The sequence below is a fragment of the Phaenicophaeus curvirostris genome, chromosome 2, assembly GCF_032191515.1.
Source record: "Phaenicophaeus curvirostris isolate KB17595 chromosome 2, BPBGC_Pcur_1.0, whole genome shotgun sequence".
Taxonomy (NCBI): domain Eukaryota; kingdom Metazoa; phylum Chordata; class Aves; order Cuculiformes; family Cuculidae; genus Phaenicophaeus; species Phaenicophaeus curvirostris.
The window spans coordinates 29,693,705-29,837,883 of record NC_091393.1 but is presented as its reverse complement, the minus strand read 5'-3'; the positions used below and the strand labels follow the sequence as shown (position 1 = coordinate 29,837,883).

Sequence of the window (144,179 nt, the reverse complement as noted above, 5' to 3'; positions counted from 1 at the left end):
TATCAACAATGAGAAAGGACATAATGGTATGGTGATGACTGATTTATAGCTAGCTAACATCTGTCAATTTAATATTTATTTTTAAGCAACTTTAAGTGTTTCTCATTAGCTACTTTCTGTTGTAAAATGGACTTTCTTTAAGATACAATTTGGAATCACTTACAGATCAGAAGTGTATAAAGGACCTGGAAATGCATAGCTATTATTTTCACATCTAGACAATCAAGATAGAGCTAAATGAAAACAGCTTCCCTAAACAAAGAGGTTTATGAAGCTTACCGCCTGCTATTTGCCAGGTTTAGGAACAGTAGACAAGGCGTTGTAGTGTAATTGTAGGGATCATACAGTCTAAACCAGACTGGTGAAGAGCAGGACATCGGGCTATCTAATACAAAGTACCGGGAAGAATATTGGTTGGACGCTGAGAAAAGGAGACTAGAGCGAATGAAGAGAAAGGTGACAAAAATTGTTGGTGTGAGAACCAAAGGGAACAGTTATACAGATTGAACTGTGGGAGTTTGAAAAGGATCTAAGTATCTCATCATCCGCCAGGGAGCAAAGATCATGGAATCATGGAATTGTGGAATCATAGAATCATGGAATAGTTTGGGTTGGAAGGGACCTTAAAGCCCATCCAGTCCAACCCCCTGCCATGAGCAGGGACACCTCCCACTAGATCAAGCTGCTCAAGGTCCATCCAACCTGGCCTTGAACATCTCCAGGGATGGGGAAACCAGGGATGCTGGTAACCTTGTAAAATTCACCCTTCTGGAGCAGGTGCCTCACGCTGGCTCATCCCTGATTGCTCCCTCCCTGGCCACTTAACCCACACCTCCACAGCTCTCTGAGAATGGGAAGTGTATTAGATCTGTCCCTAGAGGAATTAAGAAGTTGTTTGTGGAAGAGGACAAAGAGCCTTTTACTCCCATTGTGTTGAAGGTGGTGGTAAGAAAGAGGAGTTTCCATTTATATAAGCACTAAATCCAGCCCGAAGGAGTGGGAAGGTGATTTTTGAGTCATTTGCTCTGGAAACGTGGGGGAACGGACTTGACCACTTAAGGAAAAAAGTAAAACAAGGAAAAGTGGGGGTGAAAACTGTATATAACCAGATTACAGGAAAAGTGGGGACAACAAGGACGTGCTAAAGGAAATTACAAATCAAAGGCCAAAGTGACAGAAGTCAAAACAGGAGAGGACAAAATTGTGAATTTCCAAAAAAGGATAGTGCACCTCTACTAAAACAGCATTGTGTCAGGCCTGGTGAGAGTTTCAGAGAACCTGAAGAGTGTCAAGGACACAAAAGGGACATTGTATTAAATCAGAGACGTATTACACATTTGGGATAAGCTTAGTAGAAAAACAGCAATGAAAACAAGAATCACTGAAACAAGACAGACAGCAGGTACAGGAGAAGTTGTATTTAAAACCTGAAATAATGCTGCAGTTTTACTAGATCTGGGTAAAACTCCTGTCCCTTTCCCTTCCTGACTGAAAAAAGAAACAGAAATCTGATAGGACGTGAACAAGAAAGAAATTGTATTTAGAATACAAACATACAAGATAGGAGGAGGAGTGGCAAGAATTAGATTGAGGATGTGGCAACACTCTAAAGTTAAAAATAAACTAAAACAAAACAGTAACTATTTTTTCTGGAATTAAAATAGCATTTTGGGGTTTTTTTTCTTTCTGCCTGCTGCCTATGAATAACACCTAGCAACAGCTACTCTGGTCCTTTGCCCAAATGGACACTGAGACCACTGATAGCTCGGCAGTAGCTGAAGCATTTAAAATATACTCATGCTCATCGAGAAGAAAAATGTGCCTGCAGGAAAAAAGCAGGAGAGTGTGCATCTTGCTCTGGAATACATGTCATATTATGGACACAACTGGTTTGAAGTAGAAAAATACCCACACAGCAGGCTGGAAAAATAAGCTTTCCCACTTTTTCTTGCAGTCCTTCCAGGTCTTCCTCCTGCCATCACATCTCTGGCATTTAGATGATGGATGAAAGACCTGGGTGGATTTTTTAGAATTTGTGATTTTAGGAACCTCTCAACGTGCTTTGCCGAGTTTTCTGACTGAAATAATAATAGTCTTAGTCTTATGCCATGCTGTTTAGCAGTAACTCAGGGAAGGTTTTTCTAGAATAGGTCCATTTAAATTTTTGTTTCTATCAGCAAATATGTAACACCTGGCTCACAGGTGGCTCTTGTTTGAAAGGACTTTCATTTTAAATAATGATTGTAATAGCACTTGATTAGGTACGGTTGGAATTGATGATCTCAAAGGTCTCTTCCAACGTAATGATTCTATGATTCTATACCTAGCAGCCAACCTGCTCTGAAAACTATCAAAATCGTTATACAAAATCCCAACACCACTAACCCCAATGGCTTAAGTCAGACTCAACTGCAGTTCCCTGTTGGATTCTTCTCCACGTTCCCTGCCAAGAAGTGTTGCATTGTTTTTCTTCATTTGCTTCATGGAAGGTGCCACCTTAGAAGCTGCCAAAGAACAGTGTAGGTGCAGCCTTGGAGATAAGCAGAGGAGCTGTTGCTGAGCTCGATGGAGAAGTCAGTCCCAGAAATGAGTAGGATCCTGGACAGCAAATTGCCCTTAAGCACAGAGGTTTGGTCCAAGCCATTCATCTGATTGTAGCTGTGGTGGCTCAGAGACAGCCCTCATGAGGGTTAACCACCATGTGAGAGATGCTGACTAGTAAAATGTGACTAAAGAACTTTTCAGGTCATCAGCTGACAGAGCATCACATTTGATTTAAAGTTCAGATTCAGCTTTGAAGTATTAAATCAGGGACTTAGAAACCCTGTTTCTCATACAAAGCTTGGGATCGCTTAACCAGCAACAGATGGCAACAAGAGAGAACTTCATAAGGAAATTGGAATAAAGCAGGCTTCAGAAAGTCTACAGGGCTATGAAAAAGAGGGTAATAAGGCTGAGCAATTTCTCCTTGCTACAGCTGACTCAGCAGCCAGCTCTTCTTCCACCTTCCACAGGGGAGCTATGTCCAGACAAAGTTCCCAACAGTAGACGAGTTTATCTGGGTTACAGTCTGGATTTTCAGTGAATGTGGTTTTTAGCAGCCTACAGAGAGCCAGGAAGTGCAATTTCCTAGAAATCAGATGGAAGAATTACAGGTAGGGAGGGTGAGCTGATATATGTGAGGAAACACAAAGACTTCATGGATGTACTAGATATGGAGACTGCAAGAACAAAGAAGCTGAGGTCTGCAGAAGCCCCAGAAAAGGAAAAGGAACACATTTCTCCACAGGGAGAAAGCTGGCTGTGATCTACTATTGCTGGCAGATGGAGCTTCAGCCTCAGCTGGCAATCTATCAAGCTTTAAAAAAAAGTAGTAAACTGTCTTGGCAATGAGTACGAAACCAACTGCAGTGCTGAAGGAAGAAAAAAACCACATGCTCTGATGGCTAAGCAGTTCATGAACCCTGCTTGCAAAAGAAAATGAAAGGTGGTAGTGGTTGGTGACTCACTTCTCTCAGTAGCAGAAACATTCATTTGTCGTTATGACCTAACACGTATGGAGAGATTCTGCACAAATTTGAGCTATTGTACAAGTTTTCAAAGGCTCATTCAGCCATCCAACACTTCCTCCATGTGGCTCATTCCCCTGGGAGCCAACGCTGCTGCTCTAAGAACAAGCTAGGGAAAGCCATAAGAAGTGGCAAGGCTGCTGAAGCAATGATGAGAGAATTGGAGCCTCAGCTGGTGTTTTTCTCAATCCTATCAGAGAGGGTAAAAGCCTGAGCAAGGACAGACACATCCTGGAGATAAATATATGGCTATACAGATGGTGCAGCTTAGAGGACTTGGGTTTCCTGAAGGGGGGAGGAGACATTCATCATAGGGTCATAAGAGGGACGAGAAGGAAATGACTGAATTGGTTGTAGATATGTGTAAAGTACTTTGCCTTATATGACGCAGGATGCACATGTTCTCTCTGAGATCTGGAATCTGGTGGGAGACAGACCCGTTGATAGTCTCCAGGGTAATAGCAGAAGGAGGAAAGGGCATCTTTGGGAAAGAAATACAGCAGAGAATGCAAAGCTGGGTACGTTTAATGCAATTTTAGACTTTTAGGTATCTAGTTTAAACAGGTCGTGCAGGCTCATATTGAAATCAGACCCTTCCACCTGTCTTCAACTGCTGGTTTAGGATGGGAAGAATTGCTTCTAGATAAGCCTGTCTCCACGTAAACTGTGGAAGAAACCTAGATAACAAAGTGCCTAAGGTAATTAAAGTCAGATTAAATGATTTTCACTTATAGTGTCAATGTAAAAAAGTGCGGAGTGGAAATGAAACCTTTTCTTGATTTGATTCTGATAAAACAGGAGGAAATGACTGAAAGTGGGAAGGGAGGAAACTTAAGGGAAAATGATCAGCAAATTGGTAGAACTGATAATTCTTTGACACATAAGAGGAGAAAAGGGTGAGGGGAAAAAAAGGACACTGGGCTTTGGTGAAACAGATTGTCACAGATCAGAGCATTGGTTGCTAAGACCCAACAGAGAATGCAATGATAGGAGAGAGAATCCAAAGGAGCTGACACTTTCCTTAAATACAGGCAGAAAAAGAATGAACAGCAAAGTCAGTATAAGGAAGAGTGTCCATCTCGGGGACGGATTCAACATTCTTGTTTAAGGAATCCAACACCGTATTCAACAACCTTGCAGACCAGAACAGAGGAGAGTCTTTTCACTCCCACACAAGGCTTCTCCTCCCTTGCCTCTTAGTTTCCCTTTAGCTGTAATAAAAGATAATATCAGTTAAAAGTTTTCCTCAAATTCTCCTTAGTAACTAATGCATAGGATTATAGAATCATTTAGGTTGGAAAAGACCTTTAAGATCATAGAGTCCAACACTGCCAAGCCACCACTAAACTACGCAAGAGGCTAAACTTGAATTAGCTTTTCAGCGCTTCACTCTTAAGAAAATATGAATATAAAAGAAAAACTGTTCAAACTGTTGATGACAAGCATGAAGGATAACATAAATATGCTGTGGCAATGTCAGAAAGACCAAAAGACACCATAATTTTTGGTATGGTTATTACAAAATAGTAACACGAAATGAAATGACAAGAAAGCATTCTGTAATTTGTTAAGTAGTAAGATCTAGTCTTCTGCTTAATGGAGAGCGAAGGCTAATGGCAGATGTTGCCAATGGATCTGAAGTGGCTTATTTTTTTCCGGCTTCAGCCTTCACCAACTGTGATTAGATAGCGAACACAATTATCATCAATGTCAAAGAAGTAAGAAATCAGCTGGCACAGAAAAACAGCAACTCACAGGCTAACTAAATAAGTTAAATGTTTTCAGATCATTTGCTACCCTGTTTAAATTCTCCTCAGAGTAATCAGAACACTGTCTAGAGCAATATCAGAAAATCTGGTGATTATGGAGGATAGCTAGACTCCAGAAGTCTGTGAACATAAAGTATTACACATATAAAAAGGGAGAAAGGAATCCTCAGTCATTTATGTATGAGTGGAGCTTAAGTTTAGTTCTAGAAAGACTTTGGAATAGATTAAAAATATTATAAGTGTTCGACACACGAATTTGTAAAGAAAATACCCTGTCAGGTTCACTGGAAGGCCTTTGATGGCAGCATAAAAGTTGTGTGGATAAGAAAGAAGAAATAAATATGGCATTCCTTTGTTTTTCAAGCTTTTGACTTTATCTTTCTTATCTTTCTTTCATAAATGGGTAAGGAATATTTGGATAAACTAAATGAGAAAATTAATCCCAGTCTTTAGTACTAGTTTCATAGCAACATCAAGCTGGGAAGAAACACAGTGATGGGATCCATAATGTTCAGTGGTTGGTCTGGTCTTTCCAGTATCTACATTAAATAACTTGGACAGCAGAACAGAAATATGTTTCCGAAATCTGAGGTTTTACCCACCTGGAATTGCAAATATATTAGAGCGCAGGATAAGAACTCAAAATATCCTTGATAAATTTAATACATTCTTGATGTCAAGAATGACATTGTGAAATTGAATAAATAGCACGCAATAATGGGACGCAATTCAACAAGGTTGTGTGCAAAATGTGGAACTGTGAGAAATAAACAATGGTGAAATATAAATACGACAGGAAACCAACTGGTTGGAAAAATCCTACAGAAAAAGCTCTTGAAGGTGTGGTGGATCATGTGTACAACACAAATTGATGGTGATATGCATTACAAAAGGGCTAACGTCACAGGAAGGCCTGTGAGGGAATCCCTTCTACATTAAATAAAATGTGAGTTCAGACAGAGCTCCATTCTATGTGCGGCTCTGAAACTCTGCAACTGCGGTTCTTGAGAGGGTCCAGAGGTCAGTGACAAGTCTGGTCAGAAATTTGAACATAAATACCTAGCAAGGAAACATGAATCAATTACTTTAGAGTTTTTAGTTCTGGTTTTGTTTCTTTTCAAATGCAAATTAAAGAAACTGAGGGGAGACTTAAAAGCATTTCCCAACTATTCAGGGCTTACTGAAAAGGAGAAAGATATATTTTACTCAAGTTTGTTTGGATTTTATTTTTTCATACACACTGGAGATAGAATAAGTAATTTAAAGATGCAGCAGTGAAAATTATCATGAAGTTTTCTTACTGTGAGGAGAGGGAAGTACCAGATTTGTTTGCCTGTGATGATTATTGGCAGGTTAGGCACCAGCTTTTATACAGATAGGTATGCAGGTAGGTAGAGAGAGAAAGAGAGAGACAGAGGCAGAGAGAGAAAGAGAGAGAAAGAGAAAAAGATTCTGTCTTATGTTTAGGCAGTTTGGATTGCTTGTTTTTGGCTCTTTCCCACGTACTTTCTTTGACTCCATAATCTTGAGTGGCTCCCATTCTGTCCTTAGGGAACAAGAAATATTCAGAGCAATTTTAATCTCTTTTTGTTACCCCAAGCCTGTTGTCAGTTCTGTATCCATTTCGAGAAAGATAAATGCGGAGAAGAGAATATAAGAAATAGTCGTGACACTGGGATTACAGTCTGTTCTGGAAGGATGCAAGAGCTGTGATGGGCATAATGACCACTCCTTTGAGAAAATTCCACCTCGTTTGCAGATGAGACTCGCTGTAAAGTGCAGGGTTATTCCAAAGAACTGAGTTATCCATGAGTCTAGAGAGTTATTTTTGGATACCTTTTGTTTAGAATACAGCATCTCCTGAAGGCTTTGAAACCACCACAGGGCTTGGAAGACAAGTTGTGTTGCTGACAGATTCATTTTCTGGAGTATGGAATGAAGCCAGTCCATTTGGAAAGTGAAAAAGACATAAATAACTGTTCCTTATCCTTACCTGTCAGGTACAGAACTCTTTCATCCTCAGGATATGACTGAAAGTTTTACCCATGAGAATTTCTGCTCAAAATCTTTACAGATAAGTCAAAACCCCTTTTGACTGGGAGAATAAAAGCAGAGGGCTACACTCAGTTTTAAATACATACAAAATAATTAAAAAAGTAAACTCACACACAACAGGAAAACATTCCTTACAGCTGTGTGTTTAGTGGGTTTTGTCTCATAAACTGTAATGAAAAATGTGTATTATGAGCCTCTAAAAATGTAGTTTTTACCTACAAAATGTGTGCTGCAGACAAAAATAAATAATGTGTTTCCTTCTTCTGATTCGTGTGAAATGTGGGAATATCTTGTAGGCTCTTGTAGACCTATTTGGTGAACTTTTACTGTCAATTCCATCTAATGCAAATGTGACATTCAGGAACTAAAATAATAGAAAATATGATTGATTAAAGACAGAGATTTTTTTCATTATTTATTTTATACATGTTTTATCAAATGCATTGGAAGTTTAAAGAAATTGATTTTAGGAATCTTCAGGAAGCAAAAATTTTATGTGTCTGTTTGATGGAATTATATGAGGCTCAGTCTAGGATATGTCAGGCAATGATTCTATTCATCAAGCTTTTACTATGTCAAACTGGTCCACACCTTTCTTATTCTTTATGTCTTGCTTTTCTAGAGTAGTACGTACTAGAATTGAGCACTGGTTCTCTTAAGTGTGTTTGGTTTGGGTTTTTTTTTCCTTTTGCAAGCTGGAAAACCAGTTCTCAGCTACTCTTCTACCTGTCAAGATTTGTCAATGCAAATAAGCAATGCCAGATAAACCCAACTAGAAGAGCCAGCTAAGCTTAAAGTTGGCTTCAAATGTTTCTTACTCATGGGATCATTACAACAGGAAAACCTAAAGATTAGTCTGACTGAATAAACTGTTAATGCACATTGATCTGGAGTGGAGACCACTTACTCTACGTTATCTTTGCACTCTTGGTGATGCTTCAAGGAAAGCATGAGGATGATGCTGCAAGGCACTGGCTGTGTCTTCTCACTGGGTATTTATATTCATTTAGAAGGTTGACCCTGAGCCTTTTGCAGGCTGGTGAAGGGGCTTGACAACAAGCCTAACGAGGAGCAATTGAGGGGACTGTGGTTGTTCAGCCTGGAGAAAAGGAGGCTGAGGGGAAACTTCGTCACTGCCTACAACTGCCAGAAAGGAGGTTGTACATGGTAGGTGTTGGTCTCTTGTCCCACTTGACAGGATGAGAGGGAATGGCCTCGAGTTGTGCCAGGGCAGGTTCAGATTGGATATTTGGAAGAAAAAACCCTTGTTGAAAGGTTTATCCAGCGCTGGCAGAGGCTGCCCAAGGAGGTGGTGGAGTCCCCATCCCTGAAAGTGTTTAGCAGACGAGTCAATGAAGTGCTTGGGGATCTGGTTTAGTAGCGGACAGGTACAGTTGGACTCCATGATCTCAAAGGTCTTTTCCAACCAGGCAATTGTGTGATTTTGTGACTCTCTTCTCCAAACTGAATCAGCTTTTTTTTATGTCAGATGCTTCACTACCTTCATCAACTCCGTGGTCCGTCACTGGGTCTCCTCCAGTATGTAAATGTCTCACTTGTACTGGAAAGCTCAGCCCTCAGTCCAGAACTCCAGACATGATACTCAGGGCTGAGCAGAGAGGAAGGATCACTTCCCTTGACAAGCTGGAGATACAGCCCTAACACAAGCCAGGGTGTTACTTGCCTTTGCTGTGAGGGCACATTGCTGGCTCATCACCAGCTTGGTCTCCAGCGGAACCCCCAGAGCTTTCTACATAAAGCTGTTTTCCAGCTGGCTGGCCCCCAGTGTGTGCTGGTGAATGGAGTCATTCCTCAGCTGCAGGACTTGGCATTTCCCTTTGTTGAACTTCATAAGATGCTTGTTGGATCATTTCTCCAGCCAGTTGAGGTTCTTCTAAATTGCAGCATAAGCATCTGGTGTACTGGCTACTCCTCTCATTTTCACAATTTACATGAATACGAGCTGATGCCGTAGATTCACTTACAGTGTTGGTGCTTCTCCTTAACAGAGAGCCACACGTACACACAAACATAGACTTTACACGCTAGAGTATATAGAACAGGCAGGTAGGCAGCTGGATTAGATGATCCTTGTAGATCTCTTCCAACTGAAATACTCTGTTTTATTCTTTTATGTGTATATATATATATATATATATACACATACACAAAAATGGGGCGGGGGGAAGGGTGTGTGTGTGTATATATGTCTTATTTCTCTGTGTGTGTTTGTGTGTGTCTATATATATATATGTAAATGCACACCTTGATTCCACATAGGCACACATTAGGTGAGATTCATGCATGTGAATAAATTTTAGAGAGCTGGATCTCATTTTAAGCACATTTTAGCAAATGTCAGTCCCATGCATGTTCTGCAGACAACGGACAGTGAGGCCAAACCATTGGGAAGATTATATTAAAATGCCTCTATCCAGTGGGATGTGAAAGCAAAATTCCTTTTAAAAATTCCCTGCACCGCAAAGAGCTGTGCAAGACTTTAGGGTCAGATAATTTAAAATTTGGAAGTCAGTCCCACTTTGATGAGCATTTTAGTGAAATGGTATCTAAAAGTTAGCTGACCTTCTTGAATGTCCTGTGATAGGACACCACAACCAACACCAAATCTGGAAAACAAGCTGTACTAAATGTCCTTAGTAAAAGGGTTTGAAGGACGTAGCCGCAGCAGGAAGCAAACCCTGGGTTTCTATAGAAGCATTGGACTGAAATAGACTTTGAGATGAGATTTAGGCAGAACAGACAGGAAAGATGTAGATGGGTAGACACGGCACAGCGATGGAGAGGAGAAGAGATAGGCGCAGCAGATAGATTCTCATGAAATGGTCTTCCGTGCTTGGTGTGCAGCTGCAGAGCACCTGCCTGACATTTACAGCAGATAGCTTTTATTCATTTCACGGGATATTCATCAAAATGTGGTTGAGAGATGGAGAAAATTCCAAGTATGTGTCATCACTTTACTGGCTTGTGCAGCTGTTTCCTAAAGCACACAATGATGTTGTGTTGTTAAGGAAATACACTGTCACCCCACTGAACAAATAAAGCATTTAGTTTTATTGAGTAACTTTACAATAATGATGGGAGATAATAGACGAAAAATACGGTTTATTCAGTGAGAATAGACAAAAACTTTACTGTCCATGAAAGAATCGCTTCATGTAGAGAAAATAAAAATTGTGTGATCTATTTAGCTAATATTAACTAATTGAAGCTACCTTTTTAACAGTGCTGGTGTGAAATACTTACATAAGCTTTGATCAAGGATAAGAACCGGCAAGCAACCGTAGTGGCAGAATTCATCAGAAATGCCACAGCTCAGGCTACTGGAACCAGACAGAGGACTAGATCTGCCGAGTCTAACAGAGAGCAAATAATCATTCTGGGGATTGCATAATACAAAGATAGATAAGGGGCTTTGTTGTTGTTGGGATATTGAATTAATAAATTTCTCATCATATCAAGGGCTCAGGTTATCCCTTCCCAGGAATAAACCTGTCTTGATTTTGCATTTATGTACAATGTTAAATAGTTCTCAAAACCTGATGCTTTTAGGAAGCTTTATTTAAGATATTTCTGATGCTGATGATATTTCATTCAAATCACCTAAGCCACAGCCCCCCAGGATAGGCTTTTAATTGTATGGGACTCCTTTCACAGGCAAAACTTGCCCAATACCACAACATTATCTTCCTTTTTATTTTATTTCTTTAGATTTTGTAACTATTATAAAAGAAAAAGAAACCCTCAGTGGTACTTCCTTTTAGAAAGGCAGTTGGGATCTATTTACTGGTAGCAGTTTCATTCATAATGATCCTTTATAGATTTTTTTCTTATGTTTGAATCCAAGTTTGGAGGCTCTCGCTTGATCCAAACCTTCACGCAACAGTTCAGGGGAAAGACGCAGGTTTTACACAGTTTATCTACGAGACCATGTGTTGGTCCAGATTGGATGGGTCAAAATCAGACAATTAGTGGGTCAAAAATCAGACAATTTCTTTTCACACGTGCTTCGCCTGCCCCATCCTGAACCTGACCTCAATCTCCCACACATCTTAGATGCTTTTCTGGGAAAGCCCCCAGAGAGAACCTTCTGCCCTGTGGTAGCTCAGTGGCATCCCTGCCCAGCACAACAAACCCCATGCTTGGGCTCACAAAAGCATTCCCTGAGAGGAATCTTGAATCAAGAACACACAATCGATGAAACGGCTATGGGATGAACACCTTACCAGCCCGGGATTACCAGAAAAGCAGAGTGTATGGCTAAAAGCCAACATGCAAAGACAGGAGAGCAATAATATGTGGTCTGCTCTGCCTGCCTGGAACAAAGGGGCTGGGAGCCCAGAGAGGGGAAAAAAAGGAAGGCTTCTGCAAATGAGAGACAGGGAAAAAATAGTATCTGATAGATTTATGAAGTGCGCTTATTTATTGTTAGTCTAAAAAAAAATAAATCTACAAAGAAGCTGCTACAGAAGGGTGAATGCTGACCCGCTGATGTCAGCCCTCAGGATGCTCTCTGCGATGGCAGCTACGGTGACACGCAGTTATGAACCCATCCAGGCCATCTGTGGTGGCAGCTGAAGAAGGGAGTTGAGAAGCATTGTTGTAATTTATGGAGAAATCTCCCTGAGAGCCCCCCTCATCCTGTTCTAGAGGCAGCCCCAACCACCCCAACCACAAGCTTTTCTAACTCGAGCACCCAGTAGCATCCTCTCGACTGAAAGGAGAGTGGATTCAATTCAGAGTGCAAACCGTCCATTGAAGCCTCCTGCAGCTAAGTAAGGAACTCATAAGGGCTGGAACATTTTAGGCTTTGTCTTTTAGAACGAAGTCGTTAAACCATGACCTCATGGTGCCTCTGTCGTTTCTGTGGCCTAGATCCAAAGGCAACTGAAGTCAACTCTTATTGACTTCAGCAGGCTTTGGAACAAGCCCTCTTCCACTTCAGCACAAGGCTCTTTTTAATGAATCAAGACAGCCTCATCAGATTCCTTTTGGCCTTTAAAAATGGAGCGCACTGTTGCACTGGAACCAAAAGTCTCATTGTGATGCTCGGCTACGATATCAGGGTGGAAGGAGAGATAAAATCCCTTTTCTTTCAGCAAGCTGCTCCTGCTGGCCCGGCCTTTTTTCTAGTTTTGCGTTACTTAAATAGCAGCATTATTATTTGCTTTTATTGGTCTCATCTTTGGGGATCTGGAAATCCCTTTTAAGGGAAAAGAGGGTGACCTGCACACACACACACAGACCCTCCCTCCCCCAATCTTGTGTGCCCATTGCTGCCTGTATTTATACAGAGATATTTTATCTTCATTGTCTACAAGTCACAGGTTGTCCATTAAAAATAAATTTTTTACTTATTTATGACCCAGGATAGATTCCCCAGAAGAACCCACCATCATATTGCTCTGCGTGTGCACTTTTTTCATTCCTTAAACACAGAGCAGAACAATTTTCCTATTACTTTTCGTGCTCAAGAGGCACTTTTTGATTTTATTTCCTTTAGTATTGTGTATTGTCTTGTCTTAAAGGATCAAACAATTTCATTGTAACATAAACAGGAGATACTGTTTAAAAAAAAAAAAGAAAAAGAAAAAAAGAAAGTGATTTTGTTTGTTACAGAGTTACTTAAAACAAAACCCCAAACAACTGGATTTTTCAATTGTATTTTCATCAGATTATGATGTGTTACAGGCAGTGATAGTTTACATTTCAGACAGTAATTAATGATTGATTTTGACTGTCATATGCACAAAAGAAGAAAATCATATTTCATAAGCAAAATTAAAAAAATGAAGAATGATCTCTGACTATATTTCAAAGTCTAAATAACTTCTTAGGTTATTATGCTTCATAATATTCATTTGAATGCAAGAGATGCATTGTTGCACATCAGAATGAGAACGCATTTCAAGATGCTACAATTTCTTATTAAAAATTAACTACAATTCCCAGGTGACTCTGAACTGTGAGAGTAGTGGAAGGTATGAAGGCCTGTATTCCAAGCTGAAAGGTCTTTATCTTGCTGGATATTAATAAAACTCACAAGAGGAAATAATCACAGCTTTCACTGAGCTCTGTGGATGGAAGTCGCTGTAAAAGTGGAAAGTGGTGTTATTAAAAAGAGCAACAGTGATTTCAGATCCTGAGCCAAAATGAACCAGGATATGGAAAGAGCCCAATCCAAAGCCCACTGGAGTCAACCAAAGACTTCCCGTTGCTTGCTGTGGAACTTGACTCAAATTGTGAATTTCTCCTGGTGACATCTGTGCGTCCTTCGCTGATGGATGTGGTGAAGCGGCGCTGGAGACACTCGCAGATAGATGCCATTGCTGCAAAATGACAATTTCCTGGCTTTGTGTAGCATTTCTTCAGTTTTTCATGCCATCCTTTGAATGTCATCACTCATCTGTTTCCCATGGCTCTTTTATGTTTCCTTCTTTGATTTCTTTCTCTCTTATTTTTTTTTTTACTTTCACAAGATAAAGTAATAACATATACAATCAGATGTAGAACATTCTTTTGGAATACGAGCAGTCAGACTTTACACTCTGTTCTGCCCTGCAGTATTTTGTTTCTTTGCAGCTATTGAGATTGTTGGTTTTTTTTAATTTCATAAAATACAATACAGATAAGGACAGGGGAAATGAAGTGCGATATTGCATCTGTGACAACCTGAACAGTAACACCTTCCCTCCTTTCCTATGCAAGATTAAATTGCAAGTCACATCTTTTCCTGCCAGTCCTCTGTATGTAAATCCCGCTGCTATCTTGCACTAGAAATATGCAGAAAAAATGAAAGTGCAGCTGTCTCCTTGCTTTTCACCTCATAGGAAAATACATTAATAGGATTTTGTTCCTTTGCTTTAGAAGTAAGGGAGAGTTTAGCACCAGCTGGGATCTACCAAACACGTGCAATGTTGTGTGAGATCAGTCTGTGTAGGGATTGCAAGGGTATGACCGAGCCTGACTACTGGTCCTCAGTGCACATATTGTTCTGCAAAGTAATTGTTCAGCTCACAGCTAGCCCGAAGGGACTAAGGGAGAATAGAGCACGCACCTGGAAAACAGTAACTTCTCAAGATGTCCCTGGGAATTTTATCTTCGCTTTGATCTGCACAAAGTGGGACCAGGAACAATTTGTTTTCGTGCAGTGTGGATGCGTAAGGTTAAAAAGAGTCTGCAGGTTCTGGAAACACTATGGTATGGCAGGATTCAAGATCATTTCACTCCACTAAAACAAAAAAGAAGACAAAGACAGTAGAGATTTAGTCTAGTGACTTCTCAAGTAAGTCTGATTTGGCAGAAGGCACAGCCTGCTCTTTCTTCTAAAAAGCTTTCCACGAGTGCTGCAGCCCATGTCTGCAAAGAGAGCAAGTCTTGCTTCCAACCAGAGAAGCATTTTGCTGTTTTTATGTCTAGTCACCTCAGCACAACTGGCGTGCCAAGCAGCCCCATTGTTTGGTCTTCAAAAAGCAAATAAGGTTACTGAATGTGTCTATGTCAGCTCTTACTTTCTGGACAAGAAAACTTGTCTTGTGTTGCTGGTTTGACCTGTTGCCTTTGAAACCAGGCTTTCCTTACCTGCATTTTTGACTAAATCCCCTTTTCCCAGTGTCCTTCTGTTTTCTTTCGCTCTCTTCACTCCCAAGATTTTGTTGAAATTATTTCGAATGCCCTCTTCCTATCTTTTCTCAAAGGTTCTGTAAAACCAAGCCCATTGTGCAGGGTGACCTGTCCTTTCATTCTTTACTGTGGGCCATTAGAGGGATGAGGAAAAGAGTCTTCCATTTATAAACCAAGACTTTACCACTTGTAGCACCTACACCCCTTTAATCGTGTGAAGCAGCTGCTGGGACAAACTCAGACTGTTTCCTACGTGTGCTACCTTGAGTACTTGTAGCCAGGGATCGAGGTTTGGGAAGTCTTCCTGTGTTACAAAACACCTTAGAGACCATAATAACTCACCCATTTGTCCAAACACTCATCCTGAACTGTCCTGAAGGTTTAGAGTAGGTGCTGTTTGGATGGTTATTGATAACAGAAGGTCTCATCGTGGACTTGGAGATCCTGGACAGCAGAGTTCAGAGAGGTTTCAGGGTTATCAGTCCACCCCCAGAATTTTGGCATTATGAGTTAGAAAGGGACTTAGGTTACAAAATGAAAAATAAAAAGAATAGGTGTTTCATCCTAGGTCTTACTGCTCCAGAAATAATAGAGTAGATTATGATTTCAAATGAAAGTGAATCTAAGATGCAAGTGTGAGCCTTGAATTTAGCCAAAATATACTAGAGAGGTAAGACTTGCCCAAAATATGTTAATTTACACAGTAAGAGAATTTAGCTTGACTTATATTTTTTGAACTTAATTTTCATTGATAAAATATCATTTTGGAATACCCAGTTGCTCAGAAACAGATAAATGTTTGTGTTAAGCAACTCTTAAAGAGTTACACTGTGTGAAGAATTATTATTTAGTACATTTTTGAATAAGAAAAGATCAAAGCATTCATCTTTAATCGGGATTTCTGAATCTAAAACACTCATCCATTTTTAAACTGATGAATCGCTCTAAAAAACAAAGATCAGTCAGAAACAATAAACCAAAGGGGACTATAGACAACTTATAAATATTCAAAGTGAAGGCATGAAGGCTTCTAGCATCGGTGTTCCGTGGTCATGCTGGAACCAGAAACCAAGACACAGGAACTAGAAGAGAATGGAAAGAAGGAATATTACCTAAAATGATATTCATTTAAACTGTGAATGTCCCACTATGGACGTTTTATATAGAGGCTACATCTGGATACAGGAAACTGGGAACTGTTAGCTGGAAAAACCCCACCCCTGTGTACATGATGGGTAAAACAATAAACAGAGGAGTCGCAAAGGCAGCCTGTCACCTTCCCTGGAGGTGTTTAAAGCATGGGTGATGAGGCACTGAGGGACATGGTTTAGTAATTGATGGGAATGGTCGGACTCGATGATCCAGTGAGTCTTTTCCAACCTGGTGATTCTATGATTCTATGATTGATTCTATGATTCATGTGTTTTCGATGAGTTTAGGCAAGTCTGCTACACGGAGAACTCAGCTGGATGTTTCTAATCAGAGTTCAGAACAGAGGATACAGAAGTTTAGCCATTTGCCATTTTTACTTTTAATCAAATTCACTCTGTGCTTTCATGTCTGGTTGCATCGAGTGCACTCTTTCTGCTTTCTCCAGGACTGGGTGCTTCCCTCAGGAATTCAGATGCTGAAACACAGAATGCATGCAATAATCTCTTCTCATCATAGAATCATAGAATCACCAGGTTGGAAGAGACCTACCAGATCATCGAGTCCAACCATTCCCATCAATCACTAACCCATGTCCCTCAGCACCTCGTCCACCCGTCCCTTAAACCCCTCCAGGGAAGGGGACTCAACCCCCTCCCTGGGCAGCCTCTGCCAGTGCCTGTTTCCATTCTATTAAGCACAGTGGCCTCTTGTACCCTACTGGATGACACTCCCCTTACTCCTGGAACTTTTGTCTTTGCCCTCACTATGAGTTTGCTCTGCCAGGTTCCCAGCTCATCTCCAGGAAGCTACTGGGCTCCTACTGCCTTCCCGTTCCTGTTACCTGTGGATTAAACACACAGACTCTCTTCAGCTGTCTGTGAGGTGTCACTGTTCTGCTAACCAGGGCTGCATTTTTCAGAAGTGGCAGTTTGGGATCATGCTCGGGAAGACAGAGATAACTGGCACTCATCAGTCTCCTTGCTTGCTGCTTGCTGGCCAGTTTGTATGGAAAAAACCTGGGTCTGGTTATCTCTGTGCATGAAAGAAACAAGATTATAGAATTAATCATAGAATAGTTTGAGTTGGGAGAGATCTTAAAGATCATCTGTTAATTTACAGCAATATCTGAAGTAAATGGCAATGCTTTTTGGAACTATCTGAAAGCATGTAAGAGTAATTCAGATGCTATAAATCCTCTGGTATTATCTGTGGTTAAGAACAAGTCTGCCTACAGGCAGAAAACATGGAAAGAGAGCCACAGCTAAGCACGTCTCCTCAGAGTAGCAGAGGGCTGGTAAATCTGTTTGCTTCCTTGTCTCTTACGCTTCTGTAGCCTCCCAGGGTTCTTCAGAAGGCTGATCCTACAGTGGCATCTCATAGAATCATAGAATAACCAGGTTGGAAGAGACCCACCGGATCATCGAGTCCAACCATTCCTATCAAAATCTCACACCAGAATGTCTCCGTTCTCCATCCTGGGGAAGTGTTCACACCGCCCAAGTATTTCTGTTGAAGAACCGAGTGAGCAACTTCCCTGTCAAAAATGTGGCTACCAGAGTAGTTCACCTCTTTGATGTTCCACACGTGGAGACAGGAGGAATCGGAGAAGGCTGCTGGACTTCTCTCACACATCTGGTAAGTGGATCAGTTCTCCAGCACTTCTTGGAGGACGTGCGTCCATGTGGTGTTCGGTGCTCACTGCTTCTTTTCCCACGTGCTCTTCCTCAGCTGCTGCAATGAGGATCTGTTGGTCTGGCACAGAAATTAGTCACAATATCCAGGGATCAGTTGTGCAATACCACTGATCCTTGATGCCAAACTCTGGAGGAGCATTATCTTCTGGAACTTCCACTATCATCAGCACATCCTGTGCAACAACTCCCCGAAATTGTGTTGAGACCACAGAGGCAAAGGGCAGAGAGACCTACAAACCCTTCTGATTAGCTCTGGCTGTGTGCAGAGGCTTGAATGACAGTGATGTTCACAAACCTCCAGGACTGCCTCGTGCCTGACTCCTGAGGGATTATCAGCCTAGTTCGAAGTCTGCTCTTGCATTCTTTGTTTGTCCAAGAACTAAATGCACAGTAACACCTGAACATAACCTTATCATTTACCATACGGACGTAGCTTCCTATTCCAAAAATAATTAGCTTTTTTTCCTTCCATTTAAAAATAAAGACAATATCCTTTTTAGCAAATGATAAATTCATAGAATCATAGAATGGTTTGGGTCAGCAGGGACCTCAAAGCCCATCCAGTTCCAACCCCCTCCATGGGCAGGGACACCTCCCACTGGATCAGGCTGCTCAAAGGCTCATCCTCTTTATAATGGAAAATGCATACTGCATGTGACTCTTCAGCAATGCAGAGCAGAAGAGGAAAATGAAGAATTTGGGACTTTGTAAATGAGCAAATGAAACTTGTTAGTCTGGAAAGCCTAAGTGAATATTCATTGAGTTCTCTCTGTGTATTATCAAAGTCTCTTTAAGGTTAAAGTGCCACCTTATCGAGGCAGGTACTGAACATTGCTCAGATGAAACATGTTTTCATACCTGATTACTAAGCCCATAAATCAAATCTCTGTAAAGAAATTATTAACAGCAATGTTTGTTGAGTTGTTCCTATTAAAGAGAAAATGCTTTATTTTACTCATTAGGTTTACTAAAGTCTGTTTCTTTTACTCATTTACATATTTTTCTGCTTTTCCTTTTGAATCTCCTTTTGTCTCATATCTTTATATTAACTAACTCAAAGTCATAATTTTCATTGGCAGCTTGCTACATGCTCAAATTGGTGACCACAAGGCTTATTTACCAAAGAAAGAAATATCCCTGGTAGCAAAGAGCGCCTTTGATATTGTTTCAGCAAACAAAATCACAAGGCTAGGCTGAACATAACATAGAAGTAGAGGCCATCCTGCCTGGATTATAATTAATTTTGAATTCTCCCTGTTGCCATGACACCATGCATGAAAAGAAATAAGCCACGCACTGTGCGGCACTCAAGAGCTTGTTGGAATTTGGGGGTTTGTTTCTTATATTCAAAAAAGCAAGAAAAATCCATTTTAATGAAACAAAAGGCAGTAGTAACACCAGAGAGGTTTTCCCACTCTGTGGAGAGGGAGAGAGGTGGATGTCAGGTATCTTTTGAAATCATCCCTGTCGAAGGAAATAATGATGATTCAGAGACGTTTGCTTAAATTGCCTGATTCTACCCCTGTTAAATCAAGTGATTGTCACCTTTTCTATCTTTGTGGACGATCCCTTGTTTACTACCCCGTTGTGGCCACCCTCTCCCAGCTGCTCCAGGGGCAGCGACCAGCAAGAGCAGCCCACACACCCACCACACAAACCTTATCTTGGGTCTTCAATAGCTTTTCAGAGGCGGTGGGGTTTTGAGGATGGAAATACCTATTTTATACAAAGGACATACAGGATACCCTGGAGAGTCATGGAGATTTTTTTTAGACCTCACATTCTGACTGTTTTTAAAGCCTTTAAAGAGATTATGATGCTTTTCTCTAAGTAGAAATGCCTTTTCTTCCCCTACCAACATGTTGAGTGCTTCTTGTATCCAGGAGCTTTTGCAGTTCTGTTTCACACATGGTTGTTGAATACTTGGAAATACAAAGTTTTATAAAATCTTTCCAGTGGGTCATCCTTCATAGAATAATAGAATCACTAGGTTGGAAAAGACCTTTGAGATCATCAAGTCCATCTGTACCTGTCCATTACTAAATCATATCCCCAAGCACATCATCTGCCCGGCTTTTAAACCCCTCCAGGGATGGGGACTCCACCACCTCGCTGGGCAGCCTCTGCCAGTGCTCGAGAACCCTTTTCGTGAAGAATTTTTTCCTGATGTCCAATCTGAACCTGCCCTGGCAGAACTTGAAGCCGTTCCCTCTCATCCTATCCTCTGTCACTTGGGAGAAGAGACCGACTCCCACCTCGCTACAACCTGTTGTAGACAGTGATGAGGACAAGCTTCATTCAGAGACGTGTTCATTCACCCTTACGTCTTTTTCTGTCTAGTATCATCCTGGAGCACAGCAGGAGCTGCTAGAAATTGAGATAATGATTCATTGCTTTATTAGCAGATCTCACCTGGCGCAGCCTCCCCACCGAGACAAGAACTGTTGCTTGAAGCAAGGCACTAGGAACACTGCAGTCATCTCTGTGGGGCTGCTGCCCACCTGTATTTGGAGACAATGATCTACTAGCACAGACAATAATGGATATTTCTTACTGAGTGCTCCATAGTGCATAGGAGGCGGCAGGCAGGCAGCTCCCAGCTGCTCTGTTAGCTTTGGGTAGCAGTTAGAGTTCCTCTACAGGCTTCATATTCAGGCTGGAGTGAGGAAAGTTGTAGTTCATCCAGCCAAACGATGTGTTATAACCTCATCGAGCTGTGCTGACAGGCACATTTGAAGTTGCCATCAAAAGCTTTAAAGACCTTAGGTATTGAGTGTCCTACAGGGTCATGAAGGTATCCCATAATTTCAAGCAGATGTCGCTGGAACCTCAGGCAATTTGCAGTTTTCTTTGCCTCGCTGCCATAGCCCATGGCCAGACCTTGTGCTTCAGAAGTGGTTTTCTCAGGCACAACAGTAAAAGCTACCAACGGGAGATGGTTGCACCCGCCAGAGCTCTTTGGGTTTAAAGGGAGCCCTGGGATGTATTGAAAAGGCCAAGGACGCTGCTTGCAGGCGTAGCAGCGTTCCATATTCATTTTCATATTCATTTTCCACAGACAAATGGCAGAGACAATATCTGGGTTAAACGCCTCAGTTTTGGTGAGAAGCCCACTCAGAGGGTCAGCTCTCACGTAAGGCTCTCAGATTTTAACCCAGTCTCAACCTCCCCTCTGCCTCCCTCCTTCAACTGTACGGAGATGCCGTTAATTTCCTGCAGAGCCTGCAATGCAGCAAGCCAAAAAATCACAACTGAAAGGATAAAAATTGCTCGTAAGGCACTGAGCAGCAAGTGTACGTGTCCATCCAGATGGACCTGAACGTCCTGGACATGATGGGATGTCAACCAGAGGGACATGGACAGGCTGGAGAAGTTGGGCTGTGGGAACCTCATGAGGTTCAACAAGGCCAAGTGCAAGGTCCTACACCTGGGTTGGGGCAAGCTCTGGTTTTAGTACAGGATTAGGGATGATGTGATTGAAAGCAGCCCTGAGGAGAAGGACTTGGGGTGCTGGTCAATGAGAAGCTAGACACGAGCCGGCAATGGCGCTTGCAGCCAACTGGGGCTGTTCAGCCTGCAGAAGAGAAGGCTCCGAGGAGACCTTAGAGCAGCTTCATGTACTGAAAAAGGCTAAAGGAAAGCTGGGGAGGAGCTTTTTACAAAGGCTTGGAGTGATAGGATGAGGGAGAATGACTTTAAACTGGAGAGGGGAAGGTTTAGACTAGACATTAGGAGGAAATTCTTCATGATGAGGATGGAACAGGTTTCCCAGGGAAGTTGCGGCTGCCCCATCCCTGGAGGGGTTCAAGGCCAGGTTGGATGGGGCTTGGGCACCTGATCCAGTGGGTGGTGTCCCTGCCCATGGCAAGAGGATTAGAACTGGATGATCTTTGAGGTCCCTTCCAATTCAAACCATTCTAGAATTCCATGATCTGCCACCACATAGCTAGAAGCAACAGAGAGAGAGAGGTGCTCTTTCTCAGTGCTTTCTCTTCGCTGTGACGTATCTCTGTGTTCCATTCCCTGTTGTGGGGAGCAGTGAGATGGCCCCCTGTAGATACGCACCTTCTAAGGGCCACTCTCCAACACACATTGCTGCTCTGCACCTGGAAACCATTCCCTGGCTGCTGGGAAGCCAGGAGGAGTTACCAGCAGCACCAAAAGGCTGGAGGCATCCCGCACCGAGAACATCCTCAGTCTGCATCCACCTGACCAGACCTGAAGGCAGAGATGGCGACCATGAGATTATAAAATTTTCTGTTCTAGGTGAAGTGAAGAGGGTGGTTAGCAAGACAGTAACATTAAATTTCCAGAGGGCTGACTTTGATCTCTTCAGCAGGCTGGTTGGTGAAGTCTCATGGGAGACAGTACTCAAGGGCAAGGGAGCCCAGGAGGGCTGGGAGCTCTTCAAAGGGGTGGTCCTAGCAGCTCAGGAGAAAGCCATCCCCGTGGTCCGGAAAAAAAGCCGGCAGGGGAGAAAGCCAGCTTGGTTGAATAGAGAGATCTTGAGGGATATCAAGAAGAAAAGAAATGTTTATGGCCTCTGGAAGAAGGGACAGGCCTCTTGGGTGGACTACAGGAGGGAAGTGAGATTGTGTAGGGAAAAAATCAGAAGGGCTAAGGCTCAGCTAGAAATTGGATTGGCCAAGTCAGTGAAAGATAACAAAAAATCTTTCTACAAATATATAAATAATAAAAGGCGGACTAGGGAGACCATACAGTCCCTATTGGACACAGAAGGGACAACAGTAACAGGGGATGAGGAAAAGGCTGAGGTACTTAATGCCTTCTTTGCCTCAGTGTTTAGTTGTAAGGAGGGTCGTTCCCTCTGTGTACAAACCCAGGAGCTAGAGGAGCAAAATGAGGCTCCCGTGATCCAAGAGGAGGTGGTCAGAGCCTTGCTAGCCCGACTGGACAGTCACAAGTCTATGGGGCCGGACGGGATTCACCCTAGGGTACTGAAGGAGCTGGCGGATGTGCTGGCCAAACCCCTTTCCATCATCTTCCAACAGTCCTGGAAGACTGGGGAAGTCCCACTGGACTGGAGGCTGATGTTGTGCCCATCTACAAAAAGGGCCGCAGGGAGGACCCAGGAAACTACAGGCCTGTCAGTCTGACCTCAGTGCCAGGGAAAGTCATGGAACAGGTGATCTTGAGTGCTATCATGAAGCACATGCAAGAGAACCGGGTGATCAGGCCCAGTCAACATGGGTTCACAAAAGGCAGGTCTTGCCAGACTAACCTGATCGCCTTCTATGACAAAGTGACTCGGCTACTGGATGAGGGAAAGGCTGTGGATGTGGTCTTCCTGGACTTCAGCAAAGCCTTTGACACAGTTTCTCACAGCGTTCTGCTTGAGAAACTGTCAGCCTCTGGGCTGGACAGGCGCACACTCTCCTGGGTGGAAAACTGGTTGGATGGAGGGCCCAGAGAGTGGTGGGAAATGGTGTGAAATCCAGCTGGAGGCCAGTGACAAGTGGGGTTCCCCAGGGCTCAGTGCTGGGTCCAGCCCTGTTCAATGTCTTCATCAATGACCTGGATGAAGGCATCGAATGCACCCTTAGCAAGTTTGCGGATGACACTAAGCTGGGTGGAAGTGTCGATCTGCTGGAGGGTCGGGAGGCTCTGCAAAGGGATCTGAACAGGCTGGACCGCTGGGCAGAGTCCAATGGCATGAGGTTTAACAAGGCCAAATGCCGGGTCCTGCACTTGGGGCACAACAACCCTATGCAGTGCTACAGACTGGGAGAAGTCTGTCTAGAAAGCTGCCTGGAGGAGAGGGACCTGGGGGTGTTGGTTGACAGCCGACTGAATATGAGCCAGCAGTGGCCCAGGTGGCCAAGAAGGCCAATGGCATCTTGGCTTGGATCAGAAACGGCGTGACCAGCAGGTCCAGGGAGGTTATCCTCCCTCTGTACTCGGCACTGGTGAGACCGCTCCTCGAGTGCTGTGTTCAGTTCTGGGCCCCTCACCACAAGAAGGATGTTGAGGCTCTGGAGAGAGTACAGAGAAGAGCAACAAAGCTGGTGAAAGGGCTGGAGAACAGGCCTTATGAGGAGCGGCTGAGAGAGCTGGGGGTGTTTAGCCTGGAGAAGAGGAGGCTGAGGGGTGACCTCATTGCTCTCTACAACTACCTGAAAGGACGTTGTAGAGAGGAGGGTGCTGGCCTCTTCTCCCAAGTGACAGGGGACAGGACAAGAGGGAATGGCCTCAAGCTCCGACAGGGGAGGTTTAGGCTAGACGTTAGGAAAAAATTCTTTACAGAAAGGGTCATTGGGCACTGGAACAGGCTGCCCAGGGAGGTGGTTGAGTCACCTTCCCTGGAGGTGTTTAAGGCACGGGTGGACGAGGTGCTGAGGGATATGGTTTAGTGTTTGGTAGGAACGGTTGGACTCGGTGATCCGGTGGGTCTCTTCCAACCTGGTTATTCTGTGATTCTGTGATTCTGTGAAAATACGCTGAACCACACACAGAGACGTGGTGGCAGCAAAGTGCTGCTTGTCTTTGAAGACACACTGCACTGCCCCAATCCTCTAACGACATCATTTTGCATAACATCATTGGGAGTCCTGAAAAGAGAAAAATGGATCCAGCTGAAAAACATGCTCCAAACCCGCCCCTAACGGGCAGTAATGGGCATGAACCAGAAGTTTCCCAGGAGTCCCTAGAAGCTTGGCAGGGGGACACTTTTCTTTGAAAGTCAGTGTTAGTGTTGGAAGGAACCCGAAAGATGCCTCTGGTACATAAAAAAAATAAGAGAAACCAACTTTTTGCTTTGCTTTATTCAGATAAACTTGGGGGAGGGGGGAGGAAGACTCGTGAACATTGGAACTCATATAAACAGAGGGGGGTAAAGGCAGAAGGAGTCACAGCAGCCCCCGCTGCAGCTCGGCGCCCCGGCCAGACACATGGGGTGCTAAACGGATGGTTAGAGTTATTGTTTGGACAGTTGCATTGTTTCTGCTGAACATCTGTACTGAGGAACACAGACACGACAGCAGGCACGGGTAGGAAGGGAGAAGAGAACTATTTGGCTCATTTACAGCATCCACCAATTATAAAATATAGAGAACATGCCATGTTATTAGCTAATACTTAATCTGTTTTGAACAAACTCACTTTTAGTGCTCGCTCTTCCTCTCTCAGTGCCATTAATCAGTGCTCTCTGAACATGGCATTTTGAGAGACCTCGGGTTTGCACGTCTCAGTTTGCATTTGCAGATTGAAACATTTCTATTCTCGCATCAGTTTTCTGCAAGTTCTAATACTTAAACTTTTTCACTTTCAGGAAACGTCCATGCACTTTCAGAGAACAGCAGCAATAATGGAAATTAAGACTAGAACAGCCCCAGCAGAGTGTGCAAGCCCATCATAAAATCATTATTTTTAGCCATGATATCACTACAATTAACTCTGTGGAGGTTTTGAAACACAGACTTTAAAAGCTTGAGATGGAAACCTTGTTAATATGGATTTAAGTGCAATTCTCTCAACGAAAGCAAGTCCTCATTGTCTGAAACGGCGTTCAGAGACTGCACTCTGCTGGCTCGTAGCAGCACCGCTTACCACAAGGGCTTCTATACCCTTTCCCTGGGCTTTTCTAACGCATCACAAAAAGTTTATCCATATTCCAACTCAGGCTTCCCTCACCAGACGTATACTGATCACAGAAGGGACATGTAACTTTAGCAGACTGAGTATACTCAGAATTACTGAGGCACGAAAATAAAGAGCTGCTGCATTAGACTCGTCTGCCAAGGTAGCTTATCAATGAAATTTTGCACACTACACACAAAACACACGCACTATCCCACAAAATAATAGTGTCATTCTCAAACTATAAATAGCTTTCAGGATTTTGAGGTAGCTCAAGCATTTCTGCCACTCACCGAAACCCAAAACATCATCTCAAGGCAGCAAAGAGAAATTCTGCTTGTTTGCAGTTGTCCTCAAGAATAAACCACAGATGTGTAGGTCTAGGAATGTCTGAGCCCACTGACTCCAATTTAGACTGGTATCTGCAGGTCAGGCCTACAGAACTTGCTAAATTAGCATGTTCTGTTCACTCACCTTTATTTTTTTTTAATCTACAGCAAAGTCAGTCTCTCAGATTCTGTCACACAAAACAGATCATGGCAATTGAAGCAAATCACTGGCAGAGAAAACTCAGTCAGAAAAACACAGCTCTGTGGTAGGCGCTCTCTCACGCAACAAGATAAACTCATCGTTCACCTCAAATGAAAACCCAAACTCACTAGGAATTAATGGAATTATTAATCCCTTTCAATGGACCCTGAGCATCACATCCACAGCACACACCGAGTACCATTTACTCAAGTTTATAAGCATTTAGTTTTACTTTTCCAGCTACTAGAGAGGAAAAGGCAGAGTTTTGAAGGAGTGATTTAATTCTGCCCCTAATAGGCATCCTTCCATGTAAAGCTACAAAAAATAACCCAGAACCGTTATTAATCTGCATTAAATGACTATCTGCATCGCTCCAGGATCAGATTTCTCGCTCTACAAAATTACAGAGTAGAATTTATTCTTCCCGTAGACAAACATAAGCTATATAGACTCGAAGCCATGTTTGACATTTCAGGATATGCTGAGCATAAAAATAAAGCAAAAAATAAAGCATCACACATATTTTCGTTCAGATTTTAGAAAACAGCATTGAGCTAGGAGACATAGGCTTTACTGCCAGGGGCTCTCCTCTCTGGGACCTAGGTGTAAATTTAGCATTTATATGCTCATTATAGAGTTGTTGAGCCTGGAGAAGAGAAGGCTCCAAGGAGACCTTATAGTGACCTTTCAGTACCTGAAGGGGCTATGAGAAAGCTGGGGAGGGACTGTTTACAGAAGTTTGTAGTGATATGACCAGGGGCAATGTGTTAAGTTATTACACACACACATTCACGTGGAAACAGCATATGGGAGCTGAGTAACCTGCTTCTAATTTGCACCAACAAGTTCTGCCCTGGTGTCAGAAACCAGTACGTGTGATAAGATAGTCTATGACTCTTTCCTCAGTTTTATCTGAGAGTGATGGGTCTGCACAAAGACAGTTGCCCAGTCTTCTCCTGGCATCTAAGTTGCTGAGGGGGGAACCCAACAAAACACCAGGCTTGAGAAATATTTTGAGGGGCTAAAAAAGCTAAGTAAGCTGTCTAGACAATTATCTAGTTATTATTCCACTCTACTCAGCACTTGCCAGGCCACAGCTGGAATACTCTGTTCACTTTTGGTCGCCACTATAAAAACATAGACGTGGACAGGCTGGACAGGGTCCAGAGAAGGGCTACAGAGATGATCAAAGGACTGGGTAGCCTGACATGAGGAAAGGTTGAGAGAAAGTGGTTTGTTCATCTTTGAGAAGAGAAGGCTCAGGGGAGACCCCATCACCGTGTTCCAGTATTTAAAGGGTGGCTACAAAGAACACGGAGACCCCCTTTTCACAAGGAGTCACATGGAAAAGATGAGGAGGATGGGTACAAGGGTCTCCTGGGGAGACTCCAACTGGGCACAGGAGATAAAAAATTCACACTGAGAACAGTCAGGCACTGGAATCATCTCCCCAGGGAAGAGCTGGATTCCCCAACATTGGCTGCACAGGGTGCTGGGCCACCTTGTCTAGACTGTTTTTGCCAAGAAAGGCTGGACCTAGTGATCCTTACAGTCCCTGCCAATCTAATATTCCATCACCCTATGACCTTAGCAAGCAGCATAGGATGGGAAGGGAAACGTCTCAAAGACACAGAAGATGTGTCTTTGCACTGCCGCCCATCAGTTAAGGACAGAAACCTGAATGTGAACACAAACCTCATCCTAAGTGGTGCCGGATTCAAGGATGAATCTTGGTTCGCGGAGTGCAGAGTCTGGGTAGCAAAGGCTTCCTTGTACAAAACACTCATTTCTCTCTTCTTATTTTCAAAATCAACACAAGTTCCATCAGTTTCTGTACATCCTGCATAAAATAAGACTCTTGGTATAGATGCATTGATAATGCGCACGTAATCACCTACGAGAAACATCTGAGAGGATCTCCAACTAAAAAATAATGATAGATATATATATATTATTGTTGATACCTTGTGCTTCCCGTTTCGTGTGTACATAATTCAGGTTCTACGGTCACACCTCTCTCAGAACCACTACAGCTAGCAGAATGCTAGAACTAGCACAATGTTTCTGTGCTGTGGGATTCAATTATCTCAATTGTTCAATTTTTAGAGGACTGTTCCTGGCATGACTTTGACCTGAACTGTCCCATCCAATGCCCACGTTCAGTTCAGGAGTTATTCTGGGGCTGGGGCCACTCCTAACAGAACTGATGACTACGGATGTGGTGACTGAATGATCCCGGACGCTGTGTGCTAGAACATATATGGGTTAGAATTTGGCCATTTAAGAATTCAACATAAACACTCTAATTTTAGGCAGCCGAGACCCTGGAGTCTGTTACTCCACTTTGTTTCTGCAGCGCTTCATTCTCTGATTATAGACTTGTACTGAAACCCAGACAAGCAGCTGAAGGCACAGGCAAGAAAACCCTTCTAGAGCAAGGAAAGCTGAGCCTGGGGACATGCCCAGGAGCTAAATGTTACTAACCATGCGGTAATTGCAAATAACTGAGATACAATCCTCCCCTCTAAAAGGAAACTGCAAAGCAAATGAAACCCTAATTGGAAGCAACAGACTGTGGGAGCAGAGGAAGACAGCAGAAAGATCGCTCTGTGAGTAGGACCTGCGCCTTGAACAGGTCACAACCCCTTGTGGAATTCATAGACTATTTTCTGTCTAAGTAATTGAACAAAATATCCAAACTGATCTTACCCTTGTGGAGAAAAAATCATTATGCTCCATGGAAATGAAAGAAGGAATGACTGAGTAGCAGCTATTATGTGGCCTTGAGTTTTCTTAAATTGCCAGGTACGAGGCACATACATGAACATTAGTTATGAACATGTTTTTTTTGAAGAAATTTTGCCTGTGTTGGGTTTTTTTACGACTACGGACAAAGTGCGTCCTAACAAGTGAGAAAGAAATCACGGTGACTGAAGGAAAGTGCATCTTCAGCTATGGCAAAATGCACGGTACCTGTCGATGGAGTCAAGAACAGGAGAGCGCTTTCCCACCACCAGAGAGTTACGTATGCTCTGCTGTGCAGGAGACTGGGATTTGCCTTTCAAAGTCTGACCTCCACACCACCAAACGGAGGGGAATACAAGCTACTTGCAGCCGCTTTCACCTGTGGTGCAAGAATATCCAGGCTTCTTGGGGTGCTGGCTCAGAGCAGCAGGTTCACCCAGCTAGAGCGTACATCAGCGGACTGCAACGGGAGCTGGACCACGGCCCCACCTGGGGGTCAAATTCACTTCAGAGAGAACCAGATTCACTCTTTTGGCCAAGCAGGGAGATGCCGAGTCAGAAATGCAGTTAGGGCCAGAAGTGCAGCAGGACATCTCCAGGAAGGCAGGAGAGGCTGGTGAGCATGGGGACTCCTACCACAACAGCAGCACTTCTCTTCAGCAGAACACAGAGCGCTGAAAAGTCACTATTAAAAATGACAGGAAACATATTCATTTAAAATATCTATTGAAATTACAAATTAAACTCTTCAATATGATCCAAAGTACAAAACACAACATTAAAAGGCATTCAGCAGCTCTTTTATACATCACAGTGTTAGTGGCACAAAATGTACTTACATTTCAAATACATGGACAGAACTATTTTTACACTGGTCAAATACATTATTTGTACATAGGCATGACTCCTTCATGCTTGTCCCTATACAAGTTTAAAATATATCCATGATAAAATGATCAAGAAAGGTTTGGTTTTGTACCACACACCTGTACATAATGTTCCTGGAATTCTTAAGAGAGAGACACAAATCAAAGCAATAATGAAGACCACAGGGCTCTAAACACAAACAGCATGCCTTACTTAGTATAAGTTCATTAGCAATTAAGCACCAGTGCAGGCTTTTTTGATGTCGTTAGCATCGCTGTCATCAAAACCGTATGCTATCTGTTTTCTTCAAGATTTTGGATTACGTATTTGAAATGGATAAACTTTGTTTTTTAAAAGAAAGCAAATCTGCACAAAGCTTTATGCATGCTGCACCTCACTGGGATGAGAACGGCTGGTATTAAATAGATGTATTCCTATACAGTAAAAGGCCTACAGATGGAATGCACAAAACTTCATTTCTGTCTTCCTGCCCATAACAATTTTAAATCAAAAGCACTTCATAGAATCACAGAATCACCAGGTTGGAAGAGACCCACCGGATCATTGAGTCCAGCCATTCCTATCAAACACTAAACCATGTCCCTCAGCACCTCGTCCACCCATCCCTTAAACCCCTCAAGGGAAGGTGACTCAACTCCCTCCCTGGGCAGCCTCTGCCAGTGCCAAATAAGCCTTTCTGTGAAAAACTTTTTCCTAATGTCCAGCCTAAACCTCCCCTGGTGGAGCTTGAGGCCATTCCCTCTCATCCTGTCCCCTGTCACTTGGGAGAAGAGCCCAGCTCCCTCCTCTCCACAACCTCCTTTCAGGGAGTTGTAGACTTCATCTCATTCTGATCTGTGGTATCTTACCCTATCAGCTCTTCACTAATTTTGATTGCGTTTCCTGCATGTCTGGAGATGAACTGTAGGCTGAGAGTTGACCCGGTCAGCTCTTATTGGAGATCTTCCCCAATTAATAACCCAGAGTACTTGCTGCTCACTATGGGGAGGGGTGGGGAAAGCATCTCAAGTTCTTGGCATGTAACCTAACAGTAAGTATTTATACTGAATCTTTCATCACAGAATCTTGAAGAACTTGCAGACCAATGAGTTGGCCCTCACATCCCTCCTGGGAGGTAGTAAACATTGGTCCATCCATTTAGAAGATGGTTTAATTGGGAGGAGAGGAGGTAAGTGACTTGCCCGAAGCCACGTGGGGAACACTCAACGCTGCTGATCTCTCTCAGGACTGGCTTCAGCCCAATTAATGAACGGGGAGATGCAAGAGCTCCTGGAGCGTGGGCTCCACACGCTTCCTAGACAGGATTCCACTTTATTGCAACAGAACATGCAAATTAGGTACTGTTACTGACTCCATTAAAAAGAGCATTTAAGACAATGCAAAACGCCTACGTAATAGCAGAACCAGAAAAATGCAACAGAAATCATGCAGCGAATCTTATTTTCCTGGTGAAAATCGAGAAAGCCAAAGCTGTTGTAACAGAACTTCATGTGAAAAGCAGCAGACGTGAACATTTGCTTTTCCATGGCGGGAAGTTTAAATGTCAGAAATTAAAATAATGTATTTACAATTCGATTTCAGGTTATTAAATGTCACACTATCAACATAAAATGTAACATAAAACCACCCCAAACTCAATACATCACTTCTAGAAGTTGCTACTTTGGAAACAAAACAGCATTAAAAAAAGTAAGAGTAAACATTAACAAAAAAATCCCCGAGAAAAATGCAGATGGAAGGACATTTAGCAAACATGAAGGAAGTAGGGATTTGGTAAATGTGTGCCAGCATACAGTCTATCCTACCAGCCAGGATGGGAAAGAAGACGTGCCAAAACCGCCCAGTAGCAATCCAAGTATGTTGAGATGGGAGACAGATGTGCTGACAGAGGAGTACAGTTTTCTGATCAAGCTACCAGTGAGCATTAATTAAAATCTACCATTTAAAAAATGTCCAAATTTGTAAAGGATTTTTTATTATTTTTTTTTTTTTATTTGCAAGTGCAATAATTTTAACATTGATTATGAACTGGCCACACACAGCACTGTGGAAAACTCAGGGAAGCTGTGGCTGCCCCATCCCTGGAGGGGTTCAAGGCCAGGTTGGATGGGGCTTGGGCACCTGATCCAGTGGGAGGTGTCCCTGCCCATGGCAGGGGTGGGACTGGATGGGCTTGGAGGTCCCTTCCAACCCAAACCATTCTATGATTCACAATATCGCCAGGTAAAGGCTGCCTCAAAGAAAGGCATGGTTTGAATTAACCTTCTATCAGCGCCTTCCTCGGCTCTTTACCATCATCCCAGCAGCACAGCAGTCACTGCAGCCACTGCCACACCCAGCGAAACCCCTCCTTGCTCCCAATTAAAAGAAATAACAACCCATGAAGTCTTTATATCCCGCTGCCCAGTCTTTTTTCTCTCCACTTTAAACAGAATGACGGGGTCAAGGCGGAAAGGCCGTAGTTTAAGCTTACCTGGGAGCCGCTGTTCTCCGCAGAAGGGTTCCCATCGCGCCTGCACCCTGGGGAGATGGAGCCAGAACCCCTCCTGAGCTCAGCAGGGCTCCCCACGCCCCCTGGGGCTGGCAAACAGCGACAGAACGCGCTATCCAGACTCTCCTACAGCTACTTTTTTATAACTAAGTGAATCTTAATAGCAAAGAGAGCCAATATGCCAATACTGTGATAACAAAATCAGGTATTACAAGTAAAGGTCTAAACTGCACATTGCCATAAGGAATCTGAAGATATCACAAGGAGTTCAGACTTGCTAGAAACCAGCTATTCTTTTTCACATTGTAATGGCTGAAGTCATCAAAACCAAGCCAAATAAGTGAATTGCAGATAACCTCCAGCTCCCAGAGCCAAAACCTGTGGTTGGAAAGTTTGAATTGAGATGCCATTAAACCCGGAAGAAGGGAGAGAAGAAATTCAAGAGTAGTTTTATAAAAAGACAGTGGCCCTTTTCAAAATTGCACCCTGCAGTCTTTTTATTTAACAGACAGTAAAAAAAAAAATCCAAAAGGTAATAAAGAAAGGAGTCATTTCCTTATGCTTGAGCTATGAAAACATATTGCTAGCCTGTGACAGCAGCCAGAAGCAGTTGCATTTGTGGGTCTTGATACATTTTCAGTGCACAGGTGCCCTGGCTTCAATATTTTCATCCACCTCGATACACTGGTAATGCACAGAGATAAATGGTGAAAAACGCAGTCAAATTCCAGTCCGTAAGCCGTTCAAAAGCATGTTTTCCTCCAGTACCACACAGAGGCATACACGCTGTTTCAGGTGCTTTATATTGCATGGCAAGAAGTTATCAGTCAAATTCTTGTCAGCTTTAAAATCAGAGCGAAATGGTTTTCAACAACTTAATTCTAAAGAGGAACGACAACAATTAATAGTAGGTTGGCTCACACGCTTTACTACCCTGGAAACACAGCACTGGATTCTGCAAAAGTATCAAATCAAGTGATTATTTATCTAATGAAAATAATTTTGTCACAGTATAATGACTAAAAGCATACACCATCCGTCACACGACTAACTCTGAAAATGGGCTAAGGAGTTTAAACGTGAAGTACAACTTCCACAAGTATCCCAGGCATTTTTATTATCAACTACAGGGATAACCCTTATGTCTTTTTATACTTAAAAGGAAAGATTCACTCTTAACCCAAGGGGCTGCTAAATAGTAAAATTAGTCCTGTATTTTTTTTAATAATTGCCATAAAGACAGAAGCAAGCTATCTTGAAATTCCAAAATATTTCAATAGCACAGCTATTTACACATTTGGTTTAAATAGGATTGTATATGTATCTCTCTATATAAAAAGATTAAGATACCTGGATTAGAAGTTACGTAGCCCTGTAATTGTAGCAGAACCCTAACCAACAGCAAAACAATAGCAATTCAGAAAAACACCAGTGGTCCAGCAGTAATCAATACCTTCAATGCACTTTTAAAAGAACCTTGATTAGATAGCAGGTTTGTGTCACCACTCAACCTTTCAGCTTCATCAGTTCATTTTTAAAATATACCTTTCAATCAAACAAATGTCTTACAAGACTTCAAAAAATTCCTGGAAGGCAAGAGGACCAATTTTGTCCTTCTGTACCCCCACAAATTTCAAGAAAGGCATAGCATGGCCTATATGCACCTTATTCATTTTGTTATACTTGGAAAAATATGCATTGAAAAGGACATTGTGATGGCTTTAACAAGAAGAGATGTGTAATAAACATGGTAAAGTCATACTAAGTTGACTATTCGATTTAAATGGTAGGCAACTTAAATATATACAAGGAATAAGACACCAAATTTTGGAGTAAACAGATATGCAGAGAGTTTAGATTTGTATACATTTTCAGCTTGTGTCGCTGATGCCATTCAGCACAGTTCCAAGTCCACTAGCAGGGCAACAGAAACTCTTTGCATTGTTTTTACAGTATCACCTCTTCATTTCAGACAGCTACCTAGGTCCACAGTCTCCCTTTAGCACCAAACTTGCTTTCCACCACCCTCCTTGTCTATTATCAATCGATCTACGCAACAGTAGTAACAACAGCTCCTGGAACCAAGACTGTGTCAATGAAAAGCAGATCGGGGCACATAAGACTACAGCAACGTAAGTGCAAGAGGGAAACATCAACAGCAACAATAAAATCAAAACACATGTTGTGTTGAGTCCAATCTTCTCTTTCTAGGTAGGCAGAGGGTCGTCATCTCCTTTATTACATTTGCACTTGCAGCACAGAACAAATGGTGTAGCAAGTAGAAGGAAAGGGGAGGCCACCAAAAGCAGAAGACCAAATCCTGCAAAGATCCCTACCACCTGCAAGAGAATGGAATAGCACTGCATTAGGGATAAAAACTGTCTAGATCCTGCAGACAAAGGTGCATCAGTGTCCCTCAAAAGGATCAAAGCAAACGCCATTGACCTTACCAGACCAGGGCTCCCTGCCAGCATCCGCTACAGGCAGCTCCTGCGATCAGTAAACGTGAGTGAAATCAGCCAGAACCGTGCTGTGCCACACAACTCGGTTCCATCACCCAAAGTGATGCAGATGGTTACACGCTTTTGAGTTCCGCTGTGTCTCAAACAGCTAGTGAAGCAACTGACTAGACACTCCTTTTGTTGATCAAACCTAAATATTAAATAAGAGGATCAAGACCGCAAGAGTTAAGACACTCTCGCTTTCAAGTGCTCTCCATTTTTGCTGGAAAAATCTCCGAAGAGGTTTTGGCGTTGTACACGGAGAATCAGGGAAGATTCCAAAAAGCTTCCCCCTAGCAGGAACACAAGCTTGGCAATCAGACACAGATGAAAAACACTGTGGACTACAGGAGGACTTGGCATGTGACAAATGGCTCATTACAGTCATAGAATCATAGAATCACCAGGTTGGAAGAGACCCACCCGATCATCGAGTCCAACCATTCCCATCAATCACTAAACCATGTCCCTCACCACCTCATCCACCCGTCCCTTAAACCCCTCCAGGGAAGGGGACTCAACCCCCTCCCTGGGCAGCCTGTTCTCAGTCAAACCTGATCAGTCAAACCTGATCTCATCCTGCTGCTTCATGGGACATGACCTAACTCTATCTGAAAGCATTTCTTTCATTTACACTTATTGATCAACCTCTTCTCAGAACGGGCAGAGAAGCAGAGACCCAGCCCTCCTGTCAGTGTGCCAGATTCATAGTTTCTAGAGTTAAATTTGGAAAATTATTAAAGAAAACATTCAAGTTGAAGTCTGTTGCCTGAGGAAATTACCCATTTGCCATGGGCACTTTTATAAGCGATGCTGTGACAACGTGCCTGCAGATTATTTGAGAAAATAATTTAGATTTATTCCCATGAGAGTGTCAATGAGTAATTCGGAATAATGAAGGCAAGAGCAGAATGCTACTCTGCTAGCAAAACCTTACAGCTGCTGGGAAAATGAAATTAGAGTGTAGTACTCAAAGAATTCTTCAAGTCAGGGCTAGATAGACGTGTCCAGAGAAGGGCAACAGAGCTGGGCTGACAAAGGGGCTGGAGAACATGTGTTGTGAGGAACGGCTGAGGGAGCTGGGGTTGTTTAGCCTGGAGAAGTGGAGGCTGAGGGGAGACCTCATCACTGTCCACAACTGTCTGAAAGGAGGTTGTAGCAAGGTGGGTGTTGGTCTCTTCTCCGAAGTGACAGGTGATGGGATGAGAGGGAATGACATCAAGCTGCACCACGGGAGGTTTGGATTGGACATCAGGAAAAGTTTCTCCACTGAAAGGGCTTTCAGGCAGAGGCTGCCCAGGGAGGTGGTTGAGTCACCTTCCCTGGAGGTGTTTAAGGCACAGGTGGATGAGGTGCTGAGGGATATGGTTTAGTGTTTGATGGGAACGGTTGGACTCGATGATCCGGTGGGTCTCTTCCAACCTGGTTGTTCTGTGATTCTGTGGTGGAGTCCCCGTCCCTGGAGGGGTTTACAAGACGGGTAGATGAAGTGCTGAGGGATGTGATTTAGTAGTGGACAAGTACGGTTGGACTATGATCTCAAAGGTCTCTTCCAATCAAACAATTATATGACTCCACAAACTAACTGGCAAACGTTTAATTAACCATGGTATAGACAGGATGATTTACTAGTACTTCTGTCAGCCACAGACAACTCCCTCTCTGATTACTATGTCTTTCCTTCCGTAACTCCACTGTGCAGGGAGCAGACAGGGCCAAGAGGAAGGGCTGGTTGCGGGAGATGGCGCTGTGGCACAGCACTCGAGTTCTGTCAGTCTTGAGTTCTTGAGTTCTGGCTGTCCAGATAAGCTCAAACTTCCTTGTCCTAGCAATTTTGTTCCTTGCTGAGACCAATTTCTTTTTCAGCTTCAGAGGTGTGCACATTCATTACTCATTCTTTTTTTGGAAGTGCTGACAACCTGATGCAACTTCCATTTACCAATCTTTGCATTAATTTTCTACAGACATAAAGCAAAGGTAATTCCCATCTCCTTTATAAGCTGTGAGCTGCAACTACTGCCACGCTGCTCTTTGGAGACAGCACACCCTTGCCTAGCACTTTCCAACCCACACTAAGAGCGCGCTGGTCAGACTTCCAAGCGGGATGGTAGCAATTCAGTGAACCAAACTGACTACTGGTCATTTTTACGAGATCATAGAATCATAGAATAACCAGGTTGGAAGAGACCCACCGGATCAGCGAGTCCAACCATTCCTATCAAACACTAAACCATGTCCCTTAGCACCTCGTCCACCCGTGCCTTAAACACCTCCAGGGAAGGTGACTCAACCACCTAATACCTAATTACACCTATCTTTCAGCCTCAATATGCCATCAAGAATTCCTCACATTTCATTTGGGTTTTGTTTTTTTTGTTTTGTTTTGGTTTTTGTTGTTTTGTTTTGGGTTTTTAGTTGGGGTTTTTCTGGGTAAGGTTTCTGGTTGTTCGTTTGTTTTTCAAACAAAACTGCCTGCTGAGAATCACTTACTCGTTTTCTTCTTGGTTCTGTTGCTTCTGCAGAAGCTGTTGCCCTACTCGGGATCAAGTCATTCTCTCTGGCCAAAACAAGTATTTTTCTTACATCCACAAACAAACCAAGGTCTCACCTCAATTTGCCTTGGATTAAATACTGAAAGGAACATCAAAAGGAAACGATTGCAACAGTGATTCAGCTTTAGTGGGTTTAGCAGAGTTATATTCTGACTGGTGGGAATTATCACTTACTTTCTCAGTAACAACCAGAATATCAAACATGCTCCCTATCAAATTTATTTGCACTAAATGCTGTGGCTAAGAACCAACTCCAAATATCAGATAAATCACCTCATATTACAGGCATAGCAAAAAAAGCTTATGTACCCACACACTTCCTAAGATACTGTTGGCTAAGCCAAGCAAAGCCCAGTCTGTAGCTCACGAACCCAGGTGCATACATAGAGGGAGAGGGGTGCAAACCTTCTCCTTTGTATTTCAGTTTAGCTCTAAGTCCAGACTTGGGGTTTATTCTCAAGACTTGGGGTTTATGCTTAAACAGAAATAAAACTGTACTTCACAAACAGCCCTTCATCTCATGCTAAGGTGATCTACCAGCATACAGTTAATTTAGGAAGAGATGACTCAGATACCCAGATGTCTCTTTATTGCTGTAAAGGCAGAGGAGATTGCACTAAGTCACACATTGGCATTTATTTTGAATGCATCGAAGTAGGGCAGAGTGCTCTTCCATTACCAGCACTCACGCGGGGTTCAGCAAGCCTGGATCCAGACTACAACAGGTAGTGCTCTCCATTTGTGACTGTCAATTTGAATTTGTGTTGGAACTGCTGATAAGCTCTCTGGGTTGCCCTCTAGCCAACCTACATGAATGAGTCAAATGGACTCCACAGCAAGATACTGAGCATACTCAGGCCAATTCCTTTCCAGTTCTTGATCCAGACTCCTTGCAGGACGAGCTCCCCTGGTAATAGCATGGATGGAGGCAACTTAGTTTGCCCTCCAAGTTTACTCAGAGAGTGGGTGGACTGGCGTTTAACCAGCTTTGCAAATGAACCCCTTGTAGTTCTCAGTGTTTTTTGTCCATGGAGTGTTCATTCTGGGAGAGCTGTTCCTCTCCAAGCTACTGCTACGAAAATCAGTTACCATTTGGCAGAGAATTTTATCCTAACTTATTAAAACGATTAAGGAAAAGGAAGGCACTAATACAGCAATGGATCTGCAAAGAGCTCTTAAACATCTGAGCCTTACCTGTGTCCTGTGCCAGATAACAGATGCCCTGGAGTGTCCCAGCTTGTTTCGGCAAGGTCCTTTGTCATAATGTATTAGGAGAAAATCATCCTACAAGATATTAAATAAAAAGGTAGGTAACACACAGAAATACAAACTGTTCTTAAAACTATAAAATAGTATTTCCTGAGAAGTCATAACCAGGAATTGTACAGGACAACAGCTTAGTGAGGTGGGCATGGCCATGTCCAACCTTTCCAAAGCACTTTGTTTACAGTTAAATGCCTTCATAAAACAGGCTTGTTTAGTAAGCGTTACATATCTATAGTGAACTCTTGTCCCAAAGGCTCTCAACCTGCATATTTAAATGCTAGCATGGACATTGGCAAGAGGATCCAAGAAGACAAGCCGTCCATTGCTTGTATTTTACACACATACAGAGCAAAGAAAATGAATACTTGCACCGCAGACTTCCCAAAAGTGGTTCCTTTTATTAGTTGAAGAATAAAAGGACAATACAGGTTTTTGAGCAATGATGTCATTATCTGTCCTGCCATCCTTTGGAAAACCAGATAGGATAGCAGGCCTAGGACCAAGGAATTCTGCTTTTTAACTGAGCCTGTGAGAAGCCTGCGACCAAAGGACTGTTAGCGAAGCACTCGAGTAGGACAGCCACAGCATTTGAATAGTCAGAGTAGCTTTCAGGAACCTAAAACATTTCCTTGCTATTGTTAACAATGCTATAAAATAAAACAGATGACATGGAAACAGATGTTGTATGTTATATATCCTCTGATTCTTGGGCACAATAACTGGCTGATTTTAAACAAACATAAACATACGACAGCAGCAGCTTAAAGACTGACAAATTCCCGGTGTTAGGAGAACATCGTATTCTTTTTCATATGTCAGATCTATTTCTTGTCCCACAGAATACAACAAATCATAAACAAATCTGACTGCTAGACTCCTGTGCCAAGTCTGACAAACTTCACCAGACCAAGAACATCTCTATACTCATCCTGTAACTCCTTCAAGAAGGGGCACAAGGAAAAGTCAGTACTAAATGAAGTAGTATTAAAAAAAAATGAACCAAAACAAACCCACCCCAACAGGCTGGTGACCATGGAAAGATTGCAAACAACTTCTTCATAAAATTTTGCTTCAAAATGATTAATTTCAGACTTACACAGGCAAAACACTAAGATCAAAGGTCAGACAAGTAAAACAGAGCATACAAATGCTATCAAATTGCCAGCATCAGCTCTGGTGGATCACAGTCCACCAAGCTGGGCAGAAGCTAGTTAGCGAGCTACTATTTAATTGATTAATGAGGTAACTGGGTGGGCAAAGCAATGAACTAAGCATGTGAGAAACAGAGAACATGGCCTGTACTCACATCAAGAGATTCCAGACAGTACCAGCAAAAGGCATGTTTGCAGTTCTTACACATCATTTGGGCACAGCCTTCATCTCGTTCAATGTAAACTTTACACTTTGGACAGCGTTTGATCGGAGCATCATCTTCTTCCGTTTTAAAACCTGAACTGTGGGAGAGAGTGAGGAATTTAATAAGATGTGTGGCAACGAAGAGGAGAAGGAATTCTAAGAAATGTGCTAAGAACATAAGCCTACAGTAGAGATCCAGGAATTTAACTGAGTTTTGTTATTCAAATCACAAAATCACAGAATTATTTAGGTCAGAAAAGAGCTTTAAGATCATGAAGTCCAACCGTAAACATCAGGCTGCCAAGTCCACCAGATATTTCAGCCATACTCTATTTTTAAACATATCTCTAGAAAGAAGTGCTTAATGAATACTTTGCCTATGTAAAAGTCAGGGTATTCTCCCTACCACATATTTAACCAACTGTTTTGGTTATGTAGTAGTACAAATATAGGGTACTCGGTTTTCTCCTGGAATGTATCAAATGAGCTGCAGCTAGTTCACATCTAAAGGCTTTGCACATCTAGATAATTTTCTTTTTTTCCTCCTTTCTTCTCTTTCTTCTTCCCCAAAGAAGACGAAGCAATCCCTTGAAGGCACAACAAGCCCAAGAACACATTCCTTTGAACTGGGGCACCAGGGAATGATTGCTTGTCTCTGCCCTCCTTGAGGGTCCTCCCTAGGAATTTTCTTCCAAATCAGGAACCATGAGGGTTTTGGGGCACGTCACTCTTTCAGAGTTGTTCTCTTCATCTCTAAGACTGCTAACAAACCACGATCCATGAATTAGAGTCAGCACCACCTCTCCTTGTCTTGGATTACTGTGCAAAACTATAAGATGTCCCCTCATGTAGCGGGTGCAACACAGAGGAAGGTGGAAACACTATAAGAACATTTACTTCCCTTGAGTAGCTTTCTACCATACACAGGCCTTATGTACACAAACAACTAATATGTACCTTAAAAAAATGACACTTCCTGCAGGCACTGCCAGTGGGAGATACAAGAACAAATGCTGGGGAATCAAGGTTCCTGGAAACCGGGACAGACCCTTAACTGATTGATTGATTTGCCCATCAGCAAGATAAAAGGACATACACTCGTTAGTCACACTAGGGTCAATCATATGACAAGAAATGCTTTGAATTCATAAACAGTATATGAAAATCTAAAAGCACAATGGGAGCACAAACTGCTACTGACACATTATGCTCCAAAATAATGGTAAACATACCTCAATGCAGTAAAAAAATTATGCATGAAATAAAAACTAAGAAGCAATCAAAAAACTAAGAAAAATAAATAAAGATTTTTATCTTGCCATAAAGTTCAGTAAACTTCACTTATAGACAAGCACACATGAGCATGTGCAAAAGTTACTATATTTGACTAGGAACTTAGGATAGCTTGAAAGAAGACAAGCTATGAATAGGCAACTCCAAGGCTGTCCAGGGCTTTAATGACACCTTGAACTGCTACACAATCTTTGTCAAAGCCTAAACATGAAGGAGAACACATGCAGAACAGCCTTTCTTATTTACTGGCTGCAGTACTGCATTCGATGATCCAGTGGGTCCTTCCCAACCTGGTGATTCTATGGTTCTATGATTCAGAACGCCTGTGGGAATGGCTTGGAGTAGAACTTAAGATCATTGGGCAAACGTGCAGCATCTCGGATGGTTATCAGGGTACCCTAAAAGTCGCTGCCTGGCACAATGTTACCAACCCTTGTGCTGTCCAGAATAGAGGCAGCAATGAGATCTTGTCTGAAAAGAACCTCATGAGCTGCATGGATATCATATTTTTCCCCACTGGGGCAAAACAGCAGCTGATGGAGGTTCAATGAGCTCTTTTGTGTTTTGCTGGGAATGGTGGCAAGGAGTGAGGCTGCCAAGAACCACCCAGTTTTGGAACACAGCATTAAAGGAACAGGAATGACTAAGTGATGGAAACAGCCTTAAAACAAAATATCAGGAAAACTCCCTCTTTGCTATTCATACTCTGGTTTGTTTCTAAACACTTGATCTTTTGCAATACTTTACCTTGTTTCTCCTGGAAGAAAAGAGATTGGCATGTTCTCTTGACAGCCTTGACCTGGATGCCAACTAGATTTGCAAGCAGAGCAGAACTCAATGTCACAAGCTTTGCATTGGACCAGCTGGGGGTCTTGTGGGCTTGGCTCCCGGAGCTGGCAAACTGCCTGGCAAGTAGAGGATGGACACCAAGTCCGACACGGATCCAAAAGCACTTCTGTAAAAAAGAACAAAATTCAAAGCTGACTACAAGACCAGCCTTCCATAACAATGCATTCCAGTTGAGGTTGATTGGCAGGGCACGTTTTTAAAAGAAACCTTTTGATCTTTACTACCTACTTGTACATAAATTTTGCCTACTTCACAAACAGGCACCAAACTTAAGTGAGTTTCCTACGTTCATTCACTGGTTCTGAGAATGAGATGTTGTATTTTAGTTCAGTTGTATTTGAAGTTAAACAGAACTTACACTATGCAGGTACCGCCCATCAGAAAGTGCTGCCTTCCCCAGCAAGACTCTACTTCAGGTTGTCCTCTACCCTAATCATAGAATGGTTTGATTTGGAAGGGACCTTAAAGATCATACTATTCCAACCCCCCTGCCATGGGCAGAGGCATCCCACTGGATCAGGCTGCCCAAAGTCCCATTCAACATGACCTTCAACACCTCCAGGGATGGGGCAGCCACAGCTTCCCTGGGCAACCTGGGCCAGGGCCTCACCACCCTCATCATGGAGAATTTACTCCTTATATCTATTCTAAATCTACCCCTCTCCAGCTTAAAGTCACTCCCCCTCATCCTATCACTCCATGCCTTTGGAAAATCTCCCTCCCCAGCTTTCTTGTACTTCAGATACTGGAAGGTCACTCTAAGGTCTCATCGGAGCCTTCTCTTCTCTAAGCTGAACAACCCCAACTCTCAGCCTGTCAGCATAGCAGAGGTTCTCTAGCCCTCAGATCATCTATGTAGCCTGTAGAGAGTGGTGGTAAATGGTGTGAAATCCAGCTGGAGGCCAGTGACAAGTGGGGTTCCCCAGGGCTCAGTGCTGGGCCCAGCCCTGTTCAATGTCTTTATCAATGACCTGGATGAAGGCATCGAGGGCACCCTTAGCAAGTTTGCAGATGACACTAAGCTGGGTGGAAGTGTCGATCTGCTGGAGGGTCGGGAGGCTCTGCAAAGGGATCTGAACAGGCTGGATCCATGGGCTGAGTCCAACGGTATGAGGTTTAACAAGGCCAAATACCGGGTCCTGCACTTGGGGCACAACAACCCTGTGCAGCTACAGACTAGGAGAAGTCTGTCTAGAAAGCTGCCTGGAGGAGAGGGACCTGGGGGTGTTGGTTGACAGCGACTGAATATGAGCCAGCAGGGGCCCAGGTGGCCAAGAAGGCCAATGGCATCTTGGCTTGGATCAGACACGGCGTGGCCAGCAGGTCCAGGGAGGTTATCCTCCCTCTGGACTCGGCACTGGTGAGACCGCTCCTCGAATCCTGTGTTCAGTTCTGGGCCCCTCACCACAAGAAGGATGTTGAGGCTCTGGAGCGAGTCCAGAGAAGAGCAACAAAGCTGGTGAAGGGGCTGGAGAACAGGCCTTATGAGGAGCAGCTGAGAGAGCTGGGGGTGTTTAGCCTGGAGAAGAGGAGGCTGAGGGGAGACCTCATTGCTCTCTACAACTACCTGAAAGGAGGTTGTAGAGAGGAGGGAGCTGGGCTCTTTTCCCAAGGGACAGGGGACAGGACAAGAGGGAATGGCCTCAAGCTCTGCCAGGGGAGGTTTAGGCTGGACATCAGGAAAAAAATTTTCACAGAAAGGGTCATTGGGCACTGGAACAGGCTGCCCAGGGAGGGGGTTGACTCACCTTCCCTGGAGGTGTTTAAGGCACGGGTGGACGAGGTGCTAAGGGGCATGGTTTAGTGTTTGATAGGAATGGTTGGACTCGATGATTCGGTGTGTCTCTTCCAACCTGGTTATTCTATGATTCTATGATTCTCCTCTGGACCCGTTCCAACAGCTCCATCTCCTTCTTATGCTGAGGATTCCAGAACTGGACACAGGGCTGCAGGTGGAATCTCACAAAAGTGGAGCAGAGGGGCAGAATCCCCTCCCTTGCCCTGCTGGCTGTGGTGCTTTGGATGCCACCCAGGACATGTTTGACCCTCTGGGCTGCAAGCACACATTGCCGGCTCATGGCAAACTTCTCATCAATCAGCACCCCAAGTCCTTCTCCACAGGGCAGCTCTCTATCACATCACCCCCCCATCCTGTATTGAAACTGCAGATTGCCACATGACTAACAACAGCGTAACACTGGGACAGTTCCATCCCTTCCTTCGGGGCTGCTTACTGGGAAGTCATTTCATGTGTCAGAGCCCACTGAAGTCAACACCCACCAATGACTTCAGTGGTTTCTAAGCTAGGTCCTGCCTTCAGCAAAATCTTACTTTAAATTTTCTATGGGCACTGAATTCCACATCCCCATAGGCACCTGGTCAGCTTATATCCTCATAAAAATTAATAAGGTTCATGTTATCATTACACAGAGGACTGCCTCGTAATTGTGCACCAGATGCCATCACAGGAGATAATGGTGGCTCCAGAAAGGGGTCGGTCTACCTCCCCAGTCCCTGGAGTGCAGGTAGTCAATTCAGACAGCAAAGCCTGAAATAGAAGTCATTCTCTCTGCTAGTTATAGAGCAACATAATATATGGCAATTTTCTTCCCTTTGTTTATTCCCAGAATGCTGCACTTCTGGGAATCACACAGGGAAGAACAGAGACGTTTTCTCATTTTGGTACGGTTTTTTGTAACGACCAAGCAATTAATCCAAGTTGCTACTACATGAACATGTGAAGAGCCCAACTGTGATGCACAGGATTGCTCTGGTGTGATATCACTCCCACAATGGGAAGAGTTACGTCTTACCTCTTTCAAACTGCAGCTTCTTATACCTTTGCATGATTTCTGATGCAACCATGCACTCAATCTGTCAAAGGAAGGAACAGGGAAAGAAAATTTCCAATTAGGAACAAATGTTCAACAAAGGGAGACAAAATATTTGACCTCTAGAAATTTATTAAAAACTTATGTTGGCAACAACCACAGAATGATAGGACAGTTTGGGTTGGAAGGGACCTTAAAGATCATCCAGTTCCAACCCCCCTGCCATGGACAGGGACATCTCCCACTGGACCAGGCTGCCCAAGCCCCATCCAACCTGGCCTTGAACCCCTCCAGGGATGGGGCATCTAACATACAGAGCAAGATACATTTAAACATCCTCGATAGAAAAAAAAAACAACTATCTGCATTAAGAGTGTACCTCATTCTCTTGCAGATGACCTCGCTTTGGGCAGGCAGCATCAGGGCAGCTGATTGCTGTTTCTAGACCTTCTTTGATCAGAAGTTCCACATACTGTTTTAGGCACTGTAAGAGAGCCAAAGGCTGTGTTAAATATTCCACCAAGGATAAACCACTCAGTATTTTAACAGCTTTCCTCTGAAAATCTGAAGAACTAAAATTTCTTCGAAAGAACAGTTACTACTGCATCCCTTTTATGACAACGGGCCACGCTGACAGCTTTTGTCATAGTTATACCTTTAAATAAAAAACAGTGAGTTAATTTCCCCAACAAATAACTCTTCCTTAAAATACGCAGCAAACTGAAAAATAACAATGGGGGAAAAGACAAATTAAACAGGGAGATAAGAGTGGAAAAAATGATAATAAAACACCGAGATAAAATTAGATTAACCATACTCCAAAAACTTTCATGTGATTACAAACCACAATCATAGCTTATTATGCAGTAACATCCTTCGACAGACATCTCTTAAGCATACCAGAGAGCAAAAGGGAGTGGCGTAGCTTGCCTTCTATTTCTAGAAATTAATTATCTGAACTTCATGGTTAAGGATGCATCTTTTCCATAGGAAGGAAAAATGAGAGTATTAGAACTCCTAGAAGAACTACTGTTTCCATGGGGACCGAATAATAAATATTGGTAACACTAATGCTTTTTTCCTTAGCAACCACAGCATTTTACCCAAGGTATAACAGAAAACACAGCATCTAGCACAGCACGAACATCAAGAGGAGAGAGATGAAAGGTGGATGTTTTAGACTAATAACAAATTAAGACCAAATCTTGGTTATTTTTGAATACCAATCGCCCCTCCAAGGTGAGGGCTGTCTGCTGGGAGGCTGGTGGAGAGGAAGAGGGATACCCTTCTCTTTGCAGACACTGCAAAAGTGCTACCAGGCTGAGACTACACAGAAAGAAAGACCAAACACAAGCCTCCTTTCCAGCAAACCAGCCACCCCGTGGGGTTCTCGCCCTGCTGGTCAGCGTAGCCGGCAGGGGCAAGCTGGAAATAGGTCCCTAACTCTGTTACCAGATACGTGAACAGAGAAAGGCCAGACCAAAATGCAGAGTAAAATGAAGACAGAAAACAAGCTCAGCACACAGCTGGGTGGGAGGTGAGGACTGCACAGTCTGCAGCGAGCTGGCAAAATGGGGACTTCAAGTACTATTTCCAGAGAGAACTTGCACAAGGTGTGCAGCTGCTGACTCACCTGCAGCCTGGAAAGGCAAAGAGCTGCGCTGACCTTGCCGAGTCCAGCGCACCGAACTGGGGGGCAGAGCACAAACCCACTTCTCCCTTCCACCCAGACACCAGACAGGCCCCCTAGGGAGCACATTTCCAGCCTAAACCTTTCTGCACGTGCCACGTGGCTAATGTCTAAGCTTTGAGTCCACTTATTCAACCCCTTCTCCTTCTGTGCTGCCTCTTGATGTGTCTCTGCTGCTCCTGTCAGAGACTTTCATCACCTACATTAACATTTTATTTTAGATTTAACCTCTCACGGCTCAACTGCAGCAAAAGCTTCTCTTCCTGCCCACGTAACTTCTCTGCTTTTGGTACGGCAGCAACATGCCACAACCTTGACAGCACAACAAATCATTCCTGTCAAACACCCCTTCCCTGCATCTCCTACTCAGAGATAGAAGTTCAACTTTTTGGAGAAGAAAAACAGACTGGATAATTGATAACTTTAAAAGTTTTACACATGTAAGAAGTGCACATATGATAGATTATGACCCGTGTCTTCCTCTTTGTCAGGAGGGATTTAATGAAGACAACTGTTCACTTAGGAGATGGTTTGACTCGTAGGTTTCTAAGCCTTCGCTTGGAGCTCTGCAGGGCAGATGGTGGAGCAGTTCAAGAGAACCACCAGCAGCAACCACAGCAGGCTGAGCTCTGCAAGAACCAGGTCCGAGGTTGCGTGCCCTGGCAAACTGTGATTTCAGCTGCCGGGAGATACGAGTGTGGCCATAATGTCACTGCCGGCTCTTTCCATTCCCCTCCATTTGCAGCGGCCGAGCACGCACTAAAATGATAATGCATACATTTTTAATGCCAGCACTTAGCACTTACAGAAAGTACTTTTCAAGCTGAATGAGCTTTGCCGCCATCAATCATTAATGCGGGTGATTCTCTTCCTCAACCCGTTCGGGACCATTGCCAAAGCCCGTTCACTTTGTTTCCCTTTCCTCACAGGGAAAGGAATGACACAGTTGATCCCTGCCACCAGCAGTATCCAAAGCCTCCCTCTTCCCCTGATGTGGCACCGGCCCCTACCTCCTCAAAACCCAAACACATTTCTTATGCTGCACCTTCTGCAAACACAGATGCTGTCCTGAGGGCATGAAAGATCACTCTAAATTAGGCAGAAAACACTCTCTCCGCTCAAGACTTGCTCACTTTAGAGATTTCTTGGGTGAAGAACGAGCAACGCAAAGTGGCTGCAAGAGAATTTGAAGCACGGGGCAGCTGTGGCCTCTCTTGAGAGCAGACAGGAGATGCACCACTTGTGTCAGACAACGTTGAAACTGGCTACAGTACTGGAAATATACCTGTATGCGAACAAAACACAGCATGATTTGGTACTCGGTTATATGCTATGAAAAATTCATTACAAAACAACTACAAAAAGGTGACAAATTTGTCATTTTCTATGCAGCTTGGAGCCGATCTCATGCTGGAAGAAATTATCCTCCCAGTCTATCCATTAAGGTGATAAAGTACTGTATAGGATGAATGAGAACTGTGTGCATGTTAATCACCCCCAAACAACTTTCAGGATGAACTACTTCATATTTTTTTCTCAGAGAAAACAGGAGCTGAAATTAGGTACCTAAAGGCTGAGATTGGACTAAGGTGACTAGATATCCTGTTGTACATTGACCCTTATAAAACCAACATGCTGAGGAGCATCTTCATTCTTCCTTTAATGGATGTGTGCCAGTGGAAAGTTATTTTTATTTGAAGCAATACTTTTACGAAATTCCCTTTGTTTCTTTCTTTAAAAAGTCCTCATTGTATTTCAGTAATTAAATAACTAAACTTACAATTTAAGTAAGTCAGACCTGGAGACACTCTGAACCTATCAAAAACTGATGGTGTTTTTTCTATAAATTTCTGCTTATGTATACACTCTGACATGATGAAGCCAAGGTAAGATTTGGCATTTCACAAAAAATAACTCTTTACTGAATTAAACAGGCCATAAGAGGAACCACTGCCTTTGCATTCAGTTTTTTTACTTCATTGCTGTACTCTGACAGTCTTCACTTGGAATAACGAAGACCTCAGAGATCGATGGCTCATAAAGGCAGGACTTTCCTTCTGAAGCTGCCAAGGATAGACTAATCTTAAAAGTTCTGCAAGATAACTGTAATTCTAACCTTCGTACATCATGGGTTGTGCCACACAAACGTATATTTAGTGACCAACAACGTGCTGGTGCTTTAGAGCTGCGCACCATTACATCATTTTGTCTAACATGATAAAGATTACAGTACCCTGCAAGAATCAATATAATTATTCCTTGCCTGATTTCCAAACCATAAAACATAATTTAACTCTGCTGCACTTAACTCTAACAAACCTGTGCAGGCCACAACAAAAACTCAATATAAAGAATTAAAATGTCTGCCTTTCAATTTTCTTTTAGGGTAATCCAAGCAAGAACTACATGGTGCCTTGACTTACTTCACCTGACACTCAAAAGCAAACAAACCTCATCATAATTCAAAAGAAAGAATCTGACTTTCACCATTTCCATATGGGGCGACATTTATCTATCACCTACTTTGACAAAAAACACTTGTTCATTTGGTGCCCAAGGTAATTTTACAATATAAAGTGGATGTAATTAAAACCACTTGAGAGATATTTTTGGTGAGCAGCTTCATTTTTTTAGAACAGAAGAGTTTACCTGTTTAAAAGGCTAAACACTTCACTTTTAAGAAGATGCTGCTATCATCGAAGACAAGGAATGGCTCTTCAAGATGTCACCTTTTATTCGAGAGCTAGACAGGCAAAAAGATCATCCTATATTATTTTCTTAATGGGTGATCGGTGGATATTGTCAAAATGCAGACTTCTGACTGCTCTAATGCTGCAGATGCAAGTGCCAAGTCATACGGGAAATCGTATAAATAACTCAATGGATTTGGAAAGGCCAAAAAAGCATGACAGGATTGCAGAGCCAAGGAGATCATCGCAATATCATTTGACTTATGTCTTCAAATTTAAATGTATTTTAGTGTTGGCACTAGGCCACAGTCATCCCAAAATAAAATGTGCACTGCACGCAAAACCATCACATGCTGGGATTGGTAAAACATTTTAGAAACCTCGAGCACCTACTGATAAAATTGGAAGGGAAAAAAGACGAAATGAAAGACGAAAAAAAAAAGAAATTTTTTAAAAACATAAAATTCCGATTCTGAAATTAGTCTGCCTAGGTTTCAATGCAAAGAGGGAAAATGGAAAATACTGGGAAGAGAGATCAAACGAATAGGAAAATGCTTCTAAAAAAGATGATTATTAATGTGTAGACTAAATTCCTGAAGTCTCATAAGTGTCTTATCATCTGCAAACCATGATTAGATGAACTTCTAAAAATATACATACATACGTACAAAAATATATTTATACAAACTTGCATTCAACCACATGAACAGTCAGGAAACGCTGGTTGCTATTTTATGATCCACACTACAAATGACATCAGGCTGCATGATAATGACCCCTCCTGGCCCTACAATCTAGGAAGGACGAAGAATACAAAAAGATATTGAGCGAGAAGCACTCATTTAGCAGTGCTTTGCAGCTACAAATTCATGGTTTGATCTATGGCTAGTTTTTGTGCTAAAAGGATAGTAAGTCAAAGCTCAAAATTCATGTGATGAGGCTACATAAGTGGACAAAAACTGCTGCAATAACCACTTCTGATAGCATTTTGTAATTCTTATGTGTGACAGGTATTTTCTTTACATTACTTAAAAATGAATACTGAGAAGGAGATACCTTTTCTTGCCAAAAGACACTGCAACATCAGGGTTATCCCACTGCTCTGTGCCAACCCCACTAATCTAATCTGTGGGCTGGTGAATAGGCATCTATCCTAGTAAACACATTCCCCATGAAGTCTTTTGAGTAATGTGATGTAACACTCATTTTTAAATTTGGATTAGAATAGTACATAGTGAAGCAGTGTCCAACGCTCCCCGGGGTACAGGGAGAGCGTGCACGAGCGAGTGATGCCTTCCACTACATAAATTTGGATGTTCGTGTCTCAGGTAGAGGCTAATACTCTTGGAAAGCAGCTCCCCCTCTTTTGCCCTGACAGGAAATTCACTCGGGCCTAGAGAGCTTTTCCCTGAGGAGGACACCACTTTCTAGATGGGCTTTCCATTTACACAAAGCTGAACAATCCCAGAAGGCAAACCTGCCCTAAACTAAGTGACCTCTAGCAGCTGCGGTGTTCTCCGAAGAGGAGGGGAGAATGACAGAGCAAGGGTTGAACCCAAGCCTTCCTTGTTCCTGTAAACCAGGGATTCTTGTAGCCATCTAACTGTCATATTCCATCTTTCTTTAATATTTCAGAGGATACTCCTAGAAGGAACACAAATGCTGATCTGGTAATAAGACAGCTGCACTTTTAATCTTAGTCTTTAAAAGAAAACTACTTCCTGCCATTTTTCCGTGGTACACTTAGAGCATGCAAGAAAACATGTGAGAGGGAAGGAAAAAAAAGTGGTAGGTTCCTTGGAGAGATTTTAAGCTTCTTTCAAACATGGCCTTTGTGTAAAGTAGCAGCTATAATCCTGCTCAAACTTTAATCACAGGCTCAACTTTGAAATGCTCTGGTACTGCTGCTCCAGCGTGCCCGACTCTCTACAGCAGATCTGCAATCTGGCTTTTTAGCATCACCCTAATCCTACTGAGTTGATGAGTGACTTACTGGAGAATATCTACACATACTTAATCAGAGAGATGTGTTTGAGGCACACACATGACCATGCGAGAGAACCTTCAGTCAGCTCTGCTAATCAAACCCCAGAAAACAAGCTATATTCAACCTCACAAACCACCCAGATCATAGAACGGTTTGAGTTAGAACGGACCTTAAAGATCACCCAGTTCCAAGCCCCTGCTATGGGCAGGGACACCTCCCACTGGATCAGGCTGCTCAAGCCCCATCCAACCTGGCCTTCAACACCTCCAGGGATGGGGCAGCCACAGCTTCCCTGGGAAACCTGTTCCACCCTCATCATGAAGAATTTCCTCCTAATGTCTAGTCTAAACCTTCCCCTCTCCAGTTTAAAGTCGTTTACCCTCATCCTATCACTCCAAGCCTTTGTAAAAAGCCCCTCCCCAGCTTTCCTTTAGCCTTTTTCAGTACACGAAGCTGCTCTAAGGTCTCCTCGGAGACTTCTCTTCTCCAGGCTGAACAACCCCAACTCTCTCAACCTGTCCTTGTATGGGAGGTGCTCCAGCCCTTTGATCATCTTTGTGGCCTCCTCTGGACCCGTTGCAACAGCTCCATGTCCTTCTTATGTTGAGGATTCCAGAACTGGACACAGGGCTCCAGGTAGGGTCTCAGCAGAGCGGGGTAGATCTTAGGGACAGATGTATGTTGGACAGCTGGTTAACGTTTGTGAACTACTTTGATCTTTAACAGATCGCTTCCACTTCTATGGACATCACTTCAGAGGTAATAACCTACTTCAAAGAAATCTTCACTAAATTCCAATTTTTATTAACCCTGCAGCTGAATCATCATCCTTAATATTAAATCAGAGAAGGAAAGAGTCACTTATCTCAACACGCAGCACTTCAAATGTACAAATGTGAAAGCAGTAACAGAACCGTCTTGCATGTTTGCTTGTTATATCTTGCATCTCTTGTTTTCTTGCAGATGCAAAAAAACCATGCTGCACAAGCAGACAAACCCTTGACCAAGCACCTGCAAGGCTCTCCAGAGCTGTGCAGCAGGGAAATACCTAGTTTCCAAATTTGGCCTTTTATCCTGTGAACAAGAGGTACACACCAAGGAAGGGACCTCAGCCAGGACCAGGCACTGATAACAGCACAGGTGATAAGCATCTTCCCAAAGCAGCAAGTGATTTCAGAAAGCCTGGTTTAACACAGTTCCTGTCACTACCTTCCCAACACTTTTAAAGATCTCCTTTTGTTTAAAATTGCCAAGAATGAATGCTTTTTCCCCTCTGCACTGGAGTAACCGTGACGGTTTGGGTACCGGTGAGCGTCAGCATCAGGCCATCAGTCAACAGAGGATGAAGGTGAGGCAAGAAGTGCATGAATCATCAAGGATGCAGGTATTTTCAGTGAGAACTGACCCTGAAAGAGGAGCCCTGCTGGCTTCTCCAGCTTGAGAAATACTAGACTGTGGCAAACCTCCTTTGAGGCGCAGCAATCGATGGCTGTGGAAATCACAAGCAAGACCAAGCAACAGGAACCAAATGAACCTGAAAAACAAGTGCCTGTTTCCAGCTGAATGTCTTAGTAGAGGAAGGAAAGATGATTAGGACTTAACAACTGCCTCTGCTTTGAAATGGTGGGCTGTTTTTTCTATGAAGGAGCTAATATACACATTTATATATAAGTATGTACTGTAAAACACACTGAAAAGGAACACTTTTTCCTTCAGAAGAGTCTTTCACATCAGGAGTCAGCAGCTAATGGCCAAACGAGACAAGGATAATATCCTGTGGTTTGTGCATATCTTCATTTTAGATTAGATAGTTCAATTGGATGTACACATAAACATTTTTTTCATAATGGATTTTTACCCCACCATTATCTTGCAAAAAGCTGCTTATTCTCACATATTCAGGGCTACAACTGGCAGAAAGACACAGAGTAAACTTTACAAAAGAAAATTGTTTTCAAATGCCAACATATGCAGGGTGAAAAACATCCAGGAGGCAAAACCAACAACAACAAAAAAATTCAGTCTTCCCTTACATGGTTGTTTGAGAAAGTTTGTTCTATTTTGGAACAGAATGCATGTTTCTGTGTGGGAGGACAATACACCTGCAAACAAAATACCTTCCACTTTCACACAACAAACACTATGCGAACGAAAATAAACTAGTTCTCCCAACACCCAGGTGAAGACAGATAACGTTGATCTTATTTAGCAATATCACACAGAAGAGGGGAGAGCTGAAGGCTCTGGATCAAGTTCAGTTTTCACCCAGGGTCTGCAGTTCCCAACTCTACATTAATTACTCTGTAAATAGGCACTTTTATTATTTAAACAGGGAGTTTTATCATCACAGCACCTACAAGACAAGTCAGAACTCATACAGCCACGTGAATCGCTACACAAACACCTAGTGACCCCTAAGCACGAAGCCTCCACTGACACATCACGCGTCAAGATCAAGTTCTCTGCTAAGGTTTGGCGGAAATGAGCACATAGAATCATAGAATCACAGAATCACCAGGTTGGAAAAGACTCACCGGATCATCGAGTCCAACCATTCCATCAATCACTAACCCATGTCCCTCAGCACCTCATCCACCCGTCCCTTAAACCCCTCCAGGGAAGGTGAATCAACCACCACCCTGGGCAGCCTCTGCCACTGCCCAATGACTCTTTCCGTGAAATTTTTTTCCTAATGTTCAGACATGGAGCAAGCTCTAAGCTGGTGGGAAACAGGAAAACATTAGGACTGCTAAGAAGTTCCCAGAGCTCTATAAAAAACCCAGAAACTATTAGGACTCCTGTTCCCTCCTGTTTCCAAGCAAACAGGGCACCTCCTCTTTGGAGAGGTGGGGGAATAGCCTGGCCTTAGCCCAGTGCTTCCCTGCTAGGCAGCTTTCCCTTGGCCAGCAGGGACAAACTGTGGCGGATGAGGCAGGCAGCCAAGCCCACCCGCTCCCATCCCCGCTGCTCCGGGTATCTGCCTTGCCCCAGGGAAAGCAGAAGCTGACGCTGCCCCACTTACATAAAGTAAATTCTGCTTTTCTCGTCTTTCAACTCAGAGGCCAGCAAAGCTCTATGTGCTTCCAGTCAAGCATGACAAGAAAAGAAAAAGATGCATGATGTCAATCACAGGCAGGCTAATGATATTTGCCTTGCTGATCACAGGGTCTGTGGAGAAGCTCAATTAGGGGAATGACTAGAATTAAATAGACATGCACAAACAGTCATGATTAAGCAAATGCAGTAATCCTGGTTAAGAAGGGCTAGTGATAGCAGCAGACTCTAGCACTATCCCTCTGTCATGCTACTTGAGATAGAACACGCTTAGATACAGACTTAAATCACAGTTCCACCAAACTCAGAGAGACACCTAAAGGTCCAGGGAATATTAACAAGGTGTCTCAAGGGCTTAAGGTGCAAATGCACTAAGTTCAAGTGTCTACTAAAGGTGCAAGTGTCTACTAAACAGACACAAAATCAGCATAGCAGTATTTGTCTGGAACACCACAAAGCTGATCTACATGGCAACAGCTCACCAACTGGAAATCACAAACAAGCAGAAGATGGGTCTTAACATTGAGTTTGTTGTTTTCTTTTTGATTGTAGGACCTCTCTCTCTCATACCTGAATAGCACTCTTTCCTTCCATCAGTAACAATTTGGTTTGCAGATGACAATAATCAAAATAATTCTTTCCATCAAAGCCAAGTCCTCTCTCAGGCTTCATATTTCTCTAGATATTTGCTTGTCCAGACTGCCTACCAGTCTAACTTTCTTTTTAAATTTGAGAAAAGTAAACAACGAATCCTCTGGTACCAGAATGACAAACACTGCATAAAATATTGATGAGGAACAATCTAATGTGAAGCCAGGAGAAGCTTATCCTGTTTTGAGTAAGAGCAGTGGCATCACTGGACATACAACATGACGTTTGGTACTTCTATGTGTACATTTTATACAAATAATTATATATGTATACACATATACACATGATCCTGAGTCAGGATCAGCAACTAACAGATGGGATTTCATGCAAGAATAGCAACTGGAACACAACCTGTTGTAACTTTGATACACGTGCATTTGGTAACACAACAAGGGAATATCCTGTCCTTTAAAATACCTGAGAATTTCATCACAGATTGTAAAATGAGCAGAATTTCAGGCAGGAACCGGACTAAAATTGCTCCTTCTCCCTCTCTCCTCACCCCTAAAAAGTCAAAGGCTAAGTAATACCTAAACAAATGTGGTGTAGTAACTAATAGAAAATGAAATAAAATAACACAAAAGCGATGCTGTGTTTGCCATACTCTCCCTCTCCTTCCATAAGGTAAGTGTTACAAGGAAAAGCTTTCTGAAGAAAATGGCAAGATCAATTCTTTCTCCTGCAGAAGCAACTGCTAAGTGGCAAATTTGAGGTTTAAAGCTACCAGCTAACTGCTGTGTGCTAGGTAAGTAGGAACACGTGATTCAATAAAAAAGAAATTTGAGTGTTTTGGCTCAAAACTTGACAAGTGCATTTAAGATCTGTTCTGTTGCCGACACGGTTCCAGAAGGAAAGAGATATTAGTTTTCCCTTGGACAATACTCAGAAAAACAACCAAACAAAAAGCCAGCAGCAGATAGCTAGCCTTCCTTTCTACTCTCTTGACTTCTGTTCCTCTGGCACCTCGAGCAGCCCAACAACCGGTACATTCCTAATGGATGAAACACACAAAACTTGAAAGCTCACAGCATTGTGTGCGCATTAACGATTATAATGATAAAAGCCATAATGGACCATTGTACTCATAGCCACAAGCAGCAAAATAATACGAGGGGAAATTGTAGCATCTGTGCCTTATCAGCAGAGGAGTGGCAGTCTGCTCTGCTCAATTCAAGCACAGCTCTGCCAGGGAGCAAAAGGAAACAGCGTCCTCATTCTATCCTTCTGAATAGCAATGTTGTGTTATTATGTAAGTGCTGGGAAGAGACAATCCCTCACGAGATCTTTGCCACAGCACTGCAATGGTTACAAAGAGTGAAGACTTGCACGCAGAAATGTTATAGGACTGAGAAATCTGCATGTTGATCTAAATTCTGCCTACACACAGCAGCGCTGCACTCGAGACCTCTGGGTAATACACGCTCACGCTGCCTCAGCTTGCTGCAGCTTAGACAGAAGGGCTAGGATGGGGAGCAAGAGCAGCAGCAAAACCAGCTTTCACACTTGTAAGAGACATCCCTTTTCTGCTCAAACCACTACAGAGGCCATCAGCTACCTCAGATCATGTACATAAGAGGAAGAATCCAGAACAAAGTTATATACTGGTCCATCAAGAACAAAACAGAGACAGTCAGTATTTCTCCACTTGTAGTTCCACTTCACCGAGTACAATGTGATGTACTGGATCCATGGCATGTAAACTCCATCCAAAGTCAAGTCTAAAGGATATTTGAGATGCTGGAGAACAAGGGTTGAGGAGGAGCAGAGGGAACTGGGGTTGTTTACCTTGGAGAAAAGAAGGCTGAGGGGAGAACCTTATCACTGTCTAAAACTGCCTGAATGGAGGTTGTGGCGTGGTGGGTGTCGGTTTCTTCTCCCAAGTGATAGGACGAGAGGGAATAGCCTCAAGCTGCACCACGGCAGGTTCAGATTAGACATCAGGAATAATATATTCACCGAAAGGGTTCTCAAGCACTGTCAGAGGCTGCCCAGGAAGGTGGGTGAGTCCCCACCCCGAGGGTATTTAAAAGAGAGGTAGATGAGGTGTTCAGGGATCTGGTTTACTATTGGACAGGTACAGTTGGATTCAATGATCTCAAAGGTCTTTTCCAACCTAGGGATTCTACGATTCCTGTTGGTTCTCAATAACTTCAGATTTGGCTGTTTACAAAACACGGTTCATACTTAAGACCGCAACGATGAAACACCAAGTTTCTGGAAATCATCACTGGAGGAATCTCTGCAAAGTTGCCATGTTCTTCCTTAACCTTTGCCAATGGGCAAAAAGCCTTGCCTGGCTCATTAAGGGAATATTAAGCAATTTATTAACCTGTAGCCTGTCCTAAAAGGTGGAGGTGGCCTTGGGTTTCACTCATGCCAAATTCCTGGGCTACAAAAAGTTTATAGCTCATGTCTCCTGCCATTATTGAGATCAATTCTTATTTTTCCAACTCACCTTCCCCCCGCCACCCCACAACCGAAAGCAAGGGTAATATTATTTGCTGTTAATTCACAGGAAAGCTTTAGGGTAAATAATTTTTTCAGGGCATTCAACTGTCACCATGGTGAAGCTCATACCAATCAGACAAGGTACGCTGGTTCATTAAACAGGACAAAGCTGAAAGAACTATTCAAGACAATCAAATACAAGTGGTACAAATGGACTGATTATTCATTCCACCCGAATAGAGTATGAGACAAGAATCCAGTGTCACCACAGTAAGTTTACTTACGCCAGGTCCTACAGGCTATTGGCAAAGGTCGCACTTTAGTATCTATAACAGGTTATACCTTTTGAAAGAGCGGTTGCAGTCAGTAACCGCATCCTACCAAGAAGAAAGGGAAGAGTGACGGCAGCAAAACTTAGAAGGAATGAGGTGGAGATGAAAAGATTAACTGGTAACTTAACCTTTCTCCTGCCATTTAAATATTACTGAAATATGAAATCAAAATATTCTCTGCATCCAGGCAACAGGGAGAGACACAGAAAACGCAGCTGTAAATACTAGAACTGTCTATTGTGCAGTAGAGTGCAGTTTCACAAAGCCTACTATTCTGTTTTTCATGAAGCCTGTTATTTTATATATTGTTGCATGCTTGAGCAAACCCTGCTTTCAAAGTGTACAATGAAGCGATACTTATTTTTTAATTGGACAGGCAGCATTTACAACAGACCAGAGCTGTCTACCTGCCTGTGTACTAACTTTCTCTTTTCTTATCAACACTGAAGTTAGTTGTGACAACTTCAAGTATTTCTGATATTAAATGTACACAGACGGAGCTGTTTGCATTGCTTCTTTTTTTGCTGTTTTCAGTAAGCTACAAGAAGCAGCTTTGTGGTCTGTTGGCAACCCCCTCTATTGCTTCTCAATAACCAGCAGAAATAAAAAAATTAAAACATGGTGATGTTTCCATGAAGAAAAATAACGCACAAAATGCTACTTTAAAAGACCCTTGTTCTTCAACATTAAGAAATAAAAGGACCTCTCCCTCCACCTAATTTTGTTGATAAGGACCTTCAAACTAAAAATCACCTGATCCGAAGTCTAAACCTACTTTTAGTTTATGACATGGCATTAAAGTCTTTAAGAACGCGTCCCATAAATTATATCCTTACCGATTTTACTGTAATTTTTCCACTGCTGAACCATCATTACAAGGTCATTTTCGTGTAACTGCACCCATTGCAAAACTAAAGGACCTAACATTTTCATTCCAATTCATTAGGGATGGAAACTATTACTTCTGCTTTTCTGTTTCTAAACTACTAACACCAATTTACTGTGATGATCTTTGCTATGTACTACTCTTATGTTAACCGAAGAGTGTTTTATCCTTAACTGACAAGATCTTTGTTATTCTAGGCACACATTTGTGCAATATGGTAATGAAAACTTGTTATGCGATTGCGATTTATTATGATAGGGTGAAATTAGAATCCATGATATAGTAAATGCTTTTCTAGTTGCAAGAGTGTGTGTGACTGTTCCAGAAAGACCTGGGGCTAAAGTTGGGGTTTTTTTTAAGAAAAAACAAAACAACCAAAATACAAGAAACAAAACCGCATCAAAAATCCAAGCTGTTAATAGATGAAAGGTAAAATCTGAATAACCTTGCTGAGGAGACAACTGCATAAAGCAGCACACAGAGGTGCTGAGTAAAAACTTTCTTTTTTAAGTGGGAAAAGGTTTTCTTGCATGTGTATCAAGAATATAGGAAAGGTATTTATTTCCACTGCAGCACAGACACTTCAGGGTGAAACCCGTTCAGCAGAAACACACAATTTCTGCAGTTAAAGTCATACATTGTTTTTTTTTAAGGCTGATAAAAAAGCAAACTCACCAGGGTACAGAAGATGCATTGGCATTGTGCTATTGTTGTCATCTGCTCCACGGGATATTCCCCAAGGCAGAGCTTGCAGGACACTAATGGGTCAAGTACCAAGTCCCAGGTTGGCCGATATCTTGCTGTAGTCATCGCAGAACAGTCTGGAAAAGAGCAGAAAAGCAAAGTCGTTCCATCATTGGCTTTTATTGATACTCAGTAGATTTCTGCTGCGGAAAGTCTCCTTGTCAGCTTCTGCCTGGTAGCTATTTGGGGAAAAAAAGAGCTATAAACAGCGCTGGCTAATGTGACGGTGTCAGCACTTGCAGTGGGCTGCACACGTGCGTATATAATAGCAAGCAGAAAGAACAATCCTGGATAATACACCCACAAAATGGGATCAGGAAACATCCTTAGGTCCTTGACTTTTGTGTGACATTATACCTGCAAAAACCTTTCCCAATCCCTGCCATTTTCACCACAGTTACAAGCTCTCCTTCACCAACACTGATTACCCATCGCTTAAAATCCATTCCTTAATACCCACAGCTCCATCTACCCAGGCAAGACTCAAGGTCCTTTGTGAGCCAAGACTCTCTTATGCCCCTTTTCCAGCCTGATAACACTGCAACTCACAAAGCCAGATATTTTTGTTCCCAACAGCATGACAGATCAATTGGTTTGCTAAGTTAATTTTAGAAATAATGAATATTTTGAGAGCACTCAGAGTTTTAGCCTGCATTTTTCTCCCAACCCATGGTATACGCTGCTATCGCAACATTTTTGTGGTAACGACCAACTGGGGCAAACAAGAATACAAAGTGAACTATAAAAAGAGGCTACAATACCCTATATATCACTTTCAAGACAGCAGTTGGGTAGGATCATGCAGAGCATCTTCATCCCAGCCTTCAGGGCCCAGATGGAGAGTTGTCAAATGACTAACCAGAAAGAAAATCATCTCGCACACACCAAATGTATTCCCCACAAAGAGGAAAGCTCATTTACAAGTTACACACATGGGTAAAAAACCAAACCAAACCAAAACCCCACACTCCCCCAAACATCTAGGGTAATTTATGTAGTATATCCAATCTTAAGACCATATTTACTCATATTGGTTTGTCACTGCGATACTGATCTTCCAAGTGTGGGAAATTCATATCCTGAGGCTGATGATTTTATGGTTTTTAGACCAGGTTTAGGCAGATGTTCAAACAAAATATGCTTTTTTTTTGCAAAATATGCAAACCAAAATCCTGGTGAAGACGTAATTTTATGGCAAAGATGTAAAATCTGACACATTTCAGACTAAGATCTCCAATATATTGATACAAATCAATCCAGACAAAAAAAAAAAAAAGGGCAATTTTATGTATTCCGTGTGGGTTAATAAGTGATGAGAAAAGAGATGATATCAACCTTCCAGCTCCAAGGTCTACGCTTGTTCCCTGACCCCCAGGATTCTGAAGCTTACTGGTATCACTGTGGAAATTCCTCTTTCGCAGCACAACTATGCTGCCGTAACACCTCACTGAGAAATATTTCTCTGCTTTGTCTTCTGCTGCAAAGCAGGAGTGAATCAAAGTGAACTTCCTTCAATCCATCAGGCCAGCAGAAACTGGCTGCTCAATGCATTTGGCTGGTAATCCGCGAGGATTTCGGCCACGCTGATAATGGGAAGCAAATCCTGAACGCAGCTTTGAACAGCAGCAGAGCTATTTCTGCTCACCCCCTCCTTCCCAAACACTTTCTGCTGAGACAGGAATGTGTGCAGCAGAGGCTGATTGCCCCCATTCAGAGTGGTGTGTTAAAAACAAAAAATGCTTAGTTGACTCCTAAAGGCTTCCACCCCATGCTGCCAAAGAAAACAAGTTCCAAGTCACCAGGTAGAATCATAAAATCACCAGGTTGGAAGAGACCCACCGGATCATTGAGTCCAACCATTGCCACCAATCTCTAAACCATGCCCCTCAGCACCTCATGACCCACACCTTAAACACCTCCTGGGAAGGTGACTCAACCACCTCCCTGAGCAGACCGTTCCATTGCCTAATGACGCTTTCTGTGAAGAATATTTTCCTAATGTCCAGCCTAAATCTCCCCTGGCGGAGCTTGAGGCCATTCCCTCTTGTCCTGTCCCCTGTCACTTGGGAGAAGAATTAGTCTTCTATTTTTTATGTCACTTTTCCAAATAAAGCACAAATAGTCCAAGATAGCATAGCACCAGGCCTTTCATTTTAGCCTATTGAAGGCACACACAATCATTACAACCGCAATTGCACACTAAATCTATGCTAAAATAGTCTTTAGTTTTAACAACAAAATTTTAGATTCATGGAATCATTGAGTTGGAAAAGACCTTTGAGATCATCATTTCCAAGTGTACTTGTCCACTACTAAATCATATCCTGAAGCACCTCACCTACCTGTCTTTTAAACCCCTCCAGGGATGGGGACTCCACCACCTCCCTGCGCAGCCTCTGCTAGTCTTTGAGAACCCTTTCAGTGAAGAAATTTTTCCTAACGTCCAATCTTCCCCTGGTGCAGTTTGAGGCCATTCCCTCTTGTCCTATCACCTGTCACTTGGGAGAAGAGACCAACACCCACCTCTCTACAACCTCCTTTTCTGCACGGGAATAAATACCTGTTGTTCTTGGTGGCATTAAAGCAAGGCTCAAGAAACCTGGCACCCAGCCTTGGAAGATGCATACAGAAGGCCACCGCATCCCTGTGGAACATCTCTGCCAGGTGTCCCTTCAAAGGAGCACAGGGAACGAAGCTTTCTAAAGCACAGACTAAATCTTGCTTCATGATCACCTGGCACGCTGTCGCAACTAAATAAATTGTTTCTGTGGTTTTACATCACGGTGTTTAAGAAACCTTAAAAAAAAAAACCCAAACAAAATAAAAAGCCAACACCAACAAAAACGCAACACTCGAAAGAGAACAGAAAAGAAAAAACTAACTTCTGTCAAAATCAGATGAAGACTCCTACTGTTCCTAAAGCACCTGCGGTGTCTTGCTGCTTCAGATCGTATCCTCATGCTTTCCAGTGACTTGAAACGCTCCAGGAAGAATGTAAAGTAACGGCAATCAGAGAAGACAACAGAAAGGAGCTCTAGAGAAACAAATTACTGAAAAATACATACTGGTGTGCTCTCATGCTGAAGGGCACCAGTTACAGCATCAGCCATAGAAGATTTTGCTGTGATTTGGTCATCTGCTAGGAGGCCCCAAGAGATCCAGTGAGCAAAGGTGGAGAACAACAGACCAATCGACCTCCTGAACACACCTCCACCCAACTAATATTTAATTAATTAGAGATTTAGTGATTATCAACTCAGTATGAACATCAGGACTCCACAGGCCCTGAAAACAGATCCACAGAAACAGACTTAAAGATGCAGAAAACCAGAAGAGAATTTGATCGTCAGTTCAGGCTCCAAACTCCACCGCAGTCAAAGTCAGAGTCGTTCCCATATTCCTGCAAGATAGTGATCCATATCTAGTAATACTGAAATTGTAAGGAAAACGGTAATGCAGGTCATCATTTTTTAGGGCAGCAAAAGCTGGTGTCAGGAGGCAGAGGAAATAGCTTTAGTAATAGTTTGTTCGAGCAGCCTTTCCATAAGTAATCAATAAACTGACTAATGACTGCCAAATCCTACGACCATGTGCATGTCCACACAAAAAAGGAACCACTACATAAAGACACTCAAGTGACTCAAGTCTTGCTGCTGTAACAACATGTTAACGTATTTAAAACATGACCGGGAGATACACTCTGGTAGATGGGTCTGGAGGGGAAAGGAATCTTTCATTATTTCAGCACGACAATTAATTCATTAAGTGAATACAAACTGGATTTCTGAACAGTAACCTCTTAGTTTTTGGTCCACCTACACAGACTACATTTTCAAGTGAGAACAAACGGCTGACTTGATCTCTGCTAAGTCAAGAATAGAACAATTCTTTCTGTCCAGGCTTCAACAAGTCACAGAAAACAGTGAAACAGAAATAATGTGAAAACATCTGCGAAAAACTCTGGGAAAGCAGGAAATAATGCATCTCTTTTCCATGCAAGTCATTCAAGAAATTATAAAAGAGCACGATTTTTCTCCTTGTGCTATAGTCAATTATTTCATGGCACTGTACAGCCAAACAGCAAGTGTATTGAGTTAACAGTTTACAGACACACAATCAGCTACCTAAGAACACAGCGACTAGAAAATACGGTTGAATAAAATAGTCATACACAGCAACCTTTAACTGGTGGGTCTTTTTCACAAAGCGTGACCCAAACCAGAGCTTTCAACAGACTCTACATTTCAGATTCAGATCATGGATCTGAATTATGTTCTCAATAAACGGCTTCAGTCACCTCTCTTATCAGAAAACCAGTTAGCCATGGCTGCCTTAAGGACTTCTCTTAATCTGAATTTACCAACACGACGGAAAATGGCTCTTTTGGAAGTCAAAGTAAGGGATTTAACACTGGATTTCATTCCTGTTGTCCTTCTTTGTTTTCATCTAGTAGACTGGATTATTTTAAGTAGAGTTATTTTGACAAACGCATCTGCTATAGTACAGATATATTTGATATATTTATATATAAAATCATATGTATTTATACAGTCTAGGCTACACTTCTTCCCAAACGAAGTCAAACACATCTGTCCCAGTAGTTCAGTATGTATATTTTATATATAAAGCACACTTCTGGATTAGATTTATACTTTTAATATTTATAAATATCTAAAAATATAAAACTATAAAACTCTTCCCAAAGATTTTATGTACACGAAGGAGAAAAAAAGCACATATCTGAAGAGGAGATGTCTGCAGAAAGGCCGTCACGCTACATCTGGGACTGGCATTGCCTGCCACATCCATTCAGTGACTATTTTGACTGCGACCTGAACAATCCCGAGCTCTCCTCTGTGGCCACGGCTGCAGCTCACTGCACCTCCAGCAGCCCCAGGTCAGCAGGGACCAGGTTACGTGGTCTAGAGTGGTGGCTGAGAGCATCCAGGAGCAATCCTGTGACTTGGATTATTTGCTACCCCTTTGTCAGAGTTTGCATGCAATGCCATTTCCCCAGCTTTTCCAGGGTTTCTCCGTAGGATTCATATTTCCCTAGCAACATGAAGAAACCTCTATAACAGAATTGACCAGTTAGCAAGTATTTATTGTCTGCCTTGCCATTTGCTATGATGTAAATGTACCACAGACTGGTAAGACCATTTAAAAGTCCTTCTGTAAAACCAATTTATGAATTTATAAATTCACACGCCAGGACTTTACGGTTATAAAAGTTGGCTGGCAGACAGTGTCTCTTGTGCACCAATCCTAGTTAATTACTGGTGTCTGTCCCAGCACTAACTGTCTCTGAGCCTTCAGTCTCACAGAACTGCTTGGAGGGGAAGTAGAATAGCTCTCCCTGGTAGATGTCACTCAGAAGACTGGTTTTATGTAGATGATTTAGTGTTTAGAGATAACAACCTTAGAAGTTTGGTGCCTTCTTTCCTCAGGTTCTTAAATCCTGCCAAATGCCCACCCAACACTTAATGCTCACTCATAAATCTGAGCCACCAACAGCTGCTCAAGTCCAGCAGATACCACTTGTCTTCTGAATTCCAGACAAACCCGACCAGTAAAGCCATGTTCTCTCCTACAGCAGTAAAACAGACTGCAGTTTTCATGCATAAATCTTGTCAACGTATCAGAAACTTCAGCTTGTACAGAATACAGCAGAAAGTCATGTCAACACAGAGTCTATCGAGAACTCTTCAGGTCTGGCTTTAAGTCTTTAAACCAGATAATCAGCAACTCCAAGCTCACCACCTCTGCTCCTGTCTTTAACCTATTCCAGAGCCTGAGACCAGAAGAGATAAGAGAGCACGTAAAAGCTCAGAGCACTGTCAGCAACTTCAAACTCCTGGCTATTATAGTGTGTGGGCAACAGGCTTACTCTCGAGTTAAAACTTAATTATTACAGTCCACCCCATGGACAGGCACCACGTTTCTTTGCTCTGCTACCTTTCTGACAGGGCAAAACATCTTTTAAATATATAAAAATATATAATATATACAATATATACGCACAACTCTGTATATCAACATATACATGTACATATAACTATATATATAAACTCTGTATATCAATATATACATGTACATATAACTATATATATACACACCTATATATAAAAACATATACATGTATAAAGGTTAAATTCAAACATTCCAACAGCCAAGAAAAAAAGAATATAGAGCAAAACAACAGCTGGTTTCTCACTAATAAAAATGTACATGAAAAACAGCATCAAGAATAAAACCAAAAATCTAGTTGACTGCTTCTGAGACTAGTCACTGAGTTCAGGGAATTAAGAAAAAAAAATACTGCTTTGCTAAACACCTGACTAACAATTTATCTTATTTCTTTTCTTGAGAATCTGGAGCCTCATACCTGCCAAATTAAAAAAAAATAAAAAGAAGGAAAATTTATGCAGCTTGGTTTGATTGCAGCACAGATCATGAAAGATTTTAAATACTAGAAAAGTGATGGACAGCTTGTAAATCTCTGGATTTACACCTACAAATATATACCTTATCTATCAGATGCATGAGTGGGTAAAAAGGAAAAGGTATCATGGGGGCAAACACAGAAAAAAACCAGCTTTTTAAAGCTCCAGCTTCTAAAGAACACTACAAATAGACACGCCACAAGCTCATCTTCTATCCATGCAGGAGCACCTCAGAGGGCAAGAGCCTTTCATGTCTCCAAGAGAAAATACAGCTGCTGAATAATGTGGCAGAGGCAAAGACTTTTCTGACCTTGCATTTTCCCTTTTTGTGGCCAGCTCTGGTGCCACTGCAGATTCTCAAAATGCTGCCAAGCAGCAGCAACCTGAAATAAACCTGGGTGCGGCTGTTATTCCGACCCTGTAGGCAGGGGTGAAGGCATTTCAAAGAAACAAAAAAAAAAATCACTTCATTCTGAGTGAAAGAAACTTAAGGGAAAGAACTGGAAGATTGCAAGGTACGGAGAGAAACCCAAACACATAATTTAATAAAAAGAAAAGAGGAGTGAGAAGGAAGATAGAGAATAAAGGAAAGACGGGAGAAATGAGGAGAAAATAGGGAAAAAGATCTTCCTGGCTGTTCCTAGAAGAACAGTACGTTGAAGTGGAATTCCACTGCATTATTCTCAAGACATTCAATAATTTGAAACAAGCTAGGCCAATACGATGTGCATTTAAAAAGCATCCTCCCCCATGCCGAGCAGGACAATTCCAGCCCCATCATACTGGAGAAAAGTCTGGACGCTGCAGCCCACGTATATCACCTGGATCTCAAACTGGCATGACCAAAACATATTTTGCTCAGGGGATAATGAGCCTGCCCATCTAATTGCTTATTTTTAAGAGTCATGAATTAGATGGTTATTAAAAGTCCCCTTGAACTTTAATGCAATGAACCACTGCTTTTCAATACCAGGGCCAAGACCAAGGTACCATCTGTGTGCCACTGTGGCAAGCATTAAGCCTATGCAGAACTGTGGAAGATAAATCATTAACAGTTGAAATGTTTAACTCTGTAAGTATTTCAGAGACAGGAAAGACAGCTGCACAGAACATCTAGGATATAAAGAATTTCTCTGTATGAAGAGTGACACCCTGTACTCCATCACTCCTCTTATACCCAGGATTCAACAAACCAGAACCAAGACTACGTGACGGAAATAGTAGAGAGACTCTGAGATCAAGCACAGATTGAAACAACTTATTGGCATCAACACCAAAGGAACAAGAATTCAGGAATGCAAACAAATCTTTCCTCTCCACTGACAGCTGAATACAACAAAAGCGGCGCAATCTTTCTCAAAAGGAGTTGTGATATGAAGAGCCATTTCAGCAGATGCCAGAGACTTTCACTGAAAGAGCAACATCTCGTTGACTGCCATTTTTTGGTTACCAGAAGACAATCAGAAACAGTCAAACCAAACTTCCTGGCTGAGTGTTTTCAGATTTTGCTTCTAATGGAAGAAAGATGACGGCTACTAAGTTTTCAGATTTATAGAGCGTTCTACACTTTGTAGCTACCACCTCTGTTAACAGAATTCACGCTCAAAACCATGGGCTGCACAGATAGCATTCATCAGCCAAGGAAGGCAGCTCAGAACACAGTTAATTCCTACACCAAATGAACACAGCTAAGAAAATATGTTCATGTTTTCCAGCTATAAGCTGTCATCACTACAGCAAGGATGTTCTGTTTTGGCAGTGCTGATGGCCACACCAACTAGAGGTCTACAACGGGCTACACGTAACTCAATCACCACCTGCATTTAAAACCCCTTAAATCTGATTTCACCTCACCCCAATATGCCTCGCCCTCTTGCTGGTCCTAACTCTCCCACAAGGAAAGGAGCCTGGATGTGGGGCACTGGTGATTCGGACAGGGTGTGCTGGAGAGGACCACCAGTACCTCACCACACAGCAAGTGCGGGAGAACACACCTGGGGGTGCTAAGGGAGATACGGGCACTCTGGATCCAGCTACTCCAGTTACCAAGCAATTGGGAATGAACTCTGCTCCCTCTAAGAGGGCTGAAGGCTCAGCAGCTCAGCTGAAGGGCATTCACACCAATGCACGCAGCACGGGGAATAAGAAGGAAGAGCTGGAAGCTGTCGTAGGGCAAGGGGCCTATGATGTCGTTGCCATCACGGAAACGTGGTGGGACGACTCATATAACTGGAGTACGGCTATGGTGGGGTACAAGCTCTTCAGGTGGGATAGGAAGGGTAGGAGAGGAGGCGGGGTAGCCCTCTTTGTAAGAGAGGACTTGGACATCACTGAGATGGATTGTGGAGATGAGGAGGTTGAGTGCCTGTGGGTCAAAATCAGAGGAGCCCACCAGAAGGTAGATTTTGTGATGGGAGTCTGTTACAGACCACCAAGCCAAGGAGAAGCAGCTGATGAGCTCTTCTATGAGCAGCTGCGGTCAATCTCTAGATCGATGCCTCTTGTTCTTGTGGGAGACTTCAATCTGCCTGATATCTGCTGGGTGTACAACACAGCAGGAAGGAAGCAGTCTAGGAGGTTCCTGGAGTGCTGGAGACAACTTCCTCGCACAGCTGGTGAATGAACCAACAAGGGAGGGTGCCCTCCTGGACCTGCTGTTTGAGAACAGAGAAGGCCTTGTAGGGGATGTGGCAGTAGGTGGACGCCTAGGACTAAGCGACCATGAGATGATGGGGTTTTCTGTTCTAGGTGAAGTAAAGAGGGTGGTTAGTAGGATGGTAGCATTAAATTTCCAGAGGGCATACTTTGATCTCTTCAGCAGGCTGGTTGGCAAAGTCCCATGGGAGACAGCCCTTAAGGGCAAGGGAGCCCACGAGGGCTGGGAGCTCTTCAAAAAGGAAATCCTAGCAGCTCAGGAGAAAGCCATCCCCATGTTCCGGAAAAAAAGCCGGCAGGGGAGAAAGCCAGCTTGGTTGAACAGAGAGATCTTGAGGGATATCAAGAAGAAGAGAAACGTTTATGGGCTCTGGAGGAGGGGACAGGCCTCTTGGGAGGACTACAGGAGGGAAGTGAGATTGTGTAGGGAAAAAATCAGAAGGGCTAAGGCTCAACTAGAATTCAGATTGGCAAAGTCTGTGAAAGATAACAAAAAATCTTTCTATAAATATATAAATAATAAAAGGAGGACTAGGGAGACCATACAGTCCCTATTGGACGCAGAAGGAACAGTGACAGGGGATGAGGCAAAGGCTGAGGTACTTAATGCCTTCTTTGCCTCAGTGTTTAATTGTAAAGAAAGTTGTTCCCTCTGTGTACAAACCCAGGAGCTAGAGGAGCAAAATGAGGCTCCCGTGATCTAAGAGGAGGTGGTCAGAGCCTTGCTAGCCGGACTAGACACCCACAAGTCTATAGGGCCGGATGGGATTCATCCAAGGGTACTGAAGGAGGTGGCGGATGTGCTGGCCAAACCCCTTTCCATCATCTTCCAACAGTCCTGGAAGACTGGGGCAGTCCCACTGGACTGGAGGCTGATGTTGTGCCCATCTACAAAAAGGGCCGCAGGGAGGATCCAGGGAACTCCAGGCCTGTCAGTCTGACCTCAGTGCCAGGGAAAGTCATGGAGCAGGTGATCTTGAGTGCTATCATGAAGCACATGCAAGAGAACCAGGTGGTCAGGCCCAGTCAACACGGGTTCACGAAAGGCAGGTCTTGCCAGACTAACCTGATCGCCTTCTATGACAAAGTGACTCGGCTACTGGATGAGGGAAAGGCTGTGGATGGATCTTCCTGGACTTCAGTAAAGCCTTTGACACAGTTTCTCACAGCGTTCTGCTTGAGAAACTGTCAGCCTCTGGCCTGGACAGGCGCACACTCTCCTGGGTGGAAAACTGGTTGGCTGGAGGGCCCAGAGAGTGGTGGGAAATGGAGTTAACTCCAGCTGGAGGCCAGTGACAAGTGGGGTTCCCCAGGGCTCAGTGCTGGGTCCAGCCCTGTTCAATGTCTTTATCAATGACCTGGGTGAAGGCATCGAGTGCACCCTGAGCAAATTTGCGGACGACACTAAGCTGGGTGGAAGTGTCGATCTGCTGGAGGGTCGGGAGGCTCTGCAAAGGGACCTGAACAGGCTGGATCCATGGGCTGAGACCAATGGGCTGAGGTTTAACAAGGCCAAATGCCGGGTCCTGCACTTGGGGCACAACAACCCTGAGCAGCTACAGACTAGGAGAAGCCTGGCTGGAAACTGCCTGGAGGAGAAGGACCTGGGGGTGTTGGTTGACAGCGACTGAACGTGAGCCAGCAGTGGCCCAGGTGGCCAAGAAGGCCAATGGCATTTTGGCTTGGATCAGAAACGGCGTGACCAGCAGGTCCAGGGAGGTTATCCTCCCTCTGGACTCGGCACTGGTGAGACCGCTCCTCGAATCCTGTGTTCAGTTCTGGGCCCCTCACCACAAGAAGGATGTTGAGGCTCTGGAGAGAGTCCAGAGAAGAGCAACAAAGCTGGTGAGGGGGCTGGAGAACAGGCCTTGTGAGGAATGTGTTCAATGTCTTCATCAATGATCTGGATGAAGGCATCGAGTGCACCCTGAGCAAGTTTGCGGACGACACTAAGCTGGGTGGAAGTGTCGATCTGCTGGAGGGTCGGGAGGCTCTGCAAAGGGATCTGAACAGGCTGGACCGCTGGGCAGAGTCCAATGGCATGAGGTTTAACAAGGCCAAATGCCGGGTCCTGCACTTGGGGCACAACAACCCTATGCAGTGCTACAGACTAGGAGAAGTCTGTCTAGAAAGCTGCCTGGAGGAGAGGGACCTGGGGGTGTTGGTTGACAGCCGACTGAATATGAGCCAGCAGTGTGCCCAGGTGGCCAAGAAGGCCAATGGCATCTTGGCTTGGATCAGAAACGGCGTGACCAGCAGGTCCAGGGAGGTTATCCTCCCTCTGTACTCGGCACTGGTGAGACCGCTCCTCGAATACTGTGTTCAGTTCTGGGCCCCTCACCACAAGAAGGATGTTGAGGCTCTGGAGAGAGTCCAGAGAAGAGCAACAAAGCTGGTGAAAGGGCTGGAGAACAGGCCTTATGAGGAGCGGCTGAGAGAGCTGGGGGTGTTTAGCCTGGAGAAGAGGAGGCTGAGGGGAGACCTCATTGCTCTCTACAACTACCTGAAAGGACGTTGTAGAGAGGAGGGTGCTGGCCTCTTCTCCCAAGTGACAGGGGACAGGACGAGAGGGAATGGCCTCAAGCTCCGCCAGGGGAGGTTTAGGCTAGACGTTAGGAAAAAATTCTTTACAGAAAGGGTCATTGGGCACTGGAACAGGCTGCCCAGGGAGGTGGTTGAGTCACCTTCCCTGGAGGTGTTTAAGGCACGGGTGGACGAGGTGCTGAGGGATATGGTTTAGTGTTTGGTAGGAACGGTTGGACTCGGTGATCCGGTGGGTCTCTTCCAACCTGGTTATTCTGTGATTCTGTGATTCTGTGAATGGCTGAGAGAGCTGGGGTTGTTTAGCCTGGAGAAGAGGAGGCTGAGGGGAGACCTCATTGCTCTCTACAACTACCTGAAAGGAGGTTGTGGAGAGGAGGGAGCTGGGCTCTTCTCGCAAGGGACAGGGGACAGGATGAGAGGGAATGGCCTCAAGCTCTGCCAGGGCAGGTTTAGGCTGGACAATGGGAAAAAAATTTTCACAGAAAGGGTCATTGGGCACTGGCAGAGGCTGCCCAGGGCAGGGGTTGAGTCACCTTCCCTGGAGGGGTTTAAGGCACGGGTGGATGAGGTGCTAAGTGACATGGTTTAGTGTTTGATAGGAATGGTTGGACTCGATGATCCGATGGGTCTCTTCCTACCTGGTTATTCTATGATTCTATGAACTCAACTAATCAGACATCTATAAGAGGTCTTAAAGTGAGATAAGATGAAGTTGACCTAAGAGAGACTGCTCTTAACCAATGCCAGTTGTAACCTAAGCATGCAACTAGCAGCTCAAACAACCTTCAAATACCACCTGGTAGTGAGAAGTCACTCATGACTAGAATTATGTTCTAGCTTATTACTAGCAACAGTAATAAGGGCATAGACAATTCCACTGCTCTCTAGAGTAACACCTTATTTTATGATTTTCCAGAAATTCAAAACACTCAGTAAAAAAACAATGGATTTGCTATGCCTTTCCTCCCAGCTCTTAGATGTTCCCATGTTTTTATGTTCTCTTCCCCAACTCCTTCCCCTCCACCCCTTTCCGTGCTTCCTCTTATTCTTCACTCCTCTCTGTCTATAAGGAACTGATGAATTGGTGCACTCTGAGCTGCCTCCACAATAGCAATAAATCACTAAGGAGCAGTTTGAAACTTGAACATACCACACATTTCTTCCTTCTCCACGGTCAGCTCTTGCTTTTCTAAGAGAGTCATGTTTACACAAAGCACAAATAGCACTAAGCTTGAGCTCTGTGGGTTTTTGCTTTGATGGCAGGGGAGGAGAGGGAAAAGCCTTGGAAGCTTAAAGCTAAAAGTGCATTTAAAGCTATGCAAAATTATTAAGCAAATGCAAATATAATCAAGAGGACTGGAGCCCCAGTTCTGACTGAGACACTTGGAGAGACCTGCTGAGCAAGTCTCTCATTTCTACCAGTCAAAAGGAAATAAAAATTGTCCTTTCCCTTGCAACTGTGGCAAAACACGTGCTTGGGGCACTGAACAGTGCTGTACTTCTGTTTTACAAGTCTCAGATCAAGGAATAAGGCACAGGGGATTGAAAAAGCCCACCACAGCCCCTCTTACTGTTTGCCACTTGAACACTAGGAGTGGAGCTCAGGTTTTAACAACTGCTCACGTCACACCTGTGTGACAACACATAAACAAGTACCACCCCTTCATGTGCTGTGCTTGAACCCCAAAGCAGATGTGCTGGTAGCCAAAAAGAGCATTCAGGAGCAGGGTGAAGTCTTGTTAACCTCCTAACAGCTCTGTTCCTGTGACTCAAGAAGAACCACAAAATGCCAGGCAGATATTTTTGAGAGAAGCGTTTTTCACTGCTCCCAGTGTAGACACCAAGTTCCCAGGTTCACGCCTGAGATCTGCCCCTCAGAGATCAGCATGAGGCTCTCCCTTGTTCTCAAGGGCTGTCTTCCACCGACAATATCAAGAGTGAGAAGAACTGGAGCACATGTACTTACCAGGACTGAGTAGAAAATATTGCTAAAGTATGAAAAAAGACAAAGACTCTTCATAGAAAGCGCAAAACTTCACAGACAAGTTTTGTGCAGTAAGTACAACCATCCGGAAAACTACTTTTTCCTAAAAACACCTACTCTACCTAGAAGTTGGACAGCTTCTCTGCAGAAGTAATAGCTTCTATCACACCAAATATATACCAAATATATACCAAATATATACCACACTTCTGCTATGACGACAGGCTGAGAGTTAGGGTTGTTCAGCTGGGAGAAGAGAAGGCTCTGGGGAGACCTTAGAGCAGCTTCCAGTGCTGAAAGGGGTGACAGAAAAGCTGGGGAGGGAGTTTTTATAAGGGCATGGAATGATAGGAAGAGGGGGAATGGCTTTAAATTGGAAGAAGGAAGATTTAGATTGGACATTCTTCATGAAATGAAGAAAGAAATGAAAAGAAGAAATTCTTCATGATGAGGGTGGTGAGGCACTAGAATAGTTGTGGCTGCCCCGTCCCTGGAGGGGTTCAAGGCCAGGTTGGATGGGGCTTGGAGCCCCTGATCCAGTGGGAGGTGTCCCTGCCCATGGCAGGGGTGGGACTGGATGGGCTTGGAGGTCCCTTCCAACCCAAACCATTCTACGATTCTAATTTGACTGTGCATCAGCTGTGACCCAGAATTGCCCTTAGCCTTCAGAGAACAGAAAAATACAGTGGATTTGAATTAGATGTTATGGTATGAACCAATTCACCATGTTGGTGCAACACACCGGACTAAGCATGAGGAGAAATGTGGTATAGGATTTAGACTACCTAAGAGAACCACTCTACTGTTGGTGTCTAACGAAGCAGATTTTCTAAGATAACTGCCTACATTACCTCCACCATGAGGAGAGACAGATTGTATATCTAATACCAGGCAACTCAGCCAAGGCAAAAAAAACCCCCACCCAAACAGGAAAAAAACTAAACACCACAACTTTCTGGAATAATTCCATCTGCTGACAATAAATTGAATGGCTTGGCTTGTCCTGGGCAATGGGCTGAATCATAGATCAGTATGATCATATTTTTTTTTTGTCTCTCAAATAATGAGAAAGCTCTGATGCAGCCTGCTTGGCACATCCTGCAAACGTGATCTATCCTCACCAACAGCATCAGCTACTCACGGTTTCTCTGAAGAGTTGTACACCATTTAAAAATGGGCAACAGAGGAAAAGATTTGGTAATTCCTGCATCTCTCACCAGAGTCAATCCTTCACATCATCGTACGCTTCACATGATAAAAATTACACTTATCAGCTAGGACATTTTACAGCAAACTTCTAGTCTGAGAAACTTTATTTTGGATTCAGATGTCTCTGCACTGTTCAAACCCAATTCATTATTTTCCTGCATCCCTCTAAAGGATTTTATTTTGTTTTTTTTATCTCTGTTCCTCTAATTGGTCTCTGTTGCTCTGATTTCCACCCTGCTTGAAGCAGCCTGCCCACTTCACATCACCTCTTCTACATCACAATCCAGTTCTTCAGTCTCACCTCCACTGCTCAGCAGCCAAGGCAAGGTAGCCCAGGTCAACCAAACAGGAGAGGGCAGCGTGTCCTACTAGGGAAGTGGCTTGGAACAAGTTTTCCTCTTCTCTCTGGGAGAGGAGCAGCTTGCTTTCTTTAAGCACCATATTAGAAAATTTAATTATATTATGGTCTATGCTAAGATCTCAGCCACGCCAGCTGGGCGAATAAAGTGTTGTTTGTTCCCAAGTTTCCTTTTGGACATCACAGAAGCACATTTCTCCATGTCCTGATGCGACACTCAACCAGCACATGCCTGGGCACAGACTTGTCACTCACATGGCTATGGAAATTACAGATTCTTATCATTTAACAACACTTTCACAGAATCATAGAATCACCAGGTTGGAAAAGACCCACCAGATCATCAAGTCCAACCATTCCTATCAATGACTTTGACTAGGGGAAAATACTTAATTCGGTTTGGTTTCTTCCTGTCGTCTTAGTGATGGTTTAGTCAAGTGATTTAGCACAGGCCTTGGAAGACCTTCAACAGACACAGTCAAGAGAAAGTTCTTACGTCAGTGTGAACCACTGAGATCACACACACACAAAAAAGGATGATTTAGTGATTTGTAAGAAACCTCTTCTGCCTCAAATCTACTGCATAACTGAGCAGCTCGTACGGTTTAGTCATCCCTCGGACAGACGTATCAGCTGGTACCTACCACACCGCGCAGGCTGGTGGGCGGATGAGCTGCCTGAGTGCATGTTTTCCTCCTCCCTCTGCAGAGTGAGAATCAGCATTTGCAGTACCTTCAGAGCTTATTAGCCTCAGCATCAGCCCCAGCTCTAATCCCATCACAGTAATACAACCATTCCACAGTAATGCTTCCTACTTTGTTGGTGGTTTTCCCTCCCCCCTGTTTAACAACGTTCCCGGTATAACACGTGTACCTGCTTCCAGCAGAAAGCAGCAGCGCTGCCACCGTGCATAACCCTCCCCTCTGCCACAGCGAAGGCTCAATTACCAAAACCGAAGATTGAAGAGCTAAGGGCATGTAGAGAGCGCAGAGAGAGTAAGAGGAAGAAAGGAAAGAGTGCAGGTTCACCACAGTGGAAACACTCCCTTCAGAGCCTCCCACGCTGCACTTGTCAAGATAACAAGTCCCGATAAGTTATAGACCTTTGCTTCCAGGAACACCCGCAGAGGAACGCTATTGGGATTTGCTCCATACCACTTTGTACACCTGAGCACAGCTTTTAAAAATCAATAGCTGTTGAGCCTCGGTTTATTAACTTCTTGTTTCCATTTAGCTTTCTCCTTGCTGATTAATAGCAGTAAATTAAGTTGATTTTGGAGCTTGAACTATAGTTTTTCTTTTCTCATTTATAACAAAAACTTAAGAAGAAACTACCGGCAGTTCTACGTTTGTAAACAGCTTTCCCTGACAATTAACTCCCTTAGTAAGGACAGTATGGAGCCAATAAGGGCTTTTTGGTTTTCTAACCACTAATATTATGGCAGAGACTTAGCTTTTGAGTTACCTAAGCAGAACAGATGGTGAAAATCAAAGGAAAATATCAACTCAGTATAGAGCAAGCTGCTAATATAAAATTAAACAAAGCTTTCCTACCATGATATCTGCATAGTTGATTAGGATTGTAATAAAAACACAAATAAAACAGAAATTAAAAAAAATGCTGCCTTACAGGTCAGTGCATTGTAGAACGACAAACTGAAGGTAGTTAAGTCAGTTCCCTATACATACCAGCATAATTCATCCTGCTAAAGGAGGCGCTCCACAGGTGACAATGAAGCAGAGCAAAACCACCCAGCATGACCAGAGCACTCGACTTTGCTGTAGATTTGATATGAAGGGAGGTGACAGCCTACTCGCAAGACAGGAATTGCCTGCTAACATTTTGCATCGCCCCTCAGCACTCCTAGACCATAACAACCCCTTCCCCGAATTAACACACACATTGCAACAGGTACTCAGTTCTGGCGTGCTGGTGCACGTTCCCAGCAGCGGGTTTGGTTTGTGGCTCTGCGCGGGTCTCCCGTATTCTGCTCAATCCGCAGCTCCTCCCTGCTCTCAGGCTTGGGCAGAGAGGATCCTGAAGCCCAGCCCTCGCTGCTCGCTGCTGATGGGTGGCAGTGCTGCCCTGCTTACTGGCAGAGAGCACTGGGCATCCCTGGGCACAAGGACAGAAAACGCGTAGGTAGTCTTTGCAGTTTCTCGGCAGAGCGATCTTGCATGCAGCACAAGGTGAGAGAAATTAGCATAGATTTATGCTAGCGAGAAGGAAAAACATATCTAGGGCAGCTTAAATTTGTGCTCATCATTCTGTGGTTTTAGAAAGAAGAGCTTTAAAAACAAGCCAGTCAAATTGAAAGCTTTCTTCAGTGACTGTTGATGTTTTTTAAAGGAAGTTAACATCTACGACTACCTGAAAGGAGGTTGTGGAGAGGAAGGAGCTGGGCTCTTCTCCCAAGGGACAGGGGACAGGACGAGAGGGAATGGCCTCAAGCACCACCAGGGGAGGTTTAGGCTGGACATTAGGAAAAAATTTTTCATGGAAAGGGTCATTGGGCACTGGCAGAGGCTGCCCAGGGAGGGGGTTGAGTCACCTTCCCTGGAGGGGTTTAAGGGACAGGAGGACAAGGTGCTGAGGGACATGGTTTAGTGTTTGATAGGAATGGTTGGACTCGATGATCCTGTGGGTCTCTTCCAACCTGGTGATTCTATGATTCTGTGATTACCAGAATTAAGTCATTTTACTTCCTAAAGAAAGAAACAAAATAAGGCAGTGACGCTTACATTTAAAGCATTGATACAATACATTCCCCAAGCCACTTCATACAAGGAGCTCCTTCCACAGCTTCAAGTGATCAGTTCATTATTTAAAAGGTGACTGAAGCCTTCCCCCAGGAAGCAGCTTATAGCTCTTTGAAAACTTGCTCCTCCCTACATAAGACATCACTCAACTTGGACATCAGTTGTGTCTGAAAAATTCCTTTTCAGAAGCTTAACAGATAACCAGATGGTCGCTCTGCCCTGTCACAGCCAGTTTACTAACAGTAATCAAGCAAACTACCTTAAACACTAGGTCAAGTCATGCTCCATGCTGTAAGATACTCAGAACAGGGTCAGTATCACCCTCAGATTGCAGACTCCTCTGTGGGAAAAAGGTTTCACCTTTTCTTTCATGCTGTGGACCACAGCTCTCAGAAGTTAATACAGGGCTATAAAAAATGAAGTTACATGCAAAGTTATAGAATCGCAGGATGTTTTGAGTTGGAAGGGACATTAAGATCATCTAATTCCAACCCCCCTTCGATAAGCTGGGACATCTCCCACTGGATCAGAGGTTCCAATCTGTCCTTGCACATCTCCAGGGATGGGGCAGCCACAGCTTCCCTGGACAACCTGTTCCAGGGTCTCACCATCCTCATTGCGAAGAATTTCTTCCTAATGTCTAGTCCAAATCTTCCCCTCTCCAATTTAAATCCATTCCCCCTCATCCTATCACTACAAAAAACCATTCAACTAATTTCAATACCCTTGGTTCTAAATTCCCTGCCTCGAGAAGAGGACCAGTAGCTGAATTTGGTAGACAACCATTTTCTCTAGACCCACTTGGGTGCCAGGAAGTATCTTTGAAACAGCAATATTTGTCTGAGCCGTCCTGACTCCTGTAGCTTCGTCCCATTTGCACTCAGCCTAAAAAGGCAGAAGTAATCCTATCAGCCATTTAACATTATTTCAACATTAAAAAAATAAAGCAGAAAAGCCTTCGTAAAATAAAATTTTACTGGAAAAAAATACTATTGAAAAGGCTGAATTAAAAAACGTTAGTGAAAGATACTCTACACTACCCAGAGGCCACGTGTTGAGCACTTTAGAGAGTAGGAATCTTTCCAAGTTCAACTTGTGCTTTCCCAAACCAAACAAAACATAAACCACAGAAGCTTGCCCTCTTTTCAGCTTCTGGGAAGATGACAGATGAAGTCGTTCATTATGGTCCCAGCCAAGTAACGTGGTGCGCACACACACACCACCCACCCAGCTCTGGAGAAACACCCCCCTATTTAAAGGGAATCTACTGTACTAAGAATTGAACCTTTTTTGGCACGTTCTATAATTGTTACTTTTTTCTATTGACTTTAATGGTCACCACGATGTTTTCTGTTCAGGAGACTGTGAAAGAGCTGACATTCCAGTTTAAAATAGAGATGTTTGGAAAGGAATTGCTCCAGAGGTTCTAAACCAAACAACACGGATTGCAACCCACTGCTTAAAATTAGCTTTTGTGGTTTGTTTTAGATATTCCTAGTAACAAACTCAATCTGATTGCTCTTTCTTGGTTGACTTTATTGCACCTAGCAATCTAAGAGGCCAATAATAGAAATTTCATTTAAAATATAGCTATTAGCATTCCTAAAGATAGCCTTTTACATGAGTAAGCTGTGTCACAAGCCTGAAATCATTCTCTAGTTGGTGGTTGGTTTTTTTTTCTTTTGGTCAAAGGACAATAAGTGCTTGGCTAGGAGTCCTACATGCTTTTAGGATGAAATAGCTTGTCAATATTAAAACTAGACAGGAAGAAAACTTTCAGAGGGAAGGAACTAAACCCTGGAATGTCTTTGAATTCTTACTCTATATTTAATGAAAAGAATCTCCAAAAGAACAAGTGTTGAACCATCAAAGGTATCCTATATTTCTTTCCTGAAATCCTTTGTTAACCTACATTGTCTGCTAATAAAGTATTTTGCCCTAGTTAATTGGCAAAGGCAGCCCTTCAGTTTCTTTCCAGCAGGAAACCAATTAAATAGATTCAAGAGCAAAACAGTGCTACTTTAAAAACAAACAAGAGGGAGGAACAGAGAAGCTGCCTGCAGCTTCTCCAAAACAGTTGGAACAAGCATTTCTTTAAAAATTGGTGACACAAGGGCAGTGAATCTCCTTTACACCAGAGAGCACAAGTGGGAGAAGAACCCAGCAGTGTGAACCAAGGTGCTTGGTGGGCTTCAGATCTCATTTAGGTGGGGAAGCCCAGAGCACAGCAGTGTAGGAAGACCCCACAACACAACAGAGGATGGGAAATACGCTGTTCTAATTGGAGAACAGGGACCTTTTCGCACCAGGCTGTAAGCCAAGGCAATGCTACGCAAGCTTTAAGCCTCGGAAGTCTAATAGCTAAAGTCACACAGCTGAGTTAATGGGGAGTTTGGGAATATGACTGACAAAGCAACTAGGTCAGTAACTGATTAACTACAGGCACATTTCTAGTCTATCGATACTTTAAAAGAACAAAACCCTTGACTGCACTAATGAAGACTTACTAAAGACAGCGAAAATGAGAAAGACGTGATGCAGACAAGGAAACATCCAAATAGAAGATTTAAAAACATATAAAGCATAAGGTGACCACGTGGGGCTTCTAACTGTGTGGTCATGTCATGGCAAAAGAGGAATAGTACCTAACCATTAATAAAAATGACTGATAAAAAGAAAATTATGAAGTAACGTAACGGGAACTGATTATGATCACAGAAAAATGTCACTAGAGTGAGAATTCAGGCTGCTGGGCAGAGACCTCTTCTCCTCCGTATCGTTCAGCAATACAAGCCCCTGCGCTCGAGCACAACACTTGAATACTGAGTGACAAACTGGACTTAATTTCTAACCCTAGATTTAAATCCCCTGAGGTGGTTTGAGTAGGATGCACCAGTACCTGCTCGTGACCTGAAATAACCAGGCGGCCAGAGTCCCCGCAAGGCCAGCAGCGGTCGGAGACTTGGCAGATGGAAAAAGCAGGCAAAGCAGTCCGTGGTGCCCAAGGCAATATAATTATCCCATGGCACAGACAGTTTGTATTCACCGCCGTCTTCTCTACTAATACTCAAAATGAAATGTTTTCTTCTGGGGAGCCTGGCTTTGTGTTTTGGTTAAAGAAAGCGTAGTTAAAAAGTGGTTGTTGTGCTTGGAACAGCAAGTGGTGAAGTTTGAGAGGGCTCCAAGTTCCTGGAGAAGTTCCTTCCACGGACCCTGAGAAAACTACTTTGCTTGCAGAGCTCAGCTTCTGCCTGTGACAGACCAGCCACTAACCTGCCTCCTCCTCAGCCCTCGGCTCCAGTCTTTACAGAAATGTCAACCAGCACCTGAAAATTACAATAGATACGTTAAAAGGACTAGTGATCAATATGGGAAGCTGTAAATCAGCCTTTTACCAGGTTGCAAAGGAAAGGGATGAAGCTGATGGGTCCCTCCTCTGAGATAGAGTTCTTCAGCAGCTTCATTCCCACTGGCAGGTCTTACCCTGCAGGATGGTTTCAAGCCAACCTCCACATGTTATAGGCAAGTGAAACTAGATTGAGACATGCAGAAAGCAAGACAGAAGAGAAAAGAAGGAAGAGTTTCATTTCCAGCATTTGGGGTGGGACAAAGCTTCAGTAATAATTAGATGAGAGGAAACACAGAAGAAGCTTTCAAACTGGTTTCACTTGGCAGGAGATGGGATCAATACTAACAGGAGCACAAAAGGCTGATCAGAGATAAAATTAGAGGCTCCAGCGTAACATCTGAATGTAGGGAGGAACAAGAAAATTTTTATCAAGTACTTTTGCAATGAAATTGTGTAAGCTGCATTCAAAAGAAGCAGAAGCAGCAGAAGTTTTGCTTCTGAAAGCTTAGGAACAGAGTTTATTACACAGCAACGAGACCTTTTTGCACAAGGCAGATGATTGCAACAAGGACTGGTATGCAGTGGTTGCCTAACTCTTCTCTGCGAAGGTCAAAATACACAACAGCAGACAAGTGTCTTGACTTGTGCCTCCCTCCCTACTTCATACATTGCCAGTACATTCCAGCACATTTAAGTACTGGAAATGTACTGCTTTCCCCTGTGGCTCTGTGCATCTGCAGTGGTCAGTGTCCCCTACTCCCTTCTCGCTCGCTGAACAGCGGAAAAAAATTAACTATCCCCAACTCCACTGACTCTTGCGGTCCCTTCTTAGCACAAGGGTGACCAGTCACACCGAGCCTGGAATGAACTATCCAGAAAGGCAGTTTCACATACCCACAGAACCTGTTCAGAAAGGAAACGTTCAGTGCCAGACTTTGGTTCTACAACGCGCAAAAGAAGGGGAGAAGTAACTCCCATTTCTGTTTTGGCATATGGTACAAGCCCCAAGCATCTTATTCAGTCTGAACTTACTAGAAACAAATACTAGATCACAACAACAACAAAAAAGAGGAAAACCCTTCCACTATTTCAAATAAAACCTCAGAAATGCAGCCTACAGCTACTTATTTAAATAGGATCCTAAGTTCTCCCGTAGTAATAGTGAGATGTCCAGAACTGAAAACTTTGAAGGCTGAGAACCCTGGTCTAGTTTAAACCCCACCATGTCTCTCTGCATAAACCACAGACCCGCACGTACAGAAAACAAGGCAAGAAAGGAACGCCGATGCCTCTAGAATGAATTGATGTAAATTACTTTAAAAATCTTCCTTACTAAGAAATAAAATGTAGTTTCCTACCTTCAAACCTTTCTTTGCTATTGGGGAGATTTTTGTTGTGGACTAAAGACAACAAATAAGTTTCATTTTACATTCTGTTTCATGATCTATAATTAAGATCAAACTTTAATTTGTGGCTGTCACCACAGAATGAGTCTGTCACCTCTGCAGTGCAGACCTTCCTTCTTGTCACAGGCTGAAAAAACCCACTCCTTGACTTTTGTAGTAAAGATGCAAACATAATCTGACTAAATTTCATTTTAGCTATCAAAGCTATCTATGCGGGACTGAGCCAAGCCGTGCCTCTAGCTACTACTATGAGACATAATAATCATAATGGTAATAATAAAAATAATTGATGCAAATTACAAAGGTGTGACTTGAACCACATCACCCACACTGCACATTTACAGTACATTGGCTCAGTTATAGAGGTCTCATCTGCCTTTAGGGTTACAGACAGCTACTTAGAAAACATTATCTGAACCAAAGCCAAAATATTTTGATTGCTTCCTTTCACAGTAAAATGAAACCTTATAACTATTTTAACGTCATAAACAATGAGACAGAAATAAACAACTCCATAAAAAAAGCCCCACAATTTCAAGCCAATGCTAGATCATTAGAGAAGAATTTTGCCTTTTACTGGTAAACTCTGGATTTCCCCATCTGCTTCCTTCTCTCCCTGCTAACGAGCTGCAGCAAGCTACATCTATGGGAGCATCTCTAAAGAAGAGGAGACGTACAGGAGTTTCTCTGGACACTTAAGGAAGATCAGTGAGTTCTATCATTGTGTTCGTTGTCACACTGAGGGAAGCACGGGGCTCTTGCCTGCGACACGAAGACAACTCGAGGGCAACGCTCCTCTGCTCTGTGTTAGCAGCCTGAACTATACACGGCACGCTCTTGTTTGTTACATAAATACCTCATGATCATCCCTATGCCACAAATATTTTCCAATACAGACCTCTGCCAGGGTATGTTCCATTTCAGTAATCCTTCAGTGAAATAAGGTTGGCAGGCAGTAGGAACATTCAAAAAGTGAAGTCACATTTCAGCTGTGTGGGCACATAGGTCAAAACTGTTCTCACGCTGATCCCAGAACTCCGCAACAGATCATTCAAGTTGTTTCACGTTTGCCAGAACAACGGCACTAAACTGAGTTTTCTACTTCTGTAAGAAAAATAAACACCAGCTCTGCATGCTTTCCTGAAAGCCTGGGCACAGGTCTTAAAAGTACTTCACTACACTTTTCCTCTTGCATTTTAGAAATGAGGATGTGGTACCTGGGTAGGTTTAAGGATCATAGAATGGTTTGAGTTGGCAGGGACCTTAAAGATCATCTCGTTCCAACCCCCTGCCATGGGCAGGGACACCTCCCACTGGATCAGAGGCTCAAAGCCCCATCCAACCTGGCCTTGAACACCTCCAGGGATGGGGCAGCCACAGCTGCCCTGGGAAACCTCCAGGTTTCTGCCAGGGGCCTCACCACCCCCAGTGTGAAGAAGTTCCTCCTAATGTCTAGTCTAAATATTCCTGTCTCATATTTAAAGCCTTTCCCCTCACGTCCTATCACTCCACACCTTTGTAAACAGTCCCTCCTCAGCTTTCTTGTAGCCCCTTTAGATACTGGAAGGTCTCTATAAGGTCTCCCTGGAGCTTCTCTTCTCCAGGCTGAACAACCCCAACTCTCTCTGCCTGTCCTCGTATGGCAAATGGTCCAGCCCCCTGGTCACCCTTATAGCCTCCACTGGACCCATTCCAACAGCTCCATCTCCTCCTCATGTTGAGGATTCCAGAACAGGACACAGGACTCCAGGTGGGGTCTCATGATAGTGCAGCAGAGGGGCAGAATCCCCTCCCTCGCCCTGCTGGCCACTCTGCTTTGGATGCAGCCCAGGACACAGTTGGTTTCTGGGCTGCGAGCGCACATTGCTTTCTCAGGTCAAGCTTCTCCTCAATCAGCGCCACAAGTCCTTCTCCTCAGGGCTGCTCTCCATCACGTCATCCCCCATCCTGTATTGAAACTGTGGATTGCCTCAGCCCAGGTGTAGGACCTTGTACTTGGCCTTGTTGAACCTCACGTGGCTCCCACAGCTTCACTTCTCCAGCCTGTCCAGGTCTCTCTGGATGAGATTCCATCCTTCCAGAGTGACAACTCCACCACTCAGCTCAGTGTCTGCCATCTGTCATCTTTCTGGTGAGGCGGATCTTTAGAAACACCTCACAGGAAAACTAAACAACCAGAGAGGGGAGAACGAGCAGTGCTGCTGTTAAGAACATAGGATGGAGGCTATCAGACCTTGGCCTACTGAACTTTGCACAGAGACTGACCAGATCCCTTCTTGATCTCCATGAACACACACAATGCAGGGTACTGAACATCACACCATGTGAGAGGAATTACTTAAGCTAGAGGGACATCACAGACCACAAGGACAGACGTGCAGACGTGTGTAAACCTGCCATTGCCCACTTATTATAGGAACTTTCTCCAGGTTTCTAAGTATCAGAGATGTGTTACACGTTTCTCTTACAGCTTTCCAGAAGTAGGGAGAGTAGAAACACTCATTACTTGTAAGCTGAAAGCTTATGAAAGGAATTATAGTATCTACAGCTCAAGCTGTGATAGATCCAAGAAATTTTGTCAACTTCTCTGTATTTAAATCTTATGTCAACTGGTTAAAATGAAAAGAAAGCAATGAAATGGTAGAATTGTTTTCTGAACCTCAACTTGCTTTTTAAGCAAGGGATATGAAAAACAGTGCCAGACAATATGGTTTGAAATTAAATTTAATCTTTCTTTTTTTCCCCCATTTTGTTTTTCTGCTAATAAAAAAGATGTGACAAAAAAGATATTTTTTTTCACTCAGTAGTAAAAAAGTGAGCAGAAAAAGAATTTCAGGTGAAAAATACAATTACACAGTACTTCTTTACCTTAAGACACATTTCTCAAGCTCAGCATCCAACTGTTACATTAGAACCTCAATATTTAAATTCAAGCCAATTAGGATGTGATTATGTTGTCTTCACAAAAGGTATGTCCTGTGATCAGAAAAAGTCAAGCAAGAATATCATTACACTTTGGTAATTAAGCCAAGAACATGAGTTTCAAAGTAAAGAAGAAAAAAAAAATAGACTTTTCACTACTATTTCCAGAAGGTGCGTCATGAGAAGGTGACACTGCTTGGGAAAATGGAAAGCCACCAACAGAAGATCATGAGCTCAGGCAAAGGGAGAATCTAAAAATGTCATTATTCCTGCGTACAGCCACGAATTAGAGCCCCCCCCAACTCTAGAGACAGTTACAGGATGATCTCTTCCAAACTACCAACAGAAATGGACAGACTTTAATTATTTAAACAGGGTTTTCACTGCCTTCTACAAGATAAATATGTGCTACTTTTTCTTGATTGGCTGGAAATGCATCTATCAAATACATCAGCAGTTTGCTATGGAATATAGATCTGAAGCCATCTCAAAAAGGAAATTACTCTTTTATTATCTCCTTCACTCGGAATACGGATTTACTGCTGTTTAAAAGTGAAAGTCTAGTATTGTGGGACATTAACCTATTAAATCAAGGACCATATATGAAAGCAAACCAGGTTTTTTATAGAGACATAAAGATGCATAATTTATATTTGTTATATAGAGGTATAAAAATAAAAGCCTAGTGAATCCACTTTAGGGCGCACTGTAAAACTGCCCTTCGAAGACAGTTATCGAACTGCACCAAAACACATCCTCCTCTCTGTGCCTTGGACCTTGCTGGGAAGTTAGCTGGAACACAGATTTTGTTGTTCTCCTATGCCTAATTGTTAAATGAACCAACCTTTGTCATTCTAGGACTCCATAATTAAAAGCAAACTTTGGCAAATTCCCTCCTCTGCAGTAGCTGGGGCTGTGTGGTTTTGAGTTTTAAGAGGAGCACAACAGCAATTCCAAAGGCTATAAACCCCATCTCTCGGGCCCTTTTTTAACCCCTGCTTGGCTCCTGTGGAGAGCAGCTGCATTGGAAACTGCACCCGCATCCCATGAAAAAGCACCAACCAGGCTAGGCATTTAGCTCAAGGTAGTGCTAGACAAGCATAAAAAACCAAAAAGGATCAGAGGTTATTTAGATTGACTGAATAAAACCAGATCTAACGGCTCCATTCTGGCAGTGAGCTTTTAAAATTGCACAGTGGCACAAGTGCTCTCAGAAAAGACACAAAATTCACCTCTTAACCCCTCCTACCCTCCGCACTTATCGTCTCAGTTTGTACTTATCAGCTTGGGGGACACAAGAGCTTTTCTATTTCTTTTTTTTAATGCAATGGGTTTCCAAGCCTGAAAAAAACCCAAACCAAAACCCACTTTTCTATTACCTTATATAAGTGCAGCCCCCACAACCTAGAACGTCAGGAAAACACCTCCCAAAGGATCACAAATTCTATCCAGACTGAATCGTAGAATCATAGAATAGTTTTGGTTGGAAGAGCCCTTAAAGATCATTGAGTTCCAACAGCCACTTCTTACACACCAACCCAAAAGTGACCTACAGCAACTTTCCACACGCTTTGCAAAGCATTTCTAGCAACTGTACCAGGAAAACATCCATACAAACCCACTGACAAAGCCCACTAATCTGAGCAAAACCAGTCTGTAGGCAGAGCATTTTAATAAAGCATTTTAATGCCAGAGAAGGAGGAGGAATTCAGAACACAGCAGCTGGCAGGAGTCCTGCTTCCACTTCAAGCTATTTCCCATTTTCAGGCTTCTCCAACACTATTCTTGCTGAGAGGATGTCTGAGCTCAGCTCCTTTACAGTGAACACTCAGAAAACCTGTACCCTCAAACTAAGTATGTAGATGTTTAGCATAAAAACTGTTCTTAATTCAAACCAAAAAAAAAAAACCAAAAAAAACCCCACCAGCTTTGGGATCAGCTTATAGCCAAACATGCAAGATTCTGGTCTTCCTTATTCATGTTAAGTTTAAAACAATGTTCTGTTTAAAAATACTTGTAATTATCAGTGCATGCATCAATCTTTTGTTGCAGAAATTAAATGCTCATTTTCAGAAGCTTCATTCTCATCCTCCGCTTTCTGGTTTTCATTTAGAGAGATGTGATCCAGAAAAAAAAAATATCTACTATACTTTTAGTAAAAAGTAAAACAAACAGTAGAAGGAATGGGCTAACAGCTCAGACAACCTTTACTTGAACAAGCTCATATATATATATATATAAAAATGTATATATATGAGTGTAACATATTAGACTACAGAGCAGTTATTCAACCAATGGTTATATCACCAAAAAGAGATTCTCTCCTCCCTTCTTGCACATCCTCCTCACTTTAACCTCCCCCTCCTACTTGCTTCTTTGCCACAAATCCTGCTTAAAATTTACTAAACTATGTTTTTGCCCTCTTCCCACATTCTCTTGATATTTTAGAACTAAGAAAAAAAATTACAAAGTCTATTTTCATTACAGCATACCTGCTTGTAAAATAAGAACACGGCTTCCTGGAGCTTAGGGTCAGAAGGACCACTGGAGGCATTATCTGGTTAACTGGAACACCACGAATTATCAGCCATTTCCTCAACTACCCTGGAAGCAAGACAGGTAGCTTGGACATGGCTAACAAATACTACCGGGACACACACCTGCCTTGGGCTGGACACCTTGAGAGATCCACCACTTTCTCTAATGGTGGGAAGGGCAATTGACTGGTTTGAAGAGCTGCAGCCATTAAATTCTAAATGGAAATGAGATGAAGTCAATGGTTCTAGTTACGCCTCTCACGCTCTAAATGAGGAAAGGAATAAAATAAAAAATTAAAAAGGTAAGTAAAGGAAAGTGAGGGCAAGACACTTTCTTATAAAGGCAGGAGAGATGCTCAGCCTCTTCTCATGCTGTCAGGGCATGCTCTGTGTTTGAGCTGCCTGCAAACTCGTTTCCTACAACTCTACCACAGATGTTTTCCATCTGCCAGCCCTTGTTCCCTGGCACAAAACTTGTCCTGGCCAGTACTCTCAAGTCATTGCATCAGCTTCATCCGACTTAGGCGTCTCCTGACCTCCTTCTTCCTCTTAAAACCTTGCCCTTGGCAGCACCTCACTCAGCATCTCGCTAACCTCTCCACCAGCACGGCCTCCCCGGGGGCCCCTGTTCCACTTCAACCTTTCAAAGGCAGGAGACATCCTGAGGAAACAATTCCCTTTATTATCAGCAGTGTTTGTCTCTCCTCCTGTTTGCTCCCAGACAATCTCTTCCAGCCACAGTCAGGTGTCCTCTCTACAGGGGGAGCTCACAGATTTACCTCCTATCCCAGGCCGTTCGCCTTATCCAAACGGGAGATTTCAGTCCTCCTTTCTGACTTTTCCTTGGAGATATCCAGCTAGTAGGTTAAGCTCTACACAGAGACAGACAAACCTCTTATCTCTCCTCCCACACAAAGCTTTCCCAATAGGCTCTTCCTTGATTAGCCAGCATCCTGCAGTGCCCCAGCCTACAGGCTGATGATTATATTCAACAGGAACCTGTACGTCTAAATCCTGTGAAAAGAACATTTTTTTTTAAGCTTCTGTCTTACAAATGTAACTGTTAAATGGTGTCTGGTCTAGCCCAGTCCTTCTGGAGCATCTTGATTCCCAGTTTATTTCCCACAGACATCTACTTGTTTCTATTTCACAGTCTTTTGTCAGAGAACCAAAAGTCTCATCCAGGCAGTCAAGATCCTCCTCCTTTTCTTGGGCTTCAACAAACAAATTTTGACTTCGAGAAGTATTTCTGAAGGGGTGTAATATCTGGTCATCTCCCCTGCATGCCACCTTGCATTTTAACACTTTTTTTTTTTTTTTTTTGTCCTCCATCACCAACAGAGCAACCGATCTCAGAGATGGACCCAGCAGATCAATCCATCCAACACATTTCAGACATTTGTCTTTGCACAAGAAATCTGCCCTAAAATGATCTGGACAGGGATCCAATAATTGCAAATAACATTAAACGCACAATAAAATAAAAGCTGCTCTCAATCCCACCCTTTACCAAATTAAATCGCTACCAGGAATTTTTTCAGCACTCATAATTCTTGTGGCTCTTTTTCTATGCTTCCTGCAGGTTTTCAAAAGACCTTTTAAAGATGTGAAAGCCAGGACCAGATATAAAGTTTGAGTATTACTGTCACAAATGCAGTGCAAAGAGAAAAATGTTTATTTTATGAATCCCTTCAGCCATTTATCAAATCAGCCCTCTCTCCTCTCCCTGTAACACCGCACCAGTAAGCTGAAGCTCTGCATCCAGTATGATTCCAACAGAGTTGCTGCTTTCCAGGATGCAATCTCCCATTCTACAGAAGCTCAGGAAGCTTGTCACTGAAAAATCTGACTGCATTCAGCTCCACCCTACTCACCTGCCTTTGGCTTTACTCATCAAAACAAAATCACTCTTTGAGACTGCTTACTTATCGTGAAAAACTGGAGAATGATAGGCTGGTAAACAGCATAAGTGGCGCTTTTTTTTTTTTTTAAGCTTCTGTCTTACAAATGAAACTGCTAAATGGTGTCTGGCCTAGCCCAGTCCTTCTGGAGCATCTTGATTCCCAGTTTATTTCCCACAGACAACTACTTGTTTCTGTTTCACAGTCAGCTGCTGCTCCATTCACCCAGTGTGCTTTTGCTGACAAGATGTGATGGTTTTCCCCAACAAGAAAGCTGCATTGTACAGAGCCAAAAGCTGACAGGCAGAATTAGGAAACCTGCGTCAGGCTCAGCACAGGACCGGTGACAGATGTGGAAAGAAAGGCTGTGGGATCTGCTCTGTATTTGTGTGACAGCCCATGGCACATCTGCTCTTTGTGTCAGCCAAGAGTAGCTGGGAGGCATGAATGGCCGTGAAACTCATCCCCCTCCACTCCATCCTGTCAGAGCTGACGATGCAGCTCGCAGCCTGGCAGACCCAGGGTTCAAGGACAAAAGGTAAAGGACACATAGGAAAAGGATGGCATTTAACAGGTTGTGTGCACAAGAAGGAATTTCAGCTTTGGATTCTCACTTTTACTTACGGTGGGGATGTGCAGGCCTTATGAGGAACAGCTGAGAGAGCTGGGGGTGCTTAGCCTGGAGAAGAGGAGGCTGAGGGGAGACCTCATTGCTCTCTACAACTCCCTGAAAGGAGGTTGTGGAGAGGAGGGAGCTGGCCTCTTCTCCCAAGGGACAGGACGAGAGGGAATGGCCTCAAGCTCCACGAGGGGAGGTTCAGGCTGGACATTAGGAAAAAATTTTTCATGGAAAAGGTCACTGGGCAGTGTCCGAGGCTGCCCAGGGAGGGGGTTGAGTCACCTTCCCTGGAGGGGTTTAAGGGACGGGTGGACGAGGTGCTGAGGGACATGGGTTAGTGATTGATGGGAATGGTTGGACTCAGTGATCCAGTGGGTCTCTTCCAAAGTGGTGATTCTATGATTCTGCAAAATGTGATGTCCTCACCAGCCTCCTTAGCGTTGTCAGGAGGCTGCATTTCATCAGTCACCCCTAGAGAAAGGGGGAAGAACCGCAGGGTGAAAGACGAGATCCCTCGGCAGTGACGGCTCCTGCAGAAGCCAGGGTCACAACACACTCCTCTGAGGGAAATTCTGCTGGGCAAGGTATTTACACGCCACAAATGGACCGAAGTTCTGCGATCCCTGTGCCACGGAGGTTACACAGAGTCATACCCTGAAACACTAAAGCACAGCTTAAGCGTATCCTCTGGTGAAGGGAAAAGCGCGTAAGAGCGTCAGGTCGAGCTCCTTGCTCCTCGGTGTCAGCCTAACTCTGCCATCGTTCAAGCCAGGAGGTGAAGTTCCCACGGACTCCCTGGAGCAGAGTCTGAAGCTACACCTGCCACCATCCTCCCCTCCTTCCCTCAGGTTTACATAGCCCTCTTCATTCTCACTTGGCAAGTGCTATTCGGGTTACCAGAGCTGAACAGTTAATTCGCCTGGCTGGTTCATGACAATAAGATGCTTTTTATCAGAACAGATGCGGGAAGCTTTTTAAAGGCTTTTTACAGAAAGCAGCTACATGATTTCATGGAGATGGGAAACTCAAACCATAGTGATAAAAGGTATTTTAATAGATCCACTCGTACTGGTACAGGAGATACTGTGTGCTGAAAACAGGAAATATATTACTTTTCTAACATGACAAGCCAGAAGATTTAATTTTTTGCTTCGAACCTGACAGCTATTACTACTTTAATAACTCCTGGGACTTGCAAAAGAAGCTGTGTTGTTTTAGATCTGTAAGGTGGTCTCAACTTGGATTTAACTACCAGGTTTACTATAATACGTGCAATAGAAAAGCAGATACAATTAGGCCTTCACAAGAAGACAACTCGCCCCTGCCCCCCCCCCCGCTCATTGAAAAGTTGGAATAGAAAAATGTCTTCCCTATATTTATTTTTCCCTCCAGCAAAGAAAAAACAATCAAAACCTACTGTTAATGTAATGAAATCAGCATTTCATATTTCTCTTACTGGAGAAGGGTTTGGAATCCTTCCAGATGATGTTCAAATGCAGTAAAGTTGATGTAATACTGTAAGGATTCCTATAAGAAAGGAGAAGTAGGCATATCACACTGCTTTGAACTGCACTCATACCGTGTAGGGAAAAACTGCTTTTTCCACACGGCTTGCTAGCCTAGTTTCTTAAGCAGAAATATTAAAATAATTTGACTATGGGAGTGCCAAGTGGTGTAAAAAGTCTGAATTTCAAAAAAATTTCTATCCATCCCTCAGGCACGCATGAGAACACAAATCCCTTTTTCAACTCCTCCATTTGCTGATATTTTCTAAAGCTATTGTTCATTTGAAGTACAAGAGAGAAACTAAACAGGAGTCTAAGGGCAGGTTCAACCTGACCTAGAATTCCAGAGATTTAACCTGACCTCGTTTTGACAGTCAATCACAAGTTGCTGTTCATCTCAGATACTTTGAAACACACGAAGTATTTGACTGGAAAAAATGTCGCATGTTTTTATTATGAAGGAAGTTTTCATTTTAAATGCCCCAGATTCACATTCCTGCAGTCCTGAAGCGCCTGCGCTCCCCTCCCCCATGAAAACTTGAGCATGCAGGAGACTGACTGGATGTAAAGAAACACATGGGGGGCGCCTCCAAGGCCATGAAATACCTGTACAACGTGCGACAGGGGCGCCGAGGTTCCCAGGGTACAAGTGCCTTTCATACAGGCTGCGGCCAGATAGACGGACTTGGCAGAGGTTTAACTGCCAGTGAGCTCCGCAGCCAAAACCAAAGCAAAACAGGAAGCAAGAAGAAATCGATCTAATGGCATTATCCCAAAGCATACATTCCCCACACCCTCGGGATTTGTGGGGTTCTCGTCCTTCGCCTCTTGGATCTGAGCTGTACAGCGACTGCCAGTGCCCTTCCCCTGCATCAACACGTTTACGGAAGGCGCTCCATCAGCTGAGAGGACTATGGTTCTTTGACAGAAAAGGGAATTAGGCAATTTATCTTCAGATTTCTGCCTCAAGTTTCCCATGTAGCCTCAAAGCCAAGCCAACCAACCAATACCCCCGTGCACACACAGGAGAACACGGGGAGTGAGCGTGAAAAATGGGAATGATCCGAACAAGAACTGCCAGGAAGGAAAAAACAGCTCTGTCAACAGGACACACAGTCCCTTCTCTGTGTGCACTGCTTCTCGTTTATAGCTCAGCGCGCAATGCTCTAATTCATAACACCACAGCAGTCAAAGGCCCCCATTCAGCCCGGCTGCCTCCACGCTACACCAGGCAACCCTCCGAGAAGGTGCTGGGACAACTCACGTCTTCCCTGTCATGCAGTCCTGTTCCCTCATCTACAGGCACACCAAGCCCTTGCAGATGAAGAATCTGTGCACTTTTAAGATGTACCATCCCATGCTCAGTGTTCTTGTTCATTTGTGTGTGTGGTACCTTCCTCAGAATAGACAACACCTGCCAAAGCACACTGCATTGAGAGGAAAACCCTCTATATTTACTTTATTCTTTTCTGAGGAACTCGTATCTTCTCTTTTCTGACAGTTCCATAATAGGACTTAACTGTCAACATCCACAGTAATGTCAATATTCAAGAACCGGCAAGTATTTCTTGAAATAATTTATGCAAAGTATCCCTTCTTCAAAATACCCCATTTCCTTGTCTCAGTATATGAGACGCTGCTGAGTAAGAATTAAAAAATCGAAACTGGAGGAGTTTTTTTGTATTATTATGAAAGGTAACTTGTTTTAGAGAAATTAGAACGATATATTTAGAAAAAAGTTCTTGGGCAAAATCGGGAATCTTTTTTTTCTCATCCCCACAGACTTCTCATCACTGCAGGAATCTGGCACTCAGGTTACCACAACATATAATGACGCAATAACAGAAAATACTGTTATCATGAAGCCCTCTTAAGCATTTATAAATGCATCAAAACATGACATGGTTATATCAGGTGTATGTATTAAAAAATAAAATGTTCATACCGAACAAACATAAATCTTAAATCATTTCATATTGTCATGTTACAGCTTTTACCATTTTCATGTACTAGAGCTCTGCATATTTTCACTGCATGGAAATAATCAAAAGCTGTCATGAACGTCTCGGGGGTACTTCTTCTTCAAGAAGTACCTCGGATTTTCTCCCATTCGAGCACTTGGACAGCAGAAACATCTACGCTCAGGTCTACGGCTTCTATGAAGAGCAATTCCTACGCTTGTTAGGAGACTTGCTTACTGATGGTCAGACACCATCCTGCTGCAACCTTCCAGCAACTTTCAAGTGCACGGATACCCACTGTCTTCTTAAACACCACCCCCTTAAATACCTGTTTAGAGGTGGGTGGTTCACTTTTAGCTTCAGGTAGTTCTCAGTAGGCTCTTTCAGCTGCCCTCTTCCACCACACGAATACCGATCCCACAGCCTTACTCCTCAAGCTGGTTTTCCCCTTCCCCTCACAAATGGTGGGCAAGCAGCCCGCTAAGTGAAGAAATGGGTAACTTTGATTCGCTAACGGTTCGACACAGACCTTGCTGTTGCACAGGTAGTTACACAGGGAAAAGATAAGGCTGCATTTTCTCAAGTCATTAAGTTGTACTGTACTTAAAGGTTATTTTCTTGGTTTGCTTCAGACCTCCCCTCCTCAAGATTACCAACTTCTTAGCATAATTGGTAAACATTAAAGAAACAAAAACCAAAGTCCATAAAACATTTATCAGAAATCTTTAAACTAGAGAAGACTTAGACTTTACTGTAACCTAAGAATTCTACTGTCATATAAGCACACCTCCCTTAAGTTACTTGGACTGTAAAGACATTTTCCTGTATTGTTTTTTGAGAAAAACAAAAACTTCCTCTCTTTCACATCCAAGTCCAGATATTGTGAATTCTTCAAAACATCCATAACCAGAAGAGGTGGAGAATTCCCATGTCACCCATGTTAAGGGAATCATAGGAAAGCTCCCTTAGTATTTAGAAGACAAGAAGATTAGTGTATTTTCACGTTGAGGTGATCTTGACAAGAAATTCTGATGTGCATGTCCATGTATTGTTTTACCCTGGCACTCTCTAAGTTGTAACTTCAGTAACACACTGTCCAGAACAGTACAAATACTGGTTTGGTTTCCCTCTACCCCTTGCCAGAAACTCCCACTATCGTTGCCCTCTTTCCACGGTTCATGATCAGAATAAGTCGATATCACAGAATCATCTAATGGTTTGAGTTGGAAAGGACTTTAAAGATTGTCTCGTTCCAACCGCCCCGGGAGGCAGGGACACCTCCCACTGGACCAGGCTGCCCAAGCCCCATCCAGCCATCTTAAGAGGTGAGAAATGAACCTGTATGAGGAAAGATCCTAAGGAGAAAAGAAACAGCGGAGATCCTGAATGCCCCTGCTGCCCTTCCAGAGTTCCCTCCTGCAGCTGCATCACTATTATTAGCACAGTGAGGGGACACAATGGCTTGACTCTTCCTCATAACTGGCAACAACATTGAATTATCCCACCCAAACCCAATGATTCTCATTAACAAAAAATAACAAGAACAGGTCTGGAGACCAGCACAGTAGAATCATGAAGGAAAGGAAAACAAAAACAAGGAAATCAACCCAAAGCCCTATTTACCTCTAACTATAATACAGCTTCCTATCACTAGTCTGAATTCAAAGCCAGGGAACACAGCCATAAACATTAGATTTCATTCAAGTCTGTGAACTTCAGCTGTTTAAGGAGCTAATGGAAATGTGAAGTGACTGATGAAAATATTTAGCACAAACTGACAGTTTGCTAAAAAGACTATCACGGTGCTTGGATTTATGAGCTGTCTAAGGATTTGTCAGATATTTAGCTTAAAATCAAATTATAATGTGAGGTGATGCTAGAACTGCATTGCTGCTCCCTCTGAAGTAAGATTTTTTCAAAGGCCACGTCAACCTGGAATCGAAGATGAAAGAGAAGCGTGCTGTCATCCTACTAACATCTCCTCACAGATGCAAACAGGAGAGAAAAACAATGGGAACTATACATTTTTTCCCCTATATAAGTCAGTGATGATGTATTTGAGAATGGATTTCCAGATGCAAAACCATGCCAAGTGTGTGGCTAATGCTGCTGTCCCAGTGGGACACCAAATCACAGAATCATAGAATCACCAGGTTGGAAAAGACACACCGGATCATTGAGTCCAACCATTCCTATCAAAGCTCATGGAAGTAAGGAGATAAATACAGGTGGTTACATGACCAGCACCACAGGTGATGCAGGAATTCGATGTGAGCCAAGCTCTGGCAGCGGTTGCTCAGACAAGCGGTGAAGGTGTGACACTGCAGTAGAGAGAAGGATGAACTCACGCTGTGAAGTGCAGCTGCCTCCGAGCCACCCCTATCCAAAGCCCAGGACAGAACCAGAGAGACGTATCGGAGCCAACAACATCATGGATGGGTGTCAGGGTCAGCAGCACCCAGCAGGGCAAGCCTCGCACCGCACAAACACTCCTAGCACAGCCTTTCCCAAGGCCAGGGACTGTCACATCATAAGATAAAGAAAAACAAACAAGCTTGGAGCCTTGTGATAAACTTACACCCTGTGGGCGAGTATGAATGGATGGAAATCCATGAACTTAAGGCTTTTATCTGTTTGCCATCAGAGCTGCAGGTGACATAATACATACTGCACCCTTAGGAAGCAGCCAGCAACAACACGCGTCACAACTACAAAGTTCACCACCACGTTGTGCTTCACAGCCTTGACAGGTTTCACCGCTCAGTGATTAATAGGAAGGGGTGCCTGGTCTGTTTTACCTGCACCTTACCCGAGGCACAAGCGTTACGAGCCCAGCCTGGTCTCAGGAGCGAGCCAGAGCCCAGCAGGCTGCTGACCTGCTTGCCTCCCACACAGGTGGCAAAGCTGCCAGCGTCACCTTGATCCCTCAGGAACCCTCCTGCATCCTCGCAGGCAGCCCCTGCAGCGCACTCACAGTGTTCCTGCCCGCACAGCCACCAAGTCTGGTCTGGAAGATCAGCTGAGACCAAACCTCAAGATGCAACGGGCACCAACAGCTCCCGGAGCAGTGACTGTGGTTATCCTACATCTCCCAGCTTTCCAGCTCCAGCCCATGAGACCTAGTGGACGCCGTCACGACATCTTTGCTAGAAAGCTACACACGCATGCAACTAGGAAACAACTGGCACAAGCATGATCTAGACCTAGTGATTTAAAGTAGAGAGAAACGTCATCCACCAGCCTTTCAAAATCCAGGATGCCAACAAATACTAGAAGTACAAATAGCATCAGGAAAAAATGGAGAGCTTTAATAAAAGTTGTGTGCTTGGGGCTGTTCTTAAATTATGTATGGACTGCCTCTCTACAAACCTAACATCTCACATGTCCTAAACGTGCACATTTGGTCAGCACTTCTTCCACAAAAGTAAGGACAGTACACATCAAAGGTAAAAGTGATGCATATTTAATCTAAAGAAAGTAGGTGTAGGTGTTTTCTCCTCTAGGCTCCAAATGCATGACAAGAAGTACATTATACATGAAGAAAGATGCTGGTGCAACATTAATCAAATCAGCATGAAGAAGCAAACAGATTGCCAGATGCATAAAAAGAAATCAGCGTGCAGAAGTGATCAGCTAATCGAAAGGGTCACACGGGGTGTATTTATGAAAAAAAAATACAGAGGAGAAATACAGAAATAAGACTAGAGCTGTTTCAGTTCATAGCCTATCAAGTAACGTGCGCCACTCGAGGAACAATCCTCATACAAGATGACGACCTTCATACAGGAGAACTACAAGAATCCCAGAAGTTTCTGGCTGTCTAAAGAATTGCTATTACAAGAATTAATAAAAGAAAAGTTAAAAATAATTATTTCAACAAAAGGGAATTCACCTAAGCAGAATGTTATTACAATATTTGAAGCACAATATTATAATATAACATTTAAAAAAAACCCACAGAGTCTTTCCTCTCTCATCGTGCCCCTTCTGCAGCATTACAAAGCTGTTTAAGGCTAAAGACTAAACACTTCTCTTCCTCCCTATTCAAAATTGTTATAAAAATATCTAAAGAGGAAATAACAGTCTAATTTGAGATAGGAAAAAAAATAAATGCACAATATAAGTTGATTTGCAAGCAAGTGAGCCAGTAAAATCCTGTTTTCTAGGAACGTGTGTCACAGTTGTAGGGAGAGTTTGGACTGCAGTCTCTCCTTCACCAGGCATCTCTCCATCCGACCAGGCTGCCTACTGGCAGAAAACTTGTAGGTTTATTGGAGATAAGCTTCTACCCCTCTCAAACACAACGAGAATTGCTCAAAAGGTTTACAAGTTATTAAGAGCGAAAGCACAAGACAAACGTTCCCAGAGAGAGCTGCATGTAACCTCTATTTTCTCAGGAAACCAGACTAAAAATACATATACAGTGACTACAAATAGCTTGGTCTTCAATTGGCAGTCGCTGACAAGGCTGCACTGGAGGCATAAACCCAACCACACAAGTCACAAAGCGCTGCTCTCATTCTGTCTGGATGAATGTATTTCTTAATACAGGTAGAGAGAGAGAAAGAGAGAAGGGAAAACTTTCCTTAAGTAGCAACAGAAGGAAAACCAGAGTTAAACAATATTTTTTCCTCCTGAGAGATCCTAAACATCGCCTAAAGCATCATGCCCAGAAAAATATAGTTGCCTTAAGCAATATGGCATGAACCCTTCCACCACCCCAGGGAGGAACATCTGAGCAGGGCATGGGCTCTGCACCCCCACACCGCCACAGCTACCCTGCTGGTCACTGGGGGTGCACAGCCCTACCTGCAAACGGCATGCAAGCTCCTCCTGGGAGGACCTGATGTCATCTAACACCCCAAAGCACCTGGCAGCAGCTTGGTGAAGTCCTTCAAGCCAGAGCATCTGCCTGGATTACAGGCTCAGGGCCACAGCAGAGCCACCACCCCAAGTTACTCTGGGGACCACGCTGCTTGGGCAGCTTCAGCAGTTGTTTAGCAAGCTCATCTACACAAGAAGAGAAAGACTGATCTGCCAGAAAGATTCTTTTATATATCAGAAGAAAGGAAATATTCACAGGTTCCTCATCATTGGAAGCGTTCAAAGCCAGGTTGGACAGGGCTTTGAGCAACCTGACCCTGTGAAATTCATCCCTTGCTCATGCCAGGGGGCGTGGACTAGATTTTCGGTGGTTCCTTCTGACCCAAACCATTCTGTCATTCAATAACCTGGCTTCCTCACCGCTTCTGCTACCCCACCAGTGCGGGCTGCCCTGGGCTGCCCCAGCCTGTGCCTGCTAACCACGGGCAAGAGCAGGAGGCGACTCCAGCTCTGCAGTGCTTGACAAAGCAAAAACTTCATTATCAGCATATCCAAACCTGAAGAGGACGTACCTCAAGGGCAACGTGCTAAGAAAAAGACAGACATCAGAAGTCATAATAATGAGTGCTTCAGGAAAGACTGCGTGGGTGGGACAGTATGCAATCACTTTTGACAAGCCCACCAGATCCACCCCCTACCAGACATTGTTTAGAGAAATTCAAGGGTAAAAAAGTACTTTAGATATATATAATATAGTTACATAAGTTATAAAAATGTTATGTATAATATTTGATACCTTCACACATGGATAACTGTATACAAAAAAAAGATTGTTTGTGAGATGAAGAAATCTGCACGATTCCCTTTCTGTGGATTCTCACCAGCAATAAAACCTGAAGCAGACTGCGTGGTAAACACCAAGAGCAGAAATAAAGAGCATAGGAAGAAGCTGATCACGTAACACGCTGGGGTGGGACAATAATGGATTGTTGCCTTAATGTATTTTCCTAAATTCATCTCCGTATTCCTTACTAGTGAAACATAAGAGCCCTCCACGAGGGCTGGATATGCACAACTGTTGTCAGGTATTACCCAGTGCTCACACTGCAGTGACCTATTTACCAGAGGATGGAGCCCAGATGAAGGCAGGTCAGCTGAAATCTTCTCCAAGAACCACAGTGATAGCTTTCACAGATTGTAGTTTGTTGTGAAGTTCTATGATAACAGGAAATAACCCCAATATTCCAGAAGCAGAAGTCAGTAAAACTTCCAAGTGAAAGTCAAGAGTAAATTTTTTTAATGTAAGAAGCCACTACTCACTCACTGTTCTTCAAAGAAATGGAAATGATGCTATAAAAAGAAAAAAAAAAAAAAAATCGTCTTGCCAAGACTAGAACCATCTGATGAGACTTTTCTCATAGTAAATAAAACTACTAGACACGTTGGATCACTTTCTCTGTCCCTCATTATCTTCAGCCTTTTTGAGAAAGGACACTTAGGGTGTCACCAACATAAACGGCACCATCAGCAAATAATCAAGCTATTTGGAAACCCATTTTAGCTCTGCCCGCTCCAGTACTCACTGTCTGTATGTGCAGAGCAGCTGTAAGCATTTCTGATCTGATTTGATTACGAAATAGAAAAGTCATTCCCATCACCTCGCAGCACGCGGCCAGAGGAGCAAGTGCATTTTCAGCAGCTCCTCCCAGCCATCATAAGTGAGAAACAGAAATTATCGTTATAATCTTTTTGTCTGATCTCCTTCAAAACATCAGGGAAAGATGATCATTAGGAGGCCCCCTCTGCAAACCAGAACAGAAAAAGGTCCCATCGTGTAGAAAGAGCAGCTGACCCAGAATTCCCAAACCATTCAACCTGAGGGGTGGGTTGGTTTGCAATTGTTTTCCATTTCCTTTTTGTAACTCGAGATACAAAAAGAAATAAGAGTTAAAAGCAAATCTCCTCATCAAACCACAGGTTGCTAACTCAACTGCTTAACTCTTAACGCTACCGCACAGGAAACATGGTGAGAAATACCAGTTCCCCATTCCCCAGCTACACTGAGTCTCTGGGGGAAAGGGTCCTGTGCGCAGACCAAGCTGCGGAATGGTCAGAGTTGTTATTTTTCTCCTGAATCAGCACTGGGAGGGCAAACAAGAGTTTTCTGCCAGCCTATGGGAGCATTCTTGTAAACACAGCAGATACACTGAAGCCATTCATGCTCCCGGCACTGCACTGCAGCCAAAACTCATGGTTAAGGCGGCAGCCCTGTCCTTTGGCTTCACTGAAAGGAAAGTTGTCAAAAGTTATAAAAAAAATACCCACAGAAAATGTGACAAAGACTTGAAGTGTAGTACTGGAAAAAAAAAAAAAGAGAAACAAATGCAGTTAAGCCAATACACAGTCTTTCTTCCCCCAAGTTATTGCTATAATAAGTAAAATTCAGATTGTTAGCAAATAAAACTCCTAATACTGAACTATGCTTCAGGGAAAAAAAATCTACAGTAACTGTTTGTAGATGATACACACATGATTTCATCTAGCACCTTCTAAAATAGGAATTGAAGCAGCTGGGGGGGAGGAAAACAACCTTTTGTTTTACCTAAAAGCTCTTTTATTCAAATTAGTTCTATCAGATTAAAACATCTGTCATTGTACTTCTGTTTCCACCACAGATGGTTCCTCCCCCTCATGAACAATACACAGATTGCACAAGGAGATAAGGAGACAGGGTGACCACGGAGAGGAGGGTTGAGGGAACAAAACTTTATCCTGGGGGGGGAAAAATAATCCTGCCTTTTATAAGTAGCTTTGAAGCAAAAGCAAAGATTTCCAGTTTCCAGCACCAACGCCGCTCTTTCCTCACTTGGTCTCTGGTGTTTAACAAACTGCAAGTGGGTCCCTTTGCCTGATGCCCTGATGTTATGAAGGGGGAGCCACTGAAGTTCTCCCACCGCCACCGACGTTCTCCCACGCTGTCAAGTCCCATCCGAGCATAAACAGAGACGCTTCTTTACAGGCACAACTGTGCCCCTCAGCAGACCACATCGCCCCACAACACCCTCCTGCCCCCTCACTGCATCTCGGGCCACGGATGCGGCTAGTGAGGACAGCAATTAGCCTTGAGCTCCTGCTGCCATCTCCCCAGAGCCCTGGAACGTCGGCCGCGGCCACTGCGGGGTCAGCGCCAATAAGCTAATGCAAAGTGAAGCAATCCATTTCATAAGGTAAACAGCTGTTTGGAGCAATACAAACAAATGGATCTATTTATAAAACATCATCCATACCGTCTGTAAAACACAGAAGAATATGTTCCAGGGCAGAAATGGCAGCATTTCCAAGAATACAGTGGAAATTCCAAGAGCTCCTATCTTCTGCCACCAGCCTGCCCCAGTGACACTCCCAGTTCTTTAGAACATATAAAAACTGAGTGACACGGGGCCTGATTTTTGCGGAATAAGATAGCCTTGATTTACAAGGATATTGGAGATGCAGGGGAGGGGAGGGCAACCTTATTATCATCAATATGGTTTCTTCCAACATCTCAAGGAAGTAAAGGACAGCACCTCATAAGCACAGTTGGAGAAGAATAAAAAGATAAAAGCATAAAACAGAGCCCTACTCCTTTTTCCACCCTGCAACCCCAACAAAACAATTTCTCCCTGAATTGCACACTCCACTTGTACCTGACAACACAGGCTGTGGATGTCAATCCACGCACCCCTTATTTCTCATTTTTCCTCCCTCCAGGAGTGACTATTGCACTCCACGACACTGAACTGTTTCACAGAATGATCATAGAATTGTTTGGTTAGAAAAGACCTTTGAGATCATCAAGTCCAACCATATCCATCCACTACTAAACCAGACCCCTGAGCACCTCATCCACCCTTCTTTCAAACACCTCCAGGGACAGGGACTCAACCACCTCCCTGTGCGGCCTTTGCCAGCGGTTTCTGTGAAGAAGTTTTTCCTAATGTCCAATCTAAACCTCCCGTGGTACAACCTGAGGTCATTCCCTCTTATCCTATCACCTACTGCTTGGGAAAAGAGACCAGCACCCACCTCTCTACAACCTCCTTTCAGGCAGTTGTAGGCAGTGATAAGGTCTCCCCTCAGCCTCCTCTTCTCCAGGCTAAACAACAACCCCAGGTCCCTCAGCTGCGCCTCATAATACTTGTTCCCTAGCTCCTCCACCAGCTCTGTTCCCCTCCTCTGGATGCTCTCCAGCCTCTCATTGTCCTTCTTGTAGTGGGGGGCCACACAATGAACCCAGAATTTGAGGTATGGCCTCACCAGTGCTGAGTTCAGGGGCAGAAACACTGCCCTGGACCTGCTGGCCATGCCAAGACACTGCTGGCCTTCTCAGCTACCTGAGTCCTTGCTGCTCATGTTCAGCCACTGTCGACCAGCACCCCCAGGTCCTTCTCTGCCAGGCACTTTCCAGCCACTTCCCCCAGCCTGAAGCTGCTCAGGGCTGTTGTGTCACAAGGACAGGACTTGGTACTTGGCCTTGTTGAACCTCATCCCATTAGCCACAGACCATGGATACAGATCCCTTTGCAGGGTCTCCCTACCCTCCAACAGATTGGTATTTCCATCCAGTTTGTGTCATCCGTGAACTTACCAAGGGTGCATTTGATCTCTTCAACCAGATGATGGGTAAAAACATTGAACAGAAATCATTGAGCCCTGGGGACACCACTTGGGATTGAATGGGATTGAAGTCCACTCCTCACCACTCTCCAGGCCTGGCCATCCAGCCAGGTTTTATCCAGCACAAGGTGGTAGCAGCCAGTTTCTCAAGCAGAGTGCAGCGAGAAACAGTGTCCAAGGCTTGACTGAAGGAGAAGAGTAAAATGGTTTGAGTTGGAAGGGACCTTAAAGATCATCCAGTCCCACCCCTGCCATGGGGATCCACCTCCCACTGGATCAGGTGCCCAAGCCCCATCCAACCTTGCCTTGAACCCCTCCAGGGATGGGGCAGCCACAGCTTCCCTGGGCAACCTGGGCCAGGGCCTCACCACCCTCACTGTGAATAAATTCCTCCTAATGTCCAATCTAAATCTTCCCCTCTCCAATTGAAAATCATTCCCCCTTGTCCTATCACTCCATGCCCTTGTAAACAGCCCCTCCCCAGCTCTCCTGGAGCCCCCTCAGGTACTAAAAGCTGCTCTAAAGTCTCCCTGGAGCCTTCTCCAGGCTGAACAAGCCCAACTCTCTCAGCCCGTCCTCATATGGGAGGTGCTCCAGCCCTAGATCATCCTTGTAGCCTCCTCTTCATCTATTCAAACAGCTCCATCCCCTCCTCAAGCTGGGGATTCCAGAACTGGACACAGGACTCCACTTGGGATCTCACCAGAGCAGAGCAGAGGGGCAGAATCCCCTCCCTCACCCTGCTGGCCACGCTGCTTTTGATACATCCAGGGCACAGATGATTCTTTTGGGCTGTGAGCACACGCTGCCGGCTCACATCCACCTTTCCATCTCCCAGCACCCCAAGTCTCTCAGTTATGTCATTCCCCAGCCTGTAGTGAAATGGTTGGACTCGATGACCCGGTGGGTCTTTTCTAACCTGGTGATTCTATGAAACCACACGCTGCCCCGACCCCGCTGTGGGACCTTGTGCTTGGCTTCCAAGATGCTTCATCTCCCTTATGGAAACCACAAAGCTGAGGACACGGGAGCCCGGCGGCTGCTTCCCTCACACCCCCAGCTACTCCTGCTGCAGCTGCACCTCTGCAGCCCCCTCCCCACCCAGGCACCCCCTGCCCAGCGCAGGGAGCCCCCTCCCCACAAAGGCAGCTCCACACAGGTGCACGCAGAACCCCCCACCTGGATGCAGGGAGACCCCTCCCCTCCAATGCAAACCCCCCCACGATGCAGGGAGACCCCTCCCCACCAATGCAACCCCCCCCCACGATGCAGGGAGACCCTTCCCCATCAAGCCAGCCCCCTCCCTCTAAGCCAGCCCCTCTCCCGCGCAGGGAGACCCCACCCTGGTGGGGGGACGCCCCCTCCCCATCGAGGCAGCCCCCTCCCACCATGCAGGGACCCCCTCCCCATCGATGCGCACATCCCGGTGCGTGGCAGCCCCCTCCCCATCCAGGCACACTCCCCGGTGCATGCAGCCCCCCCGCCCTCCAATGCAGCCCCCTCCCCAAGGCACAGCCCTAGGTGCACGGAGCCCCCTCCCCATCGAGGGCAAGCCCCCCCCCCATCTCCGAGGCAGCTCCTTCCTGTGCAGGGAGACCCCTCCATTCCGAATGCAGCCCCCCCATCACGCAGGGAGCTCCCTTACCCCTCAATGCAGCCCCCCCATCACGCAGGGAGCCCCCTTACCCCTCAACGCAGCCCCCCCAACACGCAGGGAGCCCCCTTACCCCTCAATGCAGCCCCCCCATCACGCAGGGAGCCCCTTTACCCCCCAATGCAGCTCCCCCATCACGCAGGGAGCCCCCTTACCCCCCAACGCAGCCCCCCCATCAAGCAGGGAGCCCCCTTACCCCCCAACGCAGCCCCCTACCCCTCAATGCAGCCCCCCCCATCACGCAGGGAGCCCCCTTACCCCCCAATGCAGCCCCCTACCCCTCAATGCAGCCCCCCCCATCACGCAGGGAGCCCCCTTACCCCCCAATGCATCCCCCCCATCACGCAGGGAGCCCCCTTACCCCTCAATGCAGCCCCCCCATCACGCAGGGAGCCCCCTTACCCCCCAATGCAGCCCCCTTACCCCCCAATGCAGCCCCCCCATCACGCAGGGAGCCCCCTTACCCCCCAATGCAGCCCCCCCATCAAGCAGGGAGGCCCCCCCCCCGGTGCAGCCGCAGAGCCCCCGCCCCGGGATGATGCTCGGGTTGGGGGATGAGGAGCCCCCCCCCCCGGTTAACCCTTACCGCGCCGGGGGGCGCTACCCCGCGGAGCCGCCCGCCCCGGGCATGGTCCCCGCCGAGCGCGATGAGCGCGGCGGGCGGCGCCGCCGGGTTTTCTCCGCCGGGGGAGGGGGAGGAGGAGGAGGAGAAGGGGGGTGGGAGGGGCGGGCGGCGGCGCCCCCTGGCGGGCAGGACCGGGAGAGGCGGCGGGGAGCCGGGGCCGGGGGGGCTGCCCTGAGGCTCCGTGAGAGCCGCCTGGAGCCCTCAGCGTGAGGAGATCATAGAATCATAGAACAACCAGGTTGGAAGAGACCCACCGGATCAACCCCCTCCCTGGGGAGCCTCGGACACTGCCCAATGACCCTTGCTGTGAAGAATTTTTTCCTGATGTCCAGCCTGAACCTCCCCTGGCGGAGCTTGAGGCCATTCCCTCTTGTCCTGTCCCCTGTCACTTGGGAGAAGAGCCCAGCTCCCTCCTCTCCACAACCTCCTTTCAGGTAGTTGTAAAGAGCAATGAGGTCTCCCCTCAGCCTCCTCTTCTCCAGGCTAAACACCCCCAGCTCTCTCAGCCGCTCCTCATAAGGCCTGTTCTCCAGCCCCCTCACCAGCTTTGTTGCTCTTCTCTGGACTCTCTCCAGAGCCTCAACATCCTTCTTGTGGTGAGGGGCCCAGAACTGAACACAGGATTCGAGGAGCGGTCTCACCAGTGCCGAGTCCAGAGGGAGAAGAACCTCCCTGGCCCTGCTGGTCACGCCGTTTCTGATCCAAGCCAAGATGCCATTGGCCTTCTTGGCCACCTGGGCCACTGCTGGCTCCTGTTCAGTCGCTGTCAACCAACACCCCCAGGTCCCTCTCCTCCAGGCAGCTTTCTAGACAGACTTCTCCTAGTCTGTAGCTGCTCAGGGTTGTTGTGCCCCAAGTGCAGGACCCGGCATTTGGCCTTGTTAAACCTCATCCCATTGGTCTCAGCCCAGCGGTCCAGCCTGTTCAGATCCCTTTGGAGCCTCCCGACCCTCCAGCAGATCGACACTTCCACCCAGCTTAGTGTCGTCCGCAAACTTGCTAAGGGTGCACTCGATGCCTTCATCCAGGTCATTGATAAATACATTATATATAGGTCACTATAAGGTCTCCTTGAAGCCTTCTCTTCTCCAGGCTGAACAACCCCAACTCCCCCAGCCCGTCCCCGCACAGGAGGTGCTCCAGCCCTCGGATCATCCCCTGGTCCCGTTCCAGCAGCACCATCTCCTTCTGACGCTGAGGACTCCAGAATTGGACCCAGGGCTCCAGGTAGGTCTCACCGAGGGGAGCAGAGTGGCAGAATCCCCTCCCTCCCTGCTGGTCCCACTGCTTCGGATGCAGCCCCGGACACGGCTGGTTGCTGGCTGTGAGCACCCCTTTCCCAGCTGGCGGTGCCACATGTGTTCCCTGCACTGCTCCAGCAGCGGTGGTGGCCTCCCTGGGCCATGCTGCTGGTTCTGCCATGGGTTTTTTTAATTATTTTTAATGATTCACACCTCAAGTTGCCATCATGCGACTCCTCTCAGCCCTGCAGGTCACTCCGTGGCCAGAGAGAAACAACGGGGCATCTGACAAGGGAGGGCAGAAGATTTTGCCTTGCTTGCGAAGAAGGGACACGTAAGGAAACCGTGATGGTTGTGGCTGTTTTGCAAGCCCCATTTAGCAAACACAGCTGCTTGCTCCTTGTTGGTTTATGTTTCGAGCCACAACCAGCCTTCTTCTGTCACACACAGAGACAACAAAAGGAAAAACGCTGCGCTGGGGGGAAGAACAGGATCTGGCTGGTTGAGTTAGTAAAATGCAGCTTATGGCCTTGTCCGAGCGGCCACAGGGGTGATGTGAGATAGCAGCCCCGGGTGCACCTTGAGGAGGTCATGGGGCCAGGGAGGGCAGGTGGGAGGCAGAAAGCCTTTGTTATTTACCATAACAAAAGAAAATCTTTTTTTTTTTTTTCTCCTTAGATATTGATGGGTAGTTGTGTGATTTCCTAGGGCTGTCCTCTCAACACCACAAGGTCTTTAACTGTCTGCTCCCAACACAGCCAGGTCCACTGGAGCATGTCAGAAATGCTTTTCCTCACCAGGAGAATCACCACCATTGTTTTCCACGGCGCTACCCTCGGCGCTGAGCAAGCAGCCCCCAGCGCCAAATACAGACTGCATCAGGAATTAAAATCTCTTGTGAATGCAGTCACACATCCAGCTCCTGTGGTTCTGGGTTTGTTTGTTTGTTTTTAAAAAAGAGAATTACAGACAAACTTAAGAAAATAGAAACATTTATTGAAATGTGCAAATACTCATGTAAAATACTTGGCACTAATGATGTGACAGCCTCATTTAAAAATTCATCATTTGTAACATTCAAATATATCAAGCATCCTTTGCACTGAAAAAGAGGGCATCTTAAAATGCATCTTAAATGACTGTTTTTTCATTACCCAAGGTATATTTTAACTGAAAGAAATAATTCTCCCATACAGATTGTAGAAATACGGATAATGGTGACGAACTACAGCGCGAGTTCCTTCCCGGTTCAGCATCCTTAGCAAGTGCTTAGTTGCAGTACTATGAGATTACACATGAAAACACAATTAAGCATATCTGTGTTTGTGGTACTTAGATTTAAACCCTGACTCTGCAGGGTCACAGTGTGCACAAAATCTCTAAGGCTGGGAGGAGCCCTCCTGACTGCCGGATTATTTTTCTATTCCCGTGCTGACAGTCAGGCCCAACTACAAGAACGAAAGCTTGGAGTCCATTTTTGGTCCAATATGACTGTGTTTATAGATTAAAAAAAAAAAAATGAGATCAGGTTAATCAAACTGTAGCAAAAAAAAAAAATTTTGCAGAGTTTATACAAAGATGGATTTTGCCTATAAAAACATCATAGCTATTCTTTAACTTCAACAGCTGTCTGTCAAACTGTGCTGTGTCAAATTCTTAATTTCTAATGCACACGACTGGCATTTCCTTTGGAAAAGAGCATCACAGAGCAGAGACTTCTTAAGGTATGGTAGCATGAGACAATGAAAATCCTTAAGATTTAAAGAAGGCAAGAACTCAGAACCTTCTGATAAAAGTCCTCCTCGATGTCTTTTCACATTTTCAGCTGCAGTTTGTTTCTGCTGCAGCTTCCCCCTCAGGCGCAGAGGATCTCTTGCAGCAACACAAGAGCCATTTACAGAGGGAAATGCAAAGCCGGGGATGGCGGGGTTGGATCTGAATGGGAGTCTGCGTGCCTCGCATCTGCGTGCCGCGATGCAGCTGGCATTTCCTGCAGAGGCAGCGAGCTGATAGATTTAGCAGCATACGGACACGCTCGATCTTTCCCCACACTGGGACCGAGCCAGCAGCAAAGGAAAATGCTTCCTTTCTGTCGTGCTTGGGACAAGGCTGGATTGAACAGTCGAGCCATGGGAATGCTGAGGAAGTCAAACCCCACTGTTAAATAAATTTATGCTGCCCAGCGTTGCTGCTCAGGCAGAATTCCAGCAAAACAGCTGCCAAAAGACTGTGGGGTTAATGTGTGGGGAGCACATTTGAAATGTCACTTAGTACTAATGCAAGGAAAAATAATACTAAGTTTAAGTGACTAGGAAGCGTTGTGATTGCAAAATGCAAAACACAAAGAAGCGGAAGAGCATCGCTTTGACAGCATATTTATAATAGAAACTGAAGCAATTATAAAGGGAAACATTTTCACAGTGTATTCAGAGATGCGGCTCCTTTAGTCAGAAGAAGCAGCTCCCACTTAAGTGCTTTCCCCTTCAGCTTTGAAGATGCATTAAGTGAATGCAAAATGTTTCTCGTGAAAAACTCTTTAACATAAAATAACTAGCATGATCAGAAAAAGGAGAGGTGTGATTTTCTTTACATGGTATACTTAATGCATGCCAACTGCTACAAATATTTAAATGTCTGAGTTCAAGGGACAGCGAGAACGAATAGCGCCAGCTCTGCTTTGTGCAATGCTTGTCCCCACACCCTTCACAGAGCTTTATGGGCAATGGGACTAGTTAGATTCAGAAAATTGTGATTATAAAGCCAGAAAACCTGCCAGAAAACCAAGTATGAGCACAGCATGTTAGATTCTTGCTTTTACAGGGTTTATTGGCTTTTCTCTAGTTCACGTTGATGCTGTCAGCTCTTAAATTCAACGACAGCTATCACAAAGCCCAACTAACTTTGCTTACTACATGTTTGTAACCAGCAAGTAAGAATGATTACTAAGCCAAGCAACCTTTAAAACAAGGTTACATGATCCATGAACTTTGTTGTTTGTAATTCCATGGCTTAGGAAAAAAAAAACAAGCACACAAGTAACACAGCCAGTATGCAAGAGGAGACACACCTTATGTATGCTACATAGTATTATCATCTCAATAGGAATCTTCATCAGAACTATATTAACGGGGAGAGAAAAAGTGGTAAAAATAATAATAATATTTGTAGATAAAAGGAAAATGGAAGGAGCTTTGAATAAAATGCAAATAAGAAGTTGCTCAAAATGGGTGAAATACACTTCTTTGTTTCAGGACATATAAAATATTCTTTCATGACAAATAAAATACTCTTTCAAAAATTGCATCCTCCAACACTTTTGCAAACCCCGAGTGTGTATGTGGAGGAGAGGGAGGAGAAAACCAGCTGCTTTTATGGTTAAGTCCTAAAGAATGAAAATGCCATTTTTTTCGTCTTGATTTCCTTTTCTATGTATTACTACAGATACCAATTCCTACGTTCTGCCCCTGTTACCTCTGCAAAGGCAGGGACTGCTTCCACAGGGCTGCCTGCTTGCCCTCTTGTGACTCAGTGAGAAACTGCAATCTGCATTCCCATACAGCAACACAGAATCCGTTCAGTGAGAAGTTTCCATTTCCCCATCGTTACAGCTGTTTATAAGGAATCAGAGACTGGGGTGGGTTTGGGTTTGTTTTCTGGCATGCACGCTTAGGTTTTATCATAAAACCTTTTCCTGTGTGACATTAACAGTTTGCTCTTAAGTGCTCATACCTCGGACAAGAAAGTCCATTTCTCAGCTCTGTTTCTATTTCTCTGTACGTACTCGGTAATGTGCAACCAAGCAATAGATAAAGATGTAATCTACATGCTGAAAACATTTAGCACTTTCACATGTAACGGCTATTCTGAACAATCTAACATACCAAGTGCATATAAAAGCATTAGATACATCTGTACATCCACACACATCCCACCCATCTTCTTTACATAGTGCACCTGCCCAAGCTCTCTGTGAAGTTACCAGTCCAGTTTCATGTCTGCTTTACTCCACACATACTTCCCTCCTCTTTTTAGGAACATCTCCTCATCAAATCCACTGAATTTTATAGCTGCTTCCACACCGACATCAAGAATGGACTTGGAAGGCTCTTTCCGTCCATTTGTACAGTTCAGGAAACGCATCTGGAAAATGGAGAGATAAAACGTTAGAAAGTCAATTTGTGAAAGCTTATTTTTTCTACAGAATTAAACGAGTTGCCCTGCAATCCCACAAAAGCCCATGTAAGCGCATGAACGGTGTCACCGTAGTCCTTAGAAGGTTCAAAAGCTCATAGTTAGACACATCTTAGCAGCAAAAAAGCCACAGCATAATTCCTTAAGATTAATGTTTGCTCTTTAGTTACATCTAAACCAAGCAAGCTCTTTGAAACTTAACTTCCAGGACAAGTTCTGTATTTTTAAGTTAAAGAAAAACAGCAAAGACATCCTGCAGAGATACACATCTGTACTTTAGGATTCAGGATGCAATGACCATGCATGCAACCTGATGGCAACTCTTCCTTAAGTCATACTTAAATTCAAGTTCTCAGTGTGTTTGATGGGAAAAAAACCCATCTATTCCTTGTACTCTACAGTAAAATTAATTTCCAGAATGCATAGTAAATTGATTTATCACGGGTGTATACAGGCATATATTAGCATATAATACCAAGTATCAAAGACTTACGTATTCATCCAGAATGAGGTATGAATCCCTCATCTGTAACAGATCAAAAAAACCCTGAAATTAATATACAAACCAAAATTCCATTCTAGTGAAAAGCCAACCAAACAACTATTCATTCGAAGCCTGACCCAAATGTTTGAAACGGGTAGCATCTTCCCCCTACTTCAGTAAGCGTGGATCAAATTTATAAAAATAAATAACAGGATTACGAGCACGATTTAGTGCATGAATAAACCACTAATTATTTCAATATGGCCTCTAAAGTTTCTAATTGAAATGTGAGTGCCCAGCTGCTTAAAGGTGCTTTAAATAGTATCCAAGCTTTTTCTTAACGTCTGCCTTGGCAGAACTTAGGCTATTTTGCATACTGGATGATTATGTCCTTTTCCAAACAAATGACATGACACTTGAATCTGGGGGGTTTAATCATCACCCCAGCACACAAAGGTGTTAAAAAAGCTCTCAGGGCTGCACCAGGAGTTGATTCTGCCCCTCTATTCCAATCTGCTGAGACCCCACCTGGACTCCTGTGTCCAGATCTGGAATCCCCAACATAAGAAAAAGATGGAAGTGTTGGAATAGGTCCAGAGGAGGCTACAAGGGTGATCAGAGGGCTGGAGCACCTTCCATACGAGGACAGGGTGGGAGAGTTGGGGTTGTTCAGCCTGGAGAAGAGAAGGCTCCGAGGAGACCTTAGAGTGACCTTCCAGTACCTGAAGGGGCTCCAAGAAAGCTGGGCAGGGGCTGTTAACAAAGGCTTGGAGTGATAGGATGAGGGGCAATGGCTATAAACTGGAGAAGGGAAGATTTAGACCAGATATTAGGAAGAAATTCTTCACTATGATGAAGGCGGGGAGGCCCTGGCCCAGGTTGCCCAGGGAAGCTGTGGCTGCCCCATCCCTGGAGGTGTTCAAGGCCAGGTTGGATGGGGCTTGGAGCAGCCTGATCCAGATGGAGGTGTCTCTTCCTATAGCAGGGGGTGGAATTAGATGATCTTTAAGGTCCCTTCCAAATCAAACAATTCTATGGTTCCTTTTCAGGACCTTGTGCCCAGGTGTGGAAGAGCTATTCAATTCCAAAGGGCTTAATCATTGTTTTGAGTTCACCATTCAGCTGTGGAAAACTCAGTTTCTCCAGTTTCTGGGCTGGTATGTCACAGATCCTTCTCCACTGAGCAGAGGCACACACGATGCTGAGAGGACTCCCTCTAGTTTCCACAGGACTGGGATCAATGAGTTTTTACTCTTCTCTTAATAATTCTTCTATTAATAACTTTTATTCTTCTACTAATAACTTTGTGCTCAGAAAAGCCTTAAAGAAAATTAAAAACATTGGCTTCTATCATAAAAATACTAGTTCCTGGCAAGGTTGTCCTGTACCGCTTCTAAGGCAGCATTAATGGGCAAGTGTTAATTGCCTTGAAAACTTCTAGTTCTTTTCCATCTTTCTAAATTTGTTTCAAAATAAAGTTACAACAGGGCAGTTTCAATTTTACCTTCTGATTGGATTCTGGTACCAAACAGGAGACATCTTTGTGGCGATTCAGAAACTGTTCAAACTCTTCGTCACTAATAACAAATTTCTCCGCTTCTCTCAGGGCATCCTCCCCGGTGTTCTCCCCTTCGATGAGCAAGCACTGGAATACCTGAAGACAGAAGGCACCTGGATAAGATTTTATGCTTTCACCTGACTTGAGGATAACAGAATGTCACTATGGCAAACCCCTTCAGTTTTCTCAGTAGCAAATTTTTTTAATATTTCTGTCAGTGGAGCCACATTGACACAAACTGTGATAAGGGTGCTATGCAGATTTCTTTTTAGCAAATTAACATTCTAAATGTAATTATACAGTCACGCTTCCTGACTATGTTTCCACAGAAATCCTAACTGTTCTGGTCTTTGTAAGGGCATGGATAACCAGCGCTTAGATAAACCTTTGATCGTACCCCAACTAGCACGGCTGTGTTCTAAATGCTATGTGCAGTGAAGACTATCAAATCAACCTTTATTCTTAAAGATTTTAACCTGATTGTGCAAGTTTTACTGCCTTCAGATGGTCACAGAAAAGGTAGGGAAGACTTCCCACAAAGAAAATGTAAAGTTTGTCTGTTAAACAGCCTCCTCCTAAAGGCCAAGGCCTCAAATACACTCACAAATTACTTTAGGGGAAAAAAAAAAAGTGCCTTTGCCATCAACATGCTCTGCAACCTAAGAAAGTAGGCCAGGAAGCTTGATAAAATATTAAAATGTATGTCTTGTTTTCCTTATGCTCCTTTACATGGCATGAGGAGAGTTAGCAGACTCACTGTTAAGAAAGTTTATGAACTTAATGAGGTTATACTAAGATGAGTCAAGTTCAGGAATGCTTTAAATCTCCTTTAGTAGGACCAAGATTTCACTTACAGTGATTTTTTTCCTGTGAAATCCTATGTGTGTACCAATTTCCATGCAGCAAATAATGAGAAATTATTCCACAAGTTCCCCTGTATTTATCGGTCATATTATTGCTACCCATTTTCAAACTGATTAACATAATGTATTTAGTATGCTTCTAGTAGAAAATACCAAAATATATACACACTAACCACTAATACTGTAGCAGAACATTAATTTCTAAGGTACATATGTATTCCTAATGATATGTTAACTCTAACCTATCATTGTACACTAACTTTTCCTCATTCTCTTGACAGCACGATACATTTCCAAATGTTAAAGCTCTCCTATCTTATTTTTAATATCATAAAAACTAGATCTACATATGCTGAAGTAGAAACTTGCTGTAAATACCACAACAAAAAAATATTCTTGGCATATTGGTCTCATTTAAGTGCATTAAAAGATAGAACCTGCCTCAACACCACTTAACACCGACAAGAAGTCCACCAACACCAGCCCAAACTGGAGCTGAACACCCGACCGAGGTCATTACAGGTCCAAACAACTCCAGGACTTCACTTCATCATTACTTTTCTCTGATCAGGAACTACTTTCTTACCTTCCAGCGCACAGGGTTGAGTGCCCTGATCTGCTCATTCATATCTTCGTCAACATTAAACCTGTTGATCACCGAATTTATTTTGAAAGCAACAGCATAGTCGTGGCACCACTGTCTCAGTTTATGCAGATTTTCCACATGGTTCTTCTTTCCTTGTCCACGGCCAATTAAAACATTGACATCCTCATTGAAACTATCGCACGAAATTGCCAGAATGTCTAAATATGTGCCTGAAAACAAGTTTTATATGTTAATATTCAGCCCTTCGGAAAAAAAAGTTGTCAGGCGTCTGCCTGCTTTCCGTTCCTTATTATCTGCTGCCAAGTGCCGTGTAAATACAGTTCTGTGAAGTTATCACCAGATCCACAAAAGCCACAGTAGCAGCACCATCAAAACAGATATTTTGGAGGGGGTGTCCAGCACTGTGAAGGCAGTCTGAGCTCTAATTACACTATTATACCAAAGAAGCAATAATACAAACTATACAATTAACAGTACCACCTACAATTAACAGTATTTCACTGGTATTCACGTCTGGCTTGTGCTTGCTGAAAATGAACCACTAACTAACCATCTCCCACTCACAGTGTGAACCCCCTTTCGATGAGGATGCCCTGAGGGGGCTCCCAAACCCGGCCAGTGCTTCTGTGCACAGTGGTTTTGCCTTACCGTACTTCTTGAACCACCGTTCTCTGATCAGGCTGCCGTTACTAACGATGCTGACACTTGGGAGCTTCAACTCCTGCTTGCAAAACTGGACCAGTTTGCCGACAAATTCGCCTCTGTCCTGAAGAAACGGTTCTCCTCCTGAGAAGTTTATTTTCTCCATTCCTAGAACAGTGATACAAGAATATATACAGCATGTTTTTTAAACAGTGTTTTCCAGACACTGCTCATTCTTTGGGAAATGATAATGTCTTGAATGAAGTATGATCTGTGCTGAACAGACGTGTCTTCTCCTATGATCACCTCTGTTTGCAGTCTTTCCCTATCTCAAATGCAAAGTCAGACAGAGAACCACAGAATCATGGAATGGTTTGGGTTGGAAGGGACCTCAAAGCCCATCCAGTTCCAACCCCCCCTGCCATGGGCAGGGACATGTCCCACTGGACTAGGCTGCTCAAAACCCCATCTAACCTGGTCTTGAACACCTCCACTTCCCTAGGTAACCTGTTCCAGTGCCTCACTACCCTCATCATGAAGAATTTCTTCCTAATGTCTAGTCTAAACCTTCTTGTCTCCAATTTAAAGCCATTCTGCACATCCTGTCACTCCATGCCCTTGGAAAAAGTCCCTCCCCAGCTTTCCTGTAGGCCCCCATTAGCAGGAGATTTGACTGTTGTGAAGTTCATAATAACATTAAAACAAGTCCTTGGAAAGTAACAGAATATGCATAAGGTTTCTATGAAAATTTATACACATCCATGTAAAAGGGAAATATATGCTGTCCCCCGTTCCTGTCTTACTATACATGACTGATGGAGATCATTCCCTCACGCGTCCAGTCCTGAATTAAAGGATGCTTGCTTTCTAAAACTCCACAACTAGTCTAGTAGGAGGTGTCCCTGCCCATGGAAAGGGGTTGGAACTGGATGGGCTTTAAGGTCCCTTCTAAACCAACCCAATGTGTTCCATGATTCTATTTGCCAGCATTTTTTCGTACCAACAGGACCAAAGAAAGATGCTGTGAACCTCCACCTGCCCATCACCCTCTCCTTCCTCACAGTGTCAGCACCCGACTGCAGCGATGGCAAGGGGGAACCCGTCCGTGCCAGTCACAGCGATAACTTCCCCAATGTCACTTGGTCCTGCTGGGACTCACCTGCCTCCTTGAGCATCGCCAGCCCCCTCTTGGCCTCCTCCAGGGGCAGCACGAAGGAGGTCTTGGCCGTGTGGAAGCAGAAGCCGCACTTGTAGTTGCACTGCCGGGTGAAGTGGTAATTGACGCTGGTGGGCGTTGGGGACGCATTGTCCTCCTCCTGCTGGCAGCGAGGCCGCGCCGGGGCGCTGGGGGCTGACACCCGCCGCCAGCCGGGCAGGGACAGGGAGAAGGGTGCCAGGCTCCAGCACAGCGCGCCCAGCCGCCCGCGCAGCAGCGCCAGCACCGCCCGCGCCAGCGCCACTGGCAGGTGGACCAGCGTGCCCAAGGGCATGGCTCCCTCCAGGCTGGCTCGGCTCGGCTTGCCTCTACTTGGCTCTCTTTGTTGGCTCAGCTCAGCCCGGTTTGGTTCGGCTTGGCTCGGCTCAGTTGACTGGTTTAGTATTTGATAGAATGGTTGGACTCGATGATCCGATGGGTCTTTTCCAACCTGGTGATTCTAGGATTCTACGATTCTATGACTTTGGCTTGGCTTGTCTCAGTTCAGCTCAACTCTGCTCAGCTTGGTTAGTCTTGGCTCAGCTTGGCTGGGCTCAGTTCTGCCCAGCTTGGCTCAGGGTGGCTCTGCTCAGTTTAGCTCAACTCTGCTTGGCTCAGCTCAGCTTAGCTTGGCTTGGCTCAGCCCAGTTTGACTCTGCTCAGCTTGGATCTGCTCAGTTGGGTTCCGCTTGGCTCTGCCCGGGTTGGAGCAGCTTGGTTTGGCTCTGCTTAGCTCGGTTCAGCTCAGCTGTGCCTTGCTCGGCTGTGCTTGCTTTGGATCAGCTCTGCTTGGCTCGTCTCAGCTCTGCTCAGCTTGGCTTGGTTCTGCTCGGCTCGGTTCTGCTCAGCTCTGCTGGGCTCAGCTCAGCTCAGCTCGGCTGTGCAGCGCTCCCCGTCCGTGCTCATCCCATTTAAGTCCCGTCCCCCCTCCTCCGCGGGGCCGGGGAACCGCTCGGTTTCGTTTCCTTCCCCGCAGAAGCGAAACTGCCGAGCGCCGCCGCCCGCCGAGCCCCGTTCTGCTGGAGCCCGGTGACCCGGAGCCACAGACACGAGGAACGGGCTGGGTTGGAAGGGAGCCCATCCAGCTCCACCTCCCACCATGGGCAGGGACACCTCCCGCTGGACCGGGCTGCTCGCAGCCCCATCCCTGGAATCACAGAATCATCACCAGGTTGGAAAAGACCCACTGGATCATCGAGTCCAACCATCCCTATAAATCACCTCCAGGGATGGGGCAGCCACAGCTTCCCTGGGTAACCTGTGCCAGTGCCTCGCTGCCCTCAGCGTGAAGAATTTCTTCCTAATATCCAGTCTAACTCTGCCCCTCTCCAGTTTATCCCCATTGCCCCTCATCCTATCACTACAAGCCTTTATTAACAGTCCCTCCCCAGGTTTCTTGTAGCCCCTTCAGGGACTGGAAGGCTGCTCTAAGGTCTCCTCGGAGCCTTCTTTTCTCCAGGCTGAAGAACTCCAACTCTCTCAGCCTGTCCCCAGATGCGTGGGAGGAAGGATCCTCCTGCATCCATTCCATACTCTTCTCCAACCTGTGCCAATGGCCACTGGCATGGGCAGAAGAGGAAGGTCTCTTGGCCTTGTTCTTGTCACCTTCTCCACAGACCTTTATATTTACTGGAGGGGCCTTTACTGGTGCCCTTTGAGGTTCATTCTGCATGAAAACGGCTATATTCTATTTGGATGTACTTTACTTACCGATGCATTTTATGGGCCTCCAGTTTAGGTGACTCCTGCCTAGTGTCCCAGACAGCTGTTTATCTTCACCAGAGGACTTTTTAAAGTTACAGGTTGATTATTTTGCAAGCTTTATTCCTCTTTTTCCACTTCACATGGATCAAAAAGGTCACACAGCTCCTTGTTGTGTCTGTATCTCTTCCCCACAGCTTCATGCGAGCACAGTGGGCCCTCAAGGATGGGAAGAGGCTCCAGAATAATAGAAACACAGATTCATAGGATGGTTTGAATTGGAAGGGACCTGAAAGATCATCTAATTACAACCTCCCTCCCATGAGCAGGGACACCTCCCACTGGATCAGGCTGCCCAAGGCCCTTCCAACCTGGCCTTGAACCCCTCCAGGGATGGGGCAGCCACAGCTTCCCTGGGCAACCTGGGCCAGGGCCTCCCCACCCTCATCATGAAGAAATTCCTCCTTACATCTAGTCTTTAAAACCATTCCCCCTCATCCTGTCACTCCATGCCCTTGGAAAATGTCCCTCCCCAGCTTTCTTGTAGCCCCTTCAGGTGCTATAATGTCACTATAAGGTCTCCTTGGAGCCTTCTCCAGGCTGAACAACCCCAACTCTCTCATCCTGTCCTCATATGGGAGATGCTCCAGCCCTTGGACCATCTTTGTAGCCTCCTCTGGACCTGTTCCAACAGCTCCATCTCCTTCTTATGTTGGGGATTCCAGGACAGGACACAGAACTCCAGGTGAGGTTTCACCAAAGAGGACCAGAGGGGCAGAATCCCCTCCCTCCCTGCTGCCCACGCTGCTCTGGATGCAGCCCAGGACACAGTTGGCCTTCTGGGCTGCAAGAGCACATTGCCGGCTCAAGTCAAGCTTCTTATCAGCAGCTTCTCATCAATCAGCTCATATTAGCACAGTTCACATAATAATTTGCTGTTGAACATGCTGTCATATTATACAGAAGACAAAATAATACAGGTCCTTGTGAAGAAACTGAAAAACAGGTACCATACGCTGTTTTTATACCACATTCATACTCTCTACACTGATTTTAAAACAAAGACTTGCCTTGGACATAAATTCAACTGTCTTTTCCTGTAACTGTTTGTGTATAATCTGATGGGAAAGACCTAAAATCTTGTAGGAAGATACTTTCAAGTAATTAGCCAGGATGACAGACATAACAGGCCTGTTATAAGTGATCTTGTGAGCATGTTAGAAATGGGGAGAGAAGCATCACCAGCTTGGCTCAGGAATGCTTGTAAACAAGTTCTATCAAGGCAGTGGGAGGGGAAAAGGAAAAACGAAAGTAAGCACTTTCCATTTAGCCAGGAGGGAGGGGAAAGACAACAGTTACATCAGGAAAAGAGAGAAATAGAAAAGCTAGGAGCTACCAAGGTCAGTGACGAATAAGGGCAGCTTTTCCAGCAATTTTGGAATGAAACTTGGCTGCGAGTCAATTTGACCTCAAAAAAAAAAAAACAAAAAACCCCACCAAACCTAAACAAACAATGAATAGACAGAGAAGTGGCAGATAAGCATCAGTGCAGATAAAAGTAAGGCAATGCACATAGGAAAGGATAATCGAAACCTTATGTACCTAATGCTGAGCCAGCGAGTTGTCCTCTCAGGAGGGAGATCTCTGAGTCACTGTTGCTGCCTCTCTGGAATCAATGGCTCTGTGGGAGACAGCAGCAAAAAAAGTCAACACGAATCTTAGTATTATCCAGAAAGGTGTTGAAAAGAAGGCAGATGATGCTTTGATGCTTTGTGAAACCTCAGTACATGTAGCCATACCATGACTAGTGGTGCTGTTCGTGTCTCCATGTCTTGGAAGAACCTCATAGCCCCGTAGACACTCTCTCTGCATCTAAATTATCAGGGGACAGAGCTTAGAAGAGGTGATACCTCTCAGTTCTGACAGCTTTGCAAGAACCATGAAGCTGAAAAATAAACTGAATGTTGAACTGCTGTTCACAGAAGTGAGTAAAGTTACTAGACAGGACACTTGTTGGAACAAGAAGGGTATGAGTGTGGAACTTATACAAGAAAATTGGTTTTATGCAACAGGTTGTGAATTAATTGATCTCCACGGGTGTTTGTGGAGGTAGATTTTGTGGCAGAGTCAAAAATGGATTTAGTCAGATGTAAATGGGCCTGGAGAACAAGCCTTATGAGGAGTGGCTGAAAGAACAGCTACCTGAAAGGAGGTTGTAGAATCATAGAATCATAGAATAACCAGGTTGGAAGAGACCCACCGGATCATCGAGTCCAACCATTCCTATCAAACACTAAACCATGTCCCTCAGCACCTCGTCCACCCGTGCCTTAAACACCTCCAGGGAAGGTGACTCAACCCCCTCCCTGGGCAGCCTGTGCCAGTGTCCAATGACCCTTTCTGGGAAAAATTTTTTCCTAATGTCCAGCCTGAACCTCCCCTGGCGGAGCTTGAGGCCATTCCCTCTCATCCTGTCCCCTGTCACTTGGGAGGAGAGCCCAGCTCCCTCCTCTCTACAACGTCCTTTCAGGTAGTTGTAGAGAGCAATGAGGTCTCCCCTCAGCCTCCTCTTCTCCAGGCTAAACACCCCCAGCTCTCTCAGCCGCTCCTCATAAGGCCTGTTCTCCAGCCCCCTCACCAGCTTTGTTGCTCTTCTCTGGACTCTCTCCAGAGCCTCAACATCCTTCTTGTGGTGAGGGGCCCAGAACTGAACACAGGATTCGAGGAGCGGTCTCACCAGTGCCGAGACCAGAGGGAGAAGAACCTCCCTGGACCTGCTGGCCACACCGTTTCTGATCCAAGCCAAGATGCCATTGGCCTTCTTGGCCACCTGGGCCACTGCTGGCTCATGTTCAGTCGCTGTCAACCAACCAGAGGGAGCTGGGCTCTTCTCCCAAGTGACAGGGGACAGAACGAGAGGGAATGGCCTCAAGCTCCTCCAGGGGAGGTTCAGGCTGGACATTAGGAAAAAAATTTTCACAGAAAGGGTCATTGGTCCCTGGCAGAGGCTGCCCAGGGAGGGGGTTGAGTCCCCTTCCCTGGAGGGGTTTAAGGCACGGGTGGACGAGGTGCTGAGGGACATGGGTTAGTGATTGATGGGGATGGTTGGACTCGATGATCCAGTGGGTCCTTTCCAACCTGGTGATTCTGTGATTCTATGATTCTAAATCTTCCCCCTCTCCAGTTTACAGCCATTCCCCCTCGTCCTGTCACTCCAGGCCCTTGACAAAAGTCCCTCCCCAGCTTTCCTGGAGCCACTTTGATGTACTGGAAGCCGCTCCAAGGTCTCCCTGGAGCCTTCTCCTCTCCAGGCTGAACAACCCCAACTCTCTCAGCCTGTCCTCATGTGGGAGGTGCTCCAGCCCTCACATCATCCTCGTAGCCTCCTCTGGACCCAACAGCTCCATCTCCTTCTTGTGTTGAGGATTGCAGAGGTGGACACAGGCCTCCAGCGGCGTCTCACAGAGCGGGGCGGAGGCGCAGGATCCCTCCCTCGCTGCTGGGTGGGAGGGAGCGGGGGCGGGACCGGCTCCCTCCCGCCGCGGTTTCGATTCCCGCAGAGCCCGCCCCGTCCCCGATCCCGGGATGCTCCGTCCCTGATCCCGGGATGCTCCGTCCCTGATCCCGGGATGCTCCGTCCCCGACCCCCGGGGTCGCCGCTGCCCCGCGCTGCCCCCGCCGTGCGGCGGCGCCTGCGGCAGGTGAGGGGGGACCCGGGGCCGCGGGGCTGCGGGCTGGGAGAGGGAACCGCGGGGGGAAGAGGTTGGAAGGGACCTTAAAGATCATCCAGTGCCACCCCTGCCATGAGCAGGGACACCTCCCTCTGGATCAGGGGCTCAAGCCCCATCCAACCTGGCCTGGAACCCCTCCAGGGATGGGGCAGCCACAGCTTCCCTGGGCAACATGGGCCTGGGCCTCCCCACCCTCATGGTGAAGAATTTTCTCCTTACATCTATTCTAAATCTGCCCCTCTCCAATTTAAAACCATTCCCCCTCGTCCTGTCACTCCAAGCCCTTGGAAAATGTCCCTCCCCAGCTTTCTTGTAGCCCCTTCAGGTACTGGAAGGTCTCTCTAAGGTCTCCTCCAGCCTTCTCTTCTCCAGGCTGAACAACCCCAACTCTCTCAGCCTGTTGCTGTATGGGAGGTGCTCCAGCCCTTGGATCATCCTTGTGGCCTCCTCTGGACTCATTCCAACAGCTCCATCTCCTTCTCATGTTGAGGATTCCAGACCTGGACACAGCACTCCAGGTGAAGTCTCACAAGAGCAGAACAGAGGGGCAGAATCCCCTCCCTTGCCCTGCTGGCCACGCTGCTTTTCTACACCCAGGGCACAGTTGATTTTTGGGCTGTGAGCACACATTGCTGGCTCGTGTTGAGCTGGTAAATGGTGTGAAATCCAGCTGGAGGCCAATGACAAGTGGGGTTCCCCAGGGCTCAGTGCTGGGCCCAGCCCTGTTCAATGTCTTCATCAATGATCTGGATGAAGGCATCGAGTGCACCCTGAGCAAGTTTGCAGACGACACTAAGCTGGGTGGAAGTGTCGATCTGCTGGAGGGTCGGGAGGCTCCAAAGGGATCTGAACAGGCTGGACCGCTGGGCAGAGTCCAATGGCATGAGGTTTAACAAGGCCAAATGCCGGGTCCTGCACTTGGGGCACAACAACCCTGTGCAGGGCTACAGACTAGGAGAAGTCTGTCTAGAAAGCTGCCTGGAGGAGAGGGACCTGGGGGTGTTGGTTGACAGCGACTGAACATGAGCCAGCAGTGTGCCCAGGTGGCCAAGAAGGCCAATGGCATCTTGGCTTGGATCAGAAACGGCGTGACCAGCAGGGCCAGGGAGGTTATCCTCCCTCTGTGCTCGGCACTGGTGAGACCGCTCCTCGAATCCTGTGTTCAGTTCTGGGCCCCTCACCACAAGAAGGATGTTGAGGCTCTGGAGAGAGTCCAGAGAAGAGCAACAAAGCTGGTGAAAGGGCTGGAGAACAGGCCTTATGAGGAGCGGCTGAGAGAGCTGGGGGTGTTTAGCCTGGAGAAGAGGAGGCTGAGGGGAGACCTCATTGCTCTCTACAACTCCCTGAGAGGAGGTTGTAGAGAGGAGGGAGCTGGCCTCTTCTCCCAAGTGACGGGGGACAGGACAAGAGGGAATGGCCTCAAGCTCCGCCAGGGGAGGTTTAGGCTAGACGTTAGGAAAAAATTCTTTACAGAAAGGGTCATTGGGCACTGGAACAGGCTGCCCAGGGAGGTGGTTGAGTCACCTTCCCTGGAGGGGTTTAAGCCACGGGTGGGCGAGGTGCTGAGGGATATGGTTTAGTGTTTGATAGGAACGGTTGGACTCGATGATCCGGTGGATCTCTTCCAACCTGGTTATTCTGTGATTCTGTGATTCTGTGAATGAATACCCCAAATCCTTCTCCACTGGGCTGCTCTCCATCGCATCATCCCCCACCCTGTATTGAAACCCCAGTTTGCTGTGACCCAGGTGTAGGACCTTGCTCTTCGTCTTGTTGAACCTTATAATCAATGATATAGACAGAGAGATTGAGGGCACTCTGAGCAAGTCTGCAAATGACACCAAGCTGAGAGATGGAGTTGTCACACCAGGAGGATGGGATGTCATCCAGAGGAATCTGGACAAGCTGGAGAAGTGGGGCTGTGGGAGCCACATGAGGTTCAACAAGGCCAAGTACAAGGTCCTTCACCTGGATCGGGGCAATCTGTGGTTTCAATACACAGTTGGGGATGATGTAATTGAGAGCAGTCCTGAGGAGAAGGACTTGGCATGCTGATTGATAAGAAGCTTCATGTGAGCTGGCAAAGTGCATTCATAGCCAAGAAGGCCAACTGCATCATGGGCGAGGAAGGGGATGTCACCCTCTGCTGCACTCTGAGACCTCATCTGGAGTCCTGTGTCCAGTTCTGGAATCTCCATTATGAGAAGGAGGTGGAACTGTTGGAATGAGTCCAGAGGAGGCTACAAAGATGATCAGGGGGCTGGAACACTTCTCATACAAGGACAGGCTGAGAGAGCTGGGGTTGTTCAGTCTGGAGAAGAGAAGGTTTCAAAGAGAACTTAGAGCAGCTTCCAGTACCTGAAGGGGCTACAAGAAAGCTGGGGAGGGACACTTCCCAAGGGCTTGGAGTGATAGGAGAAGGGGGAATGGCTGTAAATTGAAAGGGGGAAGATTTAGATTAGACATTAGTACAAAATCCTTCATGATGAGTATGGGGAGGCACTGGCGCAGGGCAGTCATGTTTGCCCCATCCCTGGAGGTGCTTGAGGCCAGGTTGGATGGGCCTTGAGCAGCCTGGTCCAGTGGGGGGTGTCCCTGCCCATGACAGGGGGTTGGAATTGGGGCAACTTTAAGGTCCTTTCCAATCCAAACTGTTCTAGGATTCAACAATTCTATGATCATTGATTCCAACCGTACCTGCCCACCACTAAACCATCTGTAAGCACCTCATCTACCCATCTTTTAAACACGTCCAGGCATGAGGACTCCATGACCTCCCTTGGGCACCCTCTGCCAGGGCCTGATGACCCTTTCGGTGAAGAAGTTTTTCCTGTTGTCCAATCTGATCCTCCCCTGGCAGAGCTTGAGGCCATTCCCTCTCATCATATCTCCTGTCACTTGGGAGAAGGGGCCAACACCCACCTCTCTACAACCTCCTTTCAGGCAGTTGTAGACAGTGATGAGGTCTTCCCTCAGCCTCTTCTTCTCCAGGCTAAACAGCCCCACTTCCTCAGCCACTGCTCATAAAACTTGTTCTCCAGACCCTTCACCAGCTTTGTTCCCTTCTCTGGATGTGCTCCAGGACCTCAATGTCTTTCTTGAGTGAGGGGCCCAAAACTGAACCCAGGATTTGAGGTGCGGCATCACCAGCGACAGCGTCCTGCTGGCCACGCTGTCTCTGATACGAGCCAAGATGTTCTTGGCCACCTGGGCCACTGCTGGCTCATGTTCAGCCGCTGTCAACCAGCACCCCCATGAGGGAAAATTTCTTCAACAAAGGGGTTCTCGGGCACTGGCAGAGGCTGCCCAGGGAGGTGGTGGAGTCCCCGTCCCTGAAGGTATTTAAAAGACGGGTAGATGAGGTGCTCAGGGGTATGTTTTAGTGGTGAACAAGTATGGTTGGACTCAATGACTTCAAAGGTCATTTCCAACCAAGCGATTCTATGATTCTAAGGGTTTCATCTCTCCTTGCAGTGTGCAGCGTGGATCCCAGAGGCCAGAGCAGTACTTGACCTGCTGGAGAAATGTCCAGAGCACCAGAAGAAGGGAGATTTTCCTGTCATAGTGTTTGAGGGGCTGGATGCCACAGGTAAGAGCAATGTGTGCTTGAGGAACCCCAGGTGAGAAATTGTTGGAAAGAGTGATGGCTTTACTTTCAGCCAGGCGTAAGGCTTAGAAATGCAAAATGTGATGGAAAGGATTTGAAAGGATTAGTAATTATACATACCAGTCTGTCTTTTCTCACTTGTAAAAGATCACATGGTCTATGCTAATTTTCATTCCATGGATGAATTCCTTATCTGTATAAATGGAAGAATACAAAGCGTTGAGTACTGGAAATTAAATTTCTTGTGCAGATGATGAAACACTTTTACTAGCGAATTTTCAAATAAATTAACGGAAATAGTGGTAGCCTGGGAAACTGCAGCAGTTTATCTCAGACCAAAATATTAGTTACCTCTGAATAACTCTGTTTTCTGCACTTTCAGTTAAAGAGAAATGAAAGTGCCCTCTAGAAACAAAATATTTGGTGATGGTATTGCAACATCCACATGAATTGTGACTTAGAAAGCTATTGTAAATGGATATGTAGAGAAATTGCCATCCATGTAATGCATTTAGAGGAGGGAAGACAGCAAGCTGGGAAGAGAGAGGGGTGGGAGGCCCTCAGAGTAGGAGGTGGAGTAGGGGTTCCTCAAATCAAACTGAATAATTTTCCACTGAAAACCTTATCAAAGACACTCAGGTCACAGAGTCAGATGTCAAAACATGTGCTGCAAGGGAGCAGATAGGAGCATTTTGCAGGTTTTAGAACTTGCTTGTATCCGACATGTATTATAATAACTGTTTTCTTCTGTAAATGAAATGCAGGCAAAACCACTGTGTCTGGGTCTGTTAAGGACACCCTGAATGCTGTTCTGCTGAGGTCTCCACCAGCTTGCATCAGCCAGTGGAGGGCAATATTTGATGATCAGCCTGCACCCATTAAAAGAGCATTTTATGCTGCAGGCAACTACATTCTTGCTTCCGAAATAGCAAGAGCATCCACTCAGGCACCTGTGATCATAGACAGGTTTGTATCTTTAAGAAGTCCTCTTATATCAGGACCATCATACAGTTGTTCAGCATTACAACAGAAGCTGTCAGTGAAAGCGTCTGGGTTGAAAGTGTCTGGGTTTCTCCTCTTTTTTCTTCTTTATTTTTTTTTTCTAAGTGCTACTTTTCAAGTAGTGGGATAAGTGTTAAATAAAGAGTAATACTTCTAGTAACAGTCAGTCAGGTGGGGAACTTCTGTCAGGGAGCAGTCACAACTGATTTAGCACATGTCATATATTAGGAGTAGTGGAGACATGGACTTTGCAGCCTGAGCCAAAGCAGGGCTGTGGCACAAACCTGAGGGGAAGGAGCATTGCTTATCGTGAGCCCTAAGAAGAGTCTGAGAGAGGGTTGGATGAGAATGACCAGGGTTAAGGTAAACTTACTCTTTGAGTAAGTCTTCTTTTGTAAAGTCAGAAATAGGCTTTCCACTTTGTTAGGTTTAGTTTGTCATTTCTTGTTTTCATTAGCTGTGTAGGCAGCTTTCAGTATTACTCTGAATAAATGAAGTCTAGATGTACTTTGAAACTCCTAGCTTGTTTCAGTAGCTGTACTGTGACACCTCCCTCCCCCAAAACACGTGTCCAAAACACGTGTACAGAAGTTTGCTTATCTTTGAGCGGTGTTTGTAACCATCCTCAAACCCACTGAAACACGTGAGATACAGTGCCTCGTAGTGAAAGGAATTTTAAATGCAAGTGAAATGCAAAACCATCGATAAAATCTGTCTTCATTTACGTGTGATTGAAGGTCACATGTCCTCTACCAAATCTGTTGCATGAAGTAGGATGGGAACCACAAAAATAGGGAATATTGGATTTTTTTTTGACCTTTCATATAAGAAAACTGATAGGAGTATTTGGAATACTGCCTAATATGTAGCTTCTACTGTATGTTTTAATTAATAATTCACAGTCACGATGAATATTGCATTGAGTATTATTGCTCTGTTAAGTAATAATGGATGACACAGAACTGTTCATCACATTTCCCTTCAAAATTGCAGTGTCACCCATCTCATCATTATGGCATGTACCATTATATTGACACCTGTCTCCTCTATGATTGAAAAATCAGTGTCCTTTGTAAAATTTCTCTCCCCATTCCTATTTTCCTGGCCAGGTACTGGCACAGCACAGCTGCCTACACAATTGCCACTGAAATAAATGGGGAAGTGCAGGATCTTCCGCCAGCTCACGATGAGGTGTACCAGTGGCCTGAGGATCTGCTTAAACCTGATCTTGTTCTTCTCCTGACTGTTGACCCCGAGGAGCGAGTCCAGAGACTTCAGCGTCGGGGCCTGGAGAAAACTAAGGAGGAAGCTGAGCTGGAAGCTAACAGCTTGTTTCGCCAAAGGTAACTGGAATGAGGAATAAGAGGATGGAGGCAAGCTTGGCTCCTATGGAGTCAGTAGCAAAATGTCCCACTCACATTACTGGGACAAGAATTTCCTATGTTTAGGGTTTTGTGTTGTTTTTTTTGGAAAGGATTGATGTCTGACAAAGAGTGTAAATTCTGGCACTTCTGACTGAAAGTGTTTGAAAGCTGCATCAACAAACTTCACTCACCTGTGAAGGATCTTAGAATTAAAATACTTGTATTAAATACTTAAAAGTTCCAGAACCGTGGAGCAAGAAGTTCATGCACATACCTTCTCCAGAAAAGTCTAGAACTGAGCTCCAGATTATGAGAAGAAAATTTAGATCTTCTCTTGTAGTTGCCTTTAGGTGTGCTAAGTGTCTCAGGTCCCAAAACAGTCAATGTGCTCTATGGAGCATTCATAGAATCATAGAATCCTTAGGTTGGAAAAGACCTCTGAGATAATCAGGTCCAACTGTACCTGTCCGCTGCTAAATCACATCCTTTCAAAGTGATTAAGCTCACCACCTGCTCAGAGCCCAGTGGTCTTAGCAGAAATGTCTAGAGCCATTTGATGTGACCTGAGGCATCTACCTGAGGCTGGTAGATGTGACACAGAACCTGTGGACCCTTTCTGGACCAGCAAATAGAAGCTAAATGAGACAGTCCAGAGCGTCTCAAGCAGTATTAGGTGCATTTGTTAAGGCAGCTGAACTGCGCCCGAGGTGTCCTGCCTCGGGGTACGCTGAATTGCTGCCTAGGCTCTGCAAAATATATTATTTCAATCATTGTCTACAGGGAGAACTTAGATACCTAGTGCTCATGTAGATACACACCTTAGTATACACTTCTTACTCCCATCAGAAAGCCTCTGGTTATTTCTGCTTGTTAATTATGTCAGCCTCGATGTGAGAACATTCAGAATCTTACTCAATTCATCTTTTACCTTGTGGCCTGAATGTTTGGCATGGCTCATTACCATGGAAACACAGAAAATTATATTCACATATATCCTGCTTAGGGATATGATTTAGTAGTAAATGGGTACAGTTGAACTCGATGATCTCAAAGGTCTTTTCCAGCCTAGGGATTCTATGATTCTCATTCACATCATCATAGTCTAAATGTGGGAGAGTTTTGCATTAGAGGTAGGGTGATAGTTTAAGTGAAGAGGTTTTCATCCTGTATTTCATCCTGGTATGCAGCCAGTTAGCAAAGCTGGTCAGAGAAGAGGGTTGAGCAATGCATCAGCTCAGTTATCCAGAGACACAAAGCTGAGATCGGTCAGTAAGCGCACGTACACAATTCCAGGCCAGAGAGGGCAGAGACACTTTAGCAGACTCTGAATGAATCATCTTGGGTGTTAGAAGCAGGCTGTCCACTGTCCACTGGATGTAGAGATGTAGAGAAATACTTCCTGCCATGCTGTGTGAATATGGGTAGAGCTCTGGGAGTCACTGTCGAGGAAATTATGTGATTTCAGTTTGTGTTGTAATACCTACTAATGATTTATTGCTCTTTGCAGTAGATTTCATTCTTAGCTTCGAATCAGATATTTTACCTTTGTCTCTTACTTTCTTTCAAGACTGATGACTGATGTCTTTTCATACCCCTGCGATATATAGTTTCATTTCATAGAATCAGAATGGTTTATGTTGCAAGGGACCTCAAAGCCCATCCAGTTCCACCCCCTGCCATGGGCAGGGACACCTCCCACTGGATCAGGGGCTCCAAGCCCCATCCAACCTGGCCTTGAACCTCTCCAGGGATGGGGCAGCCACAGCTTCCCTGGAAAACCTGGGCCAGGGCCTCACTGCCCTCAGTGTGAAGAATTTCCTCCTTATGCCTAGTCTAAATGTTCCCCTCTTCTATTTAAAGCCATTCCCCCTTGTCCTATCACTCCATGCTCTTGTTTCTTATTTAACTAGGGTTGAAGAGTCATACAGAAGGATGGTGAATCCTGCGTGCCAAGAAGTTGATGCCACCTCCTCCCCAGAAGAGATTCTGAAGACAGTGCTGCAGCTAATTAAACAGCACTGTGCTTTGTGAAAGTAACTTCTGTGTAATTGTACATACAGGATACTTTATAGCGCACTTAAAAGATAACTTTTATTACCCCCCTGGTTTTGGTACCTTCTCTTTCTTCTGTCCACAGTAATTCGTGCAGGTTATCTGTTTCACCGTTGCCCTCTGTACTTGTCTCTATAAGGCAAAACACTACTCGTGTTGTTCAGTGTTCTTAGCAAAGGCACAAACACACTGCGGTTAGGTACAAAGTGCCTCAGAATGCTCTCTGATGCCCTGACATTTCAGGATGCTGTTGTGTTGTATTTTCATCACCAAGAGAACCTGTTCCCACATCTGTTGTGTACCAGAAGTCACTGGGCTGCAGGAGGAGTATTAGGTGCACAAGGAGAGGCTGAAATGTCGCCATCAGTAAAACAATTATAGAATCATAGAATCCCTAGGTTGGAAAAGACCTTTGAGATCATCACGTCCGACCATACCTGTCTACTACTAAATCACATCCCTAAGCATTTCACCTACCCATATTTTAAACACCTCCAGGGACAGGGACTCCACCACTACTCTGGGCTTCCTGCAAAAATTGTGTTGTAGATGAGGGCCAATTAGCATCTTGGCCTCTAAGTAATGAAGTCCATGTCTGTAACATAAGCAAATGAAATACAAATTTTGAGGGTAGTAGGAGAATGCTGACATGTTAGAAACAGGGGCCTGAGAAGAACCTGAAATTAAAAACAGTTGGTAGATGGTTGCTGGAATAGTTTTCTACAAAACATTTTCTAGATCTTATTAATAGCTTTGTTAACGTGAATTTGTGGGGTTTTTTTGAGAATGTGAAATGAAAAGCTGCAGAGAATCAGAGCAACGGGAATGACTGCACCTTTTTACTTCAGCATTTCTTTCTCCTGTGGGTTTTGCACATGTTGAATGTGAAAACGGGTTACCATCAAGAGTTCATCTCTGCAGAGGCTTAATTTTATGCACGTTAGTTTCACTGTTTTTGCTCCTAAGTGTAAAACTAAACATATGGATAAGCCCTTGTGGGGTCAGAAATGAACTACAGATCCAGAGAGACCCTAGCTAAAATGTAAATTTGATTTCAATAAAAAAATTTGCTTACTTTTCTGTGTTAAGCAAGTACAACTTTTAATTAATCTGTCCTGAAAATATAAATGTACTCAATACTGCAGTTTCTCTGTCCAATCTGTGTATGCAAGATGGTAAAATCACAGAGTCATAGAATGGAAGCGACCTTAAAGATCATCTAGTTCCACCCCCTGCCACGGGCAGGGACACCTCCCACTGGATCAGGTGCCCAAGCCCCATCCAGCCTGGCCTTGAACACCTCCAGGGATGGGGCAACCACAGCTTCCCTGGGCAACCTGGGCCAGGGCCTCCCCATCCTCACAGTGAAGAATTTTCTCCTAATGTCTAGTCTAAATCTTCCCCTCTCCAATTTAAAGCAATTCCTCCTTATCCTATCAGTTCATGCCTTTGTAAAATGTCCTTGCCAGTTTTTTTTGGTAGCCCCCTTCAGGTACTGGAAGCTGCTCTAAGGTCTCCTCAGATCCTTTTCTTCTCCAGGCTGAAAAACCCCAACTCTCTCAGCCTGTCCTCATGGCAGAGGTGCTCCAGCCCTTGAATCATCTTTGTATGCTGCTCTGGACCCGTTCCAGCAGATCCATCTCCTTCTTCTGTTGAGGATTCCAGAACTGGACACAGAACTCCTGGTGAGGTCTCATCAGAGCAGAGCAGAAGGGCAGAATCCCCTCCCACCCTGCTGGCCAGATTGCCTTGGATGCCGCCCAGGACACTGCTGGCTCATGTCGAGCTTCTCATCAATGAGTACCCCAAATCCTTGTCCGCAGGGCTGCTTTCCATCACATCATCCCCCATCCTATACTGAAACCATGGATTGCCCCTAGTAATATACGCTGTCATGTTTGGTGTAGTATTTGTGTAACAGCAGCCCTGGGCTTTGCCGTATCTCTAGGCTGGTAATGCATAATTGCAGATGCTCCATTTATTTTAGACATTCTGAAGCATTCAGGTAGTTGATGCTAGATAAAAGCTCCCTGCCAAAATGCCTTTTCTCCTTACGCACGTGAGGCCAGACTGTTCGCTTTGTTGATGCCAAGTTCTTAAAAGTGTAAGTTTATATTTTTAAAAGACTGTTGATAACTTATGCAACGAGTAGCATCAGGCACAAAGAATTACACACAAGCAGTATGCATTTATAGTCCATGTTTTTATTTAACCCAAAGCTACTTGACGAGACCAAGGTGGCAGCAAAGCAAGGTGGCCCAAACTGTCATGTCCCTTTCTGACGTCTTTGCTAGAATTCAAGGCCTTCAAGAAGTTGTGTGCCATGTACAGATGTTAATGTGTATAATCCCAGTTCTGTGGAATTTCTCCCACATTTTTGTCTCTAAAAAGACTGCACTGTTACTTTAATTTATGTGTATAACAAATGCTGAGATGCGGGCAGGTCTGGGAGAGGGACAGAAGGAACACACAAACACCAGCCATCGCATGCTGCAAGAGCACCACCCTCTTGGGTTATGAACTGCTTTGCTGGGCAGTTTGATGGCCACAAGAGGTAAGGATTTTGGATTCACAGAATCACAGAATCACCAGGTTGGAAAAGACCCACTGGATCATTGAGTCCAACCATGCAGCGCTCAGAAGACGTGAAGTTCCAAATCCACACAGATTCAGAACCTTAGGCTATGTCTTGGTAGGTAGAACTGTTCTTCTGCAGCTTTGGAGTGTGTTTGTTGCGTAAGACTGGAAGACTAGCCCATGACTAGCCCCGTGGCCACCAGCCTCTGCCACTCAGTCCCAAGAGTGGTCAGCCCCTGGACATCCCTGCTTTCCCATGGCCAAGGCATTTGGAGATCAGGTGTTTTCTAGCACAGATGAAGGCTGCTCTCTGTCAGTCATCTTCAGGGCTGGGGATACTCCAAAGCATATTTATTTTATTTCTACCTCAGTAAATGCAGTAGTTTGATAGTTTACCGATTTACAAGTTCAGACCTAGCCTTGGGATGTGATCCTGCAAAGATCCCAACACTGCAGTCCTCAGAGCATCTGGGGGGTTGGACCAGCCAACCACACACACAGAAAGTGCATATTAAGCTTCTCAATTGCTCTCTTAAAATCAATGAATCCAGTCCTTACTGGGAAATAAATACTATTTGTAAAGTTTGGATGTTTCTTGAAGTACAAACAATACCTTCATTTGTCCAAAATAAACTTTTTCTACTTTTTAGTTATTTTTAAAAATGCTCCAACAGCTTTATATGGGATAATTTTGCAAGATGATTTCTTTAATTACTTTGTTTTGTTTTGCTTTATTTTGTTTCATTTTATAGAAACACCATGGCATTTCAAACACGTTTTTCTCATTTTTAATCTCATTCGCTTCCGTTTTTTTGGTCTTGAGGGGGAACAGATACCTAAATAAAATGATGTTCAGTTGCCTAAATGTAGACATCCACAGCCAGTCAGTGTCCCTAAGGTATCTGAGATGTCTGCATGAGGCTGCCAGATACGACACGAGACATTTGGCTGAGCTGTTGATCTGCAGAGTGGCAGCTGGAGGCCTGCAGGGATGCCATATGGTGCCTAAAATGTCCCTGTTCCCCCGTTAAAGCAGCGAGAGGGTTAGAGAGCAGCAGCCCAGCCTCTTTGGACAATTCTATATTAGCAGGTGGCCTGGAACAAGTCGGGCAGATCCATAGCGCAGAGAAGCTGGTGCAGAGGTCTCAGTGTGTGTATTTCGGAGGTTTATTTCAGAGCAGCTCTAATCTGTTTGCAAGGACTGGTCTGTCTGTGGTGCAATACGTGTGCTCCTACACCAGATCTTTTGGTGTAGCTTTGTCTGGAAGGAGCCTTGTTCCTGTTGAAGCCAAACCAAACTTTTGGTCTGGTTTCATTGAATCATAGAATCATCATAGAATAATTTGAATTGGAAGGGACCTCGAAGCCCATCAAGTTCTACCCCGCTGCCATGGGCAGAGACACCTCCCACTGGATCAGGTGCCCAAGGTCCCATCCAACCTGGCCTTGAACCCCTCCAGGGATGGGGCAGCCACAGTTTCCCTGGGCAACCTGGGCCAGGGCCTTCCCACACTCAATGTGAAGAATTTCTTCCTAATGCCTAGTCTAAATCTGCCTCTCTCCAGTTTAAAGCCATTTCCCCTTGCACAATCACCCCAAGCCTTTGTAAACAGTCCCTCCCCAGCTTTCTTGCAGCCCCTTCAGGTACTGGAAGCTGTTCTAAGATCTCCTCGGATCCTTCTCTTCTCCAGGCTGAACAACCCCAAATCTCTCAGCCTGTCCTTGTATGGGAGGTGCTCCAGCCCTCAGATCACCCTTGTAGCCTCCTCTCGACCCATTCCAATAGTTCCATCTCCTTCTTATGTTGAGGATTCCAGAACTGGATGCAATACTCCAGATGAGGGCTCACAAGGGAGGAATAGAGGGGCAGAGAGGAATAGAAGGTGTTTCTTCAGTGTTCTTATTGAAGACTAACCTGGAACAAGGTACAGCTCCTTTTGGTCCACGTTGCCACCTTTCCTGCAGGGTTAATCCCAGGATGGGATCAAGGAAGGGTGGACTTTGATGTGTGCTTGGCCCCATCCTGCCACAGCATGGGGTGTAGCCCTGGTGCTCAGACAGTGTTGGAAGCAGTAAGCGTTGTGCTCAGCCTGGGAGGGGAGAAAACTGCTTACAAGCCAGTACCAAACTCCAGCAGTGAAATGTAAAGCTTCTATTCAGCCAGTCCCCTCCAAACCATCAAAGTTTGCAAGACACAGACTAATTCCCCAAAGTCAGTTGCTGAGAGATGACAGACGGGCTCTTCCAGATGACGTAAAGTTTCTATCTCCATTACAGATAGAATTTTATCGTGGTGCTTTTTAGAATCATAGAATGGTTTGGGCTGGAAGGGACCTTAAAGATCATCCAGTTCCACCCCTGCTCACTACAGCATTATTTTCTGTAGAGACTACAAGCAAGTTCATGTAGAAATTGATGCTTTAACAAGCGGAAGGTCTCTGAGCTGAATGCCTGCAACTAACATGTGGCATGCAGAGAGGCCAGTTCCTCACCAGGTTTCCTTCACTGTTCCAGATTTGGTGTCTTTTCCCCACGGCATTACCAGCTTCTAGAAAGTGGCCTAATAACATGCATGCTGCCTCCACCAATTCCTGAGGGTTTCAGAAGCAGGAGAGTCAGGACACTCCACGGGACTTGGATGGAAAGAAAACTCTCTCTCTTCAAGCGAAGGAATAAGCAAAGACCCCAAAGAGTTTTTCTTTTTATTTCTGTAATTTCTATTTTTTCTATGATTTATTTTCCTTTTCTTTTTTTCTTGTTTTTTTTTTTTTCATTTAAGGGATGAATAATTCCAGTTGTCCGTTAAAATTCATCAGCTTTTTCAGTCCCAGGTCCCTTATTTTCTTAATTTGAATATTTGAAGAAACACATAAGACTGAATTGTTGCTGCAGGGGGCTGCACTGACTTTGATCTTTTAAACGGAAAGCTATGTTCGATAAAATCAAATCACTTCTCTTGTAGAGACAAAGATCATCACCCTCTGGCTTAATTTAACTAAACAGATGTAGGGTTTATGTAAATATGCAGTCATTGTAATGTGGAACAAAAGCTAGAATCCACTGCCATTAGTGTGAAAATGCATTCTGTGTTACCAGCTGGTCAGTCACGACCTTCCCAGCAGCCACGTAGACAGTGCAGGTCATGCAGTCCAAAGCAGGGGAAATATGACAAAAAATATTCCTATGTCCATGAAGTCATTGCTTTTGAAAAAAGCCAGTCAGATAAAGCCGTGTTTTAAGCGTGGGGAAGGTACGGAATGAGCTCCACCAGGATAATTTTCCTCAGAGATGCTGAGAGAGCTGGGGGTGTTTAGCCTGGAGAAGAGGAGGCTGAGGGGAGACCTCATTGCTCTCTACAACTTCCTGAAAGGAGGTTGTAGAGAAGTGGGTGTTGGTCTCTTTTGCTAAGTGGCAAGTGATGGGATGAGAGGGAATGGCCTCAAGTTGCATCAGAGGAAACTTAGGTTAGACATAAGGAAAAATTTCTTCACAGAAAGGTTTCTCAGACCCTGGCAGAGGCTGCCCAGGGAGGTGGTGGACAAGTATGGGTGGAGTTCATGATCTCAAAGGTCTTTTCCAACCTAAAGATTCTATGATTCTATGAATTTTCTTTTTCCACTGCTCTCCCTCTCCCCAAGGCCAGCTGCGCAGGTGAAAGACCAGCACATCTGCATATTTGCTTGGGCTCTGAGTTTTCTTGTGCAAAAGTTGCTGTAATCAAGCAGAAACGACTGTTCTTGAGAGGACAGACAGTGCAGCTTCTGCAGAGGCTCTAGGCCACCTCCCACAACTGTAAATCAGGACCAGCATCTCTGAGGCTTTTATTGGTGATTGGAATACTCTTGTGGAGGATCATTTCCAATTAAGTCTTCTTGACTCTAGTGGTATTTAGGTGATCATTAAGGTCCCTTCCAACTCAAACCATTGGTCACATTTGCATGAGGTTGGAGAGGTAGCTAACGACGCAGATTTTGGAGTATTGACACACAGAAGATACTGTGCTGCTGCTGCCTTTGAAGTTTGGTCTGTGACCAGCCGTACCTACTCCTTGTTCCCTGCCCGTCAGCTTTCAGTGTGAATGCTCCATTCCACGACTGCAGCTCCCCGAATCTCCCCTCCCACAATCCACACTGCTAGAAACACCAGCTTCAAACGCCCCTGATGCCTATCTTGTCCCTCCAAAAAAAGAAATCCTCAAACATCTTAAGACCATTTTCTTGTTTTCACTCCAAACTGAGATGCAGTGCTTCTGTGTCAGGTCGGCAAAAACATCTCTGCACTAATATTTTCATTTGAGCTTTCTCACTTTACAACAATATTTTACTGGACTTGATTACCTGAGGCTGTCTGCTCTCCAATGAGCTGTATAGACATTCCTTAACAATGCATTCATAGCATTATTTTTGTGCCATACACATGCGTATCGGCCAAATTACACAGGATTTACTCTGCTTTTCTGTTTTCCACATGAGATTTGTTTGGTAAATGGAATATAGACCATTTTAGTGACAGGAGAGCGCTTGCGGTTATATTTTATTTAGCAGTTCTGAGCTTCTGAACTGCCATTGGGTTTAACGGAGGGGTTTGGGATCAGAGGATTCAACTGGGTCTTGCTCTGCTTCCCGGCTACCGGCAGCGTTCCCACCCGGCTCTTGTAACACCGCAGAGTTCATCTACTTTGCAATCACAGCTGCCTCCCTTATAGGAAGCATCATCTGTGCAACAAATTGCTCTCAAGGTACAATAAAAAGCCTCTCCTTTTTCTGTGTGGGATTTTCTCTGAACAGATAGCCAGGAAATGATCTGAATGTGGGCTCTTCATAGGAAATTAAAACTTATTTATCTGCAGCTGCAATTCAAAGGTAGCACCTATATGTAGCATCGCCAGGGATCACCAAAAGTGCATTCACTTTCTCCAAGTATTTGATCTTAGGGAGAAATTGCTTAGCATTTCACAAAGGTTTTTGTATAAATCTGAATCAACAGGGACAAATCTTGTTGCTCACCTAGTTCTCCAGAGACACTGGGCCTACAGGGTGGGTTTTCAGGGTGATTTCACAATCCTTTCAGAATGAACAGGGACCGGGGTTGCTACCCTCATCTTCTTTTCCAAAGAAGTTATTCATACAGTTGGAGAAAGGGGAACAGAATGGTCTGCAGCCACTTGTACATCCAAATTCCCTGTCCAGACCAGTCCCCGATGCTCACCCTGATCACAGAGCCCTGAGGTGCTGCCCATGCCCTAGAAACTTGGTCAAACAAAACTGTAGGAAGCTACAGAAAGCACCTCAAAGAGGGTGAAGGGAAACAGGAAAACTTCCATCGGGAACAAAATAACCCAGGAGCTGCTCTGTGTTTGCAGCCCACCAGGCGGAGAGGAGATCCGAGTCAGGGAATCAGGGGCTCTGCTCATCCTGTGCTGTCACAGAGAACGAGACAGGAAAAATCATAGAATCCTAGTATCCCTAGATTGGAAAAGACCTTTGAGATCATCGAGACCAACTATTCTTGTCCACTACTAAATCATATCCCCAAGCACCTCATGTACCTGTCTGTGAAACCCCTCCAGGGATGGGGACTCCACCACCTCCCTGGGCAGCCTCTGCCAGGGTCTGAGAACCCTTTTGGTGAAGAAGTTTTTCCTAATGTCCAATCTGAACCTGCCCTGGTGAAATGGCGCAGACAAATAGCAGGCTGAGAGGAATACACATTTCCCTCCTGAGAGGTCGTGCCACAAAAAGCACAAAAAATATTCCATACAAAATCAGCAATAAAAAAAAACTGAAGGAAATGCAAAGAGTGGAGACCTCTCTGTTTCAAAACCTGATTACTTAGGATAGATTCACACTGCAAGATTTCAAGGACTGCAGGATACCTGACTGGGTGATCACCATCCTGAAGTGTGTAGATGCTTGGGTGAGCGTGTGTGTCTGTGTGCACATCCGTGCTGGGATAAGGCATAGGGAATTAAAGCTGTCTCTGAATACACATTTTATATATTTGACAGATTTTTTTTTTCCCCAGGAAACAGGAAAGAGAAACGTGGTGATTTCTAACCTTTTCCTACAGGGTGACGAGACCAAGAAGGCTCTTATTCCCCAAACAATTTTAGCCTGGCTCTTACCTGAGAAAAGAGATGAGGTATTGAATTTCTGAAGGCAGAGTAAGGATCTGACCCTGGTTACACCTTACTGGAATACATTTTGCAAATCTGTTGTACAAATGAAGAGCGTTGCTGTCCCTGTGCTCTCATCTTTGGCAGACAGATAGCAAAAAAAAAATAACATGCTGATCAGTTTTTAGAAAACATCAGCGATAGGATGGGAGAAATGGTTTGGACATGATTAAAACTCTTAAACCAAATCTAGAAGCCCAAGAAATTGCTCAAGGAGCTTCTGGAGCTCAGCTTCTCTCATTTATGTACCTCTCCCTTCCTTCTGCCAGGACTATAAATGCTGAAGCAATGAGAAATCCTGCTCTCAGAGGTGTCTATATCAATAAAACCACAGCAGGCTTCAAAGCATTGCAGGAGGCTTGTTCTCACCATTGTTTCCCATCTCTGTTTGAGGGTTTGTTTTTGTTTTGTTCTCTTCCTCAGCAGCTGTACTCGCTGAGAGAGGCATGGATGTATTGTAGATGGTGTTCATTCACATCCCGCAGGAAAAATTGTAGTGGTGAGTGATTTTAGCATTTCCCATTGCCAGGATAAAGGGCAGAAAATAGCAGAATAATTTGAGGTATTGACATAAGAGGGGGTGAAGGGATGACCAGTGGGAAGGAGGAGTTGAAAGATTTCTATGTAATCAAGCTCTTTGTTCTAGTTCTCATCCTACAGAGAAACAGCTTTTGAAAATAGGCAGGAACGTACTAATACACTGCTGGAGAAAAACAAATCATGTCCTTTGCTTCCAGCTATGCCAGCGGTATGGCTAGCTGTGAAAGGAAAAGCCCTGAATCCAGTTTCTGTAGATCAAGCCCAGCTGGGGCATCAATAAATCTGGAGTTTGCTTTGTCTCCTGGGACTGGGGTTGCACTTGTGTTGCATGCACAACCCATGGAGCTGGAGGGAGGCACAGGAGTCTGGGTCTGAACTCCTTCAGAGGTCACGGCTGCTTTGGCTGGGGATGTTGGGTTAGGTCCATTATGGATTATCACTCTGGGCTCTGATATTCTTTCTCAGTGTGGAATTAACAGGATACACATGGTGGATTTGGAATCTAATATTGGGATGTGGAGAGCCCTGGGCACTAAGCCTCCAGTCTTTAACAGGAGCTGTGCACATGCTTTTTCATAGAATTCATAGAATCACCAGGTTGGAAGAGACCCACCGGATCATCGAGTCCAACCATTCCCATCAAACACTAAACCATGTCCCTCAGCATCTCATCCACCCGTCCCTTAAACCCCTCCAGGGAAGGTGACTCAACCCCCTCCCTGGGCAGCCTCTGCCAGGTACCAATGACCCTTTCTGTGAAAAGTTTTCTCCGAATGTTCAGCCTAAACCTTAGGAAAAAATTTTGCTACGGCTCAAGCCAGTGGGGCCCGAGTGTTGGTCAGCAGTGAGAAAGCATCATGACCTGTTTCAGGCAGTAGAAGAGGTCTACAGCCTCAAGATAGGCTTAGTTTCAATTGCTTCAATAAGAAGAATCAAAGATTTGAAGCAACAGAGGAGTGTGGGAAATATTTAAAGGCATTTCAAAAGATCTCCCTGCCCTCATAACCTGTTCTATAGCATAAAAGGGCACATAAGGAACAGCATTTCTTTCAGACAAATATCTCTTACTTCTTTTGTCACACTTTTTCTTTTGTAGAAGCTGCTGCCTATCCCAACAGCAGCAAGAGTCTCGGGTCGCGTGCACGACCTATTGATGTCCCTGCTGACCTCTGTGGAGACTTGTGCAGAAAGCAGCGCTGCCTCTTGGCGTTAAGACTCTCTTTTTCTTGACCCTTGGGAAAAAAAGGATTGTATTGTGAATTTGGGGACTCCGTTTTGCCCCAGGCAGGGCTCTGTGCTGTGAAATCCTCGCCTTGCAGGGTCACAGGGGCCCAAAGGGAGATGCAGGGAGCTGGGATGCGGGCGGCAGGGTGCTGCGGAGGGAGGTGACTGTTTTTTTCATAGAATCATAGAATAACCAGGTTGGAAGAGACCCACCGGATCATCGAGTCCAACCATATTTTGGCAGGTTCCCTCAGAGATCTACAGACCCCGCTGCTTTCTCTGACAAGACAGTCTGCTGGAAGGCTCGTTGAGGGAACCTTGCAGACTTCCCTGCTGCCTGCACAGATTTCCCCGCACAGGGAGCGAATCTGGCATGGGAGATGCGAGAAGCCTGGTTTCAAAATGCACCGTGCCATAAATTCCTTCAAAGGGGGAAGCGCTGAGGCTCTGTTGGCAGGCTCTGACCCATCCACCTCACTCTATTTGCGTCCCTAAATCAGTTGGGATGCCAGTTCCTTTCCTTTTAAGTTACTTTCCTCTACCCCCTCCATTAGTCCAGTGTATCAGGCGCACTCGTAAAGGGAAATCTGCAGCACATTAGATTAACTCTGCCTCTTCTGATGATACTTGTTTGCAGCTGTCCTGCAAACCATACTTTAAAGTCAGCGAGGAGGTAATAGAGAGCCACGAGAGGGAGTGAGAGCACTAAATAATGCAGTCTGGGATTTCAGAGGCGGATAAGCAGCCAGCTTCAGAGTAATATGAACACATAAAGCATAAAGAGAGCTGGAAGAACAGAGGGAGTTGGCTGAGAAGGTTGTACTGAAATGTAGAAACCCAGAAGGTAGTTTAAAGCCATTTTGATACATGTGGTAGGAGTTTTATTCGGGTTTTGCATTCCTTTTAGAGAGACCCCTGACTAAACGAAGTTGCTGAGAGGCATAAAGATGTTGCTTTTGCGGTACCTTTATACAGTTGCTTTAAGAGAAAGGGAAAAGGGGAACATTAAATGAGGTGGTTAATATGTCCTTCAGCTGCACAGAATTTAAACACAATACTTTAATGGTTATAAAGTGGAGAGGGGCATATTTAGATTAGACTTTAGGAGGAAATTCTTCACAATGAGGGTGGTGAGGCTCCAGCTCACATTGCCCAGGGAAGCTGTGGCTGCCCCATCCCTGGAGGGGTTCAAGGCCAGGTTGGATGGGGCTTGGAGCCCCTGATCCAGTGGGAGGTGTCCCTGCCCATGGCAGGGGTGTGGAACTGGATGGGCTTTGAGGTCTCTTCCAACTCGAACCATTCTGTGATTCTAACAGCACTGCAGAAGCAAGATTTGCCTTTTCTGTCCCTGCTGTCTTGTGTGGCTGTAAGCAAATCACCCAGACCTAGGTCCTCAGGGGTAATTAGGTAACTAATACTCAGAAAAACTGCTGAAGTGAAGTACCTAAATAATCCTGTAGTCCTGTTTCCCCTACGCCCCATTTGCTCTGTGTGTCTGAAATGAATACGTTAAAACATCTTCCCCTCACAGAGAAGCTGAACATGCTGTATACACAAAGCAGTGTAAGAAGATTATATGTTGCAGGCACCCAGGGCTTCGATTGTTATAACCACCATAAAATAATTGCCTTTATTTAATGATGCTATTTCGTGTTCAGGTGCATCCTGGGCTGGTTCGCCATGCAGAACTGCTGAGGCTACAAGCCAAGTATCCTGATTAAAAAGTCAGGATGCCCAAGAGCTCTGCAGCGAGGCATGCGAGGCATTGATCCAGCTTCCTATTACAGACCTGTCTTTTGTGTCTCCTGATTTTTATCAGTTTGCTTTATTGCAATGGGTTCATTCAGGCAGCAATAATCAAGGGTGTGTCACATTTTTTCCATAATACGATCTTATTTTTCAATGAGCTTTAAAATTTCTCTCTTGGCTGCAACTTGAAATATGTAGTTGAGAACCTGCTGCTTTTAAAACGTTTTGAATGCCTTGAAGCATTCTTTGAACCAAATAGGGCCATTAAGAAAAAGGGGACTGTACTTCATAATAGGCCGATTCTAAAAACCTCTTTTAAATCAGTAGGAATTCCTCCCCCTCCCTCTCCTGATATATTTCAGGCCACAAATAATGGCAGAAGTCATAGGAATTATCGGTGTTAAAGATATTACAGAGTTTGATTGTGGAGGTAGCATTTTAGCTCCAGAGTTAAGGTTGTCCTGAGTTTTTATTTTAAAGCAGGGGAAAAATTTACTGGTGAAAAATTGGTTGTAGTGCCTCCGAAATCACAGGTACTGTGTAAGCCCATGCCTCTTCTAAATGGTGTAAGTTATGATATTGTGATATGTGATTGAGAGCAGCCTTGAGGAGGACTTAGGGTGCTGACTGATGAGAAAATCAACATGAGCCGACAACGTGCGCTCGCAGTCCAGAAACCAACTGTGTCCTGGGCTGCATCCAGAGCAGCATGGCCAGCAGGGCGAGGGAGGGGATTCTGACCCTCTAGTCCATTCTGGTGAGACCTCACCTTGAGTCCAGTGTCCAGCTCTGGAGTCCTCAACATAAGAAGGAGATCATACAATCGTAGAATCACCAGGTTGGAAAAGACCTCTTGGATCATTAAGTCCAACCATTCCTACCTGCCACTAAACCATCCCTGAGCACCTCATCTACCTGTCTTTTAAACCCCTCCAGGGAAGGTGACTCAACCCCTCCCTGGGCAGCCTCTGCCAGAGCCCAATGACACTTTTGGAGAAAATTTTTTTCCTGATATCCAACCTGAACCTCCCCTGGCGGAGCTTGAGGCCATTCCCTCTTGTCCTGTCCCCTGTCCCTTGGGAGAAGAGCCCAGCTCCCTCCTCTCCGCAACCTCCTTTCAGGGAGTTGTAGAGAGCAATGAGGTCTCCCCTCAGCCTCCTCTTCTCCAGGATAAACACCCCCAGCTCTCTCAGCCGTTCCTCATAAGGCCTGTTCTCCAGCCCCCTCACCAGCTTTGTTGCTCTTCTCTGGACTTGCTCCAGAGCCTCAACATCCTTCTTGTGGTGAGGGGCCCAGAACTGAACACAGGATTCGAGGAGCGGTCTCACCAGTGCCGAGTACAGAGGGAGAAGAACCTCCCTGGACCTGCTGGTCACGCCATTTCTGATCCAAGCCAAGATGCCATTGGCCTTCTTGGCCACATGGGCCCCTGCTGGCTCATATTCAGTCACTGTCAACCAACACCCCCAGGTCCCTCTCCTCCAGGCAGTTTCCAGCCAGACTTCTCCTAGACTGTAGCTGCACAGGGTTGTTGTGCCCCAAGTGCAGGACCCGGCATTTGGCCTTGTTAAACCTCAGCCCATTGGTCTCAGCCCAGTGGTCCAGCCTGTTCAGATCCCTTTGGAGCCTCCCGACCCTCCAGCAGATCCACACTTCCACCCAGCTCAGTGTCGTCCGCAAACTTGCTAAGGGTGCACTCGATGCCTTCATCCAGGTCATTGATAAAGACATTGAACAGGGCTGGACCCAGCACTGAGCCCTGGGGACACCACTTGTCACTGGCCTCCAGCTGGAGTTAACTCCATCTCCCACCACTCTCTGGGCCCTCCATCCAACCAGTTTTCCACCCAGGAGAGTGTGCGCCTGTCCAGCCCAGAGGTGACAGTTTCCGAAGCAGAATGCTGGGAGAAACCGTGTCAAAGGCTTTACTGAAGTCCACAGCCTTTCCCTCATCCAGTAAGTGGGTCACCTTGTCATAGAAGAAAGATGGAACTCTTGGAATGGGTCCAGAGTAGGCTACAAAGCTGATCTGAGGGCTGGAGCAACTCCCATACGTGGCTGAGAGAGTTGGGGTTCTTCAGCCTTGAGGAGAGAGGACTCCAAGGAGACCTTATGGAGACGTTCCAGTACATGAAGAGGTTGCAGTAATACTGAGGAAGGACTTTTACAAAGCTTTTAGTAATAGGAAGAAGGGGAGTGGCTGTAAGCTGGAGAGAGGAAGATTTAGACTAGACATTAGGAGGAAATTCTTCACAATGAGGGTGGGGAGGCCCTGGCCCAGGTTGCCCAGGGAAGCTGTGGCTGCCCCATCCCTGGAGGGGTTCAAGGCCAGGTTGGATGGGGCTTGGAGCCCCTGATCCAGTGGGAGGTGTCCCTGCCCATGCCAGGGGTTGGAAGTGGATGATCTTTAAGGTCCTTTCCACTCTAACCATTCTATGATTCCATGATTCTATGAGCTTATAGTTGTTTCGGGCTCAAGCTACTGGTGAACAAGGAAGCACGAC

At 44.7% G+C, this 144,179-nt stretch overlaps 3 protein-coding genes across 3 annotated transcripts; 1 reads left to right on the top strand and 2 right to left on the bottom strand.

Annotated features, from left to right (window-relative positions):
- Positions 1-32,614: 32,614 nt before the first annotated feature.
- RNF144A (ring finger protein 144A) lies at positions 32,615-91,460 on the bottom strand. The gene is made up of 8 exons (XM_069851601.1): positions 91,404-91,460; positions 59,193-59,338; positions 45,159-45,263; positions 44,762-44,822; positions 41,847-42,054; positions 39,757-39,904; positions 38,379-38,468; positions 32,615-34,470 (listed from the first exon to the last, which is right to left on the bottom strand). The coding sequence occupies exons 2-8, from the start codon at positions 59,325-59,327 to the stop codon at positions 34,339-34,341; spliced, it is 879 nt and encodes a 292-aa protein (XP_069707702.1). The 5' UTR covers positions 59,328-59,338; positions 91,404-91,460; the 3' UTR covers positions 32,615-34,338.
- Positions 91,461-107,431: 15,971 nt separating this feature from the next.
- RSAD2 (radical S-adenosyl methionine domain containing 2) lies at positions 107,432-116,704 on the bottom strand. The gene is made up of 6 exons (XM_069850946.1): positions 115,918-116,704; positions 114,765-114,926; positions 114,096-114,325; positions 112,593-112,742; positions 111,098-111,130; positions 107,432-110,553 (listed from the first exon to the last, which is right to left on the bottom strand). The coding sequence occupies exons 1-6, from the start codon at positions 116,246-116,248 to the stop codon at positions 110,389-110,391; spliced, it is 1,071 nt and encodes a 356-aa protein (XP_069707047.1). The 5' UTR covers positions 116,249-116,704; the 3' UTR covers positions 107,432-110,388.
- A 4,538-nt stretch (positions 116,705-121,242) lies between these two features.
- Positions 121,243-130,599, top strand: CMPK2 (cytidine/uridine monophosphate kinase 2). Its single transcript, XM_069851605.1, has 5 exons — positions 121,243-121,355; positions 124,860-124,974; positions 125,757-125,958; positions 127,104-127,337; positions 129,269-130,599. Exons 1-5 carry the CDS (start codon positions 121,284-121,286, stop codon positions 129,387-129,389), a joined length of 744 nt encoding a protein of 247 aa, XP_069707706.1. The 5' UTR covers positions 121,243-121,283; the 3' UTR covers positions 129,390-130,599.
- Positions 130,600-144,179: the final 13,580 nt, after the last annotated feature.

Coding starts and splice junctions, on each gene's coding strand:
- RNF144A (XM_069851601.1), bottom strand. CDS start 59,327: ATGACTACAGCAAGATATCGGCCAACCTGGGACTTGGTACTTGACCCA. Junction 44,823..45,158: donor GTCATCTGCAAGAGAATGAG/GTACACTCTTAA, acceptor TTCCTTTGACAG/ATTGAGTGCATGGTTGCATC. Junction 39,905..41,846: donor TTTCTTCCAGGAGAAACAAG/GTAAAGTATTGC, acceptor TCTCTCCCACAG/TTCAGGTTTTAAAACGGAAG.
- RSAD2 (XM_069850946.1), bottom strand. CDS start 116,248: ATGCCCTTGGGCACGCTGGTCCACCTGCCAGTGGCGCTGGCGCGGGCG. Junction 111,131..112,592: donor TACCAGAATCCAATCAGAAG/GTAAAATTGAAA, acceptor GATCTGTTACAG/ATGAGGGATTCATACCTCAT. Junction 110,554..111,097: donor ACCTCATTCTGGATGAATAC/GTAAGTCTTTGA, acceptor TCCATTTTCCAG/ATGCGTTTCCTGAACTGTAC.
- CMPK2 (XM_069851605.1), top strand. CDS start 121,284: ATGCTCCGTCCCCGACCCCCGGGGTCGCCGCTGCCCCGCGCTGCCCCC. Junction 125,959..127,103: donor GCACCTGTGATCATAGACAG/GTTTGTATCTTT, acceptor TTTCCTGGCCAG/GTACTGGCACAGCACAGCTG. Junction 127,338..129,268: donor AACAGCTTGTTTCGCCAAAG/GTAACTGGAATG, acceptor TTATTTAACTAG/GGTTGAAGAGTCATACAGAA.